Genomic DNA, 121896 nt, shown 5'->3' on the forward strand with positions numbered 1-121896 from the left:
CACATCCACCATGAGTAATTTAACCACGAGTGAAGAGAAAGTGTCTTCATATGACAATGGAATTATTTTTTTTTCTTTTTTTTACCATACTTACTTAAAATCTTCCAGAAATCAGAATTGCGAATTGACATCTTAGCATTTTCAATGGTACTACTAGTAGCTTCACAATATGATGTCCAAAAGCAATTTACCACACAGTATCAAAGAAGAAATTATCTTGGTAATAGCTGAGAGAAACTGACATTTTCCACACCCAGAAAATGTCAATACTTCATATAATTCAGACTTTATAAGCTAAAACATTTCCAGAAAATATATTTCAATGCTGGTTTCTAACCAAAGGTGATAATGTCATCAAACAAGGTAAGATTTTTTAGGGTAGATGTCAAAAGGTATAGTTCTGGCCCAAATAATCAAACCTCTGGCTTTGAAAGGTCTCTGATTCAAAGCACACAGCTCCAAATACTTTATTTTTTAATCTTTGTAATATTTAACAGTTAAAATATAAATTAAACAGTGTCCAGGCAAACACATTCTGCTTGATGCAGACACCTGACAAAATTTAAACGTAACAGATAAAGTCTGGCAAAGCTAAAGTGACTGAAAATATTTAATGGGCTCTTACAAGAACAGTTTTATGAAAATGGACAGAGAGTCAGGCAAATTCAATAACTGAGGAACTTATTAGGACCACGATTAATTTGGATACCAAAGAATAAATCAGAATATTTTGGGAGCTTTGGCATCATTGAAGAAGTGCAGTTCCACAGCAATCAGATAGAAGAGGAAAAAATAGGATCATCTTGGAGAGCTGGCATATCTCACAAAGTTCACAATAGAAAACCAAGCTGCAATGGCCCTACACCAATCAAAAGAACCTATAAAGACTGAGACTGTGAGATGGCACTATAAAAATCATAATCAGACTCAGGAACCAGACTGAGTGAATTACATATTGGCCTTTGAGCAGCAAATCAAAACAATCAGGAGAGAAATCCAAGCAGCAATTGAACATTGACCATTGGAAACTAAGAGCAGCAGCAATTCACCAAGATTTTACTTTTTTTTTTTTTTAAAGTGAACTCAAGTAAAGCTAGTAAAACTCAGCAATTGCTAACATACCACCATAACTATAGGTTTAATAATGTCCCATAAACTTTAAGAATTTGAATTTCATTGCCATGGAGCAGCTTATGCATTCGGTTTGCAACACACCCATTTTCACACTCAAAGACATCAGAAAAGCAGATGAAAGTTTATTTTTCTTTTGATAAAGAAGTTAAGCAGATTTTGGCAGCTTGCCATCAATTTGACCCCATCCCCCAACATCCCCCCTGGCCAAACACTATAAATTAATCTTACACAGCTGGGGGGGTAGACCTGAAAAACTTCCAACATTCAAGTCCTTTGGCTGAACCTCTCAGGGGCATATCCCATGGTGACAATCTTTAGTCTTGACTATCTCAGCTGACCCCTTCCCCAAAACTATGCCTATAGCGCAAACTTCTCCTTTAAACTCCAATTACATTTTCTCTTGGTCTTGATATTGCCATCAACCACAATTTCTCATTCAGACTCTCCAGAAATACTATGACACTCTTCTTCTGGACTAGCTGCTGGCTCCACACAAGCACATTTGCAGAGTAACTTCACTCAGCTGAAGTCGCTCCAGGTTTCCACTATGAAACCTAAGAGCAGAGTACAGGCCCTACAAAGCTAGTCCCACAAATTAGCAATTAAATCCAGGAATTGTACAGGGAGGAAAAAGTTTTAGTTGATTTTGACTGCAGGGCAAATTATATGAAAATTTGTATAACTTGTCTGTGTGGTAATGAGTATACAAATAGTAAACCAATATGAGTGGAGTCCCGCTTTACATACACACATAAGCGCAATGCACATAGATTATCCTAGGCCTGATTTTAACTTAAGAATACTGACAACCCAATCTTCCTTCTAAAAGTTTAACCATTTTTTTTCTGATAGCGATTCTGCAATAATTTCCTACAATGCTAAATCCCTAGCTTCCTCACTTATATAAGCAACCACCTCAAACAATTTTTCAGGACAAAATGAAAATGGAGGAAAGTATCAGAGTTTCTAGTAAGTCTGAATTTTGTGAAACAAAAAGCTGGTAGTTACATCACTCTGTGAAAAATATTTATATTGGCTCTGGCTTTAAGGTCACATTTCTCAGTTTATGCAAGTGGCAGGAAACATGCAGAATCTAATCAAGAGATAGTCCACAAGGCTTGTTAAATGAAATGTTAAAGACAGACTTGTTATGAAAACAAAAAGATGCAACTCAGGAAATGATCTTGGTCATCTCACAACTCTCTGTTGTTCCACAGCCAAGCATTGGCTAAACATTAGATTACCATCATAAACAATACACAGGGAAAAAAACTGCATTCAGGATTTAGCCTGAAAGAAAATTTGAAGAGCACCTAAGTGACTTATGAGCCCCAGCTTTATTTTCAAATCTGACTTAAAAGACTAATTCAGATCTTAATGAAAACCAGGGAGTGTAGGCTTCCAAGTCATGCACTTTTAAAGCATTCACCTAAAATCTAAAATATAGTTTTATGCACAAGACAGAAAAACCTCCAAGAAAACACATTTACAAAATGTGAACTCATATACAAGAAAAACCTTTTCACATGGAAGGGGCCGTCTTTGAGGAGGAAACTCTTTATTTTTCAATGCAGAAGGTCAGTGTTACTAGAAAATAAATAACATGAAAGAGGCGGAAGAGGACAGGGGAAATTGCTCTGCAGAAGAAAAACAAAGAACAGCAGTCACAAACTTCTCATGAACTCCTGAACTACCAAGTTAACCAAGGTAATCTATTGCTATGCCCCATATTTCTGGTCCAGCCCTTCTTTCACTTCTTTGGCCTCATTGCTGTAATTTTCATACATTTGTAAGGGTGAACTATGTACTAGCACAGTGAATATGGTCTCTGAGTTTCCAGTGGGGTTCTCAAACTGGTACACATCAGTCTCAGCCCAAGCATTTCTTCAGATTATACAAGTGCAAGAGCAGTGTCTTGTATTAAGACTGTTGCCTGTTTTTATTTGACAGCATGATTGCATTTACATTTGGGGTAAAGCCTGTATGAAGGGATGGCTTTTGAGCTTGGCTCCTGTATGCACTCTTAGCTCCTAACATAGTGAAATTAATAGCTATTTTTATTTCATCTGGCAGGGAGTTTTGCAGTCAATGTAGGATTGCATCTCCTGTGACCACAGGGTTTCTCAGATTTCCCAGCAGTTTAATTGCTCTATGCTACGTGAGGTCGCATTTTCAGAGAGAAGAGCTATCTCATACAGCCAGAGCTCTGCAAACCAGCCAGAATTCTTGAAACACAGTCTTTGTTCAGTGACTAGTAGGAAAAGAAAATTAGTAAAGTTGCATTGGATAAAGAACCATAACCAAATAAAGAGCTTGTGCTTAAAAATTACTATCGGTCTCATAAAATTAAACTAATGAAGCAAAGGAAGTTTAAAGCAAAACCTAAAATTTTCAGCAAAAACTTCACTATGATGGAATGATTTAAGTATCTTCAGTATCTTCATTGCTGACATTAAAATTCCATAACCCCTTGATTTCTAGAAGGGGAAAAGGGGAAAAAGAAAAAGACAACCAAGTGAGTTGGTTGTCTGGACAATCAATGAAAACAAATACTTGGTTTGTTTTTACTTTCCTCTCTTCCTGAATGAATTAATGAAACTGTTGAACTTTGGCCTCTTCTTCAAGCTAGAGCAGCAAGGAGGCTGGCTGACTTAATATCCCCCACAGCAATGCTGATGGAAGACTTTAATGTGAGAACACTGTGTGCTCGTTTGGCATTGCATTCCCTAGAGGGAATATGGTAGACAGTGTATAGATTAAATTTAGCTAGAATTGGACATTAAGAAACACATACTTGGTGCCTTGATAATAAAGATCAAGAGAGGTCACTCTACACTTAGTTTTCTTTGTAGGTTTATAATGCCTTTGCCTTTCTCATTCCTTTTCTTCTTTCTATGTCATAGTTGTTGCATAGCAGACAACCATTTTGTCTTTCTTAGTGTCAGACAATATAGAAGCTTGTGTCAGGAGAATAATCAGGATTCTCTGAAGCACTCGAAGTCCTTTCAGCATGCCTCATAACTGATTTCAAGTGTCTGATGAAAAGTCAGGCCCTGCAACACGATTTTATTTTGGCTTCAAAATCAGATGAAGGAAAATTCCTGCCATAGGAAAATCAAAACTTCAGGTCTGAAATGAGAGTTTTCTTGGATTTTCTTTTTGTACATGAATTGCCACTATTCAGAAATATCCTCAGCATTGCGCCAGCTAATAACAACACAAGGATAGTGATTTGCAGCCGCTGCTTTGCAGACAATAAAAAGGCTCGCTTTTAAAGTGTGGTGCCAACAACAGTTTCAGGTCATTTCCCAACTGGCTTTTCCTGTCTGGTATGCCTTTCAGAGTTTTGGCTCTGTTGACACTGCAGGTTAAATGAAACAAAAAATCCAAACAGAAGCCACAAAACTCAGCAACTCAGCCTTTTTGATCTACTCAAGTGTTTTTAAGCCTGCTCATCACCATGGGATCCAAGTGCCCTTTTTCGCATTTCAGTGTTTCCAAAAGGATCGGGCCATGGTAAAACCATAATGCTTGAGTAGCTGCTGAAGGAAAAGATTTCTTTAGAGAAAAAACAAGTCCTCTTCTCCAGAAATAAACCTGAACAGGACAAATGCAAGGTGGACTAGAACAGAAAGGAAAGGGCTGTTTTTCCTTGGCATGAAGATTAGTAGAGTCAGCAGCATGTGGAAGCAGAGTTGTAAAGAATTGGAAGAAAACACTTTCCTATAACCTTCAAGAGCAAAGAGGTCACAGTTCTTTCAAAGGGGTCTCCTAGGGATAATGTGAATACGGACCATCCCATACTTCACGAATTGTACAACCATCTGAAAGTACAATAATTTGAGATAAACTGAGACTAGTTTCTTGCATTGTTATCTGCTTGGAAAATAACAAGAAAATCTAGCGCAAGTGTCATTTGGTTTGTTATGTTAATAATAATACTGCCAATATCCAGTACAACACAATGAGTAATTTGTAAAGATTTGGCATATTACATCCTGCTTTACAAATTCAAAAGTTTGAACATGACAGCATATTGTAATGTAGTAACATAATACTGTAAATTTACAAAGCCAGATTCAACCCATAAGCAGTTTTGAATGTTTTGAAATCAAAACATTGATTTCAAAGCACACGCTTACTGCAAGCTGAAGGAACAATCTGAATACATACTTGGCTGAATGCGTCCTAGCCCCATTATATATGCAATAAAAAAAAATTGTGCTGCTTCTTTCTAGTTATTTTATGTAGTCATGTAATAAATATATTTTTTCATACATATTTGCATCTATATTTTGGTGATGAGAAAAGTATACATTTAAATGCAAGACAAGATAAACGGTCTTTGAAGACCTGGCAGGCATGCTTTAGTTAGCATAAGTTAACAGAAGCACAGTCAAGGCATTCATTAAAAAAAGGCACAGTAACTTTGGGATGAAAGGAAAGTAGTCAAATGAAATGTAAGACCTGCTTGAGTAACCCAATACAGCCAAATAATAATGGAAAGTACAAACTGGTCAAGGGGACAATGAAGAGAGGGACAGGATAACCAAGCATCAGCTACAGCACAGAGGAAAGGCAAGTTAGTACCGATTTCTTGATTCCCTCCAGAAAATTGCTAGACTGACTACTCACTAGAGTGCCTAAAAAACATCCCTCTGTTCATCTTACATTGTTACTTGAAAATCCTGATTCTGGGAGTCCCATTGGCAAGATCTTATCATATATCTTCCCAGAAAGAGAGAAGTTTTCCATCATCAAAGATCAGCCATGGCACTTCCACTGGGACAGGCTAACCACCACAGTCATGTCCCTCCTACAGAGCAACTGAGGAGACTGTGGTCAGAGCAGGAACTCATCTGGCAGGAACGCAGACTGGGTATAACGCTGGAAAATCCCTACGCTTCCACAAGATACAAACGGAGAGGCACAGAAGAAATGGACGTAGACTAGCAATTCCTGTTCTTGCTCAAAAAGTGGGTTAATTTGCTATGTGAAAAGTGAAAGTTTCCTCTAATAACAGAGTTCCTCTGTCAGTAGCAAATGTGGGAGAAATGACCCATTGCTATTTTGCTATCCAAGACCCAAGCATGCCTCTCTGGCCACATAGAGAGAGCTGGTGGAGGCAGAGGGGGAAGCTGGGCAGTGTGGAGAGATGGCTCACTAATCCTGTCAGGAGAAAAAGTGTTTCATGTCACTCAACAGCATCTCCACAGGGCAGTTACAGGAGAAGCGCTGACAGCCTCTGTAAGGAATCACATCCAGTCGTCCTCCAGCAGGAAGAGGTTGGCTTTGACACAAAGCTTATAGGGTGAGTGAGATGAAAGTAGGGGGAAGGAACCTCTGGGCTCCATGTAGGATTTTGCCTTCCTCTGGCCCATGAGGAGATGGAAGAGGAATCCATTAGCAGTCCCGACTGCTTTCACCTAGCCTGTCCTTTCTGACCCCTTCACCAAGCAGTTCTGTATCTCTCGTTCCCCACCTTTCAAAATTTGAAGTTGTTAACCCTGCTGCCAAAAATAAAGACAGAAATAACAACAGGGTTGAAAGCAATTTCAACATAAGGAAAAGCTACAAGGACAGAAAGAATTCTTGCCACATGACACGGGGTACATACCATACCACAGCACGCGCTGGTAAGTACATTTTGCGACCAATTTTACAGACTTGTCCAGCTTTTCTTTAGAAAATGTTTAGTAAGGATCTTTCAACCACTGTTGCACTTGAATGATTTTCAGCAGTACAAGCAGTAAATAAGTGTAGACAAAGAGGTGAAACACCTACAGAAGGAATGAAGTCACCCAAGACATCAACAGAGTTAAATAAGAATGCACTTAAATCATATAATAAATGTCTGCATTGGCACAGAGTTACCACCTCCAGCATACAAATCAGAAAGCATACCAAATGAATGTAATTTATGTTCTACTTAAGAGCGGCAACTTCTTACTGAGTGCACGGGATTCACCATCCCCACACCACACTAGAGCACTCCGAGGGGCAGGGTATTCAGCTGTGACCAAGGACCTAAATCCTCCTCCCCGAAGAGACACTTCTAGAGTCATGTTTTTAAAACATTTAAGTGTCTAGGGTTACAGATGGACGTCTGGATTTTCACACAAGGTACTCCTAACTGTCAAGGAGGTTTACACAGCATTTTTACTGCCACATACTGCCTATTTTCTGCCATTCCCTCTGTGGCAGCAGCCACGCATCCCTTTCAGAGACCCTTGTCCTTCTCTTTCAGGCCTTCAGCACCCTTTTAAAGAGGAAATAATTCTTGCCTCAAAAAGCAAGTGAAAAGTGCTTTATTCTGATATTGAATGAGAACACAGAGAACAGCCCCTTGTCCATTGGTGGGGAATAAAATTCAGAGGTCTGGCTGCTCCTTTTCTTCAACTGTACTTCAGCATCACATTTTGCCCCCTTTGGTGGATTAAAGCTGAAAGGCTTTACAGGAGAGGTGTCTGTTACAGTTATGTAAATAATAAATAATAATAAGAAAGAGAAAGAAAGACTGATTTATTGAAGTCTAATCACTTCTATAAAGTAAATAACTGAACTTTCAATTTAAGTGGACATTTTTACTGCCAAATAAATCTCCTTGCACAGATATGAGAGGGGCAGAGACTTCACGTAGTACACAAAAAAGGAAAAGTTAGAGAAATTCAGATAAAGCAAGTGAGCACACGGGGCCAGACTCTTGATGGATGCTGCTGTTTTACACCAACCTAGGATCGTTGTTATATTCATCTGCCATTGAATGATAATATAAACAAAGATATAGCAGAAATAAACAAATTGCTTTGAGGAAATTAAAAAATAGCCACATGCCTATTCAGCAGCTTTCATATCATGAAAACTCCAAAGAAGTTGATATTTGCTTTGCCCAAATAAGGACTAACAAGACTTTTGAAGCAAGCCCCTGAAGTTAGGCACTGTTTCTATTTTTATGCTTCTAAATGACCTGCTCTGAAAAACATTTGCGTACCCAGAAGTTCCCATGGACCACAAAGAGAAGTGGCATTTTTCAGCACTGGACCACTCATCATCTTCTGCAGATTCTGATGGAGATGGGTCTTGGACTGACATGCACATCCAGAACCAGGATTCAGGTACATTCAGTATTGTCCACTACTTGCCTTGTTGTTGAAGTTGTCCCAAAGCACCAGGGGCCAAATTACTGTTACTGTACAGAAAGCCCCACTGTCAATGAGAATGGACTGATAGATCTGGCAGACCAGCACAAGAACAATATTTGCACCTGGCTTATTACCTGAATCAGGCACTACATTTGGACCCACCCAGTTTCCAGGGAAGGAGACAGAGACCTGAGTCTGACAAATGTTCAGGCCAAAACCTGGTGTCTTCTCCTTAATATTTTTTGCTGATTTCTGCTCTGCAGTGTTTATACAACGCAGTGCTGGTAATAATACCATTTCCTCAGTCTGTGTGGATTCTTTCAACAACCTAGAGAAAGGGAATTTAAAATATACCCTCCTGAATTTTCACCAGCTCCACTCCCTCTAACTTTTCTAATGACCCAAATCTTATTTCTTTTTTATCTTATTTCCCACAAAGTCAAAGTACAGTTGACACTCCCTGAAGTAACAGATATGGTACACCTAAAACATGGGAACTCGGGAGTGATTTGTCTAGTTTTATATACGTGAAATAATTGAATTCACACACCAGTGACTTTTATCTCAAAGGATGGCCACCCAAAATGCTGGGCGTGATTCCTCAGTGGTGAGATACTACACTTATTAGCGTTCCATCTGATCTGATGGACAGTCTTAACAATTTTATGGAATGTGATATATCCCTCAGGCTTAGAGTGAACTTTGACTGGTTGCAATTTTAGAACTCCAAAACTTGAATTTGCAGAACAGATTTGCAAATCTAAAAACTTTTTTTGATGAACAGATCAAGAGAATAAGACAACTATGAGGGAGAGAGTTAGGGACGGGAAAGGAATACATCCTGCAGGATTTTATATTTGTTTTACTGATTTACTTCGTTTTATTTTCAATTGGTTTAAACACCTACCTCTGAGGCTCCATCTGTTTGTTTCCTTAAAAATTAGTAGTCCATATTTAACAGGGAAGAGCTTGTTAATATTATTCATTATCCAGATACAAATGCAATGGATCTTAAAAACATATAGTAGCCTTTTTTATTCTCAGATGATCTATTTCAAGAGCTCTCCCTGTTTCGTGACTGCATAAAACAAACCCACATCTCCGTAGCCAAATCAAGCAGATTGTGAACTTTTCTCTAGACTTGGAGCAGGCTTTGAAGTCAGAGAGTCAGAGTGACGAAATTAAAATGCAGTAGGACATTAGTTCACTGAGTTCATGCACCAGCAAAAATCTGTTTTAAGATTTGAAACTGAAGTTAAAAGCACAATAAAGATACAAATTCCTGCTAATCTGAAACTTTCTCTTTCTCACCTTGTCATAAAAGCCCTTTGTGCCTGTAACCACAGTCCCTTATCTATCCTCCAGGCTCTGCCAAAAGGAAGCTGACACCTCATCAGAAGATATCTGGGGAGAATGGTACTGCTTGAATCCTGCCTCTATCTTCAGAATGATATTTTAGCCTTCAAGGGATGGCAAAGGATTTCCACAGGCAGATGGATCAGCAGAAAATATAACCAAACAGCTCATAAACAACATGTCCTCCTTATAACCAGCTAGCTGGTTTTCTGTTTCATGTTTTTACATTTAAGAATTCAGCTGTGACTGTATCTTTGCCTAATACCTGTGAGTTTTATTTCCCTAACTGCTATTCTGGAATTAGAACCGATGTAATAATTATTGTAACTGAAAATAGGTTTTCCCTTCACTGCCAATATTACTCTGGTTTTGCCGTGATAGTTGCAGAACTTTAAAGCCTTAAATGTTAGATATCCCACTTACCAGAGGCTAAGCACTCTAGTTTTTCTAAGAGACGGAGTAGGCAAAGTCGGTCACTGCTGAGTGCAAGAGAGTTAAGCCTAATTGAGCTACCATGTGGTGAAAATCTGTAATGCCTGCAGGACCTTGCAGGGTAAGACTTAGCAGGCACCAGTTACGCTGCAGGAAAAAAAATAGCAACTTTTGCAATAAAAACATACACATAGCCACTTCTTTCCGGCTTTCTTATTCTTCAGCTATATTTCCTCATGTTTACATAACATTTCTGCAAAAGAGTTCTTAGGCTTTAAAGATTTTTGCCCAGTCATTGGGTTTGACTACTTGTTATAGCAAAGTGCAACTTTTCATTGATGCCCCTTTACTACAGTTTTTGATCCAAGATAAACAGTTCAGCAGGAGCATAGATAATGACAAACACAGAATAATGGAAAATGAATGACAGATAATAATGATCTTTATTCAGGAGCATCTTTTACTGTGCATGGCACAGTCATTAAAAATAATGTTCTCCTAAATACTCAGGAAAAATGAGACTCGGAGTTAGCAAACCATTTAAGCATGTGCTTACCTTTAAGCCTGTAGAAAGTCTTACAAACGTTAACTGGAGTTGTCATGTGCCTGGAGTTAAGCACGTTTAGAAATACTTCACTGGACTCAGAGCCAAAACCTGTTTGCATTATGGTTTGGGAGTAGCAAAGGACAGAGAACAAAAGGAACAGTTATTCAGAATTTGGACAAATAGCTGTAAATACATTTTTTGGTGTTATTAAGACAATACTGGCTCTGCTCACAATGCACTGACTGAACACACAGAGCTAATAATCACAGCTGAAAAACACAGCCCATGGACGTTTATTGATTTAGACAAGATCACTCCTCACAGGAGAGCGAGCCTCTAGTTTTACAGACCTTTTAATTCCCTGTACACCATTCCTTTCCCTTTTACAAATCTCCTGCTGTGAAACTCTAATGCACTCTTGAGACACTAGAAATCATGGAACTAACTCTGTAAATTGTCCATCAGCCAAAAGAGGAAGCAACTCCCAAGACCAGGGAGTTTAGTTGTTGATATCCATGCTATGTTTTTGTCCAAGGCATAAAGCAGCAGAGTCACCACATACCCCCAGAAAATTAAATGCTATTGCAATAGAGATAATAGCTGCATACCATTGTTGTTTCTGTTGGCATTATTCTTTAGCCATCTCCCACCCCCCCAGAAAGGTACCTAGTATCTGGTATGTCTAGTGGCCAAAAACGTCATTTCTTATTTTAAGCAAATCCAACATTCCACGCAAATTGAAGTAATTTCTGGAGTACAAAAAATCCTTCCAGAAAACACTGAACTGATTAGTATTCTGGAAAAGTGAAACTAATTACTATAGTGATATAACAAAAAAAAAAAAAAACCACCACACACAAAAAAACCCACCACTAAAAATTAAAGCCATCCAATTCTCGCAAAAAATGACAGACATACACAGTCTTCATGTGCACTCATTAAAAGGTATAAGCAAGATAACCACACATCCCCCGTCTAACCCACAAATACATGCCTCTTTGCAAGTCCTTAAAGACCAGGAGCGTATCAAAAGCCTGTACAAAATGTTCACGCCTAGGCTTGACTGCTCATCAGGAACTCACCAGAAGGGCTAGTTTACTCCCAAAAAATGAGGTTCACTAGTACAAGCCTTATCTATCAGTCAAACCCCATGCGAGCCTGAGGCAGAGACCTTTCACTGGCCCTTCACTCCATGGTAAATTTCACCTTTGTAAAAGAGAGGCCATGGGCTCGTCTGAACAACACGTGCCCCTTTTTTTGAAGGAAGACTGTCAAGGCTGCAGGGCCAACTCATTAACCTACCCCCCAGCAGTCCCATCTGGATGGTCTTATCTGTAGGAATTCAGTCGCTCATTTATTTTTCCAACCACCGTTCGTGACAGAGTTTCTTAAAAAGCAGACTCATGACTTATTATTAGCACATGGGCAGGTCAGCGCGCAGGTTTATTTGCTGTTAAGCAACATCCTAACATGCTGTGTTTTAAAATTTCCAAAGGGACTATGAATAGGTTGTAAAAGTAGGAGGTTGAATTCCTGAAGGTAAGAGCTTATGATGGGACCACTGTCAAAGCAAGTCATATTTTGCTCTCATAACCCACAAAAATTGCTATGCAAAGACATATAGTTCATACACACATGAATTCCTGACAATTCCCTTTTTAAAGGTGCTTTGATGCCTGGTCTGTAATAATTCAGCCGTGCCACTATGGGAACACCGGGAAAATAAGAAAGCATCAAACTTTGAAAATGTACAATACATCCAAAAAAGGTAAAAGAAGGGAAGAAACTAGGGTCATGAGAGAGGGGGAAAGGGAAGGAGGTAAGAGAAGAGGACAATATTCCCGCTAAAGCGTACGCAGCACAATTTTTGCAAGCTACTAGGAAGAATAAATGCTCCCATCGCTCTTGTGAGGGGCAAGCCCCAAGCACAGGCATGTGACCTGTAGGACACTGGCAGGAATGCTTGGAAGGGAAGATCCCATTTTCTACCTGGGATGTCCATTGGATCCTAGGTCATTCAGAGCTTTCCACCCGAGTGGAAACACTCACTAAAGTATCTGTGTCCCTTATTGTTGACATACACTGTATGCACACAGCTGGACACCACATCCCAGGAAATTATTCCTAGTGAAAGAAAAAAAATACAGAATCACCTCCAGAAAAGATTATCCACTTGTTTGCTTTCATCTTGTGCAGAGCACTGAAAAATCTGGAAAGAGATAAATGTCTGTTTTAGAGGGATTTACACATTTCATCCAGACAATTGACTTAAATTTCAAGCATGGGGCCAGAATTGATCATTTATCAAGTTAATCTTCATGATATATTTAGTGACTAACCATAATACCTTCAACTGCTTTCACAATCTGCAAAGCACTGGGCAGGGGGAGAGCACCTGTTAAGAATCAAGAACTGAAAAAAAAGCTATGCAGTAGATTGAAGTTATAAATATTGGCCCCAGTCCTGCAACACTTGGTATCCCTCTATTGTGGATGAAGCTCCAACTGGCTGCCTTAGTTGTCTGATGATTGTCTATCTGTTTTAAGCAAGGACCACCTTCTTAGTTCACTGAAAGACATGCAAAAGGATTAAATGCTCAGCATGGTCCACTATTTCTATCTTAACGAAACAAAGCAGCAAATGTCGTAATCAAGTTACCTTAATTAACTTGTTAGGATATCCAGCAGCTTCCTTTCACCACTAGTGCCTTGATGTTTAATCATCACTGCGAAACTTTTTGATTGTCATTTTTTGTAATACTTTTGCCAAAAGCCAGTATTAGAAAAAAAATATTTAAATAACATAGATCAGACTTCTCTTTACCCTCACATACAAGATAGCTTTTTAAATCATGAGATCTTCCAGCCACTTAAGAGTCAGAATCTTATTTACCTTTTTGAATTAACAAAAGAAAGCATAATTTCTCAGATAATACTCTGACCTCAGCAGCACTAGGTAAAACTGTGAAAACTCTTACCAAAACGAAAGACTTAGTAAGTAAAAATCTTTAAAGCTAAATTAGCCATTTCCCAGAGTTCTGCATCTTGAACTTTTTAAATATTTTAAATATTTTTTCTTTTTGTTAAACTAAAGTACAAATAATAGAACACGCAAAACTCTATGTGGAGTTTATAATACAAATCCTGCCAACTTTTGATAAAAATCCATGTTCCTAAATCTCTTGAGCACATTCTCAAAGTTTTGTCTGCTTTGTAAACAACCACTGTCTACTTCTAACATTCACTTTGCCTTTCCAGCTAACTTTTCTATGTATTTCGTCTAATTTCATTTTCACTGAATCTCCTTTCTAGGTCAGTTTAACTGTCAACAAAGTGGGGAAACTGCTAATTCTTAAAAGCAAAGGGTTCTGTCTCTGCCATTGTAAGTCTAGAAGAGTGGACCTACAGGCCAGTTTCTTGGCTGCCTGTAATCTTCACACATCAACAGCTGTCACTGGAAAGGCACTGAATTACAATACTACATGCTGGGGGGGGGGTGGGGAAAGATGACCATCTTCCCTCCCTCTAGCTCTACCCTCTAATTTGATGTTCACTTCCAAAATCAGTGAGAGGAGGGGTATGAGAGAGGCTTGTTGGGTTATTTTCTAGCCCACATGTCAAAAGAGGAGATTTTTCATTCTGATTTTGTACATCACCTTGACACCAAAGATGACGGAAGGTTTTCAGCACTCCTGTGAGTAATTCAATTAACAGACTTGGAGGCCATCGGAGTTATTCTTTGGTATCACTGTGTGAAGATGTGGGGTGCCATAGCTGTACATTCACAGATCCAGAATAATACAATTATTTCCATTCCAGACTTCAAAGATTGTCATGTTTATGCTGAACAATTGTAATGAAGTGTTTTAGTTACCCAAATGAATGAGATGCTCACATTCAAAATCATTGCTGCACGGATTGTCTAAACTGTACTTAGACATGACATTTTGCTTTCAGCCTAGTAAGCACAAGTACAGATCACTAACGTGTGAAAGTCAGAAACTGTAGAGGGACCAAACCTGTAAATTTGCATTTGTACATTTCTTAACTCTCTGGGGTTGGTTCTGGATTACCTTTGATTAAAAAAAAAAAAAAAAAGGAAAAATCATTATGTCAGTGAAAATCACACATCTGGGTAGCAGGGAAACAATGCTACTTTGTAATTTATACTCAAGAATGGGTTTTACTTCAAAATGAGAAAAGTATATAGGATCTGTATTAATTATTAGTAATTTGACAAATAGCAAGAAGTGCAAGCTAGGCTATGCAAGGCAGATGAAAGCTACTTTGCCCTGACTTTTGCTTTCTTTTCTGAACTGCCGCTTCACTAAGTGGCAAGCAGTCGAGGTCAGAGGCCAAATGAAAAGGATAAGCGTCAATGGGAGGCCCTGTGGTGTGACACAAGTGCATAGTGGTATATTGTCCACAGCCCATGAAGAACTTGTCAACAGCTCAGTGAGAATCCCTCAAAGGAGCGTCTACGGTTTCATTGCATCGTCCTCCCTGGAGGCGGTGGCAGATACTCAGGGAAGGAACAGCTATATAAGCAAGATGGCTCTCTAGGAGCTCTGCTGTCTTCTAGTATTTGTTTTTATTTATCAGCATAAAGATTATCAGTAGAAAAAGCTTTCAAATAACTGAAAAGTTCTACACAAGCAAGAACTCCTGGAACCAGGTTAGTCTAAAAATTAATTCCGCCTTAGAAAGCTAGCTGCGAAAAATGCATACAAATAATATTTCCTAAATTGGCTCATGCTACATTAAGCCCCTGCAAAATCTTCTCATGACAACCCAATGTCTGGTCTTTTGTTCCCCTGTGAAAACTGACGTTAGCTAAGCAGCAGACCAGGCCTTGAGGAACCAGAATTTCCTGCAAGTAAGAAATAGCATCCTTTTCAGGAAAAAAATTATCAAGTTATCCTCTGAAATGCAATCTCTTGCAACAGGCAAGCTCTCATTTAACTCGTTCCTAGCACTGAAGGTATCAAGGACAGCATAAAGAGCATCTACTGTTAAATGAAATTGGTCAGATTTTTTCAATCCTGGTATATATGCAGTTGAACAGAAGATAATTTGTCTCACAGTTAAGCAGAATTCTTGCATTTCCAGAATAACCAGTTAAAAAGTATACCATATGAACATTGCCTTCTGTGAAGGCAATGAACAGCTCCTAGAACAACTCAGTAAGACCCCAGGGAAGGGCTTTTAGGCCTAACATCATAGAAGTAATAAATCATCATCCCTACTCTATTTTGAAAAGAAACCAGGACATAAGCTGAAGATTCTTGAATTGCATCTGTAGCAATACAGACAATGAAGAGGTTTATCAGGAAAAGAGATCAGAAGAAATTAAACAGCATTTGTTTGCCCAATGAGGCACATCACAAAAGTGTTTGTGGATGGACATGTAGCCAGGTCTATTCATATAAAATCAACAGGTCTAATCAGAGAGTTGAAGGGGTGGGGGGTAGGGGGGAGTGAAAGCAAGCAGCATTTTGTTCTGTTGGCAGTGGATTTTAAAGAAGTCACAGCTAGCGTTTCTGCAGAACGGGTAAGGAACAGAGTTGCAAAGCACATTTTAACAAATCTCCTCTGGCTCTTAATGAACTGAAGCCTTCTGTATTTTCTACCTTACTTTCAGACCCTCCCTTAACCATCATTTTAAACACAATAAATTATGCAAGTAATGAAGACGGATCCCTGTATACTGGCCACCTAACTTTAATGCAGCAGGGGAATTTTTGCCATCTGAGAGGCTGAGTCAGGTGGCAGTATTATTTTTAACAGTTTGTAGTAGCCTACAGGCATTTTGTCAACTTCTCTATCACCTGTATTACTCCAGATCAGCTATATTGAAATAAATGAGGCTATGGCAGCATGAAGGGAAACACTGAGATGAACCAGACACTTGTACTGTAACTACAATGCTATTTGTGGGTACATGGGTAATGTTACATGTTTACATCCACTGCTCCAAAGGCCAGAAGAGCTCAGACTGTCTCACTGAGCAAAGAGGTCTGCAGCTCCTGGACTAACAGGCTGCAATTTCTCAGTGTTTGGAGCCTGCTATAACTAAGTTTGCAAGTTACTGTTACAAGCACTCAAAAAAAAACAACAAAAACAAAACAAAACAAAAAACCCTTGGCACTTTCTTCCCAATAGTTATAATGTAATCCCAGTCCTTATATTAAGCTTACCTAAAAACAACTGACTAGAGAGCAGCTGCCTGCTGAGAGCTGCTGCCTTCAGAGAAAAGGAGTGACATGGCAAGCAGGCTTACTGGGAAGCACAGGCTAGCACTCAGCCATGCTCCTGTTGCTACAGGAAAGCAACTTAATTTGGGTGCATGTGAAGCATGTTGTGCTCTCTGCACAAAGCTACGCTTTGATCAGCTGCCTTTAGAAACCTGGAGGAAGCGCCTTTTACACACAGTATTTGAACCTTTGTTAATGAGAAGCTTTTTGCCTTTTTGTCTGAAAGTTTCCCAGTATAATTGAAAGGCCAGGAAAATCACAGCTATACTCATCCTCAGAGGCCATATGTACTGCTTTTTGCCTTGTGAGCCCATTCCCCCTTAACATCAACAGGAGATGGACACGGAAGCTGACGACCTGAAGGGATCACTCCACTTCTTCTCCCTTAATGCTCAAATCCCTAATAAGAAATGTGTCTAAATTAACTAGACACAGCTTTCAAATCCAATTTCAAAACTGACTTTGGCCCAGCTTCTTCCCTCTTCAAAGCCAAAAGTGGCTTCAGCTTGTGCGAGCAGAATCAGGCTCTTTGTCCCCACAAAGGCAGAGGTGTTGCCTCTCCTGTAATGAAACATTTTAAAGGCATTAACTTCTCCTTACACGGGACATGAGACAGTTGGATTTTGGCTTTCTCTCAGTTTCAAGTGAAAAGTCAAGCTTATTTTTCTACTTTCCTATAGGGGATTAATCTTTCAGAGGAGAGCATTTATTTTTAAAAAGCCAAACTTTTCTCCCTCCACCATGGTGGCACCCCATTGTCAAGCTGCACTTCTGTATTGCTCTGATGTTTGAGAAGCTCTTCATCTTATAGCACACCGGCAGTGGCTCCAGCTGTGAGCAGTCTGCTTCATACATGGCACATGTGGGGTGATTCCCCATGGACACAGTGTGCCTGGCTGCGTGACACACCAGCACGCTATCATTTGTTATGGGTTGTGATTCTGAACACAGCTGAAATCACTCCCTAGGATATTGAGTGTTAATGGAAGGAAGGAGGAGGAAATCAGAAACTTTTTTCTGCAAATCCCACAAAGCATTCCGCAGCATTTTCATAAATGATAGAAATAGTCGTTTGCAAACCTCAGCAACTGTTAAGAGATCACAACACAGAAACAATAAACGCTTCAGATTTCTTTGTGGAAAATGGATGAGAACAGTCTTTTGAACAAAAGGATGATTATCTGGCCTCTGAACATTGAGAGTTGGCTGACTTGAGAGAAAACCCAAATGACTTACAAGATCTTGCTAAACTTCTGCTCCTCTGTCCAACCAAGGCTATCCAGCCAAGAGCCAGCCTTGCATTCCTAAAGGCAACTTGACTTCATTGGATAATGGGCACTGCAAGGAGATGCAGGAGGGAGAGTGACTAAGCAGAAAGAACAAAATTTATGTGAGTCTGATTCACAGATTGCCAATCTCTGGACAATCATAGTGTGGGAAACCAGAATAAAGCACTGAGTTCTAAAGATGAAAACCATGTTGAAAGGACCAGATGTCACTGTAAAATTAAAAGATAAACAACATCCTTCCCTTCAATGGCACCAGTACCATGTGACTTTTAATAAATTATGTGAAAACAGATTTACAGGCTCATGCCCTAAACTTATTCCTCCTTTGATAAGAAAACATGCAAACATAATGATCTGGAGAAGAAAATTAAATCCCCAGGACTGGATCATATTCAGAATAAAAACAAAGAGGTTCTTCAAAAGCTAATCTCTCAGAAGTCTCAGTACAACATGATACTCTCTCAAGGTGCAGATTTCTCTACCTTGCTGCTTAAGTATGCTTTACTCTGCAGAGCGTAACAATAAAGAACTTTTTAATTCAGTTAAAAGGTACCAAATTATCTTCAATGACAAAAGAAGAGAAAAAACACCCTAGAGCATGAAATTAGAGGTGGTAGGAATCAGATTCTCAGACAAATACAGAGATGTCACTCTGGTTATTGGCCATTAGATCTGTTTATTTTATGAAAATCTAGCATAGTGTTTTCTTTATCAGCTATTATGTCAGGCATTTCTGAATAAACATATTCAGATATCCAAAGCAACCCCTCCAACAAAAGGAAGTTAACTTTATCATTACACTGACCTGTAGAAGAAGCCAACTGCTAAGGGTGTTTCAGGGAGCATCACCCTAATGAAACCAGAGCTGGCAGTCACCCTCCTGCTGCCTTCTCAAAATCCAGAATAATATGAACTGTCCCCCAGGGTCTACAGAGCCTCCTACCCAAAGCCTCCCCACTCACACCCTTCCACTCTGTTTTCAGCTGGACAAACGATTTCTGCTTCCCATAAAATCTGCCTGCAGAAAAGACCCGTTAGTTTATACCACCACCATAAAGTGGGAAGCACACCTCATTGCAAAAGGCCACCTGCGGAGCCTGAGATCCGGTCCAGTTAAAGTTGCCACTCTGGAAATACAGAAACTCGGGCTCCTGTGGATAAATGGCTATACAGGAGCTCCAGTGGCAACTCACTGACTTGTGTTTAGCCACATTGCTACTTCAGGGCTGGTAGTGAAGACAGACGTGGGAAAGAGCTGTAGATGTCCTATGTTCAAACAAACCAAAGGAATTTCAAGTTCATACCCCTCTGTGGAAGATTAACCTCCATGGTGCAGGGAGAGAGCATGAAGGTTAGTATCGCACATTAAGAGATCTCTAGGCATTACATGGTGACGGGCTCGCTCTCTGTGCATTGTCAGAAGTCCAGACCCAACACTTTGGAGCAGCAAGGAACCCCCATTTCTTCTGTAACCTTGGTTCATAATTTGCAGCTCCTGTACTGCCAGGGTCAAGACAGAACCAAGAGCTCTGACTCCAAATCCCCAGCTACATCAAGATGCCATTTCCTTCTCCTTCTATCTTCCTGAAAACTAATCTGAGAAAACACCACCACAATTGCTGTTCCCTAATCACAGTTAGGGAAAAGATGCAGCCCAACATCTTTCAAATGCTCTCTTCCATGGGGTGTAACCTGACAAATGATGAAATCAGTCAGTCCCACCTTTGCATGACCCACAGTCACACCTTGCACCCCGACGTTGACCAGAGCTTCTGCACACAGGGGAGTCAGATTCCTCAGGTCAGAGCCTGACACAGACCATGGCAGAAGAGGACACTATCACAATGAGGAGCTCCTTCCCTGCTGTGGGCCCTACCCCTTCAAAATCCCTGCATAACCACAACTCTAGACAACTCAGAGAAGAGGAAGGACTAATGCACTGCAAGTTTACTATACATTTTCTGTGACCTTTGGTGATGAAATTTTGCCCGACAGTTTTCGTGGTCACTATTAAGGACCAGTCCTACGAAGTGCTGAGATTATTAAATGTCTTTCGACTTGGTTCTTCGGTCATTTGTTGAGTAAAGGGGATGTCCTAGAAGCCTCCTGAATCAAGATCTACACATTAAACCCAAAGTTTATTGCCTTTCCCACAGTGTTTCTTTCAATCATCCATGATTGAAATCAATCTAATCAAATGAAATCCATTTCTTTCAACCATCACACCAAACCAACTGGATATTGCCAGTCCCACAGTGTTTCATTCAATCATTCCAATGATCCACAGGAATCACCCAATCTCCAAAAGGCCATAGCAGCAGCTTAAAAAAATATATATATTTTAAATACCTGATTCTCAGACTAGCTTGTTCCTACAAACTTCTCTGTGGAGCAACCCCAATTTCTGAATCAGTGAGGAAGACTTGCGTAGGCATATCTTGCATTCTAGATGCATCAGGTCAAGCACGCGATTGATCTTACTCCAGCTGGTCACTTCAGGCAGGTTACGAAAGTGCAAACAAATATACTTCAGCAAGTAAGAAATGATGGTGTTTATAGATAAGAAACATACATCTTTAACATTTTCTTCCATTGGACCTGTGGAAAACTTAAGGATATGTGAAATACCTGCAGACTGATATCCCATTAGCCCACGCAGCTTCTGTTTTTTCCACATACAGATTGTTCTTCAGGAGGCAGCCACTGAGTATTGAGTGTTCATAGTACTAAAAGCTGGGTAATTGGGTAAATGCATGAATCTAGAAATTGTTACATTCTTTATTGTGTTCCGCTATTTGTGTACCTATGGGGCTGGCAAGGGAGGAAACGTAGATTTTTATTTTTATTTTTTAATAGAAAGATCATTCTCTCACATCGAGTCTCTTATATGTACACATACCAAAAACTTCTCTGTTCTGGGACACACTGATGACTGCTCTTCAATGCACCTTCAAAAGTTAAAGCCGTTTTTTGACATTTCCTTATTTAACTAGTACAGTTATTGGTAATAACCGTGCATTGTTCTAAGGAATTTCTCAAATAATCAAACATGACTGAAAAAAGACTAATACCACTTTTATTGTTTCAAAAATAAAAGGGCACGCACATGATGCAAAAAATATATTAAGTAATCCAGTGTAATCTGGATAATTATTTTAAATGCATACTCCAAAACCCTGAGTGTGTCAGCCTGCAAGTCCACTTCCTATGTTTTTTCTATCTGCAAGATCTGCAAGTAATTTAGTCTTGTTTTCACAGAGCGCAAAGACATTCCATTTGTTTACACTGGAGACAAATTTTACTCAATTGACGCAATTCCATTGATTAAATAATGGCTTTCTTCCTCATTTTTGGCAATTTTGGCCTTATATCATGACATAAAAGAGGTAAGTGATTGTCATCTGTGTTCATGTTATGTGACAGGCAGATTATCAGGTATGGGCCTTACTGCCTAATGACAGGACCTTTTCAAGGACTGATATAAGTCTGAATGCTCATAACCTGTTCTGAAAACTAGGCAGATGATTAAGTAAGTCAACAAAGGGTCAACTGTAGGCCAACTACAGGTGATTTAACTGGAGGGACCTCTAGTAGGTCAAGTGAAATAAAGCAGATATAATTTGTCCAACTTATGCATTAAAAACACTGAAGAAGATACGCTTCTGTTCATCTGCCACCTTTGTGATAACCCTTCTTTGCAAGATTATTGGACATTCAGGTCCCCTTTACAGTTTGGGGTTTTTTTTAGTAAAAAAGCACTTATATAAAAGTCTGCATATTCTTTATCAGCATAGAGTTTTGCCTCAGAATAAAATGCAGAAATAGCTGCTGCATTTGGAAGATAAGAAAACAAAATCCTTAGCAACCTTAGTAAATAGAGCACTGTTGAACTACTTTCACAACAAGAGAGGCGTTTGCCCTAATGTGCTTGCAATGCGCTAATCCCAAAAGCATTACTATACCCATCCACAGGCTTTTCAAAACCTTAACATGTAAGATAGTCTCATTTTCTGGTCTTAAACTTGCACGAGGTATTAGCCAATGCACACTAGCCCACAGACTTCTCTATTCCTCAGGTCAACGTGGGATGTCCGTGGAGAGGCAGTACAAGCCCTCGCACAGGAGCAGTGCCGAGAGGGGTGCAAGCACAGTGATGATGCTCACCTGTACATCATCTCTCTAACCACCTACCAGAAAAAGGCTTCTTAAATCTTATTTTCAGTGAAGTACCAGTGACATCTAGTGGACAGCTCTCCTACAGTAATGTGGCTAATAGGGCGAACCCGGGTAACTTTCCAGTTTCTTTGAGGGAGGCCACAGAGAAAGGCTCAGAGAATGGCAGATTTAAAAGGAAACTTTGAAGGTTTTCTAGTCCACCTCCCTGCTCTAATACAGAACCAACTATACCTGCATCGTTCCTAAAAACAGTCACAGAAACAAATCTTAAAAACCTTCTGTGATGGAGCCACAGCCGCACCAGCCACGCTTCCTTCTGAGCACTCCAGCAACAAGTCAGGCAGTGAATTACTTGCTGCACTGTAACACCCTTTCTTTCCCCCTCTTGCCCTACTCACAATAGGCATGGAGAACAGTGAGCACTTATAACTTACCTAGTTACCTGGATCAACAATTGTAGCATGATATATAAAAGGTCCAGACAGGTTAGTTACCTGCCTAGCAAGTCACTCTGTGACACATGCAACCTCAGCTTCTCACAAATGCATGGTTCGTCCAAAATTGGGTGAAATTTCAAAGGTACAGCAAAAAAAGCACAACCCTAGCAACAGGACAGTGTCCCAGCCAAAATGCAATACCTTATTCCAAAGGCAAAAGCACAAACCCTCATTTCTCAATCTCATTTTCAACAATAGTTTCAAAAATAGCCTACCCAAAGTGCTCTGCTCACACTGAAGCTTTTAGCCCCAAAAGCTAAGGTTTAGCAGACGCGTGCAACGGTAGCAGGGATTTTATAAGGGACAACAGTAGGCAGCTGTAGCTCTAAGTACGACTTACCTGCATTTGCCTGTACATAATGTACCAGCAGCTAATCCTTTCCTAAATAACACTGCTCAAATTATATTTCATTTCTTAAACCATGGTACAGACTTGTTAGGTTTCAACAGTAATTCCAAACACTAAAACCATCTAAAAGCTATAAAAACAACAGTAATTTATTTTCTGAATAAAATCCTATGTAAGTACTTTATAGACACTCCTTAAACTTGCTTGAATAACACAAAGACTTTTTTTTTTCTAAGCCTGTATCCAGACCTTGGCGGTTTAGGCTGCCGGTTGTGCTTCACACCACACAGCAACATCTGCTAGCAGTTAATTTGGAAAATGGGAGACTGTCACCACAAAATGTAGACCTTTTAAAATAAACACAAGAAAAATATTACCAAGCAAAAATAAAACTGTATAATAAATATAAGTGGGTGGTAGCTACACACTGGTATAGAGGATTTTATAATAGATCAAACAAATCACCATACTGAAACTGCCTACCACCGTGCTGCTTTCAAGAAGACTACTGTTGTGAGGCTGAGATCTCGAACTCTCTCATCCCCCCCCCACCTTGCCATTTCTTCCTCAGTCAAAAAAAAGTCCTGATTATCTGTTTACTTTCATGGGATGGTAATATTAAAAGTATAAACCTCAAAACCTAAATTTCCGAAGTACTCTGTCAGCAAGAAATCTCAGTCTTTCTTCTTTATAAGCTGTAGCTATAGAGGAGCAAAGAAGTGTCCTCCTTCCCAACATTAGGTGAAATATGGCTTAAAAGCAAAGTCAGAAGTCAGCTACTGGGCCTCAGTGGAAGTGTTGTTCTCAGATGGACAAAACTTTTTGCATTAAATAGCAAATTTATCTATTTGCTAGATAAATTATTCTATTTGGTCTGGAGAAAAAGCAAGTTAAGTTTTCCCTTATGTCTTTATATCCCTCAGTATGAACAAAAGAATAATTATGTAATTTTCAAAAAGAAAAAAGAACATATAGTGAATAGAAGATTTTAAAACATAGGGCAAAAACTCCACTGGTCCAGTAGATATCAACTGGCAAAGGTGGTTTTGCAAGCTTTGCCAAATGGGGCTTAGTAGATGTTATTGTCAGGATCATATTAAAAGAAATATCCCACTCTCCTATGCCATCAGAACTCAGTCAGGAATCACAAACCCTCCTCTGTTTGCATTTAACTGGGAAGTCCATTGGCGAAATGGACTTTCCAGCTACCACTATCATTGCAAGGATGGGATCTTTTGTACTGATTTTTCTCACAATTTGGTGCTCTTTGGGAGGCCTCTCCCAGGTTTCAGAAAGACTGTGGTGTCATTCATCTGAGAGCATATTGCCTCACATGAGTCAGGCTTGTGCTTGGCTCTAACAGCTCAGACCTGTTGACTGATCACATGGCAGTCTGTGTCATGAATGTTTAGGGAAAAGAGCTTTGTGCAAAGCTCCCCAGGAGTCACACTAAAAAGACTGCATGTTTAAAAAAAAAAAAAAGTCAGAGCATCAGGGCGCTCAACTTGAGCACTCAGGTGCACAAAGTTACTTGGATTTGGCCAGTAGGTTTGATAAAGTTCCAGCTGAACATATTAGGGGAAAAAACTTTTATCATCATCAGCGGGGCAGAATAAAATCCCTATTGAACATTGAGGCTGCTGGGGAGTTTTTAAAAAAACCCACACAGATGAACTGTCTATTTAACATTCACAGGTTTTTACATCTCTGTTGCCTTCTTCCTCATTCTGCCTTTCTGCTGGGAAGATTGGAAGGTTGCAAAGTGAATGCAGGGACGGCCATTTTCATAGCTTCAGCACATGAATGCTGCTCTCAGCAACTGAAGTTTACTCTCACTGATGGTCAATGCTTTCAGGTGGCTCTAGGCAGCTCGTGCACTCCCAGTTCCCCACAGATGGGCACCATTTCTGGGAGTCTCATCTTGGGGTGAGAGTCTGAACCAGATTTGTCTGGAGTGCTAATCTCTTGCAAAATCAGCTGAAACTATTGGAGGCTCTCAACATCCCCATTGCAGTTCTTAATTCCCTCTACCACTGGTTTGGGCCATTTCCTCACCTCACGGGGGCAAAGTAAAAATGGATGCATCGATATGAAAGTTTCAGATAAATTCACAATCAGCACCATACAAAGGTCTACAAAGAGAAAGAGCTTTATATATAAAGGATACTTTGGAAATGTATATGACCAAGAAGAGTTAGCAAAACCGATGGAATAATAAAGTGAGACACTCAGTAAGCATTCATTCATTCAGTGAGTGCTACCCACCCTGTCCCCTGTGCAAGGATGAGCTGCCCTCAAAGGTGTAAGCTATACATGAGCAAAGAGGGCCTCTTTGAGAGTGGAAACAGGCATTTCAGATAGTCTCTAGGGGCAAGCCCTGCCCAGTGAGTTCTCTCAGAAAATGGTATTCTCTACCACAAAAAGCTGGCTTTTGTAGGCAACTGAATGTACTGCAACTGATAGTACTCAGGTCAGATGTCAAAGGAGGACTGGTGCCAGAATGGTGATATACGGCTAGCATGAAACAGCTTGGGGCGTCACCATCACCTTCCATCTGAAGATATCAAAGGCACAGTTGGACATGAACAGATAACATCCACTCACACTTGGAGAAACAGGAATTCCAGTGCTCCCAAATATTTCTATCCCTAAGGTAGTCCCAATGAATTAACCCCTGTAGAACTTGTAAGTATGCAACTATATTTGGTTATCAGGCTAGAAACAGGAAAACAGAAAAATAAGATTCTGACAAGCATTTTCAGGTGTGCTAAGTGACAATTTTGCTGTTTGATCTGATGAGGTATAGTAGTCTAAGGTTCCTCTTCCTTCAGTATGAGTAGGTCTAGCAGACACACCTCCCTTTGCTATGGGGAGTGAAAACTGCTACTGCCACTCTCCCTGCCTCAAGGCTGTCTCTTTATACCCCAGACAGCCCTTGATTAACCAAGCCTCGGTTAACCATGCTAGACCTATCCTGTTTCTCTGCTCCCACTCTTCTGTTCCCATGAAGGTAGCTTGAAGACTTGCCCGTCTTCATCCGTTTGCTCTCAGCTGAAGTGAGGTCAGAGCACAATGTCCCCTCGGGCCCTGCAGCACTGGAAATGTTTATGTGTAGGAATCACTCTCTGCTGTCAACCCAAACTGGACCAGAGCGCACTTGCCTGAAACTCTTGTGTTTATTTCATTGGGGTGATTTTGAAACCAGGTCTGTTCACGTAGGAACTGTGCTGTGCGTTGGCTGCGACTATGGCCATAATCTGTAGGAGTCACAAGTTGGGAATAGCACATCATCTGACCCTTTTACTGGAGGTTTTCACTACCCTTTTATTATTACAATATAAAGTTAATGATACAACCAGGCATGTAACTTCAATGATCTAATTGTAATTGTCTAAGGGGCTCAGCTCTTTCTGATTGGGTGTAGACATCTCACATCCATACTGAGGACTGGGAGTCTTCTCACTATGGTAAAAGCGAATCCCTGGTGGTGTATCTGACTTACAGGCTTTTACAGCTCACATCTCCATATCCCTACCCTGCAGAGTTTCTCCAGAAACTCCACTATTATATATTTAATAGGTTTATCTTGCACATTTCTCTTCAGTTATTCAAAGCAGGCAATTCTCCCAAGAAGCATTTAAAGTGCTATACTTACATAGCCTGTTTTGAAACTGGCAGGCGATGATGAAGACACACACAAGTCAGTGTAGCTTTTGCTCACATGCTTGATTTGCTGTTCAGATTCCAGAGCTGGTTTTTACGTCTGTCGCAGGGTGTCTGTCATCACTTCTCTTCAGAAGCCCAGCAGGGTATCCCAAACAATACCAGCCTTGCAATGGGGAAGAAGGTTGCTTTCTTTCCCAAGGTTTTAGTGGCAAAATCTCAAACAACAGAGTGAAACATTGTGTCAGAGCCCAAACAGGAGAAATAAAAAAAAAAAGCCCATACAAAAAAGAGCTTTTCCACCCACCCATCTTTGCTGTGATCCCAAACTCTCTCTGACTTATGGCAAGCACCCTGGAAAATATAAGATTTTTCCAAATTAAAAAGCCATATGTTCTGACCACAGTTCCTTTCCACAGAAAATCATAGAAAGTCCTCCTGCATTTGTAGTCTGCTTCTGTGGGAACAAGAAATTCTTGCTTACCCTTTCTCCTAGGATCCTATGGGAAGAAGGAACAGGGAGTGCTTTCAAGGAGGACTACATGGTACTAAGCCCCAGACGTCACTAGCACCACTAATTTACAAGCAGATATCTTGGGGTCCATTACATTCTGCCAGAACCTGTCTTTTGTCTGCAAAGAGAAAACAAAACCCAAGTTTTTCTTGGTTTCAGACACTCCCCTCTCAGCTCAGGGCATGTGCCACCGCACTTCTGGTGGCCTGCCCATCAGATTGCTGCTGGCCCAGCTGCTGGCCCCTCTTGCAGTCATCCCAGGATCCCAAGAACCAGAGGGACACAGGCGCCCATCTCCTCCACACACAGCTGTGGGCACAGGACCAGATGAACGTCAGCTGAGCCTTCGCATCAACCACTTCCCCCATTCCCTTTTTATCTGTCAGCTCCTGCTGATGGTCCCACACGAAAAGATGAAAACACTGCAGTCATGAAGAAGCCTCCACTGCAGAGCTGACACCACTCAGGCCAGAGGACGGGGGAGCCACAAGCAGGTGGCTCATCAGGCCAGGGTGCAAGCACCCCAGATGAGGTCTGCTGCACGGCTGTGATCCCTTCTCAGAGAGCCACCTCACACCTCCACAGCCTTTGCTGCAGCTCTGGGAGGAAGATAAAGCCAACTCCCAAAAGCTGCTCTCCTTTTCCCAGAAACCTAGCCCAGATACATGTCCCTTCCCAGAAGCTTTTTCATTCAACTGCCCATACAGGGTCCATTGAAAGTCTCCTTGCACCATTTCTTAATCATACCCAATATTTGTTGCATTGTGTCTGGGAATTGATAAAACAGGTCCCAGGTTCCTGAATTATAATGATTTCTTGGCAGCAATTTGAGGCTGTCTCAGAAAAGCTTTTTTTATTCCGGAAGATTGAGGAACATCATATTCATCTCTGGGCTCCTAATCACTTCAGACTAAAGACTACTTTCAAGAGTTTTTTCAAGTTACTTTCAACTTCTTTGATTAGATCTTGCAAGAAAGAATCCACAGAAGATCTTATCTGAACCCTGGCATGCAATGACCGTGTTGCTCCATTTCATCACTGGTTCTAGGGTCACATCAGGGATAATACTGAGAATTATAGGATTATCTTAGGCTTCCGGATACATTTTACATCGACTAATTTATTCAGTCTTCCCTTTCATGAATGCCTGATGTAATATATGAGACAGAGGGTTTATAAGAGTCTAAAGGTATTAAGCTTTCACCTAATCACTGTTGTTTGAGGTCTTATGGAAACTCAGCCCAATCTGCAGCTGGATATTACTAGTATCTGACCCCAGACATGTGATGGTACATTAAAAGTGCTAGTAACGTATCTGGTTAGCAGATTCATGAAGGGAAAGTTAATGAACTAGTACTATACGTACGCCAACATGCATGTAAGTTATATCTGGCTGCCATGTGTGCCCAGAAGCAGTTCTTTCACAGAGTATGCTGAAAATCTCTGTCACCACAAGTCAGGCGCACCCTTGATACTTTTCATAAGGCTCCAGAGGAAATTAATGTTGGTTCTTCCAGGTTATAGCTTTTATATGATAAAAAACCCTACACCAGCTGTATCATATGGAAAACAGAAACAGATCAGAACAGAGACAGGTAACATAATCCACGTGCAACTGATAATTCAAGTACAGGTCTGATGTTCAGTATTTGACAGAATGATATATGAGGCCAGGGTTTACCTCCTTAAACCATCCAATATCAGTGGGAGAAATGACAGCAACACAAAAACGTGCAGCCTGATCGTCACTGAAGGTGAGCTGTAAAAAGGGAATAATTGTTATTGAAGGTGACCCTTCAGTGTGTAGTAAAGTCCCGAGGTAGTTCAGTGTGCTTTATGCTAGGACATATGTGATCAGTCTGCACATATTAAGAAACCTTCCATATACCACCAGGCTCCAAATGATTTGATCCTTAAGATGTAGTGGATATACAATAGCAAGGCACGCTCTACCCTTGTCAGAGTTGCCAGCTTTATGCACAGGACTGAAAGGTACTGAAAGATGGCTGGATGCTTAATAAGTGTCTCAATGAGACACAGAGATAAAAAGCTTGGAGGTCACTCCATCAATATAAAACTGGAATAATACAGCGGTGAGTCAAACCGAGAACACACTAATCAACTAACACGAGGGCTCATTTCTTGACACGCTGCACGAGACTGGTGAGAGCATCAAAGTGAACCCTGCAAACAGCATTTTGGGTGAATCGTCCTTTCTACCTTTTAGTTACTCATTTGCAGGCCCTTTTTGTGGAATAAGGCAAGACAGACTATACATACAGAGACAGGCTGTGTTTTATGGGAATGGAGGAGGTGTGCTTAGAGTGAAATCCATCTCGTGCCCAAAATTCAGCACCAAGTTTTTCAGTATTTATCTGTACCAGTAGCTTATAAATGCACCCTTCGGATCTTAACTCCAATGTTAAAAATATTGTACAGAATATTGTACAGAATTTGTCATTGTCCACACACACAAAAAATATAATCTTTAGGATCCATCATTTCCCTGGTATCCTAATTTGTTATTTTCACTATCTCTGGGTTTGTCTCATCAGAAGAATTCTTGTTTTAACCTGGTTTCATATCAAAGCAAGTTTTACCTTCATTAACGCACAATTTATCACAGAGAGAATGAAGATATATGACATCTTGTCTGCCCGAAACAGGAAATATTCTACCAACACAGCTCACTGTGTCTGCGACTGCAAAGTCACTGAAGCTTGTTGTCCCATGACATGAAGATGACCTCAGTTACAGAGGTCTCATACTTTGCCAGTTTTATAAATTTTAGAAGTCTAATTTTTGCATGGTTGAATTACTTTGCCAATACTAAATAAAGGCCTTGAATGGGGGGCTCTGCTATTTCAAACAAGAAATGAAGTTTAGTTCTCAGGTACTAACAGCAACAAACATGGTGGATGCACCTCGCCTGGTATGTAGAAGTCAGATAACAAAATTGAAATCCCCGTTCTTTTGATTTTTGACTGTTTGCTGTCACCCAGTGCATGACAGCTTGAACCTTCTCCCACAGGCATGATGCAAGAAACCCAGCTTGGCATAAGGAGACCGGGACAAACAGCATTGCCTTTCACAAGCTACTGAACCGCCATGCAGGCAGGCCTTTGGTCCACAGCAGAAACCCATCCCTTTTTCTTTTCCATTCCCTTCTCTGCTGAGCAAAGAAAAGGGACAGGTAGAAACACTCACAAGGAAGATGAACATGTCATTCACTCCATCTTCCCTTTCGTTTCCTGACTGGCTGTGTTCTCCCGTCACAGCCCGTCAGGGGGACAAGAGACCGTGTCTGGGGCAGGAGCTCCAGCATTGTACGGTGGGAAGTCCAGGGAACCTGCTTGCCACCTGTTTCACCAAAAATAGCATTGTCTGTGGAAATGAGTCCACTGAGTTAAAGGTGAAAAAAAGTAATTTGAAGTGATCAAGGCTCTCTCTATCCACATTTTTTGAATGGGATATTTAGACTTTTCATTCCTAATTTTTTTTTTTTTTAAATCTCGTACAAAGTGAAAAGGTAAAAAAGATCTTCCTCCTCTCAAATCCTAAAGGAGGACCTTTTGAACCTGCTGACAGCCTCAGAAACAGACTCTTGACTCAGAGTAGTGACAAAGCAATTCAGACTCCAGAATTCAAACTAAAAACAACTCATCAGATTTATGCCTGGCTTATGCATGCTTTCCTATCTTGTAAATGCATTACATGTGGCATCTACGCATAAAGCATTCAGCCTCAAAAAGGAAGAGGAAATATATACAAATGAAACCTTGTGTGGGAATAGTCAGTGCTGTTCTTCCCTGATTAGCAGTCTGAAAATGCTGCTTCAGCTTTGGCTATGTTTTCTCAACTTCAGCTGCACTATGACCTCAGATGACCCGGACTGCTATGAATCTGGCCACTGTACATTTGATCCAGAATACTAAACAACCGGTGTCATTTTCAGTCAGTGCTAAATCCAACCTGACCTAGATAGAAAAGCCCTTACATCCCGTTGCTAATCCCTTCGGTTCCATCCAAGCAGTGAAGCCTGTAAGCGAACACAGCACATGGAATACACACTTTGAGAGAGAAAAAGAAAAAAAGGCAAACAAATCAAGTTTCACAGAAATCTAAAAACTCAGACTTCAAGAGATCGACCCAAGCAATACCAGCCTCCATATTCTCTAGAAGCATATTTCTCTGTATTGCCCAAATGCCTTCAGACCATTCTGTGACAGCAAATAGATTTTATCTTTGTTCAGTGTCTGTCTCTCTAGGACCAGACTGGAGCAACAATATATTCATTATCTCCTTCTGGTCTTCTAAAAAGGTACATCTCACATGAATCTTGCATGACAAAGAAAAAAGTTACAATTTTAAAATATTTTACTTCAACATGCCAGACATTCCATTTCGCATTTTTTTGCTTAAAATCACGATTCTCAGCCACAGCCACTTCATCAGTATAGAAATAGCTGATTTTCCCACAGTCTCTCCAACAGTCAGACAACAAACCTGCACCAAGATGGTTCAATTTCATTGGAGTCAGCACCTACTGAGCAATGTGGTTTAGGTTTCTTTTAAGCATTCAAGAACGTTTTTCATAATAATGCCAGATGGCCTCGCAATCAAAACCTTTGCATTCAGCCCTTTAGCTCCAAATTCGCTGCTGATAGTGTATGGATTTGAATTTGAATCCACAATGCAGAAGCTGTTTCAGATTTTCTCAAAAAAAATACACAAATTACCTCTGTAGCAACAAATTTTCCAACTGCATTAACTGTTCTCTGGCTTCCACATACCTTTCCAAATATTATGTGAAAAAAAGAGAAAGAGAGAAAAGAAAGAAAAATTTCTTGACTACCATTGCAAAAGAAATTGTTCCTTAATTACAAACAGGACACCCTTAAGCCGAGAACTGAAGAGAAGGGCAATCTATATGACCTCTCCCCATCATTTTGCTTTGAAATATGGGGTAGGCAGAACCAATTGATGTGAACAGATTTAGCAAGATAAACACCGGTGGCAACTTTTTATATTTAACAACACTAGGCCTTCTCCAGGACAAAGAGCAGGAATCAGAATACTTGTTATGAACTCTTGCAAAATGTACTATGCATTTAAAAAGAAAATATTTGCTTATCAGTTGTGGCTGTATAATGTCAAACATACGGTAGCTACATGATATTTTAACCTTAAACCCCCAAGCTACAAGGAAATTGAGTAGATAGTTGGTTTCCTAGTGTCTTTAAAGTAACTAAACATGAAAGGTCAGACTTAGGGAGAACAGTAGATAAACTGCCCAACAAGGCCAGAAGAGCTGAGGAAACATGCTCATGTGCAGAGAATATCCCAATGTTTACTTAGAAACGTGTCATAAATGTAACATTTAGTGATGGTTTAAAGTAACCCACGTGAATAAGTAGTGGAATTTACACAGGAAAGAAAAGGATACGAGAGACTGATACAGAGAGTAGAGATGGGTGCATTAACACTCTTAGACCAATTTTAATTAACTTTATGATATTCTACTGTAGGTGCTGGTCTTATCATCATGCATCACAGTTAATGTAACCATATTTCTCATAGATGCCTGCACTGAGACACCCAGCCTCAGAACAATATGCTGTACATATTTTAGCCACAGCGTATTAGACCTTTATGATGACAAAGTGATGAAATGGGGAAAACATGCCTGGACCTGCCTGGGCTGGACCCAGTGTCCTCTGAAGTCAACTGAAATAAGTTTTCCACAAACTTTGACATGAAACTCAAGAAGAAACATAAGCATAATTTGAGGTGCTCGATATTAGAATTTGTTAAAACTTGTAATAACCTTTGGAGGGAAATTGTAAATGTCGCAAGTTTGTTTCATACCAAGAGAGAATAGTCCAATGTTTTGGAGAAAGAGACATAGGGCCCGTTCCTATACACAGGATTTAAAACTCCACTGTTCAGCGATGGTGCCCAACACGCCTGGAAGGCAAGGTGCCTCAAGAGAGAGTAATGAGGCCTACCACAGTCGCCTACCACCAATGTATAGGTAGGATGTTGCTGTCAAAGGGCACTGCTTTTCAGGCAGGTGGGTATTTCACAACAGCAAAAATCTCAAAGATGGTGTTGTCTAGAGCTCTAGAAATTTTTTTGTCAGTTCCAGTGGTGGTTTGGTGGGGTAGAATTCAAAGATAATGTCTTTCCCTCTTTAGGTTGTTTTTAGAGTGCTAGATCCCACACTGGTACTCACACCACAGAGGCTGAAATATTTCCACTGAAAAAGGTAAATATCTTAAAAATATTTTTTCTTTGCAAATATATAGATATGTGGGTATAGGCCTGTCACAAAATTTCCTTGCAGTTAATTATGCAACTTCTTTTTAATCCCATAGTGTCACTGGTAGCTATACATTTGACTGCTTAGTTCCAAGACCAGCTGAAGCAGTAGTCACTAAGTGTTGCAGAATTTAGAAATTTGCAGTGGACAAGACAACTAATATTGAAATTCAGAAATTGCAGTTTTCATTCAAACAAATCACAGATATCGCTATTTTCTTTCTGTGGCTCATGGAATCAAAAAACACACCCCTCACCCAGCTACCGAAAACACTCCCAAAACAACCCTGTTTGACAAATAAGCTCGGTAGGACTGCATCCGCTATTTCCAGGTCCCTCTGTAGCTGCTTTTCAGCAGTAACGAACGCAGCCTCACAGGAGCTCGGCAGGACTGCAGAGCTAGCACTCGGCAGTGAAGCAGTCCCTGTCCCCAGCCACGCTCCAAAGCTGTTCTGAGACTTTTCCCGTGTGCCATCTCAGTGGAGCAACATCCACAGAGACACAGGAATGGGATTCATGGGACAGAAGTTTCATGTGCCTCCCTCTGCCATCATCCTGAGCCAAAGCTATACTTCCAACAAACAATGGCGAATGGATGTTGGAAAAAATCACTAATTTAATGGAGGTGCAAGTGCCAATTTGAATAAACTCTGTTTAATCTGATATTCCCCCATTGTAGACTGTGATACTGCACATCGCCTTAACTTTATGAAATTTTATTTAACTGAAGTTTTGATTATTCCCCTTGACTTCCATAAGTTTGGGGTTTATTGTACACCAGTCAGTTCTCTCACATGCAGCATACGTGCCCGTAAACTTCAGGTTAATTAACCCACATCTGGTTTTCCACAAGCAGAAATACTAAGTTCTGCAGTCAACTACTATTACTAGCTGTAGTGCTTTGTGCTGTCACTTGTCTGGGGATGAAACTAGTGCATCTTTGATTTTTAAATCTATATTCTTAAAGTCTGATGCCTTGTTAGAAGGCCAAGGGTTATTAATTTCAAAAAACAGAAGGTAGAGTTTAATGAATAATGAATAGCAGCTGTTGGAAACAAATCTTTGTAGCCCTGGGACCGTCTTTCCCTATGTTACAATTACACTTTGATTGACCTCAACAATAACTAACAAGCATGCCCAGCTGGATCATAAACCAAGTATATACTATGTCCAGATACAGTGTAAAATTTCACATCAGTGAAACACTCACTGTCAGTCTAACTTTGTCCCATCATATGTCAATCAGACTTACAAATAAACTTATTAGAGCTGGGACATGCGTTTTCCTAGGGGGGGGAAAAAGTTCTTTACTGGCAATCAATGCACAGTTTAGAAAAATCATGAGTACATAGGGATGGCTCTACCTCTGAAGAAAAGCCTTCTGTCATGACAGATGTGTGGGGTTTGTTCACTGTGTTTATACATAAGGGCTTTAAGAAGGAGAGGCAGTTTTCCAGGTTGCCTAAAACAGCTATATCCCCATAACAGGGAGGCTGAAAGCAGAAAAAGATTAAGTTTGGGCTGATTGAGCATCTGACATATTTTCTCTATGAAGGAATGTGCTGCACTGGGACCTGGTGCTTTTGGGGGTCTGTGGGTGGGAGGCCCATGGAATTCATTGGGGCTTCAGTGCCTCTCTCCTGTGGACAACCATATAGTGTAACACCTAAATTTGGGATTGGTCTAAACAAACAGAAATAAAAATGCAGGGACAAGCTGTGTATATACACAAAACCAGAAAAATCTGGCTTGTGCTGTTTGGCAGATGGATTACTCAGTTTTACATCCTCTCTTACCAGATAGGAACTTTGGTCTATAGCCAAACAATATCAGGGATGAACCACTGATGAATAAAATACTCCAGCCCTGGGATTTATATATACTTTCAGCTAACACCTTATCCTCCCTCTCCTGGCAGTTCCAGGTGAAACAGAGAAGCAACAGATCTTTCTCTCATCCAATCATTGGACTTCTCCTAGGATTCCCGTTTAAAACAGCTATGTGGGTTTTTTTGTATTATTTCTATTGCTAAACATGACAAATTCATTCGTCACCATTTCTTCCTGTTCATGGACTACAGTATTACAAACCTGAAAATATTTTTACAGGTACTTTCTTAAAGGGCACTGCACAGCCGTGCAAAATTACTTAGATGCCCAAATATCCCAGGTTTAGTTTTCCAGCTTTAATTTCCTTGATGCACCCTGTGAGACCGCGTCACGGCACCTCATCCAATCTGCATAGAACAAGAGTCAGCTCAGCTTGCAAGCTGTGTGTTCTGTACTGCAGAATGTAACTGCACATCCTACGTCTTTCCATCAGAAGTCAAGGTCAAGCGCATCCAATCCTCCTGCAGCTTCCCCTCTTCTGCACCTCTAATGAGCTAAGAATAAAACAGATTGCATAGCAAACATCAACATGGATTTTGCCTCCCCTTATACCACTGCTTGTCTTTGCTTTGTTTTCTTCAACTGGCATTTCTTCTCTATAATGGCGCATCACTGATAGTCTTAAATAGAAGTCCTGTTATCAGGGTTTCCTGTTCTCATCCATCTTTATGTAGAACTTCTTTCTAGATCCTTATCTGATCTCAAAAGTTTTGCTCAAGGGAGTAAATCCTAGTACCGGAATGAGTTGTATACACCCACTGATTTCAGTGGAATCAGAAATGTGATTAATTAAAATGCAGTTGGCAATTACTCAGTTCCAGCCACATGATGGCTGGTATAAACTGTAGCTATGGTATCATTTCAGAAACAATATACTGTTCTTTATAGCATAAAGAAGAAGAAGAAAAAAAAAAAAACCACCACTCACCAGTAGGTAAAATTACACACCACCATCAGCATAAAGCAAACCCCCAGTACCTCACACCATCTCCTACCAGGTCATCAGGCAGACAAGCTGAGCTTACAGCACACACTAACTTTTGACAGACCCCAGCCCAGGTGGATGGATTTGGGAAATGAATTCCAAAGCCGAGGTCAAGTGTGTCTGGCTGATCCCAGTTAAAAGTGCTGTGCTGCAGGAAGGGAAGCAGCCTCCTGGGTAACCATTTGGGGCTTTATAGGTTCAAACTAACACCTTGAATTCTGCCCAGGAACTTATTAACAACCAGCAGAGCTGATCTAAAGTGTTCTTGGCATGAAGCTCCACATTGTGCACCGGCTCCGGTTTCCAAGGGTCTCAAGCACGCAGCCATGTAAGGAGTGCATGGCGACAACATAATACAGTGTCAAGGTGTCAAAGGCATGGATAATGGTGACAATGTTTCTCTGCTGGACAGGAAAGGCCCGTTTTTCTTAATAGCAACATAGCAGGGTAAAGATGTGGATATTTTGTCAAATACTTTTCTCAATGTTTTTATGCCCTGGACACCACTAATCTTGGAGCTCTTACAAAAGTTCAGTTATGGACCTGCTCTGTGCTTTGAGAATTTCCTGGCCTCACCCTGATGAAATTAATAAAGTTACCTAGGTGTGAAAGCAGCGTGGGGGGTCACATCAGCCTCAAAACTCCTCAGGTGTTTAGCTAGGATATACTGGAGAAGTTTTAGTAGATAAAATGTCTGCCTTTGGTCTCCACAGAGTTAATTTCTGCCATGCCCCATTGCAGGTTTCTGGAGGCCAGTTAATTTCTCAATGCAGGACTGAGCTGTACCAAGTAGAATTTTTGAAAAACCTATTTAAAATCATAGTTGAGCTGATTTTTTTCCACATTTCTTCTTTGATGCTTACTTTCTGACTGTAATTACATAAACAATTCAAATTACTTTAGGACCAGAGAAGACTAAGTAATACTTCACTTTGCTCTAATGGACTTACTGGACCAAAAGCAGAAATAAACAAATACTGTAGAGTAGATTTCTACATACAAAAAGGCAATTCAAGTCTCATATAGTCCAGGTACAAATGTCCAGCACAAAGCTGGGGGCACAAGCTCTGTCACACACAGACTATGTGTTACCGATTTATGAGCAATAATATGCAGTAAGGATATAAATTATTCTAGACAAAACTAATCAATGAACTGAAGTTACTAGATGAGCAAAGTATCATTTTAGTTTGTTTTCCAGTCTGGAAAATTATAAGAATTTCCTCTATGGTTGAAGTGTTCTATGTAAATAGGAGGCTATGTGTTGAATTACCAAGAATGTATGAGGGTGTTTTCAGTTAAGTATCTTCTTCATCAGTGATGAGTCAACAACATAAGGGTCCCGTCCAAAGAAACAAAGCTGGCTAAAAAAACTAGACATCAAAAGACCACTTCAGTTAAAAAGCTTTCTAAGAGAAAGGGGTCACAGAAGCTATCTAGGGAGACAGACTGACAGAAAAAGTGAGTGAAATATTGCAGAGTGGGAAAGCTTCCTCCTCCATGATATTATGAACAGCAAGCATTAAGGAAAATTCAAGCAGTGTGGTACCTTGAAAATAAAGACTTGTTTCTGAAGCGAAAGAATTTTAAAGTAAACATATCTTCCAAAAAAAAAAATAATCTTTAAAATCCACTTACTCTATACTACTTAGCTAGAAGATAACTTCAGGTCACTGTCCTCCTCTAGGAAGAAAAATGAAGGACCACAGTTCGCAATCGTTCCCACAGAAACAGTTGTACTTAGAGCTGGATACACAACAGGGACATGATCCGAAAGTCAGAAAACTATAATTAGGGGGTTCTCCCAAGTCGTCTCCCTTACTTGGGAAGTTATACAAGTTGGAGACCATCTTCAAGCCCTCGTTTTCTCTGAATTTTCAATTCTAAGAGAAATTCTAGGCTAGAACTGTGAAACAAGCGTGTGCAATGCTAATCCTGAAAGATACCAGTTATTGCTATGCACAGGCTCAAGAGAAAGCCCACGTGTTCATTCAAAGCTGGTGATTTCAAAGAGTGTCCATCACATTCACAAGTTCCCAGAGTCTCAACTCAAGAGTCGTTGGTGGAACAAGAATGGGAACAGACAGCCTCCCACAAACCAGCACAATTCCAAGGTGTTTTAGCAAGGCAAAGTCTTTCTCATGTTGCTGTTCATCACCTGAGCAGGGTAGCCACAGATATTAGGAAAGAAGAGGTGCCTACATACATCACAATCAAACCTTACAAAACACCCATGGAATTTACATGAAATACATATACAAATCTGAACCTCCCTGCCTTAAGATTTATCCCACTCCTATCATGGCGGGCAAGCACTTGTTCCTGAGTCTATTATTACTTTTGTTTTTTTAAATAAGTAAGATCTCCCACCTTAATCAACAAGTGTTAAGACAATCCAAACATAAAACTTCTATCCCATACAACCTAATGTCTCTTGTATGCTGTACCAATTCTACCAGTGCATACTGTACCTCCATTGTAGGAAGAAAATATACAACTCTCTGGATTGGACTTAGCTTGACTGAAAACAAACTGTAAAAATGTTAAGATTAACCAGTCACATAGCACTGGAATCCAGAAACACTGATCCAGACAAACAGAAAAGCTTCCATTTGGCAAAGAAGAATTACCTGCATCAAACCCTGTTGAGATGCACCTTATCCATACAGCCACAGTAAAATGCATGATAGTCTTTTTGTAATTATAGCTCCACTTCAGAAGGACCCTGAGTTTAACTGTGACTGACAGAAGCCCAAAACAGTGAGGTGTAAGAAATACTTGCCATAAACTTGAAATCTTTCCCCCACTGACAGCAGCAAACATTTTTACATCTGGTCACCAGTTCAGACTTAGCTGACTGTTTGGGCACCAAACCAAAATAGGTTCCTCTTTTGCTAAGACAATAAATAACCTATCTTAAAAGTATCAAAAGACAACATACAGAATTTGAGGAGGGTTTTTTCAGTATCCATGGACTTATCTAAAATCAGGTCCATTTACTCCCGTCACTAGAAAAAAATAAATTAATGCAGGAAATGGTACATCAATTTATAGAAGTATCTTGAAAGTGTTCTTTAAAGAAAAAAAAATCCAAAACTCCTATGAACTACCTCCATGTTAAATGAAAACAGAGGTCAGATGTGAATTTAAAGAATAGCAAGTTAATAAAGAATCCTCCTGCAAGCTTCCAGAAGAAAAAAAACAGAAGGGGGTGTTAAATCTCCAGTAAAGACAGCCAGAAATGATGCTGCCTTTAGCCACATGAAAGAGAATAGAAGGATTTCTCTCTTTAAATTAGTCTTTATTGTCTGCTTTGTAAATCGTGATCGCATGTGGTACTTATTACAGTGAAATTTTATTGTTGCTATAAGCCCTTTTGCTTGCATTTGGTGCTTTCTGCTTATTTTAAAAAGAAAAATATCCAGAACGCCTTCAGTCCTGTGACTGAAATTTTATGGCTGTGCGCATGGCAGAGGGTCACAGTGACAACCAAGGAGCCTGGGTAAATATATTATACACTTTTTCAAGTTCAGATCCAATGCAGTAGGAAAGAGTCTAGATCGTGTTATCCCGACTCCCCAGTTCATCCTCGCACAAATATCTTTTTATAGGTAAGATAGAAATTGAAGTCTACCAAGTAACTTCAGGACTCCTTGTTCTCAAATCCCACCAGAACCACCCCGTTAGGCACAATTATTTAAACCCCTCTTACAACTGACCAAACTCTTTATAAACTTGCCAAACAGGCAAAGCCAATTCACGGATTGACACAAATTCACCTCCCCACGGAGACCATGAATCACCATGTATATAAAACTAAAGAGAGACACTGATATGACTGTGGATAAACACATTCCTCACATTTTTTTTCCAATGGGAAATTGACCCACGTTTGGTTTGAATTAAAGATTCATCACACTGAAACAAATAACTAAATGGGAAGATATGAGTCCCTTTGAAGAGCGTGCAAATCAAATTTGGGTGATAATTAGCAGCAGACAATTGAAACCTACTGTTTATTTGCATAGAACCTGATGTTTCTGAAACGCGGCTTGAATTCAGGCACACTGAGAACCGAGTGACTGAAGTTTTAGGCATTAATTTAACAGTTTAATATCTGAGGTAGAAACAACCATGCTTTTAGCAAAATGAGGCAGATATACATGTGCTCAGGCCCTTCCTTCCAGCTACTGTCCCCTACTGTACAGTTACTGCGCTTTCAAGACTTCATATGCCAGAATTTTTTTTCCCCCAGAATACTCCTCTCTTGGGAAAGTGATGCATAGGGATGCCATAATTGGAAAGGAGAATAAGCTGCTCACAGTCGAGTTATAATGAAGTATTACCTCCTATAACGTCTGCCCAACTTAGTCCCTGTTTGTTTAACTTAGTTTGCCAGGGAGCATAAATACATGTGTCATCGGCTGCATGTTTGGCAAACCAAGCAGTTTTTTCTTGGGATGTGTTTGGCCTCAACATAAGAGGAAGCACAATTCTGCAGCACAAGTGAGGACGAGAAAAATGGCTCTCTAGCACAGAGCAGGCTAGGGTAGCAACTCCCACAAGATAGATTTGGCCAGAGCATTGAAGTGAAATTTTGGTGTATTTTTCACTTAACCACATGTTTTATAGACAATTTTTTTTCATAACTGGAAAAAAAAAATTCTATAAAATTTCAGGTCTGAGCCACCAGCAAACAAAAGAAGGCCTGATAAAGATTTTTAAAAAGATTAGCAATGATAGCATCTTTGTGATGATGGGAACTAGCGATCAGGATAATGAATTACACAGAAAAAAAATGTTGTTGCAAGCTTTAAGACACAGACCTTCCAGTTTCAGGAGACTGGTCCCAGTTTGAGCTACTAAAGCCATCACTCCAAAAGAAGAAGAGAGCATTCATTTCACATTTGCTTTTATCTGCTGGAGTTCTGAACTATACCAGTAAAATTTTGTTCTTACAGCTTGTTAATGCATCATTTTATATCGATCATCCATTACAACAGGGATGGAGGGACCATCATTAGTGTGGCAGAGAAGGTGACACCTCTCCCATGCATGTCACCGGCAGGGGAACGAGAGCAGCATCCCAGGTTGTGCATACCAGAGGCTACTGGACATTTTTAAGAAGCACAAGAAGCACTGAGGGCACCTACAGAGAGGTATTGCTAGTGTTCTCAGCCCTGGGCAAGGATCATTGAGGAGCCATACCCTGCTGAAGAGAGCAAGGGCCAGACCAACAGGTGGGTCCTTGCTCCAGCCCGACCCTGTAGGGAAGCCTTCAGAGCTTTCTCAGCAGCTCCCCATTGGTTTTTACTCTGAACCTGCTGTTGCTGGAGAATTTGAGGCAGTCCCTCCCCTTCTCACCCAGACAGAAAACAGAGTGAAGCTTTAAGGAAACTGCTGTCCCATCTTGCTAAATGTGACCTACCTCCTATGTAGGTATTGGCCAACTTGAGTCTTGTATCAATGATTAAATATCAAGGCCAACATATTCTTTCAGGTTTCTGGAGATAAGGTTTGCCTCTTCTGGGACAGATAACTCACATAACTTAGCACAGCTCTGGAGATCAGGTATCTCTGGCCAAAGTTACATTCTTCAGGATAAATGCATTTTTCTTCAAGTAGTTTGGAGGGTGTTTCCATATGTTTACCCCTCCACCCAGAGAAAACATATTACTATTAAATTTCCATATTACTGAAGCAGAATTATTTTTGTCAAAGTTAAGATTCTATTAGTCGTCATTACACTCACCTGAATTTTAAGCTCTAGAGAGGAATTGGATCTTGGTCATCTGACTGATTTACCACATTAACAGATTACCACTAATCAACTGAGTCTTCAGCAACAAAACATATTCTTTCAGCTGTCACAGAAGCTAGCGAAGCCTGACTCCTGTATACCTCTTAGAGTAAAGTTTATGTTAATATTATTTAGTTTGTCACAAGCTAACATATATAAAGGAACAGAGATCAAACCTCACCTGAACTACAGATCACATATCCAAGCTGTTAGAAATTTCAAAGTCCTGGCTATGAGCTAGATGAGTTGCTATCATAGGTGTATCTATCAGAAGCAAGAAGAAATTATGGCCCTAACTGGCAAAGCTGTGCTGGAAGCAGCTTTTGTGTATTTTGGCATTAAAAAAAAAAGTAAACCAACCAACTGCCTGCCCTTGGCCCCCAAAAATAAAAGCTTTGGGATATCTTAGAATGTGTATTCTTTGTACATTCACAAACAGGTTCATGGACATTTTCCCTCATAGCAACACTGTTCATCAAGTCTGCACCTTCCTCACCTCCCACTTCTTTCTAACCTCACGCTGCAGCTCACAGATGCTTTGTTTATGGCAACACGATGCTTGTGGGAACACAGAAACAAGCAGCTCACAAAAACATGTTTAGGCTAAAGGGAAGCAAAATGACCTTTTGTGTAAGCTCATAACTGCAACCTTAAACAAACTTTTGCCAAGAACACTACGAGTACAGAGGATCATGTATCGAGGATGAAATGGCTCCTCAAGACCCTTTTCCAGCCTTCTTTCCAAGCAATTTACATTTCAGCCTTCAGTTCTACTCCTGTGTTCACTTATTGTACATCACCTTAATAACATCCCATTCCAATGGCTTCTTATCTTGATACAATCGAGTTAGCTCTGTGCAACTTGGAAACAACCTTAGCACCACTGCAAACATACTTTAACACCTTGAAAAATAACTCACGTGATCTGCCGTAAGATGACCAGCTAAAACAGAAGCAGTGTTGTGTCGTGCGTACGTGAGTTTTCACAGGAAACTTTTTTTTCAATAGAAATTGAATTTTCAAACTAACCAGTATTTTCTGTTTTGGGCTGACCAGTTTCATCACAGGCAAAAATAAAAATCAATAGATGATAGGGTTTAAGACAAGGAAAGGAAATTGCAAATTACATGGGGTTTGATTTTTAGGAGCTGCAAAGACTGAAAGCACAGGACTGAGACAGACAAGCTTGGGGCTAATTGTGCAAGGTAAGTCCTTTCAAATCCCACCACAGTCAACGGAAAACCTGAAACACTATTCATAAAATCAGAGCCCTTAGCTAAAACCTAGTATAAGTTACAATATTTTAATTAACAGACACCAGCTGTTATTTTTCCTACTTGTATTTTATCCATAAAGAACACCAATTTTACAGTCAAATTGACCTCTAGGAGTGAATGCACTGCCGCACACCAAATCTCAGAGACCCAGGTTTATCTGCCAGCCTGGCCGTTACCTTGCTGTACGACCGCAGGACAGGCATTGCACAGTTGTGGGACTAAGCTCCTCCGATGGAAATGCAGACGTGATCATGTCAGCATCCTTCATGAAGCCTTTAAAGACCGCCTGATGAATCACAGTATTGAAACCCCTGTTATCATTTTTAAAAGGAGAAAACCAGCAAGAAGCCTTCAGAGCCCATTCTTGTAGCCTGCCCCCATGCAGTCTGGCAGGCCGGGGGCTGTGGGGGCTGGCGGGTGGGAGAGGAGGAGAGCAGGAGCCCTGCATGGATGCACAGCCACTTCCCCACGCCCGAGCCCGCTCCCCCGCACACGCCGAAGCATAAGCTGCTTCCTCCACCTCGTGGAGAGTCATGAAACTGATGTGCAAACTGCAGTCACCAAGAATTGATAAAATGCAGAAATCTTAGATCCAGAGAAATATCCCTTCCCCAGCCCAGAAAGCTCCAGAATTTTTGGAAATAGTTTCCTGTTTCACCTGATATATCGTAAGTGGTTAAAAACCTGGTTTTTGTTTTGTTTGTGCAGAACATCATTAAATTTACAAGAGATTTAGAGAAGCGACTTACAGACCACTGCTGAGAAGCAGTCAGATCTTTAACTACCTTGAAAGCTGCAAACCTCGCAGATAGTGTTTCCTCACTAAGAAGTGCAGAGAGCGTCCCTAGTCAGAGTGGGTTTTTTCACCTCACTGTGCTTTAGGTTTCAAAACCTTGAACCACTAAATTCCACTGCTGTTACACAGGCAGTAATTACTATTCTGCTAGTATTCTGGAACAGTAATATTCTTCACAGAAGTTTTTGACTGCTTATCTTTGTCTCATTAGCTCTCCTGTTCTCCTCTGTTTCAAGTTTACATGGAGGTATCCAACTCACCTTCTCTGTGTCAGCCACTATTTTGTCAGATTCCCTTTTACTTGATTCATTTTTTAATTTCCTATCTCTCAACTCCCTCTCTTTTTGCCATAATTTGGTTTTGGGGCACAACAGAAATTATCATTTTATTCAAATTAATTTTAATAGAACTTCAATATTACCAGCTTTTCCTGGCTTATTCCTGCTTCCATACTTCCGCTCTTTGACCACTCAATTACTTTAAGCAGATATTGTCATTAAAGTGTCCATATTGACATCCCCCTAACACAAAGTATGGTACCACACAGCTGAACTAACCAAATGTATTAACTGGGTGTTAATTGCATAGCAAGCAGCAGTGAAATTAGGTTTTAAAATCAACACCCCATTAAGACAGCTGAGAGAAATTCACACTTTGCAGTACTATTGTGTCTGTCTGCTTACAGAATATACATACATGCTATTTCTTTCAAAAAAATAGGTGAATTGGAGAAAAACAAATGGGTCTGCAGGGCAAGTTTTAGCTCTTACCCAGATTCTACTGTTTACTTGCCCCCAATTCCTTCTTCCACCTCTTGGGAAAATAAAAACTAATAAAAAACACTCCCAAATACTCGTTATCCAGAGGTACAAGTGATGAAAGCCTAAACCCACTCACCTGGCTGAGGGTAAAAGGAGGCCAGAGCCCTGCATCAGGCTCAGTGCAGTCGGGCATCCCAACAGCTAAGGCAGGCTCTATCATCTGCACCGAACCGGCACCACACACCCCTGGTCTGTGAGGACCCTGATCCTGGAAGGTCTGTACATTCCTACATGCACAGGAGGAAACAGGAGGGTGCAGTCTTGAACATGATTTTTTTGCAAGAATCTCTAACAAAACTACAGGCAACTGTAAATAGCTGTTACCAATTACCAAGGCTGGCAAACAATTTCAGTACCACCTTTATAGGCCGCAGTCCACTGATTGCATTTCCCCTTTTCCCTGCTGGGGCTGTGAAGTGCCTAGCCAGCTGGATGGCAGATTGCTCTTTGGCTGGATCCATTACAGCACAAAGGCACTAAATAAATAATAAATTTTTATCACAAAGACCGATTTCAAGGTGCAGAAAAAGCAGAGGCTCAAATGTCTGAACAAGGACCTTCTAAGTTTGCCATCTGTGCTCAGAGAGCAGTTGCCAGTGCCGCTTTCACCATGAGGTGAAGGAAGAGATCAAGACTGTCTCAAGGGGGGAGCTGGCAGCTACTGCAGTAGCAGATGATAGATGATAACTGACAGAGACGGCGGACGAGGACGGACACTGAATATTTTTAATGGTGAAAACAGGCCAAGGCCTGTTAAAATGAAGGGCATTCACTCTATCCAGCAAACACTTTATGACTGCCTGGAGTTACAAGCTATAGCATATAGCAGACTGCCCAGCAGAGGATCTGTGGCTGTGGCATTTGGGAAATACTCACGAGCCAACTTTGCTAACGGTGACCCCTACTTTACTGCCAGTTGCTATTTTGGCTTCACAGAGACTAGTACTGGGAGTACCCAGGGATCTGGGAGATCAGCGGTCTCTTCCCAGTCGAGTCAATCCAGGAGGAAGTTTGACTCTTAGAGGAGGCTGAGGAAGCGGGAATTGATTTGAAGCATTTCACTAGGGGACAGACACTTACCTTAGAAATGGAGGTGCTGTTCAGATGGGGCTTTGGCCTCATTAGCCTTGGTGCAACTGTTACAAAGCACGCAGACAAGCCTTTAGATGGACCTGACTGCAGTGCAAACTACCTGTGCAGTCCTGTGCGCTGAGACAGGCATCTCTGGAAGAAGAGCAGGCAGTCATGTAATTAAAAAGCTGTCTGACAGCCAAGGGTAATTGCAGGTCCAAAAGGTTGGAATGTGGTGACTGTGCATAAGCACGTGAATGCACTGTATGACACATGCACAGGGCAGTGCTAACATGTTCTCAGCACTTAATCTATGACAGTACAAAAATTAAAAACATGCTGCCTTAAGCAGGGTAAATAGTCATACAGGCACCTGCAATTCTGGTTTTTCTAAAATACTAATACTTTTAACGTATTTTTGACAATATATTATCTTTCCAGATCATGAAGAACTAAAAGCAATGTATTTTTCAATTGACCCCAAGAAGTTCAACTCAAAACTACAGTTGGTGAAACCAAAGTTACATTTAGTACTCCTTTCTTCACATTTTTTGCTAACTTTTTAGCAAAAACAGGCTGCCCAGAGAGCTGGTAGAGTCACCATCCCTGGAGGTGTTCAAAAAACATGTAGACATGGCACTTCAGGGCATTGTTTAGGAGGCCTGGTGGTGTTGGGTTGACAGTTGGACTTGATGATCCTAGAGGTCTTTCCATCCCTAATAATTCTATTAATCTATATTATTGGCACAGAACCACAGAATGGTTGAGGTTGGAAGGGACCACTGTAGGTCGTTTTATCCAACACCCCTGCTCAGGCAGGGTCACCTAGAGCCTGTCGCCCAGGACCAATGTCCAGATGACACAGCACTGCAAGGTTTCTGAGGTAGTGCTCAACACCTACTTCGTCAATCTGACTACATCAGACGTTTCTTAAATCACCTTATTTTCTCATTATAGGCCTATATTTTGTAGTTGATGCTTTTGGTGGAGGAAAGGCATGCAACCATTGTTTCGATGCCCTTAGAGACTTTAGGCTGCATCACGAAAGACAGAGAGGAACAAACACCCTGCCTATAAAGATTGAAAAGAAAATCACTGGAGGAGAAAAAAACGCATACAAAGGACCAACTGACCTGATGTTGCATAAGGGAAATAATATCTGGGGGACAAAAGAAGTACTCAGAATGAGATGTTTTACATCTGTATAACTTTAAAAACTTCCTCTCATTACTCAAAGCCCACCAGAACCACCCCGTTAGGCACAATTATTTAAACCCTTCTTACAACTGACCAAACTCTTTACAAACTTGCCAAACAGGCAAAGCCAATTCACGGATTGACACAAGTTCACCTCCCCACGGAGACCATGAATCACCACGTATATAAAACTAAAGAGAGACACTGATATGACTGTGGATAAACACATTCCTCGCATATTTTTTTTTCCAGTGGAAAACTGACCCACGTTTGGTTTGAATTAAAGATTCATCACACTGAAACAAGTAACTAAATGGGAAGAGATGAGTCCCTCCGAAGAGCATGCAAATCAAATTTAGGTGATAATTAGCAGCAGACAATTGAAACCTACTGTTTATTTGCATAGAACCTGACGTTACTGAACTACCCCTGGAATGGACACACACACAGAGCTGAGTATTTTTTTTTCCACCCTCCCTTTTCTTTTTTAAATCCTTTCACAGAAGACTAAGCCTACTCATCAACACCAAAGCTCCTGCAGCCTTGCTAAGTAAAGGAGGGAAAGAAAGACGCAACCAAAAAATCCTCATTTTTTTGGCTGTTCTAAAAAACAACAGACCTTTAACAATTTATTTTTGGTGTATTATTTTGGCTCCTTCTCCTCCTCCTCTCCAAACACACAACAAAACTGGCTTTCAAGTCAAATATTGCCTTTGGATTGCAGTACAGACAAACATAACCATATTTGCCTATAACGTTTTGAGGTTCCTTTAACCTGGTCTCACCATTCGTGGCATAGTCAACTCCAGTGTTCAGTCTCGTATTCTTTCCATGCCTGGACCCTGGTATCAGAGTTGTAACCATAAAACTATTAGCACCTTCATGTCTGAAAGAGCACGGCAGACTGGGGGGGGGGGGGGGGGGAGGGGGGGACCAGGAAATATCAAATTTCCAGTTTTCACTGTCACCAATAATCTTGCCCTGGTATCTCAATTAGTGTTTATTTCTACTATGCTGGCCGGGTAAGAAAGGAAATACCTTCACCCTTCTTGGGGTAGGTGCTAAACACAACTGCATGCAAATAGCAAAGGGGGTCTCTTAGCTAGAGAGTTTGCAAATTAAAGACGCAAAACTCAACTCCCCCAGAAGCTATTTATATCTCGCTTAAGGAAAATGGGAGTACATATAAACAGTTACGATTTTTGCAGGATCCTGCTGGATCACAATGACTCTGAAATAAACCGGGCAGTCTCTGGCAGACCACTGCTGCAGAAACAGGTCAAAGTGCCTTAAGGCTAGAAGTATCTGAGAATACTTATTTACTTAGGGGCTTCAAATTTGATTGCCAAAGGACAAAACAACTACAACAAAACAGAGCGGGATGGTGCCTCTCTTTTGGCTTTCACAAATCAAACGTGGTGTAATTCAACTTTAAAAAAAGCAGGTCTTCAACTGCTTGGGAAATAAATTTTAACTCTCAGACTGGTTGTCACAGAATTAAAATTGCCCTCCGTATTAGGCAAGAGTAACACAATGCATTCTCATAACTTGAGTACTAATTACCACAGGTGTCATTAAGTTTGTATGTTTTCACCAAAAACTCAAAGTCTCCTCATTTCTATCAATGGGGAAAATTTACCCTCAGGAAAAAAAACAGCATAGTAGCAAATATTCCACAGCTTCCTTACCTCTTGGGTAAGGAATACCTTGCCAGTGATGCTCATTCAGTATCGTGAAAACACTTCCCGAATTCCACAATATTTTGGAGTTTTTTTAGTAATGTTCTTGCTCAATTTAAAACCAGACCTTGCACATTAGCCATGTTCTTTCACATCCAGCTTTCAAACTGTGTGTTGAGCCCATCCTTGCAACAGCAAGAGATACAAAGCTACATCCAAGTAGAATATTGTTAAATTCATTCTTGACCCTGTATTATCCAGATATTTTCTGAGGTGTGAGAAATAAAAAAGACACTATGTTTAATAACTTTTTAAAATGTTAATTACGTGATCTAACACAGAAATGGATACAATCCCATACCACTTCCTGTGTCTACAATATATCCTGTGTTTTTAAAATCCAGTTTAGTCACTCAAATCTCAAAGATCCCCACAAAATCCATCCCCACGCACACCTACCTTCCTTCCTGCTCATCTCTTCCAAACCCTGCAGCTCCTTCAGCTTCATCTGAATTTCCTCCTCCATACACAAAGGTTTTCGAGTCCGTGCTCCTGAGCACTCGGGTATCCAACCCTTCACAGGCGTAGCAGACTGGTCTGTTACTTGCCCCTGTTAATAGGGGCCTTCCAAATCCCCTATTCCCTGACTAATTTTACCTTGAAAGCATGGTGAAATTGAATTGTTCAACCTTAGTAATATTAACCACATGCATTTTTATTGTTTGCCATTTATCAGCCTCAGGTGTACCTAGCAGTATCAGGCTGTGAAATTAACTATGGGAGGTTTCCAACAGTGCCGCTCTCCACTGGGGCTCACTTGAAGAATATGCACCACACCCACACCAACCACAGGGTGGCTAAAAGAACAGAGCCTAAAACACCTATTGAATAATTGAAATACAGTTTCAGTGTATTACTGTACTTTGGAATGAGACTGCAGAAGTAGTTCTAATGTGAGACGAAATCAGCTTCAAATTGAATTTTAAGCGTTATCCAAATTCAGTAACAGTGCAGAAATATTCTTGTTTACATCACTTAAAGTACTCTAGAGAGAACAAACTGGATATTTATATACATATTTTGTGTTGGCCCAGTGGCTGAATGCTGCAGTATTTTAAAAAGCATCTGAGTATTTATAATACTAGCCCCATGACCTCCAACAATAATCACTGAAGCCAAATCAGGCCAAATTTAGAGTTTTTTCTGTATGCAAACAAGTACATGCTGCACGCAGCTCTATCAAAGCCTATTAGCAGCCTGACTCGTCAGCAAATGCAATTCACTCACAAAAATAACAGCATCATTTGTGATTACAGCTTTAAAAGTTATATGAAAAGTTTAAAAAACAAGCACCTTTTTCCAGTCTGTTATGTGACATCTGATAATTTCAAAAAGCTGTCAGTTCTGAGTGCCTCTGAGGTGATTTCCAAAGCTTGAAGTCGATGAGAATCCAACTGCTGAGACACAGCTCAGCAGTGACACAGGTTATTGTAATGATTTCAGCCTTGTACTTCTACAATTAAAGTTCACAATTTGCAATTTCTGAATTTCAGCTGCTGAACGTCCATCACAGTAATCCAGACAGGATTTTAGCAACTATTTCAGTTCACTTTCCTAATTCCAGCCACTGTGCCACTTACCTGACGTTAACTACTTACAATAATTTCTCACCATGACTTGCGCATGGTTTCACATCTCGGTATGAGCATCTGGAGTCAAAGTTCACCTGAGAGAGTAAAGCTCTGTATTTTCAGAACTGAGCAGAAATTATTAAAAGTCTACAATGTTTAGAGAAAAAAAATCAGCAGCCTACTTCTATGAAAACATTTTATTCAATCACCACCCCAAAGAACACCACGAATTATACAAAGCTACCTACCTAAGTGTGGAGATGGTCATCGCTGTAGAACCTGAGAGTCCTTGCATCGCCTTCCACCCAAGGATGCTGTATCAATTACACTTCATGCTTTCTTATTTTTTAAAGGGAGTATTACCACCATAATCCTTAACTGAAAATCATCTTTCCACTGATTCAACAGACTGTGGATCAGGCCTTACATGCCAGGTGTCTAGAAAGGAACGTCAGCATTAGGTCCACATTACTTCCACCTTGGTGGTGTGCAGAGGCACTGCCGTTCTACCAGGACAAGCCTGGTTTGGTAAATTAATTAGAATGAAACATCACTATCTTCGTAAGTTGTAATAACCAGGTGACAGTAAGGAACCTGTATAGCCAGGAGTTCAGGATAATTCCGAAAATTTGGCCTCTGGTATGACTACACTATGTAATGAAAAGCTACGTAGTCACAAAAGCTAACTTAAACATTAAAAGCTGTCTAGGTATGTCAGCATGGACTAACTAATCTGGCTTCCCCTTCAAAGCACTGAATTCTAAAATTGCTGTTGTTTCATTAATATAGTTGCAACAATTTACCTCAAATAAGAACACCTCATTTGACTTGGCAGTGTTAGGTTAACAGTTGGACTCAATGATCTTAAGGGTCTTATCCAACACAAATGATGCTATGATTTCAAGGAAAGAAGGGGGTGTGTGGTGTGGTGTGTGGAATATCAAAAAAGGGGAATAAATTCCTCCAAAAAATCCTGCAGTGTAAAGTAGCAATGAAGACTGAGCACTACATTCCAGAAGGCTAATAATCTGCAGCAACAACAGCAGCCACCTAAACAAAAGCTAGTGTATGAGGCGCATACTACAGAAAAGCCTTAAATTCTGATTTAGCTTCTTCCTCTGTTGATAAAACATTTTTCCCCACAAAACTGTCTATCAAGTCTACAAAAAAAAAAATAAAGCAGGGTTTTATGCTCAGCACACAACAAGGCAAATCAGAGGGTTTTGCTTTTACACCAAAACCACTGGTTCAGCTGGACACTTTGTGTCCTTTCATCATCATCTTCCCTAGTACAGCAAGCTTGCACAATTTTGCTTGGTGGTTACCTAATTGAAACTAATTATTTTGGATAGATTTATCTCAATTTCCAGTACAGTAACTAGTTGCAAGACTAGTAAGCACAGAAAGATAAATGCTGATCCATAAATTATGAGTAATTCAGTACACCCACCGCTACTGCAATCTGAAATCTGCGTACAGTGCATTGTATCTGCGCACCACAGCTGCTGCTGTTCAGATCGTCACCAGAACTTATTTTCTGCAACCACTTTCTTTAACCGAAGTGACAGGTCACCCCCAAGTCATGAAGACAATTTCTTGCATTTCTTGAAGCTGACAAACACATTGCTGTGAAAACTCCAGGAAAGAGTGTGTACAATTGGAAAGGAAAAATTTAAAGGCTTATAAAGAAAACACTTCCTGAAGAAGAGAGGAATTTCTCTAAGCTTTAGCATTACCTACCTTTCCTTGTGCCAAGCTTATTCTGGCACCTTTTTTTGTTTCTTTGTACGAATCCTCAAAATGAAAGTTGTTCTGACTTTCTTAAATAAGCTATGCATTAACATGCATGCTCAAACCTTCAGAAATTCTGCCCTGAATGTTGGAATAAATATAACAAACCCCACCATAAAAACGCTATTGAAAGGAAATTTTAAAAATACACCATGTTCTTGTAACAAAAAGATATTCTGAAGTCAAGACGGCTGCATGGTAAACTGTACATCAAATGGTTCCCAACCCAGAAAGTTTGCCTCGCAATTCTACAGGGATATGATAAAGAGAAAAAAAATTCCAAGATGCTTAGCTATCCTAACCCAGAGATTAAAATAATATATAACTGATTTTATTAATGTTGTTACTGCCTGAATCCACGTGAGAAGCATTCGAAATGCATGTTTATTTTGTCTCATTGACAAAATAATGAATGCTAACCATAAAGGTTTCTACCTTGCAGCACTGCAGGCCCTACTCCAAGTTGAGAGGCAATGCCCTTCATCAATCCTTTGTTTCCATAGCCTCCACAAATAAGAGCGTTGAAGTTCCAAGCATAAGGGCTTTACTAGATCAGAATCTCAGCATACTTTCTGAAAAACTTAATCACAGTAAGAAAAGATTCATCACCCCTCTAGAAGTAGGAAGAAGCAGTACATCGCCAGCACTTGTAGAATCTTCTCACAGCCAGAAGGAAGGAATGGGAAATACTGCAAACACTCTGTGTGTGTGTATATATATATATATATATACACATACACAGGAAAGACAACTGGCACAGCTCAGAAACCTGCGGCATGAAGGAGGTGGGCAGCTGAGTAACAAAACCCCTCTCTTTTCTTCTATCTCCCCCATGTATCAGGAAGATGATGCCTCCTTCTTGTGAAAACACGCTGGAGAAGGAGCGTGTCTCAGCAACCTCACCACGGCAAGATTTCTAATGACAACACAGCAGGACCACTGGCAATCTTGTTACTTGGAGAGCAACGTTACTATATGTAGTTATAATGCCATGTGAGCCAAGCCCTAAGAGCATATGTTCAGAAAGGTTCATGAAGAGTAGAGGAAGATGGCCTACTAAGTATTTTAGAACAGGGCTGCATTATAAAAAGCACAGGAGTAAGAGTATTTCGCAACCATATCACTTAAAACAATCCTCTTTTGGAAATGTAAATGGTCAACTTGGTTAAATCAAGACAATCACAGATAGACATTTTTTCCCAAATCTTTGGCTGTATTGCAATGGTTGTTTCAATTTGTAATCTCCAACTAAACATTTCCTATCCATGGATTAACAATATATTTACTGACTTGTGTCTTTAACAGTATTTATCCAACATAACAAAATAAACTGCAATTTGTTATACTTTTTTTTTACAAAACATTTTATAAATATTTTTACAAAATGTATACAAAGCAATTTCAAGTGAGACATACTTTACAAATGAAGGTATTTAAGCAAATAAAGTCCATACCACACTGACAATAAGTGACACATCCTCTTTAAGTGAAGTCAGTCTGTAAGGCCTCCCTAATCTAACAGATAAATTATACTAAAATCTTCAAAACAAACATAGTTTTCTTAATTGCCAGTTTAAAATTTGTTTTAATATTAGGCAGTATTAAATAACATTGAAATCACAATGCTGATCCAGCAAAATAATGAAAACATGTATAGAGTCATGCACATTCACAATACTTTGCTGGACATGAGCCCACATGATTAATAAATTCATACTTTTTTTTTTTAAGCACAACAAAAAATACAATTCTTTCATTTACTGCTTCACCACGTACCAGAATTCCCTCAGAATTAAATTCAAAGGAGTGACAACAGAACATCAACAATCTAAGGTTAATCTTGCTTGGATTGTTCAATGGGTTCCTCTCATAAGTAGTTCAGAGAAATGTGTCTGACCGAATCAGCCATGATCACTTTTTGTAATTTGTCATTTTTTTGTATGCCATCATCCCCCATCTCCAAACGAGACCCAACAGAAGACACATAGCCTGACACTTCACTGTGTATTTGCTGTAGAGAGGCTGGAAACCCCAAACCCATTTTGAGGTGGTACAAAAAGCAAGTGGATCAATGAATGTGCAACTTTACTTTCTTTTCCCTTAGAAGAAAAATGTAACTAGTTAACATAGAGCTGTGTAACTTACCGTTTTCCTTCCTAGATAGTTTAGACTGATTAGATTTCCAGAATGATAAAATAAAATACGCATCAGGATGCACACCCATGAGCATATTATTAAATCTAAAAAGGCAATAGGTGAAGACTATATTGTCAGTTTTGCCAATAAGAAAACAACTAACCACCTGAGAGTCTATTCTATGGACACCTAACTAAAAATTTAAAACTGGCAATACTTATTATTACTTTCAATATTTTATACAACACTTGGGAATGTTGGGTTTTTACAAACATGTACTTTAAAATTGGCACAATTTTTTTAAATGGCAATTAGCAACATAGAAAACCAGTATTTCCATTCACTTTGAAGGGGAAATTAATTTTAAGTGAGTTCACCTTTCTCACATTGCTTTCTAGGTTTGGTTTCCTTTAGTGGTCAGACAGCAGACTGTAGCTCAACACCGAGTTGCACTGTAATCTTCTACTGTCACCAGGATCTGTTTCCTTTTGCACTATTCAGATGGACTGAATTACGTGACAGCAAAATCACCTGTTTTCTTTCCTGGCAATCTGACTGACAACCACAGCTTGTCACAACAAGCCTCTCTATGATGAATATTGTCAGCAGCAAGTCTGGAAAATGGCTGGTAATTTTTCTAAGAAATTGTGGAGAAGGTCTGGGGGAGAAACATGAGCATACCTTAGAAATCACAAAAGCTATATCCTCCTGAGCAGACATATGTACTATATGCACGTGACAGATGTCAGCGTACTTATGTGCACAAAAGCACTCATGACCAAAGTAAACTAGGAAAAAGCAGCATGGGCAGCAAAAAAAAAAATAAATCATAGATTAAAATAAATAAATAAAATAATAAGATTCTATCTTAACAACATGACAGCAAGCCAAATACAAACCATGCAATGGTTTCATTTGGCTCTACAATATGAATTAATAATTACACACTTTTTGATATGTTTAAACAATGGGATTGCTGATCGACTTTGGTCTGTACATATCTTGATAATTATGACTGCTACGGTGGATGAATGAACATTCTCTGACAGCAAAAAGCAAAAAAAAAAATAAACACTGGCCTTTAAATTTAATTAGAGTAAGGCTAATGTCCTTTTAAAATATAAGCTACAAATATCATAACAGTTTTCAAATAAAAGTGCTTTTGACACTTGGTCTAAAAAAAAAACAAACAACAAATAATAAAAAAACCAAAACATTTATACCACTTCAGAAAGACTCAAGGCTGACTACATCCAATTATAAAATGCAAAATCTCTTCCTCAAGAGTTAACATATATATGTATTATATATATAAATTCATGGCTCTATCATGGCCTCATCCTGTACACTTTGCCATTTACTGGCTTCCATTCTACCTTCCTTAGTCAAGCATTTATTACTTCATATCATGCCACTGTGACTAAGATCATATAATATCATCCCACAGACTAAAGTTACCCACTACAAATATATCATCAAGTACTAGTTTCTGCTCAGAAAGCAATAGAAAAGCACTTTAAGTTTAAATTATGAAGCCTTGTAAACACACTGATGATATCCTTCCAACTTAAGTATCCTAGAACACAGAATCATTAACAAAGCAAATAATCACTTCTGAATAGAGGTACAGTGGGTTTTCCAGGAAAAAGAAAAAAAAAAACAACAAAACACAACAAAAAAAATTGATGATTTGTGGAAGAGAAGGGTAGGGGAGAATTGTTGCTTCCATCACTTTTTAAAAACATCTTCTTAATAAATATATCCTTTCAAATGACTGTGATTGTCAGTATATTACCGTATTACATAGGGCCTAACGACCTGCAACCTTGTTCCGCTGCAGTACCACACAATTATCAAAAGCACTATCATAATAATACTTGAAATAGTAAGGCCCTAACAGACTGCATTCTAACAAGGATTAACTTTACTTGGATATCTCACTGTAACCACAATGAGTATTGCTCTCAAACACAGAACAGAATCTAGTTTAGAAAGGTTAACCTTAAATGCATGTCAGGCTGTACTTGTGGTGTCATTCACATTTGCTTCTGCTAAGAGAAACATAACTTGTCCATGGTACTCTAACTATTAACACTCTAAGATACTATTTACAGCTGCTTCTAAAATAGAGTCAGTTTCTACAATGCCTTCACTGTGGTCTGGAATAAATTTTTCCAGGCAGTTTTCCTGTGAAGCAATAGGTGAAAAATTAGGAAATTCTAATTCAACTGAGCCGCTACTTGTTGCCTCATTTTGTGGCTGTCTCCCAGCTTTTTTAAGTTCCAAGATGTTTTTAAATGTAGTTTCTAAACTCTTACTGAGCAGTACGTCTTGCTGGGATTCACCAGAGCCTTTCCTGTTATCAGCATGTAAAACCTCATTCTTTGGAGAGCTCCTCAGAGTTTTGTCTTGGAGGGAATTATTACATGTTACCTTTGAGAAAGACTGAACTGTGTTCCTTGATGTTTTATTGTGTGTTCCATGACTGCCTCTTGACACAGTTTTTGACAATTCTTCAGAACTCGAAGAATTCTCGGTGGACTTGGCAAGATCTTTCCCAGCCATCTTTTCTTCAGAAAGGGCCACGTATTGGCTCTCAGAAGAACAATTAGCTTTTTCAAACTTTAAAGCTTTAGTGAGGCTCTCCGATTTTTTAGTAGAAGCTGTTCCTTCTTGTGGTGTCAGAATGTTGTTAGGCACTAGAGGAAGTTTACTGTGATTCGTGGACTCTGCTGAGCTGGATTTTGGTCGGTCTCTAGCTTGGGTTTTGGTAGTCTGACTTCGAGAAGGTAATGTTTTGCTAGGCTGATGGTCACTTTTGCTGGACTGTGCTTCTTCAGCTATTTTATCAAATTGTTTGGCAGAACAACAAAAATCGGCCTGATAACCATCTGAAAATTAAGTAACAACATTTTACTTAAATTACCTATACATCAAAATAACACACTCCAATGTAGTTTCTGAGGATAAAAATTCAAATAACATCCACAGCCTATAGATTCATGTCTGAGACATACACATGCTTAAGTGTTCTGCTGCATCTGCTGTAGGCGATGATCACCTGATCAGCATACTATGCACGTGCATGTACTGCAAAACCAGGCTCAGGGCACTTCCTAGCATTGTAAATATGCAACTATGGTATCTAGGAGACTAATACCTTTTCAATACATCCTCTGAGTATCTTTTAAAATATGCAGAATATGCAGAACATTTAAGCAAACAGTAACTATTACCTCACACAAATAACCTGTTTCTTGTTGCTATGTTCAACAACAGCCTGGTTAAAAATGCTGCCATTTTAAGTGGCCATGATGTTCCAAAAGCAACACTTTGTTACGATGAACAAGAGTATTCATGCTTCATACAGCAGTGTTCTTTCTGACTGCCAGCAAATTTACAGATTCTTCCCTACCTGAATTGAGACCGTGCAGAAGTCATGACTGTTGTCAAAAGAAATTCAGAAATATTTCTCTGCCGAACAGGCCAAATATATTCCCCCGCGCCCCCCCCTCCCCCCCCCCCCGATAACTGCCTTCAACCTTACAGTGTCTCTAGATTGCTGAATTTAGGAGTTACTAAATTTTAACTTGCAACTGCTTATTCAGTATTTCGATTACTGGAATCCCTAGCAATCAGTGCCTCACTGTGGCCACAACTATTTTTAAACACTCTGTATTTATGCTGCTTTGGTAAGATTCAGAAGTTAAGCATTACTTACCAGGATCCACTAGTGCAAGACGCTTATCCCGGGTCAGAGATGCCCTTTCTTCCTGGTTAAACATCCTATCAATCATAACCATTTCTGCAGAGGGATTTATCCGCTGCAGGAAAAGGAAAAAAAACAACCATCTCTGTGGTCATTCATATCTTGGTACCAAATAAAAACATTTATAGCTTAGGTACTTTTCAGAGAAAAAGAATGTCTTTCATTAGATATTTGTGGAGAATGTTCACAGTTCTGCAACAGTTTCAATGATCTTAATTGACTGCGACCCCAACCACTACTGAAATTCAACCATAAAGTATTATTAACATTTTATGGTACATTTTATTTGTTAAAGATTTTAAAACAAGGAATTACTATTCCAATTGCAAGAACTTTTCAGGGCTATTCCTACCACTGTACACTATTTTTTTCACATCATACAGTACATTTCTCTTTTAGAAAGAAAACCAGCATGATGGGACCCCCAATCATGTTGCTTCTTCCCTGTACTTCTCATCCATCCCTCTAACTAATTGGTGCTGAGTTGCATTTTGCTCACAGTGCCTTGAAGCCAGGTAGATCCATCCATCACAGAAGAAAGTTCACTGGCTACTAAGTCACAACACAGGCAACTAGTTCCAAACCTGAACACTATGTGAAATAATGTCTTCAAAATGGCTGAATGGGATTTACCATACAACATACCAGATATTGAAAGAACAGATTTTAACCTCTGTCCTCCCTTTCCACCTGCAATTACTTGCAAATATTTGACGGTTAGTATCTTTTTTAATGGGACTGCTAGATTCCAAAACCATATTAATCCAAACACTTATATTACGTATTCCTGTCTCTAAAGCAGAGTAATTTAAATGTCTACTATGCTCAAATTCAGAACTTCTCCAGGCTTGAAAACTAGCATGTCTGAAGCCACAATGACATTTCTAGATCCTTGTAAAATACATTCTTAAAGTAACTTTGTCAGATTTCTTTTTACCTCATGCCTTGGACTGTGAAAGCACTTAAATCAGAAGCATTTCTGATGAAAATGTGAGGCTCTACCTAGCTTCTAAGGAGAAGCAATGATTTCCTGAATAGTAATATGATTCAGCTCCTATTATAACATGGCTGGATGCCTCTGAACGGCGCTTTTCAACATTCTTTCAGGCTCTATCATCCACAGAAATACACCGCAATCACCTGCCTGACTACCACAGCCTGTTCAGTGCAAGAGCGAAGTATAAGCAGACCGCAGGAGTTCATGTCTCTTAAACATCCACAGAACTTATATGTAACAGCACCCTTACTTCAGTGGTATGTGAAATACAAACTCAACCCATTTCACTGAATTTAAGATGTGTGCATCTGTACAAGTTGGCCACTGAGACTGCTGGTGAAATAACAAGTACACTGGCTACATATATATGTATCTCTAAACCCTTCGTGTATGTATTTATCACCTTCATAAGGCAATAAATAATATCGACAAAATGAACTGTAATGTTAGCTCTCACCTTCCTTTAGACATACTTTTTTAACAAACGGAATCACATCCTATAAACATAACATGTACCCAGGTTATACACCTTACCATTGCATCTTCTATAAGCAAACATCTGTATTTGTTCAGCATAGCCTGTGTCCTCTTCAGAAGCTGTGTAGCTACAGATTCAAATTCACTGTCCACTAGAAAGACAAGAGTATACTTTCAAATACTGTTCTTCAGTAACCAGAAGGTTCAGTAACCTGCACAAATTTAAAAATGTTCCCTTTCTTATTGCTCTTACATAAAGAAGTCTTTCAATACGTTGATTACAAACATACTGCCAATTTTTAAAAAGAAAACTACCTTTTCTTAAGTCTTCCTCTGTTGGCAGCGATCCCTGGCACACATGGTATGAAAGGAGTCTCTGAACTGCATCATTTAATGATCTGAACCGACTCTTATCTGGCGTCACAGCATGCACCTGATCCTTCTGTAATTGCTGTAGAATACTGCAACGAGAATTAATGATATGTAATTAACAGATACTCTGACAGAAGTTTATACATTAACAAAAACTAAAAAGAAATTAAGGTTAGAGGAAATATCTGCAACCAAAAAATAAGAATGACTTACAAAGCTCCTTTAGTTAACTGTTTAGCAGCAGGCCTTTTCTGTCCAACTAAATGACCATCCACCTAAGTTCAAAATAGACAACAAATTACAATATATCCCCTTCTTTGCAAAGCCTAAGTTTCAGCATTTATTTCTGCCAATGAAGTGTATCACCAATACTAAGTGTAACCACAGTGTAAGCATAAACGCTTTCAATTATCTGCTATTTTCACAGGGCACTATCGATGAAATAGAGGAGTCGCTTCTCTTACATAAACTAAAGGTCTGAAATGTTGTTTATAGGCAGATTCCACTGTAATGCATATACATACTTCACTACGAAAAAAGTTGGTTATCAAATTTAGCAGGTGAAAAGAAAAGGTACAACTAAAAACTCTTCCAGAGAAATCTGCTCTCAAAAGCTGTTTCTGCATTTTTCAGCTGATGTCATTTGCCTGATTTTGACAGATTAGAGTATCTGTTGGGAAATCTGGCTAAGGTTGTTTTCTTAAATTCTCAAAAGCCATGGTGGCTGGATGGGGGGTAAAAGTGGTTCTAATAATTCTGTTTCAGTGTTGATGCTATTGATACAGCCATCAGGTAGATCCACATCACCTTCTCCTTTCCTTAGACATTTATGAAGCCAAGGTTTTTAAGGGAACACTGTCCTAAGTTGTGAGGCTCTCTGAGGTGGTAAAGGCTCATGTTCCTACTGTATGAGGCATCACTGCAATCCAAGTATTCTCCGAAGAAGTAATTCTGGATCAAAGAGTCTTTGTTTAATACAAAGGTTTTGGATATTTTTAGTCAACTAGTCCTACTAATGAAATTTGTCACAGAGCAATAGTTACTTGTGATTTTAAAAAAAGATCTTTTCAACTACAACATGGTTAGAAGGAACAAAAAAGCATGTGGTACAGAGCATCCTTCTTAGCCAAGTAGGAGCAGCATGAAGCAGGCGTGCTGTAACGGTACTTCCTAGCCAAAAAATCTCTAGCTTCAGATCATAAAAAGTATTCAGTGCCACAGGAGAATGAACATCTGACCAACAATTACAAAACCAGGCTAAACTCAGAACTGAGCATTACTTTGGGTATCTTCTGCTCTGCCTGTACATCAGTAAGACCAGGAAAACATTCATGTTGTACTACATTGACAAATACATTTACAGCAAGGAACAAAAATTCTAAATCAGATCCTCCCCCGTTTTCTTCTGTGATTGTGTAGTTTGGTTCCATCCACAACAAAGCCCACACTTTCAAGCCTACTTCAAACCCTCGCTTCTCGCCCTCAGATACTCAAGTCCATGAATGTAATAATTGTCTTCCCCCTCCAGAAGTTCTTGTATTCCCCCTCCAAAAAAGCTGGCCTCCCCTTCCAGTCTCAAACCCTGGACTTAGCGTTAAATTTTTGTACACAGTTGCCATACATAGGAGAACTTTTGGTGGGTTTAAGAAAAGAAAAAAAAAAAAAAAAACAAAAAACAAACAAAAAAAAAAACCAAAAAAAAACCACACAACAAACCCACACACACTGGGGAAAGACGACAATGCAGTAAAGAATAAAACAAAGACCAGATGGAATTCTTCCGGTACTTCTCACGAACTATCCCCTCCCAATCAGGCAGAGAATAGCTGAGTTTGTAGGAAGTAATGATAAGAGTAGGTCTAACTTATGTCCAGCTCAATGAAGAGCTGCTACATCATATGAAATTATCTTCAGGGAACAGTACAGTCAAACTCCACTTACTGAATGAAATCTCAAAACAGCATTCAGAATTCCAATTTGCAAACTATTCAATGTTTATTATGTCAAGGTAGAATCTGCCAAGGTCAAGTGAATTCATATACTCTAAAACGCACCTGCAAGGACTCCTAGATTATTAACACAGAGTTGAACCTTCCATAACTTCACTAGAATTTTAAGGGAAAAGGAGACCTATAAATAAAAGTATTCTTTACCTGTATATTCTGTTGAACTGATGATGATCCTATTACTTTTTCTTGTGGCTGTGCAGTTCCTAGAGATTGCTGTACCATTTTTCCTCCAGAGTCCTGTCCTATAAAAAATACATTAAAAAGACTGTCATCCTAAGCAAGAACAAAATAATGTCATGTACCTATCCTGATCATTTTAGTTGAGTTTTTAGCTTTTAGGAGAAACATACATATCTCATATACTTACAAGCATTAGTGCAACTACCCTGTGGAGAAACTGGCTCATAAAACTGAAACCGGACTGATATTTTGTACTGCAAACTACAAAAATCCTCAGATATAAATAATCTCCTACCATAGTACTGCAATATAAGCAGAAACTCAAGTACCGTAAGTATAGTGTCCCAACAATTTACTGAAAGTCACACAGTACATTTTATCAAGCTTTTCAATACTGACCCTCCCTCAAGCATATAAACCCAAGTTTTCTAGAGCTCCTGAAATACTTAAGACAGCAGGCATCATAGGTTTCTTCCCCTACATTTTATATACAGGCAGACTTCCTTCAATTACCTTGCTCAGGAATTCACACAGCACCTTATCAGCCATGCTACACTACAACCCCTACAAATAAGAACTCCCCCCGCCCCCCTGAAAAAAACATAGAAAAACCAGAATTTTTAGCCGATGTCATATTTTGAAAATTACTTATTTCTGTTTTCCTAAGCTGAAAAAAAGGTAAGAAAAATGACAGAAGGTACAATTTTGGATTTTATAGAGGGAAAAAATAATGGCTTATTGTGGAGATTCAACTTTTCACTCTACAAAATGAAATGCTGTGGTTGGGAAAAATAAAAGCGCACATTCAATACTGAAAAATTTAGTTTGCAATCTTCTAAAAACAAAATTCTGATAAACTTAGGACCCTATCAGTATGAGCCATCAATGCAAGTCTGACACATCGAAGAACCACCAATTTCTGTTGCTGGAGAAAATCAAGAAAATGATTTTAAGAAGACCTTAGTTGACCTGATAGTGTGTTGCTCAGAAGACTTGTTAGCTGAGGCTGTCTCAAATTATCCTGTGTCTTCGATGCAGAAACTGGTGACGTCTGGTTCATAGCTTTTTTCTGTGCCACATACATTAAAAAAACAAAAACAAAAACCACCACAGAGTCAAATATTTACTGAACTTAGTGAAAGCTGTAACAAAGAGAAAAAAAAAAAAAGGCAACTAAAACTCATGCTACATTAAAATTCAGCTCTACACATCCTCCTTCAACCTCCAACTCAGAAGTGGTGAAATTTCAGACATCTCAATTCCTCTTAAGTTCAAGAATTTTATAAAAGTAAATCAGAGAGGAACAGAAATTACACTACCCGCTCAAACATACACCAGTTACATTCTAGAAGAACCATGATCTACCACTACAAGTGGCTCTTACAAAACTCAGCTTTTGAGAGTCTCAAAACTGCAACATGACTAAAGAAGCTGTCCCCACAACAGTGGAACAAACTGTCCAGTGTTTAGTGACTAAATGGTACATGGTTTACCATACAATACTTAAAATGCAAGTATAAACAAACAAAAGATTCTAGTAAACAGCAGAATTTGTCCTCTGTAGTTCCCATTTTCAGCTTTGAAATTTCAGCACAAAACCAAAATGATCTTTTACAGCAATGAGAAATATTATGCTTTTATAACTGCTGAAACTCACTGACCCAGCACATATCCTACAAATAGGAAAATGTAGACACGTGAAGAGACGGTCAGGCACGCTTCAAATTACTCATCTGCAAACAAAATGTTACAACCTGTGCCAGTAGTTTTGGCAAAGACTAAAAATGTGGTTCTACATGTTTGCCCTTATTTTCTGAATACATGTTATTTTCTAAGATGCATTATTTCATTGCCCATTTTGGTCTCGTTTGAAAAAAATCCATTAGACCTCTGGGAAAGGAGAAAGATCTAAGCTAATTAGCGCAAACACATTCTGAGACAGTTGCTATCAGTATTTTGTAATGACCAAGGGAAAAAAAAACAAAAGCAAAAAACGACGGAAGTGGAATAATAGCTTGTTGCTAATTGTGTGACAAGTCACTGAGCTGTGGCAGAGTTTGGAAGTTCACTTCTGCAAGCAAACTTGAGTTGAATATATCCTGCTGCTACATCAACTGGACAAAAAGAAGACCAGTTCTCACCTTAAAAGTAAATTCAGAAATTATTTTTTAATTATTACTAAGTAGACCTCTTCTTAGAGAAAATATTTTTTAGATGTTATGCTTTTACAAACAGCTTTAAAAGGTATTTTCTTATAAGGATTCTAAGAAACACCTCTTGCCTTGTCTTTGCTTCAAATCTGAAAGCTTCTAACTGCTTCAGACACACAAAACGACAGTGGAAAATGCTAAACAGGTTAAGTTTTAACAGACTGATTTTGTATGGCAAATAATAAAGAGAAACCCAAGAAACCTTTTCATCTCTAATTTGAGTAAGTCAAACCTTGAAAATGCATGCATAGGTTTTAGTGAGGTCAAAAGACTTGTAAATGTTAAGAATGTACCTGAGCCTTTACATCTAGCTCTACGGTAAGATTTTCAGGAGAGCCCACGGTTGTATGGGCTTACAACAACCATTACTTTAAATGGGAGCAGAAATACATCAGTGCTAAGCAATTCTGAAAATATTACTATAAGTCACCAAAAAATCTTCTGAATTAATGAAAGTGACGGACTCATTCACTCGGCAAAAGACCTTGGAAAATACCGAGTGAAATGATGTCCCTGAGTTACAGTAATTTTCAGCAGTTCCACAGTATTTGTAACAAAACAAGCCAGCAAAATTAACGTCCTCTGTATTAACACCAACTTCTGTACTTTGCTAACCAGATTTCAGCATAGCTTAGAAGCACTACTTTGGCTACATTCTCAAGCAGCTTTCATACCTGACCAAAGGTGAACTGTTGTTGTGTTACTCCAACTGACGTGTGACTAAAGGTGCTGATAGATTTGGAAGAGGATGCTGGAAGACGATGTGATGCACTGACAGGAACTTGAGTTCTGTTCTGCGTGAGCTGATCTCCAGTAAAGTTTCCTCCTGATGCAGCAGACTGAACTGATGGTCCCAAGCTAGGATGTACTGAACCAGAAGAACTTGCGACAGCAAATCGATTAGAAGCTGATGTATTTGAGACTGTAGACTGCCCAGGTGACATTGCAGTAAAACTTGATCTACCTTGAGGAACATTAGCTTGACTGGGTGACAAATGCAACACCGTGGGTGATGCCTGCTGCAGTGGCACCTGTCCACCAACAATTTGTGAAGTTCCATGATTTACTATAACTTGGTTTCCAGGAGCCGTGAATGTCTGGCCCGAAACAAGCTGAACAGCTGTGTTCTGATTATTTAGCATCTGTCCTGAATACGACTGGTTGGATCTCAGCATGTTTGTAGAGTTCCTGTTGAGCATCACATGCTCAGCAGACACCTGGCTAGGAACCAGCTGGGAAGGCTGAGTCTGAAGAAGTTGTCCATTTATGGCCTGGACATGATGAACTGAATTAGAATTAACAGACAAACTTGTAGGTATGAGAAACTGGTTTTGAGGTGCATGAGGCTGTCCCATAGGAGAATGGATAACAATACTACCTCCAGCATTGCTAACTGTCTGAGGTGCAACTGATTTTCTCGTATTTTGTTGATTAACAATATTAACAGACATATGAGGACCAACCACTGAACTCTGAGGTGAGTTTGCAGAAGCAAACGGAATCCCTTGCTGTACATGATGTTGCTGTATTCCCAAGCTGTTCACATTGTAAGCAGGCTGCTGACCCATCTGGATAGGCTTTGGTTGGATATTAATAGGAACTTTGTTAGAGTTTGGTGCCAAACCCCTTTGAATGATGATATTATGGACAGGCAATGACGTCTGAAAATTTGTGCTGTTAAACGGAACGGTTACAGGTTGTGCTACTGGACTTGAATTTGAGTTACCAAACAGTGAGTTACCATTTGGAGTTTGTCTATGAACCAAGAGGCCACTACTCATGTTTGCAGGTGTTTGTTGACCATTGCCTTTCAGTATTATCTGAGATCCATCAAGGTTATTAATGGTCATCATGGAAGGCTGATTACTAAATGAACCAATTAGCTGTATCTGCCCAGAACCACTAATCTGGCTGCTATTAGACAAATGCTGGCTGGGAACACTAATTCCGACGTGTTGCATAAAGCCATGTTGCACACCGACTGTATTGCTTGCAAAAGATGCTCCAACAGGTTGCTGTACCACTTGAGTAACTCCTATAGGTTGCAACGTCTGACCTGAGTAATTAGAAACATTAGAAGCCTGAGTAAAGGATGCTGATGAAGAAGGATGAAGCTGAGCTTGTGCAAACTGTTGGCTAGAACCTACACTGGCATCCAAATATGCCTCTTCCGCCAAAGTCTGTTCAGTAATATTGGCCTCCTGCAAGGACTTCTGAAGAATATCAAAAGGCTGATCCTCCGTAAGATCAGGTAAAGGAGAAGATACAAGTTCATCTTCAAGAAACTGAAGGCTACTGGACAGCTGCAGTCCATCACTAGGCCCCTCTCCAAGCTGACCGCTTACGCCTTTCACAGACGACTTGGGATCAGTGTTCTGAAATGCAAAACAAGACATCAATCATTTTCAGACATTCCAAACTCTACCTTGTTTCCCCATTAGGCTTTTTTCCACGCAAGCAAATTTTCTTTACGAAGTTGTATTCTTTACATAGTATCTATAAAAGATGACATACATCCTATACAGTGGGCGAGCATAAACGTGTGCGTCACATCCCACTCGTGCCCTCATAACAGACTGCTGGAGACACTACTCTCCTTTCACTTCTCAAATCTCCCAATTCTACAGCACTCAGCTCTGCAGCTGCACTGTTTCAAGAGGATGTGACATGCTCTTGAAGTACCACTTTCCCTTCCTCAAGCTGAGCACCGTATGGACAAAAGGATAGAAGAAAGGAGGAGTGAAAAGACCTCCACTGTAACTTGTTTTGGGGCAAAGTTTCAGTAGGAACAGTAGTGGCAGGCAAAAGGCAGGAGAAAGCTGATCTTTCATTGACCTCCTCTATCAAATGAGACTCATCTCCAAAATCCTACCAATATTTCTACAGTCACACAGTGCAAACTAGTGACCATTTCATAACGTTAAGGAATTACACTAATTCATTGATTAGAAAAATTTCAGAAACAAAGCAGTAAGAAAAACAATGCTACAGACATTGTATTTTGTGCTAGTAAAAAGATTACAGAGAACATAAACGCTGGAACTACAGCAAACATTAAGTGGCACCTTGAATGAAAAAATCCTTCAAATCTAGATCCATAAATACTGTCATAAGGAAAATCAGAACCACCTACTTCGCTCTGCCCTACTGTCAACAAATTTTCCTAAAACAAAACTATGCCCTAGACAAGACAAGTATCAGGTTTCTACAGGTGGAATTATGAATTTTAAATGCACACCTGCAATAGTTTTAAGCTAGCCAGAGTACACCTTTCTAAACTGCAAAATCGTATCTCAACTATTCAAAGACAATATCCAGTTTCTTTTTAGGTCAGGAAAAATGCAAAATGTGGGTGTGAAATTATCAGTCACCTTCACACTCTGAGCCTTCACTCCTTGAAGGTCATAGACACTCATTTTCACCTCATATAAACAGTGTGAAGATGCTGCAAGGCATTAATTATCACTTGCAATAGCGCCCCCACCCTAACTTCAGCTCCCCAAGCTATTTGTTCAGAATTTTACCCCAATCTGTTTCTGAATCAGCCTGTGTAGTTTATGAAACCTCAGTCATGTTTTAAAATATTAAGAGATTGTTCTTAAAAGTCAGTAAAATATTTTCAAAATACAATTATAATTTTACAATAAACTATTTTACATTTCATGTTACAGAAGGAACTGAAGTAGTATTTAAATGTCTTTATGTCTGCATCTCATGAACACCTAGAATTACAAATCAGGTTCCCAACTGTACCTAGCTACCGTCAGGCAGAGCAAAAAGGAGTCACTAACTAGCGCGTTATTAGGACTCGTAACCATCAGGTTCTCGTGGAGAATTCTCCACTGCATCTCTAACTTGTCTCCAGTGACAATGACAATCTGAAATCTTTCACAACTGTGTAACTTAGAGGGCACCAGTTAATGCTGTTCCAGTTAGTACTAACAATACAACTATTACTACTAATAGCCATAGTAATAGCAATCAAGATTAATAGCTTGAAACTCTCCCACTGGAATGAAGAATCCCAGGTTTCATTCCCTGCTCCCAGGACCATTTACCATCCAAAAACAATTTTATGTGCATAAACTGGAGGCAGGGACCTTACAAGTTAACATCTGAAAAACTGCTGCCCAGATTCAGAACAGCCACACAGAACACCATATTAATTTCAACATGAAGTTAGTGCCTCTGCAACTTCATGGATCTGCTTAACAAGAGTCTTATTCTCGCTGGCTCCATGAATATTCTGCTGTCTTAAGCTGTTCTACTATAGTATAACAGGAAGGTGGAAGCAGTCACTGAGTACAACCCAGGTAAAAGGGCAATGGCTAAGGAACCCTCTCACGAGGGTTATAACAGAGACTTAAAACTGCCCAAGGAAAGCAACCTGGAATCAGCAGAGGTGGTATGCAATCATTCAGCTGGGGGGAAGAAGGGGAGGGTAGAGCAGACACTGCTTTCTCGTCCTTCAGTCAGCAGGAACTTAATATTGTTTGTGTTAGGTGCTGGCTAAGCATGCTTACCTGCTGACGCTCTGAACCCTTGACACTGAGTTTGTAAACTCTGCCACTGAAAGGCATGAGATGGGCATCAATGCACTCAATCCTGCTTCATGGTAGCAATTATGAATACATACGAAGACAGAACTTTCAGCATCTACAAATATTTTAATGGCAAAAAACTCAGAAGCCTTTAACTTTTCAGGTATCTTTCATTATAAGCAGGGACTGCGAAACCATCTATTTATATTTTTATTTTAGATACCCCTTGCTCCTTCACAATGCACTCTAGGAATCTGTCTTTGCCATCAAGTCATTCTTCACTTAGCTCAGCACAGGGCTTTCACACGAGGGAGGGAAGAGAAGATGGCATTGGTATTCATTATGAAGATACAAAAGGATGAGAACAGAGCATGAGACAAACAAGTGCTGGAGAACGAAAATACAGTAGGCCATCCCAGGAACACACACTAGGAATCCCTGCTCCTCTATCACTTCCCTTCTAGATTACCTACCCCTCCCCCCAATCTCATACACCAGAAAGCTCTTCTGGCTTTCACAAAAATATTTTTGTTTCCCCCAACTGCTACCCGCTATGCAGCAATCCCACCTTGCCCAGAATCTCCCATTCCCTCTCAAAATTACTCCAAAAACTCACTTTTTGAAAATACAACAGAAATACACCCCTGGCTCCTGCCCACCTACTCATGCTTATCAGAAGAATCTCCACAAAGAACAACTAGGAAGTCCAGGCTAAGACAAATGCATGTCATATATCACACTTTTCCCCCCATAACCTCATTTTTCTTAGGATGAGTCCTCAAAACCCACCTCTGCCATACTGCATGCAGGAAGCTGCTGTCTGGTAACAGCTAGCCTGGTACCAAGTCGAAACGACTGCTCCTGATTAGCTGAAAATTGGGCACACCCTATTCTTGTTGGTTCCCCATTCCCCCACCATTATCTCAACCAGCTGATCTGGAGAAAGAACTCTCTCTCAACATATGTTTCTTCTACAATAATAATATTGAAAGGGGGAGGACAGGGCAAGCACTTTACACCACACTACTGTGGCTAAAGAAAAGTCACTAGTTCTCTACACATAAAGTTTTCAGGATTTATTTATGCCAATTATTTAGGTTCCCTACACACCTACCAGCATATCCATCTATCTGTTAGGAACGTGGGACAAATGAGTCAAGACAACAGTACAACAAGAATTCTCAAGGAAATAACTAAGCAAATTTACTAAGCAAATAACTGAATTGTGGGATGAAGAATTCAGTTTCTTTAAAAAATACACCAATGAAATCAAAGAAATGTGGGTCAGAAGGAAGGGATCTCTGGAAGTCGTCTAGTCCAACCTTCTACTCAAAGCAGGACTATTGCCAGCACTAGAGCAGATCAGCCTTGGCTTTATCTCCAAGGATTGGGATTCCACAACCTCGCTGGGTACAACTTGGTCCAGTGCTGCAATACACTCCTGGCGAAGAAAGAGTACTCACGACTGCTTGCAACACCTAATGAATTTAGAGTGCCTTCCCTAACACTGAAGTCACAGGAAGGAAACATCCCAAGCTAGCTATTCAGCCTGAAGAACAGAAAACCTTTATTCATTCTTTTAAAAAAGCCTGTTAGCTCAGCTTCTACTTAGCATTAAGGGAAAAAAACTTCTTAATACACAAGAAATGCAGACCTTGAAAGTTAGTCATTCATACATTCGAGCACTACTACATCAACAATCACATCTAAAGTTACAAGTCCTGGAGTTACACAGGAGAGTATTTTCACTCCTCAGAATGTTGGTTTACATGTTTACAAAACACAGCTCAACAGTGCAGTATCTTTTGCTGAATTCCCCACTGAAAACCCAATGAAATACTTAAAATACTAACAGCATAAAGTGGCTCTATGTTAACATTCAAAATTTTCATACGAAAAACATCAAAACCCACATCTACTTCATTCAGTTTTATAAAAACCAAGTAAAGCCACAACAGAAGCATGCAACCTCAATACAAATATAATTTATCTCCTGACCACTTACATTGGAGTTGGCGAAAATTGAATTTGAGTTGGCTACAGAATATTCTGCATTAGTCAAGTCTTCATTGCTCTGGTAAAAGACAAAAATCACGTTTAGAAATAAGACACTTAATGAAGCTTATGTATGTCAATACATAGGAATGCTACTTACAGATTTACTACTAGGTCCATGTAGAAAATAATTCAGCGCCTGTGGGTCCCTTAAGGGGGGGGGAAAAAGAGAAGTTACCACTTTTAGGAAGCTCTTTCTGCTAATGTAGCTAATTTAACTAAGCCAGATAACTGTATTCATATAAATCAGGTTTATAGTAAAAACACACTTTCCCTGACTGTAATACAAAACTGAAAGCTTATACCATCTGAGGATCTGTGTTTCTGTATCAGCACAATTTTCAGATGTTGATCGTATTTGCTGTCATTGTAACCAAGGCAATTCAAGCGATAAACTATGTTAATCACAAAATTTAATTGCATTCTACTTTACTTCCCTCTATGAGGGTTTACTCATTATCTTAACACACACAGTATAGCAGCACATAGTACAAAACCTAAGGAAAATACTACCTCCGAATAACATGAGAACTACAACAGGTACCATCTTTTCCACATAAGTGAACTATAATGCCTGTTAGCTGGTGTTGAAGTCAATAGGGTATTTACAAACCTGAATCTTTAACATGTTTTCTGCCACCCTTAATGTAAGTTAACAAAAACTTATGCTTGCCAGAGTAGTAGTCCTTCACTTGGGAAAAAAAAGCAGCACCTTTTCCAAGTGAAATAACCATAAAATAACTAAATATTATTAAATACAATTTCACTGTATTCTATTAACTTAGTAGTATCCCTGAATAAAACCCCAAATAAAAATGTGGTCTAACAGAACAAGTGATAGAAAGTCAAACAAATCAAAAATACATTAATGTAACTGCACATACAAACCACATAAAAAACATTTAAAAGGTTGTGTTACATGAGATTGTTTTAATACAACAATTACACAGCATTTCCCAACATGCCCATTAGCATGAAGAGTAAAATGACATGGAGTTTTTTGATTTATGACATCTTTATTGATTAACAGATAATAATAAAACATGTTGGAGAAGCAGGAGATTCTCATGTAAAAAACGATTAATTCAAAACATCTCTCCTTCTGTCTCGATCATCCTACAAAATAAAGAGGGAACAAGTTAAAGATCTATCAGGTTTACTACTAGTCTTTTAAAAGCACAAATATACCGCTATTCCTCTTTTTTTTATTTAAAAAACAAACTGCATTTATGGTTTTACAAAAGACGTGTTAGGAGTTAAGGAGAAGAGAACTCATGATCTCATACAGGGCTCTATCATGCTTATGCGTGTTATTGATAAGTAACCAGGCTGTTTAATACTAATTACGCTCACTGGCATGAATGAAAACTGCAGTTTTCATTAAAACTGCAATTAAAAATGAAGACCACCTCATCACCTTAAATATTGTCTTTAGTAAGGAAGGAATTTTAGAAGGTACTTACCAAAATCAAAGAGCAGATGAAAAAAAAATGCCGTTTTTCATTCTTCTAGACGCTTAAGACAGTAATTGCTGCCAGCAGCGAGAACAACTCTGTAATTTTTCACACAAATACTCATCTGTATAGAGAGCACTTCATTTTCTGGACCACCTGTGAACTTGTGCCAGGATCCTCAGGATTCATGCTCATGACAGAGCACTCAATTCTCCCATGCAGTCAATTATCATCTTTACGTTTCAAACAGGATGTGTTTTCATACGGCTACAACCAGTAATCTTGCACAGTACACTTCACGGAACAAACTGAGCCATTACTGGCAATGCTTTTGCTACAGCATCCACAGAGTAACCCTGAAATTACAGCAGCCACTGCGCTGATATTTTGGTTTTTCTGAAGTTAAAGCTCTCACTGGTTTTGCTGGAAGCTTTGGGTGCATAAGAAAGGTAAAAGGCCTATTTATTTACTGCATTTAAGACAGTAAAAAATTCTTCTATGAAGCAGAGACTAACCTTTAGTAGCTGCTATGCTAATTTCTGGTAGAGTTTGAACAAAGTATCATTTATGAAATGTTTGATTTTGTTCTTGTGTTTTAAATGCATTATAGTATATTATCTATTCTTGAATACTTACGTGAATATTAGCCAAAGGAAGGTAACTTGTCACATACATAATCCACAAAAACCTTGCTCATGCTTCAGCTACCCTAATTATTTTTTGAGATTCCCATATGGCATTATAATCCTAAAAAAAATTCTGTTATGGAAATAGTGGGGGGAAAAAAAAAAACAAAACACAAAAAACCCCACTATTTTAAATCCCCGATTTTATTAAAATCAAGTGTCTGAGCAAAACGCTGATAAATTCTTGTTTGTCGTGAATACTTAACAGTTCTGCACAGCAATTAAATTTTTCTAATATTTTTTTGCCAATGTATGTTATTAGTATAAATTATTTGTAATTAAGAAAATAATTTTACTTTTCCCTTTAGAATACAAGCATAGTCTTAACAAAGTGTCTAGCTCCACTACTCAAAAAATTGAATTTTTTTTAAATCCAATAAAAGAGTGATTTGCAATGGAGTCTGTAATGACATCCCTAGTAGTGTGCTTCAACACTGACCTGCTATTACCACTAGCTGAGAAGAGAATCCAAACCCCATGCACTCACTCCTTTGCCTCTCTTGAGGAGAATGCCAGCAAGTGGACTGTCAGCTACCATACACTGCTACTGAAAGCTGTGAAACACACATCTCCACATGGAGGAAGCAAAGCATAGCTACCCATTTCAATTGCAAGTCATCTAGTCTTGAGACAATGCTGAGATAGAAACACCTGCTAGAAGATGATTGCAAAATTCTTTTCCCTGACTTTTCTGAAAGAATTGCTTAAGGAAAACTTACCCAATAAGATCAAGGAGACAGGATTCATCATCGTCATCATCCATGACAACTAGAAAAAAAAGGGAGAGGATGGGTATTTGATACATACCCAACAAAAGACTTCTTTCAACATATAACCAATTTAGAATATACCAATATGTTTATTAAACAATTTATTAAGTTATCAGATGCCTACTATTGGCAAAGTTCTTAAATAAACCTCCACCTTCTACAGAGGTCCATTGATTTATCTCAAAATCAAACTCAGTTACATGCAATGATATACATTATAACCGAATATAATTTATAACCGAATTGATTAAATGGAGCTTCTGAGACTTAAAAAAAAAAAAAAAGCAGTAAAAAAAAAATCAAAAAAATCAACACTGAATGCAATGTCAAGACTCCAATTAAAATGCTTCTATAGGAATTTATTCCCAACTAATGCCAGTGAGGGAATTGAACGCTACTGAACACTACAGAACCTACAAAGACTGTTACAAATTAGTGGCTGTAACACTGCCCAGCCAAAAAGGTGAACAAATATAGGTCAGTATCATGATGGTGGTGTTATAAGCTAGAACCAGAACTATAACCAAGACATTACAAAGTATTAAAAAGAATACTATTTTCTAGTAGACCTTTCTTAGCTATTGCTAGTGATAATATGGCCAATTCCAGTTTCTCTTCAACAATATTCAGAAGTGTACTTAAACGACCTTGTGAATTATAGCACAGAGTTCTGATAGTCCTTTTAACAACGGGTGGGGAAATCATTTGCATTAGCCAAACTGAATGTAAGCATCCATTCGTTGGGTAGAGGGCATTTTTAGCCTCACAATATCATGACCACCAACTCTTATGCACTGCCTACACAGTCAGGTGCTGCCTGTACCATGATGTTTCATCACTCCTACCTCCAACTGCTGTTCCTTTGAGCTTCTGTTTGCATACCTTGGTTTGCCTGTTCACCCTAACTCTCAGAATATCATCCGAGACTACCTTCTCCCTTTTCCCTGTCGGTAACTCTTATGACCACTTTATCCTCCCTTGTTCTCTCTGTAAAGATCTCATCTTATCCACCAGTTCAATTATCAACCGAGTATTAGCATATCCTAAACTACCTGGTAACCCTGGCTTCCATTTAGTTAGCCAATCTCATCTCCACAGTACCTTCTAATCCACATCAAACTGATCACTGTGCATTCCATGCCTGTTTTTTTTCCTCAACTTCACTTAAAAAGTCTACCATCATACTTATCAAATTTTTAAATATAGTTTTGGCTTTAATTCATTTTGCTCTCTCTCTTACTTCTTGCGAAATAGAAACTCTCCCCTGACCAGATCCAAATTAATCATTCTTCAGGCTCTCCCTCGTACACACCTCCATGAATAAGACAATGAAGGGACTGGAGCATCTGTTATACAAGAGGCTGAGAGCACAAGGACTGTTTCACCTGGGGAACAGAGGGCTATGGGGGAATCTTACAATCTTATAAGGCTATAAAGACCTGGTGGGAGAGTGTGAAGAAGACAGAGCCAAACTCTTCTCAGTGGTATCCAGTGAACGAACAAGAGGCAACGGGCACAAACTCAAACAAACAAAAAAATCCACCCAAACACCAAAAACTATTTCAACATTTTTTAAAAAAAACCTTTTTTTTAAACCCTGAGGGTAGTCAAATACCAGCACACGTTTTCCAGCAAGGTTATGGAGTCTCCATCCTTGGAGATATTCAGAACGCACCTGGACAACAGGCCTGAGCAGCCTGCTCTGGCTGAGCCGGCTATGAGCAGAACAGTGGATGAGGTGATCTCTAGCCACCCCCTCCCACCTCAGCTGTCCTGTGATTCTGTAACCTCTTTCCTGAAATTCTTCTATATTCCACTGTTTCTGAAACTGGTTTATACTTTAGACTAGCAGAGGGTATCCTGTCCTCTATAATGCATAGCCTCATTCAAATTTTTTCTTCAATCTCCTGTGCTTTTGCTTACAGCAAGGGTGAAGCAGAAGTAGAGCATACATCACTATAAGGATCCCCCAGTATCACCTCTCTGGGGGAACAGGAAAACAAAGCACAGCTACAGAGAACTACTTTGAATGCTGACAAAATCAGCACTCATGAGGTGATTATGCATCCTAGGAAAAATAGTTTCTCCCATGATTCAGTATTGCATCTGCTCATCACTGTTGCATACAGCCACCTGCACAAGCACTGATCTTGCAATTTAATGCTAAACAAGTAACATGCCATTTTATGATGTCACAAGATGTAAATGTAAACGTGCGTAAGTAAGAACAAATTCATAAGCAATTAGCATTAAGTGATTAGCATTCTGTTGTAACTGCACGACTAGTACTGCTTACAGAAAGCTGTTGCTTCCTTGAACAGCTGAACAGAATATCTGTCTCTCATGAGGAAGGTTTCAAGACTGCTGGCTAACCCAAAGTAAAAATCAGCTCTGTCAGAAGTCGACGGAATCTTTGTTTTCACACTGCATGTCTGCTTTTGAAAATCTTATCCCATCCCATACGGCAATACTGACATTGTTTAAATAAAAAGTCTTTGCTTTACCAAATAAACTATTCGCTGTGACTATACTACAAAAAGGGTTCAACATTATGGAAAGCGACCACATAGAACTTTGTTCAGTCAGTACTCCTGTGGGTATTAAACCTACTAATTAGACAAAATGAATAAGTTCACTGAACTCTTGAAAACCTGCATGTAACTATCAGAAGGAAAATAAATTGCACTAAAACAGTAATGAGAGAAAATGTTAATGGTAATACATATTCTTCACTATTCAGCCCTTTAGCCAAACATGCAGTTGGAATTATTAGAAAAAAATAATTTGTTTTGTTGTTTGCCCTCATTTCACAAATATGATACAAGAAAAATCTACCCAACATACTGTAAACTCCTACCAGTTTACAACAGACAATAAAACCCACAGAAAACAGCTACATTTTTTATAAACACCAAGAATCACGGCCAGCCCCTCCAGAAGTACATCTTCCTAACAAGCCTGAACAGCATTCTTGTCATCACTAGCATTCTTTACACACATGAAAAAGAAATATTATCTCACTTTTTTTTTTTAATTCTGGTTTACCAAAGAGCTAATTTGTATAAAACTATTACCCAGTTTTTATACAGCTGATGAATATAGCACCACAGAGCCACCAACACACCGATCATACACAGCTCTTGCTACATTCATAAATTTTTCTGACCAGCACTAGCAGCCTAAGGGACTACATGCTCCTGCACCTTGGAAAGTGCAAAAAAAGCACAGTCAGATGGCTACTATCTCAATACCCCCACACATGACAGCTACGTAACACAACACTAACATGATGCTGCATGGCAGTGCCTGTGTGACATACCACAGGACCAACACGCCATTTAAACAGCACACATAGGGGTACGTGGTCTGTGAAAGAACAATCAAGATCACAAACAAGCAACAATCCTACCTATTTAGACTAAATTCTGTTCCTACTGCACCACACATACCCAAGATCTACAGAACCACATGACTGCAGATTTAAATCTTTTTAACTGATGCAGATTTTCAATGAGGATTAGCATCCTGCTAACTTCAGGACAGCAACAGAGGAGGTGCACAATCAGACCGAGTCCTCGCCCACCCAAAAGCAACTACACGTTCGGTCCATTTAGAAAAGAGGGTAACTTTAGCAACACATGACCTTGACACAGATGATCATTTTAGAGTGTGTTAATAAATGCAAGCCTATCCTGTAAAATTTTAGTAACACATTTTCTCCAGCACAAATGGTAGAAAAGCTTTCTGCTTTTCCTATCTTTCTATACACAAGTTATACAAATTCTGTCCTCCTCAGCGTCTGTTAACAGTGGGCCAAATCAATGACTGATGTATGAAATTGGTATAAACCACACTAAGCCAAGACAGTTTGAAAATAAAACTTCACACAACAGTGGAATTAGAGGATTCGAGTTATGTAGCCTAGACCAGCGGTCTCCCACGTGGCGCATGTGCATCCCAGTGGGTGCGCAAGACAATCCACTGGGGTGCAGGAAGAAAATATTAGAACTCCAGTAGTACCTGCATATAATTTGTAAATAATTATACATATAAAGGGGGTGCATGCTCAAAAAACTTTTACCAATAGGGGTGTGCAATGAAGAACATCTGGAGACTGCAGGCCTAGACTCTTGAAGATTGACTCGCTTCTATATTTGGATCAGTTGACAAGGGCTTCAGCCCTGGGCTAAGTGGGTGGATCAGGCTCCAGGGGAGGCTTGCCTGGGCCATCAGGGCCCATCAGTGCACCCAGGGCCTGACAAGAGCCCATGCTAGAGACAGCTGGGGGAAAATACACATTGGAAAGATTCACACAACCTCTTGGAGAGTTGTTACAATGTAGCCTAACAAATATCTAATTATCATCAATACTGTTCTACAGTGTCTTTTTTCTTTTAAATAAAAACACCCCCCAAAAAATATCAGTTTATCTTCAGCAGGCCAAACTCAGCCCTGCTGGTGCATCCAACTAATTTACGAAGGTCAATCCTTACTGATTAGTCACAATCCAGCACAGATACTTCCTGTAACTTATTATCCCAGCTATGCAGACCAACCCTCTGGGGGCCTGCTGTAACTCAGCCTTAAAGCCCCTGCCTTCCTTTCAGCACTCTCACTACAGAGCACAGACCAACAAAAGAGGAAGAAAGCAGTCCTGCACCCACTCATTCACTTTCACCGAGTCAGCTCAAGGCTTTGAACAGTCACCTGAACAGAAAATTGATCTGACAAAATACACGGATCCATTTCAACTTGGATTGACTTCTTGATTTGGTTGTGGCTTGTCATGGGGCTATAAGGGTGCTAGTCCCAGCGCACAAGAGGGAACAGGAATGACGGAGCTGGGTAGTTAAGTACAGGGGAAGGCAGCAGTGCTTCAGCCAACTTAAAAGCAACTGTCAGACTGTAGCCACTCACATACAGTTAATACAGCCACAACTCCCACGTTAGCTGCAGGGCAGGCAGCAGGTCAATAGAAGCAATTAGTCCCCTCTACTCATCGCTTCTAAGCTCTCATCTGAAATACTGTGTCCAGTTTTGCCACACACACACCCCTAAAACAAATTTTAAAAACCTTCAAAGAGTCCAGCAAAGTGCCAATAAAATCCTGCAGGCACATAACACTAAGAAAGGCTGAGGGAACTACATTTCTGCATCCTGGACAACAGAAGGCTAACTGAGGCACTACCTCCAGTCTGCCACTAGCTAAAAAGTGGTACTAAAATGAGCAGAGCCAGCCTCTTCTCATCAATGCACCGCAAGACACGAGGCAACAGCCAAAAAATGCAACACAGAAAACCCCAACCAGATATAAGGGAAAAAGAATTTCACAAACAAGAATGCTCAATAGGTTGGAATCACCCCCTTTGGAAATTTTCAGAACTCAGATGGCCATGACCAAACTGTCCTAACTTTGACACTAGTTCTACTTACAGCAGGGGGCAGGGCGAGATAACCTCCAGTGGTCCCTACCAGCCTAAATTTTTCATCACCGTGCTACACAATCCACAACATGCAACACATGCAGGGCCTACAACCTGCAGAATCATTAAAACTTATTTTTTCCAGAAACAGTCCAACTTTTCATACATGCTTCATATACTGTACATAATTTTTAAAATTGAAAAATTCAAACCCACTGTAAATGCTGGATTTTAAATTCTAATTATATTCGAGCTTGTCACAAAAATTATTTTCTTTTCTCAGAGTCCTTTATGATTTCATATGAGCTTAATACATAAGTTCAGATACAAAGCAGTAAAATATTATTTTCACGTTTTGTAAAAAGCCTAAAATAGCAGCTAGTTTGGAAAAGCAACATTTAGAGCAGTAATTCCCAAAAGTGTGACACAATCAACATCAAAACTTGGTAAGGCACAAGTAAACAAATTTATTCGCAAACCTATTATAAAAAATCAACAGGCTCCTAACTTAACATTCAAGTACATGGGGTTGATCCCTGACCAGCAGCATGCTGGCCCATGACTTCTAAGAGTGAACACTGACCTTTGGAAATCAATGCTTTAAAGCAAGGAAATTAGTGCTGTAGTTACAGCTTTCTAGTGGGAGATAATCAAACTTGCACACAGTAACATACTTAGCACCTGAAGCAACCACTGTTTGAGTTACGAGACAGGCCCACTAATCCTCTCAAGTTCCGTAAGACTTTGTACACATCCAGCCAGCAGTAACTCTGATGAAACCTCCACCACGCTTTATAATGGATCCCAGCCATCAAATCTTCTGTACTGTTCTGTTGCTCTACACCATTCTCCAGAATTTTAATCTACAATCCCAATATTCATAGTAACTTCACTATGGAATACCTGAAGAAATAAATTGCCGCTGTAACAGTAATCATCAGAACAACAAAATTAGAAGAAATGGAAGTTACTGTAATAGTCAGTGTAGAGAATGGTACTGTAGTGAACTGAGTGTGCTAGACCACATTTACGACATTTTTATCCCTCATGTCCTTTTTGAATACAGATGTAAGATAACCCTGTTAACCCAATACAAGCATCCATCCCCCATTAAATTACATCAAAAGATCACAGCAGCGTTAAGTGATTCCACAGACTGCAGAGGCAAAATGCCCAGAGTTGAAGTCCTTAGCCTTTCCCTCACACAAATTTCCATCCCGATTCAGTGTGCTTCTGAACTATGGAGAAAAAAAAAGGATGCCATTTCACCCCATATTAGGTAACTCATACCGTTTAAGCAGTATGCACTTCAGGTTGCTAAAGTGCTCTAACTACTGCCTTACACACACAGTCAGTTCTCTCTCAGGTTCCTAAAAGCCAGCCTTGGATTCACTGAAGGAAACCTACCTACACAGGAACAAAACCTCATCTGCATTCTCTGCAACACAGGAGCGTAAGAAAGAAGTAAAACTCAAACCCTCATTACCATGTATTTTATTCTTACATTTCAAGTCCAGGCTAGTTTTGAACAATCTAATATCTTGCAAACTGGGCAATTTCAGATTCTTCTAACTAACCAAGCATGTGTTTCATGATCAACTTAAGAGCTGCTCGCCATATCAAGCCCTTTATTTTCAAGAAACCGTTATTTGCACAGACGGAATAAAAAAAAATTATCTTTAAGAGGTATTTCCACTTCCCCCCCCATTACTGTAAAAAATTACGTACAGCAGTATAGTGACACATTATTCAATGGAAAATAGGTAAATACAGAAAAACTTGATTGCAGATTAAAATCTCACTCAATTTTACTCAGGCATGATTATCAAAAAGTTGTCATTTCAGGACAACAGGAGTAAGGAAGCAAAATTAACTTCAAAAACGTACTTTGTAAAACACAAGGATTTAACTACTCACTTGTAAACCATCCTGTGCTTATGTTCTACAATATGTAATTACTTCTTACCAATATTTTCTCTTCAAAGTAATCAACAAAAAGCAACTACTTTACTGTTGCAAAATCTACCAGGAATTGTCCTTTAAAAAAGAACACAGTAAGAAATTTGGCATTCTAACCTAGTACTTAAAACTACTAGGTAACCAAGTAACACAGTGCATTATGCAAGTGGGAACTTTCTATATGTATGAAAACGTGTTTTCATTCCAAGATTCTAAATCTGAGTAGTACTTTTAAGATGAACTTACAATCTTTGAAATTAGTGGTGGAACTGAATTTAATCATCAGTATTTCAAAGACATCTGTATGCAACAGAGTACAAGAAGAAATTTGTAATTTTAATTATTCAGAAGAATGATGCAAAACCTCTCTACAAAAAACTACTCAAAAAAATGGAAACTATTCATGAGTCAGCTAAATAACAGCAAGAAAAGAAACAGAGTGCTACCTCTCATGCATTATTAGGTGCAACATTATGCATCTTCATGGTTTCTAAGATCTGGCAGAAGATGAACATCTGAGAGTGCAGGCAACATCTTTACACAGTTGCGAAGTACCAGCTCCACATACAGAAGGGCAAATAAAAACCACACACTGAAGCACAGACAACCTACAACAGGTTGTTTACCAACTCCTAAAATTTATTTCCCTTTAGTATACCATTAAAAAAAAAATTTTCTTCATTTGAGTTTGGCAAATGTGGTAACTCATCAAGCTTCTGAAAACTACAGTGATATTTTAATATATTAAGAAAAAGATGGAAATGTGCAGTCCAACTGTTAACAGTAGGTATGATAGTAAATGTTAATTCAGCTGCAGTCAAGCACACCAAGTACATGTGCGAACCCCCAGTGCAGCTGTCTAAAATCTGGTTTCCCTCAGACACACATGTTCAGCGTTGAATTTCTAATTTATTCAACAGAATTTTTTCCAACTGCATCCAGAGCTGCTCTTGGCAACACCAAAACCTTGCCAAGGCTTTCATCTGGAAACAGATTTTTTTAAACCACATAGAAAAAATCCACAGTAACTCACAGCCTGGAGGTCAGGATGCTTACCTACTCCATGCGACTCACCAGGTTGAACGCTCGGCTCAGCCCACTTCCCCAGCAGTGACTATTCCCATCACTGTGCTACAGCCTGTTTTGGGCTCTTGTCTTCTAAGCTGCTTACACACACACACAATACTTCAGGAACCTCAGTATTCATAAAACACCTTGAAAGGTCATGGTTTCATCCCAAAAGAGCAAAAGAAGGAAGCATAATCTCAACAGTTCCTTAGGAAAGAAATGTTCGCCTGCCCAAAGGAAGCCAGATGCTTTTAAGTATTTCCTGAAACTACTGTATGTAATAACACAGGCTATTAGCATACGTTATTTGTGCTACACAATACTTTAACAAATATCAAGTCAGTTCTTCAGATGTTTTTACCGTTTCTACTAGAGAATACCTGTGTATCATATCTCTCATTCTGTGCATGTAGTTTTCAGAGATTCTGAAAAAACACTTATGCAGTCCCAGAATGTAACTTCCTTGTGAACCAATCATTTCTCAATTAATTTATAAACTAATGCCCGATTAATACCTCTTCATTGCCACTCTAGTCCACACTGGGTTGTTTGGTTTTTTTAAAAAAAAAAAAAAGTTACCTTGCCATAGGCATGGTTCACAGAAGCTAATATCAGCTATCAACTGTAATAATTAAAACTGAATGGAGATTTATACTCCTTTCAGTTACGATGTTTGGGAAATCAACTGAAATTTGAACACAAAGGATCAACAGAGGCGTAACTAATTCAGCAGTGCAGTCCTTATCAACACCCCCAAAACCAGAGACTGAAAATCCTCCACACTGCCAATCCTGTCCTTGCTGAAGCTTGTGGAGATTTTGCCACCTACTTCAGCGGCGCCAAGGTATTTTCTGCAGTTGACACATCTCAAAAAATTCAAGCTTCAACACCAGATCCTGAAAATCCATGCTCAGATCAAGTTCACAGTAAAACTACTGCAAGTTCCGCCTGAGACAAGGGGTAAGATCAGCCCTTAAAAAAAACGATCAGCCTCTTGCACTGGAGTTAAAACTTCCTCCCTGGACTCCCCTCTCTTCACTTCACCACCCTTTCTTAACACCTTCAATGAAAGAAAGGCTGTTGTATTAAGTTTTGACAGCAATTTGCCCACTTCCTTTTCCTTTTGGTAAGCACTCCCTTACTCGAAGTTAACACTGGAATTAGCTCTAGAACACTTTAAAACTAATGCAAGAAAATAAATTAAAGCAACAAAAAAAGCTGATAGTATATTTGTGCTAGTTAATCACGTTAGGTTTTATTTTGTCTAAATCCTCAGCAATTCTCAAATAAAGCAAAAGTAATAGAGACACAGTAGGTTTTTTTTAACCATGAAAGCAGAGGCAAGTGAACATTTACAAATAAAAATACACTTATTCATTTAACTTTCTGATGATCCTGGAAAAACATAAGTTCAGGTCAGTGTTTATGCATTCATGTTGGTGCAACAAGGGCTGCTTATTCCAACTTTCACACTAGAACAGGAAACTCAAACTAGTTGCAGGTCACTATAAATGTTACAACAGTTTATTAATTGTGCTGTTTTTTCCTCTACTGTAAGAAAGCAAAACAGGTTTGGTTTTGTAGATAATCCCCGTGTCTATGCTGGACCAGGTGTGTCACCATAAAAAAAAAAAAAAACAAACCTTCAAGCATAGATGCAGCATAATCCAGCAGAACTACTAGAAAAAAAATATGCCAACTCTCTGAACAGAATGAAGTACATTATCAAACAGGCTCTTATGCCTGAACTATATCTATTATATAAACAAGGATGACACACTTTCACGCTCTCACTGCTACATCTATGCTAAAAAGCACCAGCCATTAGACATACCACAAGCCAAACTCAGTATGAAAAGGCACGATCACTGACTATTAGAGCCACATTATAAAATGTGGCTGCAGTTACGCAGATAAAACTTTTCTGGAATCAATGTCAAAGTATACCAGCAAAATTCTGAAAATACAGCTGGAGTACAGTGAATGCCCAAGTAGCTAAGCAGCATACCAACATCTGTGCCTGCAAAGCTCTTCAACTCTAGACTACAGACTTAGCTTTGTTGCAAAACTTTATGGATACAGACAGGGTCCTTGGAGGAAACTGGAAATGCAGCTTACAGTAGCAGGACTTTGGGTTTTTTTCTCTCAGTATAATTAAATTAAATATATAAACTCTACTGGAAAAGGACACATGGTGGGGCAGGAAAACTTCACATCTCTAAGGTGACGTAAATATTTAGCTACAGTAGAACCAGCTCCGCGAAGGGCACAACTACATAGCATTGACCACGCCAAAGGCTACACATATACTGCAAGTATTACCAACTCAAGAATACAGGTATAAATGTACAAAGCAAGTGCTCAAAGTATGAACAAAATAAGAATACTTAGAATACACGAGTATCATACCAGCGAATAAGCCAAGGAGCACCAATGAAAGCACACTGGGCTAGTGTATCAACATGGTGAGCTTCTGCACACCTCCATCAATGTAAACGAGCTATCCAAAATGCAAGTACTAATTGCAACAACAAAAAGAAGACGTTTTTAAGCTCAGACATGGCCAAAAAAATACATCTAAAAAGAATAGATCTAGCATTTTTAAATACTACCCATCAAAGATCTCAGCTCAAGATGAAATACATTTTGCTTTAATGCAAGCAGGTCAGAATAGAGAATATGCGTAGTCATTTGGCAAGTATTACGCACTGAGAGACTATAAACAGGTCATTTTTATCCCATTTTTGTAATTTCTTCATTATTTTCACAAATTAATGAAAAAATCCACATGCAACCTGCCAGACATTAGTGCATAATAATTTTGTTGTATAAAAATACACCACAAAAAAAAATTCACTGTCTTGATACTAAGTCTACTGTTAACAAAAATGTAAAATAATCACTTCAAGAGTGAATTGTTTTGAAATATGTGAACAAATATTGTACTCCACACTCAACAGATTTTTAAACAAAGGTTTAGCAAGTGTAATGTTTAAAAAGCCAAAATGTTAAGAAGGTTGTTCCCATGAAAGTCTTTTTTAGTATATGCCAAGCAATAAAAATGTGTATTTCACAAGAAATTTTGTTTTAAACCCTGCAACACCAACAGGAAAATAATTAAAACAGCCTTAAAATTAATCCCGAATCTGAAAAAATCTCCCACTTCCTTCAGGAACAAAGAAGAGGCGTGGGGAAGCCCTCCTCTGATCTGTCAAAAAGTATAAAATGAAGAGCTAAACAAGCACTCCACACTCCTTAGTGGGCACAGCATGAGTTGGTCTGGCAGCATACTTGCTATTGCAGAATACAGATGTTGTTGGTATTAAACTCAAGCCTCATAAGCACCGATCAGATTACACAGAAATGTAAAAAAAATTTTGATCAAAAAATAGACGACCGTTTGCAACACTCTACCTAAAAAACAGCATCAAAACAAAACCTAAAAAGTATATTAGAAGTGGAGCTGCCAAATTTGGAAAAAGCCCTGCTTCCTGTGAGACATGAAGGAGTGATAAACACTTGAAAAGATGCTAGTCCCCCCTTCAAAAAAAAGAATTACCAAGAAAGTAGCAGCAACGGAACTAGTTATCTGCCCACCCACCAAAAAGTTACTTGCCCTTTTATTTTTGCAAGCACTTTTAAAGATATTGAAGGCTCTTCGATGGTTGTTTTGCCCTACGTGCTGCACAACAGCATTTTTTAAACACGGATTTCTTTTTTAATTACATGCTGTATTTTTGATATCACTCAACAGAAGAGGATCCTCTTTCAGATCTTTTTTCTTTCTACGTTTTTTCTTTCTTTTCGTTCTGTATCTCATGTCGAGAAACACGTCTTTTAGAGATAGGAAAACAAGCTTTGAAGTGATATTCACCGGCTTGAAGCTGGGAGCACCAGCCCACCCGAACCAAGCCAGTTAAAAACCTCCCAAGAGACGGGGGAAACCTGAGAAGGCAGCGATTCACAGCGACGACTCTGCCGAAAAGGCCTATGCCCGAAACAACCCACCCTTTTTGCTCTCCTGCACACAGTGAAAAAGCCTTCACCTTTCTCCCCAAAGCACACACCGAAAAAAAAAAAAAAACCAAAACCGAAGAAACAGCGGGGAGGGGGGAAGCAAGCAGCTCTGGGATTTCGGGGAGACGCTCTCTGGGCCCAACACAGTAACGCTTCCGAGACAGGGAAACGGTCCGAGCGGGCCGCGACGGCAACGCCCCGCAAGGCGCGGCGACAGCAGAAAGGACCTTAAAATGGCGCCCGTGGGGGAGGAGAGTCAGCGTGAAACTGCGCAACAAACGCTGGCAGGAAGCCAGGCAGCGCCATCTTCCCCGCTCTCTCCCACTCCCACTCGCACCCGGAGCTGCAGCCCGCAAAGGATCGCCGCGCAGCCCGGGCACGGTCGAGCCGCCTCCGGAGGACCTCTCCCCTGGCCTCCCAAATCCTCCGTCGTTCTGTACCGCCTGACCCCGGGGAGGGGGGAGCGGGGAGCAGAGACTCGGGGAAAAGCAAAGGCCTCCCCCCCACCCCTTTCTTCCCCCAGTGATTATTTAGTAACATTTCGAAGTAAATATAGACGTGCCTTCTATGCGTCTAATTTTGCCTGGGTTTTAACACAACTACAACTGCTTTCTACCATAATCTGTAAGTGAATTTTACAGTTAAGAGCAAAAGCATATTATAACTTAAGCACTGAAGTTCCCCTCATAACCCGATAAATGTAAACTGTGAGGACTTCAGAAAATCCCCTCCACAACCAACCACTGTTCTAAGCCACAAGTAAAAACTATTTGTAAAAGATTGGTTTCTTTTACGGAAAAAAATCCCAGCAGCACAAAGGACCAGCTTCACATCCACTCCACAGCAAAGCCAAACGTTTTACTCCAGAAAGAGACGGTTTATTGTTATGTTTTAAAACAAGGCGTTACAGTTAAATATTCTCTCTCCAAAAGGGAAAAAAAAAAAAACCAAAAAAACCACCCCAACACATGAAAACTTGGTCCCGAAAAGGAGAAAAAAGCGCATTAGCCCAAACCTACCGCCCGAGCATTTCGCGCACCCACAAAAAGCAGCACCGTTTCCATTCCTTGGTTAAAAGCAGGAGGCAAAGAGCAATTCAGAGGAAATTGCAAATAAAGAACCAAACAAATCAAATAAAATCTAGTGGCGACACCGAAAACGAGGAAATGAGTGAAAAATAAATCCCCAGAAGGCACAAATCTGAGACACAAGCTCAAAGAAATGACAAGATTAGGGTGGTGGCGAGTGAACGGGGGAAAGGAAAAAATCAAGCCAGGAGTGAAAAAGGAAAAAAGAAAAGAAAAATCCTTCCCAGCTCCACAGTCAGGAGAGAGACGAAGTGTCTCCATTTTCCCAACGAGGAGGAAGAAAGAGTGTTCACAGACCACAGAGCTTTAGAGAAAAGCAAAGAAACGAGGGGGGAAAAAAAAGAGGGAGGAGATTTGAAAAGATTATTTTTCTTTCTCCCTCACACACTCTCTCTATCCCCCTCTCTCCCTCTCACTCTCTCTCTCACACTCACACACACACACTCTCTCCCTCCTCTCCTCTTTCCATCCCTCTCTTGATGGCCATCAAGGGGGCGGAAAATAAAAAAAAAAAAAGAGACAACAACAACAACTAATTTTAAACCGGCTCAATCAATGAGTCATTAAAAGAGATTTTTCTTCCCTCCTCTCCTGAATTTGCATGGCATCAGCAAGAAAAAAAAAAAACCCACCCCAAACCTCTCCCCTCTCTGCAGCTATCAGCCTGGACCTGAAACCTTATCTCTCCCTTCTACCCCCCCCCCTCCGCCTTTATTTTAAGAAACAACTTTTTTTTTTTTTTTCAGTGCCCTCAGCAGCCACCACCACCAGCCTCGCGGAAAAAAAAAAAATACATAGTTCATTTCCATGTGAATCCACATCTGCCCAAACAACAGCCACCCACAAAATATCCCTCTTCTTCCTCCTCGTCTCCCCTCTCGCTCGCTCTCTCTCTAGATATATATTTATATACATAGCCCCAGAGCCAATAGCTCTCTGGGCTGAAACCTAATATCCTGGTTTTGGCAACTCCTGGTTGTTAATTTGCTCCTCTTTCTTTTCTGTCTGTCTGGAGATAGATTTCCCCCCTCTCTTTTCCCTCCCCGAAGGAAGGGAGGAAGGAGGTTGTGTGTTTTTTTTTTTCCTTGAAATTTTTATCACAAAATTATAATACACTCAAAGGGAAACTCACCGTCATGAAAAAGCAGTGCCTTGTCAACGGGGTTTCTTCGCCATCACATCAGGGGCTGGCAGTGTAAGAGAGAGAGAGGGAGAGCGAGAGAGCGAGGGAGGGAGGGGGGAGAGAGCGAGGGAGCGAGCGAGGGGAAAGAGAAAGAGAGCGAGCACAGCGCGGCGCGGCGCGGCACAGCGCGGCACGGCACCGCACGGCGCGGCGCGGCGCGGCACGGCACGGCGCGGCACCGCTCCGCTCCGCACCGGCGGGGCACGGCCGCGCCGCTCCGCCGGCAAGCAACGCCGCAGACCGGCGCCCGGGCACACGCACCGCCGCCCTGGCATCATGAGTCCCCGGCTCCGAGGCGCTCCCCGCTTCGCGTTTTGTACAGTCAGGCCCTTTAAAAAGTTCAGCTGCCTTTCTTTTTTGGGGGTTGTTTGGTTTAGGTTTTGTGTGGTTTGTTTGTTGTTGGGGTTGGTTTTTTTTTTCCCGAAAGCCGTAGATCTGGCAATTTCTACGTGCCTCGGCTCTCCGCTTTCAGTTAAAAGTTGGGGGGTGTTTTGGGTTACAGAAAAGTAAAAAAACCACAGGTTCTGCCACTAGAAAGAACGTTCATGTTCACAACTTGGTCGGCTTCCTCCATATTAAAGTTGTAAGGCACTGCACGCTCGGGGTGGGCGGGGGCGTCCCCAGAAAAATAAATGCAAGGTCACCTTGAAAAAGATAAGATTTGATCCTCTCACAAGTTGCAGTATTTTGCACATTTTTATATACGTTCTTAATCAGCCTTGGTGGAAACAAATTACATGAATTTCAGCTGCTTAAAAAAAGTTTTGGGTAACCTAAAAATGCTAATTTGGAGCCACAGCACTGACCATTTATTGTTACAATTCTACAATTTATTTCAGCTAAAAACATAACTTTGTTCAAAGCTTGTTGGTTATACAAAACTGATTCAACTTACAATATTCACTTGAAAAATATAATCAAAATTTATTTATTCAGATGATTCAGAGAAGCCTAGTTATTTTAAAAACATTTCGCTTGAAAACAGAGTTAGCTTCTTAGCATGTAGAGATACGTATGGTAATGCTTTTAAAACATGAAATTTCTTTAAAGACCCTTTTTCTGCTGGTAATCACAATTCCCAAGGCCTCGCACACAGCAACCTTTTCTATTTTCTTCCTAAGAAAAAGTAACTGTTAGAACACCTTAGAGACAAGGATTTGAAGACTTTATTTAGCGGTATATTCTTTTTTATTAGCTTAACAGCTCAAAAAACACTTAAGTTTTTAGTTTCTAAATACAATGACATAAAAACAGTTATGGGCAGTGTAGTAAGTGGACCTTCGCCAAGAAATTGGACAGACTTTTTACATTAAAAAAAAAAAAAGTCAACACCTCAGCATTGTTTTCAGTTAGAATCTGGTTATATTAGTTTTTAAGCATTCAACCGATTCATATTATAATGTGGGAAACAAAGGTTAAGCCGGATTCCAAACCTTTCCCAAAGCCAAGGCTCACCTGCAATTCTTGTTTACATGCATGTCCACCGTAGAAAATTTACAGAAGTTTCCAATCTCTCCCTAAATGGAAAGTTTGGGCCCTGGCAAACAGGCCTTAGCATGAGCCCAACAGATCCCTTACGCAGTCCAGACACATTGAACACAAGCACGGCCCTGCCTGATCCATCAGGCAATGTATTAACTTCACTTTTCATAAATACAGTATGGGCCTGGAGAGCCAACAATATGGATGTAAATACCATGTGTCAGAGAGTTCCGCATCCTAATTGCTCTTACGGCCCATACTCCTGACACTAGCATTAGAAAATTGGAAAGGCCAAACTTCAGGGTCCCTAACTTCAGCAAATGCTTCAAGGGGCCAAACCCTGCCCTGAACTAAAGCCTACTCAGCATCACTGGCTTTAGAAAATGTTGCTCAAGTAAGAACTTGTGAGCTGGAGGGATACCACAAGCATTCTTCTGATTTGGATAACAGGAAGGAAGTTTGCTTCAGAGGTTACAAGGCAGAATATCTGATCAGGATATTATTATTTTCCCAGTCCTACAGAAACCACAAACAGGAAGTAGGCAATACAAAGAAGGAATAGGAGGAAGGAGGACAAATTACTTTGCATAGATTCCCTTATCGTAAGAAACACAAGGAAACCTACATAAATTGTCCATGGTTGTACTATATAATTCACGCTTACTTTCCCTGACGGATGTTTGAAGGCAGTGTTGGCAATAACATCGCTAAGCAGGGTCAGTACAAAAAGGGCAGGAGAGCTAACATCTATAGAGGGAAACACCCTGAAGCAACTAGATTTCTCCAGACCTACAAAAGTCAGTGAGTTCAAGAATGAAAACCCTGTACATCGCCACTGAGTGGACAAAACCAAGCCACAACACACTGTACCCTCCCTCTGCAGAAGTAAATTTGCATATATTTCTATATTTGCTATATCTGTTCGGAAACAAAATTGGCTCACTTCGAAATGGTTATTGAACAAAATCAAGAGTTGGATGTGACTTTATAGGTCAGGTTGAAGTATGCACTTAAAGCAAAATTAATGTTACCTTTAATACTAAGAAGTTTGAACACAGTCTTCAGCTGAAGTGTTGTCACTTTCTGGTGCACTACAGAATTTTCTAGACCACGTTTCTAAAGAAATACTGCTTTTTGCCACGAGGTACTCATGCTTTAAGAGGATCACATGGTGTTTCTGTACTTAGTATCATTGCCCCAGGAGGTTTCCCTTCTTCTCACTGCCTTACTACATTAACACAAAAGACCCTAATATGTCAAAGTTCTTCTACCCCAAGGTCACCTCCCCAGAGCTGCCATCCTCAGTCAGAGTCCTAGTCCCCAAATTATGTACCATGCACATTCAGTTGTGTCTCTCCTTAGCTTCCCCTCAACCACATCCATTAATTTTCTCATTCATTTTCCTGCAGCAGCTTCAGAAGGAGTAAGGGGAAATAAGCATGAGAAGAAAGGGAAGACCAGTGTCAAAAAGGAATAGGAGAAATCTTCAGAAGAGAGGCATTGACATAATAATTCCTAAATACAGCTACCACAAACATCATGTACACCCATCACATAGCATACTACTTGGCTTTATTTTGATGTTGGCTGTCAAACTGTGACCATGCTATTTTAACAACTACCAGTCTCATGGGTGTGCAAAGACACCCAATGACGTTTGGAGTGAGTTCAGTTACATAGCCCTGAAATGCCAGATTGTGCAGAAGTGAAAACTATGCTTAGATATTGAGAAGGAGAAAATAAGGAGGTACAAAACACCCTCCCCACCCATTCTGTCTCCAGGTTTCTCCTAGATCAGGTCACTACGTTATTATTCAGCCCATATTTCCAGGTGTGCATCACAAGCATTCCAGTTCTTGTGCAATCATAAATTAGTACCCCAAAAGAAGATCAAGCAGCAGCAGATTCATAAGAAGGAACTTAAGGGCTAAGCTATTTGCATTAAAGGAATGAATGCCACAGTCATCCCAAGATTCTTACGTGAACAGTTTTTTTGTAACCTCGACTCACTGCATCCTTTCTGAGGTGTATTGGGGGGAAAAGAATGCCATTCACCCCACTGCAGCCCTGCTTCCTTAGACAGAGTGCTGCAACTCTATTGATGGCACTTCTTCCTCCCATGCTCCTTTCTTGCTCCATCCCTTAACGTGTTTCTTATGTCAGCTCACCACCAGACACACCATTTATCCAACTATATACTGCTCCATTGATTACTAATTTAGATATGAATAAATAACTATAAGCTTCAAGGGACAGAAACAAATAGGTCATCATTAAAAGCCATAAGCAACAGAAAAGTAGAGGTCACAACACTTGGAAAGTAGGGCAGGCACTCAAATACAGTGGCACAAAGGGAGAGGACTTCAACTTGCAATATAAATGCAACATACCACATGAAAAATGCAGTTTGATATCCATATCAGCCATGAAATTTTGAATAGCTGCCACCAATACCTTGATGACCCATCAGTAAAAATTTCCTAAACATTAGAAATTTCAGCTTGATATCATGACTTACACAAAATAGTACTTAAAAAAAACAGGGTCAGAACTGCATGATGTAGCTTATAAAGCTGTGTGACTCCAGTATCAATCATCATACCAAACACAGGACTGTCTAACCAATACGTATTGTAAGGGGCAATCAGTTAGGACATACGTACTAAGAGGAGGTAACAAAGAGTGAACCTCAGAACAAGAGTTTTACACCAATACCAGAAGACAGACACAGGACTGGAGATGGTGTAAAGGCCAACAGGACTGTCCTGTGATGAGTCTAAAGAACAGATTTTGGAGAACTGTGCTTCTCTGAGATGTGGATCTGACCTACGTAAGACAATCAAGTAAAACCAGAGAAAATGTGGTGACTGGACCTCCCATTGAAACAAACAACAATGCAAAATTATTACTGGAACAGATCAAGAGTAACTATATCATGCTCTAGGTTATTTAACTAGAGTCTCATATTATTCAGCTTAGAGGACCTTAAAAAGGAGAATTAAGTTTGAAAGATTAATAGCTCCCACTTCCACTTTAGAACAATCTTAAGATATTCAGCCACTGAAATGTATCGGGAAAAATCACCTCTGGAGACAGAACTTTACTACGGTATCTGGAGAAATAATCTTCAACAACTAACACCTCCAAAATTTATAGAAAAAACTTAAACTAAAAAAAATTGGGAGAAGCTTCCACAATATTCATAGTTCATTTGGTTAGCGTAGATGAATGGAAAAAAAAATCAGGTAAGTAAGGATACAGAAATAGATGAGTGTGTTAATGAGTAAATTGACATGAGGGTTAAAAAAAAACAGTAGTAGTAATTAAAAACAGCAGCCAGGCAATGAAGCTAACAAAAGGACCATTCATAATACAACTGAGGTGCTGTGGATTATTATTTTAAAAAAAAATCAAATAAATATTAATAGAAGGAATCTAAGCAAAAAAACAGAGGCTTAAAACGTGAAACAAGGCATTACAGGGATAACAGAAGCACAGCAGAATAATAAGTAATACCAAAAGCATTCATGTTCAGGAAAAACACGAACATGCTAAGCTATACTTGTATAAAGACAAGACAAAATAGAGGAACAGTAGGGACATTATGAATAAAGCATCACCTAAGTCATAATGTTTGAGAAAGAATTGTTTTACTTGGGTATTTCTGGGACCCTACTAGAAACCAGCTGGATAAGATCTGTATATGAACAAAGACTAATGTAACATAAGTCTTAATATTACCACTAGAAAGTGTATCGATATGAATGGAATTTATTTTCTCAGATATAGACTGAAAAATAAATTCTAATAACAGGAGGCAGCCCTCCTTCAAAATGACAGCTGACGGATTTTTTCATAAGATTAATAAAAGGCTAAAAGAATACACGTTTAGTTTTCTTAACTAATGAATATACTACAGGAGAGCTAACAGAAAACCAGTAAACTTGGCTATAATGACTTCAAGTCAGTTCTATTTAAATTATTTAGAAAAATAAATTGAATATGTTTGCAATTAAGATGCACAATTCCAAAATGGAAAACTTTTATATACTAGGTGGTCCATTGAACTGGCTAGTCCAATAATCAAACATAGTTTTCTGAAATGCCTTAAGATTAAAAAAAAAAACCTGTAAAAGCGTCTGAAGTCTAAACTGAAGCACTGCAAAGTATCTATTAGGAACTCTAGAACTACTAGAATAGAATAACTACCTCAAAGGGAGAGTCCATAAAACAGCATATGTAGTTTACATTTTTGGTCTTCAGAATTTAACTAATGTTAATTAGCAAGTTAGGATTCTAACTAAGTTAGAAGGTATGTCTGGACCACACCTAAGTGCTCTTCTGTTCTTAAGCTTTTGTGTTTGGCATATTTGGGCCTTGCTTTGTTAATCTTGAAGTGCCTCTTGTCATAAAACGTTATGCTTTGAAGTCCGTCCCTGTTTTTGGAAGATAATTAATTTTCATAGAAATGAATTTGTTTCTCCCCCTTTGGCATTGGGAATACCAGGTTCTCGGAAGGGACCAGCTTAGACTTGTTTCAAAACAAGTGCACCTTGACTGGTCAGAATATAATTAGTATCTTAAGCATTCCCAAGGATTACATTTCAAAGCTTTCGCATTACTCACAGCAATTAAGATGCAGCAAGTAAATTTTATAGTTTTAGCTCTAACTCTCTAATTAGTGATTTAAAAGCACGCATATTTTATATTGCCTTGCCTTTCCATATGGCCAAATATATAAAGCTCAACATTTAGCTTTTTTTAAAAGCAATCAGTATGCCAAAAGTAATGTTAAAGAAATTTGTTATTTTTTCCCAAGAGAACAACACAGAGGATACAGTGACTCCACAGCCACCTTTACTGAAGCCCCATTCCACCCTGAAAACTGTACAGACTACAGTATCTTAAATGAATCATAATATAGCTTACATCTTTAATGCCTGATCACAGTGCCAGAGCAGTTCAAAGAGCCCTTACTAAAACTGGCAGAAGAATACAATTGTTGCACAAGCTACTGAAGTACCTACTTTGTAGCCAGCAGTAATTACGTTCATCTGCTAATCTCTTCTGGAGAAACTCAGTCTAACAGGCAGAGATCACATCTATCAGATAAGTGCTCCATGCAAGACGCAGGGGCTGCTGCTAAAAGACAAAATAGCATTTTGTGTGGGTGATGATGCAACATACATGTATTACACCCTTTAGAATAAAAAATGTCAGTGTTGGGAATGCATACTGATGATAAGGAATAACTGTATTCACTTCCTTCCTCTGCTTCAGAGAGTACAAATCTAACCTTGAGATCACGCCACAACTATGAAGTTCTTGACTTTCATAAGCTCAGGAACTTCAGGTTTAAGAATCCATTATTATGAGACCAGACACCCAGTTGCTTCTGTGGATCTTGCTTTTACTCCCCGCTCCTCTTAAAATAATGATGGAATGCGACAATATCTTGAACCTTAACCTGAACTGAGCAACACATCTCACTTCAAAAGGCTATGAGTTCATGCTATTCAGCTAGTTTAAATCAGTACAAAATATTTTGGAAGATAGCATTCAAGACCTGTAACCACGTGATACAAATTTAAACCCGGAAGTTTGCATAACGGAGCTTATGTTTTGGAGTTTCACAGCACTAGATCCAAGCAAGCATGTGCAACCTGCAACTTCACATAAAACAAATAACACTGCACAGTCCAAGCAACTACAGAAGCTCTTACTGAAATTATTACTGTCTGCTTTCAAACCAGAGAGGAACTAAAGTATATCCGGGGGTGGCTGGGCAGGGAAAGAAGTAGGAAAAAATTGTAACACAGACAGAACTATGTACCTTACTCTTATCTAATATCCTCAGACAGAGAAACTGCTGGTTGCAGTTTACCCAAATGAGTCCAAGCCTGAGCTAGAAGGCTTATATTTTACTCAGGTGGTTACTGTTTGGAAAACTGTAAATCTTCTGTTCTCTATTGCTTATAATGGAGCACACTGAGCAGCCTTAAAACATAAAAGTTGCTGCCAGCAAAGTCAGGAAGAAAATTGCCGGTCTTTGTATTACCACAAAAAAATATACACACCAATATCAATTATACCAAGACCTCAAATTGTAAGTGTGGAAAGCAAATTTGGAACATCAAGATGAGATGGTCGGAAGAATTTTACTGCTCCCTTTTTAATTTTTCATTATGATCATACACTTCACTTTCTTGCATCTGGGATTACTTTGCTTCTAACCCCAAAATCACTTGTGTGCATCAACAAGGTGAAAAGTTTCCAGTCTCTCCCAAAAGCTCCTAGTCACAAGTGTCTTTGGTCCTCATTAATTTAAACCTCCAATCACCTCTAGAAAAAAACAATTTAGAATACCTAGCTTTCTAAGTGCCCATATGTAATAAGTAATCATTATACAGCAGCATAAAATACTTGGTATTTATTTTGAGCTATGTACGCTAGTGTTTTTCTTGTAACCTGCTCATATATAAAGTTGTTTTACCCACTACAGTTCATCTACCAGGTCACATCTATGTAACAGTACCAGAGCCATATTCCAGTAACATTAGTGCATACTGAAAAACAGCAAAAGCCTTTTGCTGTCAATATTCTCATGTATGGAATAAGCACTTACATCACTATTACCATCTGTATAACCTGCACCCGTGGGAGCATAAGGCAAAGCAGCCTGCTATATAACATGAAACTTACACATCTTTCTTACAAAACAAGATGGAAATAAGGATTTTTTTAATTATTATCATTTGCAGTGAATTAATTGCACCGTATTCCTGCCTAACATAACATTACTGCAATTACTGTAGGAGTGGATTTGACTATTTATTAGCAAAAATGCCAAGACTTATGAAATGCATCATTTAAACACGCACGTAGGAAAATAAAAATCAAGTGAGAATATTTCAAGATATCCTTCCTTTCTCATGATTGAGCATTCTCCCTTTCTACAAAGTAAGAGGTTTTAATTTTTAAGATTCAAAATCCGATTTTTCAGAAACAAAATTCTGGACGCATTAACATTACAGCGTTGTGATGGTTAATGCATTACAGCTTTTAACTATGATGCTACCCATCCTGCTGCCCCCCATCCAACCTGCTCCAAAGTACTACTGTTATATAACCATCTCTAAAAATCTCCTGATTTTATATTGCAACCATGATAAGGAAAGAATATCCTCTCTTTTAGTGCAAGTCCTTTATGCACTACCAGGATTAAAAGGCTTTCGCTACCCTTCTTCTGTCATCCTAACTGGGCTGACATTATTACGTAGAAGGTTTAAGTACTCCCTATCCTCCAATGATGTTAGTTCATGTCTAACAGAAATTAAACCATATTTCTCAGGAAATAGAAAACAACAGCTAGTTTCAAATACCAACCTTAAGTAGCATAACAATCTATGCTTCCAAACAGGAACGTTAAATGAAAAACTCATGCTATCACCAAATAGAGGACAGTAAATTCAGAATACATACTTTGGGTTTACCACCTTTTTGTTTCAATGGATAGTTTTAGTTTAATTTAATACAGGTAACTTTGAAATGCCAAGGGAAGAGAGACGGTATTTGTAGAACTGGACAGGAGGGAAATTTGTTTTCGTACATTTCTAAGAGTGCTTTGTGTTAACTTCATTTGCAAAAATTAGCATTCCATGAAATAGAAGAGCAGTTCTTAAAAGAATACCTCAGAGAGATGATCACTTTTCTACTTTGTAGCCAGGTGTACTAGTCCCTGCTGCACGGTTACTTAAAAGACACCTCCCAGTTATAAAACTTAAACACATAAAGAAAGTCTTCCTTGGCACGTTCCCATATAGGCCTCTGTGGATGTCCCATACAGACCCTCCCACTAGGGCACAGTAATCCTCAGGTTTTCCCTCAAGAACTGAACTCTCTCCTGGAACAAAACCCTCAGGAAACCAAGCAAGCAGCTCAGAGGAAAACCAGACCGTTTGGCAGTACCTTTGCAGTTACCTGCAAGCATAACCAGCCTTTTCCGTAACTGCTTCACTGCGGAAAAGGAAGCAGCAGGGAAGGGGTATTGAACCACCGCCCTCACAGAGCCTGCGGCGGCCGTCTGCCCCGCGGGGCCGCCAGCCCACCCGGCCCGGGCCCAGCGCCCACCCGTGCCCGGGGACCGCCAACGCCCCGGCTGCGCCTCAGGGTGCCGTGCGCGGCCCGAGGCCTCCCGGGCGCGCCCCACCGGCTCGGGCACCACCACAGCGGCCGGCCCAGCGGCCGACTTTGCTATTAACGAAAGGCAGGCGGAGGGCTGCTGCCGCCGTCCTCCCCGGGCCGCGCTCCGGACCCGCCGCCGGGCCAAGGGCGGCCCCGCTCCCGGCCTGAGGGGGAGGGGAGATGAGGGGGAAGGGCGGCAAAAAGGAGGCCCTTACGCGCGCGCGCGCCCAGATAAGAAGGCGAAGGAAGGCAGGGAGATATTTATAGCCCGACTGCTAATTTGGGAAGCGGGATAACGCGGACCGCGGCACCTGCCGCCAGGACTCACCCCATCCCGCAGAGAGGCGCCGGCCCCTTTAAAACCACAGGAGACCCCTCCCTCTGGCCCTCCTCCCTTCCCGCCGGGAGAGTGTGTGTGTGTGTCCACCCCACCCAGCCCGCCAATCGGCGGCGGCGACGTAACCGGGTATGCCGGTAGCCAATCGGTGAGCTGCTTAGTGACCGGAGGATTAGGTGAGGAGGCAAGATGGAGGCAGCGGGCGAGGCGGAGGCGCGCGCCACCTTGGCGGCTCCCCTCGGGCCTGAGATGGCGGCCGCCGCCGTGGTGCTGCCGGAGCGGCTGCAGCGGCGGGAAGCGGAGAGGCAGCAGGGTGTGGAGCGGCAGCGGCAGAAGAAGGAGGCGCAGGTGGTGAAAGAGGAGCAGAGCGAGTTCGTCGTTGCCGCCCTCGCCCGGGAGCGGGAGGCTGTGGAGGCGCTGCTGGCGGCGGGGCCGCCGGAGGAGGCGGCCGCCCGCCTGCAGGGGCTGCAGCGGCTGCTGACCGAGAGCGTGCGGTTCCTGCCGCCGTACGAGGTGCGGCAGGGCCAGGAGGCCGTGGCGCGGCTCCAGGGCGAGCTGGCGGCCCGGCGCCGGGAGCTGCAGCCCAAGAAGAAATTCGCCTTCCGGGCCCTGAAGAAAGAAGCGGCTGCGGGCAGCGCCCCGCGCCCCGCGGAGCCCGCCCGGCCCGCCGCCCCTGGCCCCGGCCCCGGCCCCGCCGAAGGGGAGGCAGTCGGGCCGCCACTGTGCGGCTTCAGCGGCGCCGAGGAGGAGGATCTGGAGCTCGGTCCCGCGGAGCTGCTGCAGCGCGACGTGGTGCTCTCCCAGCTGCGCGGCTGCCGGGTGCGGCTCCGCGGCAACGCCAACACGCTGCGGGTGCGGGACTGCCGGGGCTGCACCGTGCTCTGCGGGCCCGTCTCCACCTCCGTGCTGGTGGATGGATGCAGCGACTGTCTCCTGGTGCTGGCCTGCCAGCAGCTCCGCACCCACCGCACCCGCGACTGCCGGTTCTACGTGCAGGTCACCAGCCGGGCCGTCATCGAGGGCTGCATTGATGTCTCCTTCGCCCCCTACACCTGGAGCTACCCCGGTATCGAGAGGGATTTCGAGTCTTCTGGGCTAGACAGAAACAGAAACAACTGGAACCTCGTGGATGACTTTGACTGGCTGGCCACAGACAGACCTTCACCCAACTGGAGGCTGATCTCTGAGCAGGAAAGAATCAGCTGCTGGGACTGACTGCAGAGGCAGCTCGGTGCTGAGCAAGAAATCCTGGTGTAAACGCATTGATTCATAAACTCTGGGACTTCATCCCGGATATGCCATTAAATTATTCCATTTGGTACTTAAATTGTGAATTTCAATGTGTGACTGGATTTTTTTAAATTGAAGAATACCAGTCAAATATAGTTTACTATTCTTACACAGGTCGCTGCTATAATCTTTATGTATTACTGTGCAATTTGTCAACTACTGCAGTACCTCATTGCTGAGTTTTTTCTGATGAAGGTGGGGCAAGGGGTGCCAATACGCAAACACTGGTGAGCCTCTATTAGAGCTGTTGTACTACCTTTGCTCACACAGGCAGAATCTGAATTAGCAGCAAGTAGTGCAAGCTGTCCTGGAATGGAAAAAGCAAATAGCAAGTTTCTCATTTTTGTGGTTCTCAAGTTGCAGATTAACAGTACACAAGGTCTTATGTGCCGTATGGGAAAGGACTTTTGTGAGGTATTGGGGAACAATGAAATCTGTAAGTCATCTTAATTTAGGCTTTATTTCAAGTGAGATGAGTCTAAAGGAAATTAATGAACATTTAATGCTCTTGTAGTATATTAATGATTGAAATTAACAAACCTATAGAGGCTATATGAATACTAAACGTTCATAGTCTGAAAATATTACATGAAAGAATGCTCCTTCTGTAAACACTTTTAACTTGAGTTAATAAAATGAGCACTTTGTACTTTTGGGGGCATACAGTATGTGCTGATTAACCTTAAAGACGCTAGGTAAAATGCTCAATTGCAGTCTGAAACTTCAGGGAAGAGATGTTTAGGTATGTCTTGCTAGTTGTTTCATCTGTTTACCAGACTTTGCAGTACTGCGATCTGAATTTACAGCACTGCTGTCAGTGCGGTACTGACAGAGGAAGTCAGATGGGAGGATGAAGTGCTGTGTTCCAGAATTGCATGTTATCATGCATAAAGTGCACAGTAACTTAGGTCCCATTTCTTCACTCCTGCTAAATAAATAAAGTAGCAACATTATGAAATAGTGGTTTTAGAGTGCCTTGTTAGTGGTGCTGAAGTGACCGCTATCCATATGTAGTAGTTCTAGGTTTCCAAAAGTGCTCGATCTGTGGCACTTTACCAGAAATCATTGTTTATCTTGCCTAAGATTCATCTTAGAGTTGTATTTTAAAAACAAAATACTTATGCTGCCCAACCATCACATATGTGCCTCTAACAGAAAATTAATACTTGCTGAACCAGCAAAAACTATGTAATTACTCTGAGAAGTACTTGAAACTTCACTTGAGTACTTGACTGGTTTTGAGCAGAGAAACTATCTAATTTGTTTTCAGAATATTTAATTCAAAAGGGGAGGCAAAAAAGATACCTTTTATATATTCTTCATAACCTTCAGTTTTGTTCACTTATGTTAATATATACTTTTTCACTGAATTGGATTTTGCATTTCAAATATATTTGTTTTGAATTGTTTCAGTTGTCCATTTACTCATGAGTCTTCTTTGCACTGACAGCATCATATAATGATTTAAAGAGAACACCCTTAGTCTTGCTTTAATACACCTATTTTTTGATATCTGTTCTTAAATGGATGTGATCAGGTGAGGCTCTTGGATAACAGATCCATCTCAGTAAGGAGTCTGATTTTGTAGTTAACCTTCTTTCCCTGCGTATGCTGGTAGTGATAAATCAGTCCCCTTAGCATCCTCTAGTCCTGGGACTGCAAACTGTTCAGCATGTAGAAAACTAGAGAAATGCCTTTGTTCTGCTAGCCAAAAGCTATAAACATTTAAGTTTACTTACTGTGTTGATGGACACTGGCAAATCTAGAAATGGAGGTACTACTGCTAGGCTTTAGCGGTTGTCAGAGATGCGTGCTTCTCAACATACTTCAAACCAGCATGGAAGCCCATTCCTGTGTTATCTGTTTGTCCATAGCATGCAGTATTGCCTGAATAAACAGAGCATGAGTCAAAACAAGGCTATTTAGACTTCATTTTCAGTCTGGAAATGCTTCCTTAGTGGTATTTTTCAGGGGTTGGTTATTGGCATCCCAGTTACCAGTGTTTTCTCCCTGCCCCCACCCCCAAATATTTAATTTTTATCAAACCAGAATTATTAGGTAATACTCTTCAGGAACACAGCTTTAGAGGAGACCAATAAAGGTGTTCTAGACAATTACTTTTCCTTAAGATTTATCATTACCTTTGTAATACAAAATAGGTAACAGGATCTTGGTCTAAGCATAATGAGACAAACAAATTCAATCTGAGAACAAGTCTGAAAGTTTGGTCAGGCAAACTTGTAGATGTGATTTATAGTTCTAAATATGTGCCTTCATATATACACACACACAGTTGCACACGTTTCCATGCACATTTTAAAATGTTACTTTCCTAGGAGAACCTTAAAACTATTTTGAAGGAGAAGTATATTACGTTAATAGTAACGTAGAGTGTGAACACAAGTTACACGCTAGAGAAGGTTTGCTAGTGTATTCATAGGCTCGATCAGTATCGAAATTGCAACTTTTTCCGGTCTGGAAGAAAGAGAAATACCGAAGCATTTCTATCTAATTAGTTATTTTAACAACACCATAATTTTTTAAAAAAATTAAAAATACATATGGAAAAAGAAGTCACCATGAATATAGGCATGAGCAGGCCATCATCCGTGTCTCCCAAAAGAAACAATTCCTCCTGGCACCACCAGTGCAGACAGCCTGTGTTGCCCATGTGTGCGATAACCCCCAGCATTCCACAAGCCCTTTTAGGTAGGAAAAGAGTAAAATGTCATGTGAGATGGAGAGGACAAGGGGGAATGGACACAAGTTGCTCTTGGGGAGATTCCGATTGGACATGAGAGGAAAATTTTTCACAGTGAGGACAGTCAACCACTGGAATAATCTCCCCAGGGAAGTGGTTGACTCAGCCACGTTGGACACCTTCAAGAGTCGTCTGGACAGGGTGCTGGGCCATCTTGTTTAGACTCTGCTCTTCCTAGAAAGGTTGGACTAGATGATCCCTGAGGTCCCTTCCAACCTGGTATTCTGTGAGTGAGAGAACATTAGCTGATATCCCAAAAGTAGAGTTACTCATTTGAGAATCCATTTTCCAGTCAAATCTAGTGGAAAATGATAACTTGGATCTATTGAGAACTCTATACTAATTAAATTTTTATGAAAGTATTTAAAAGCATGTTGGGAATAAGTATATGTGTGTGTGTATATATATAAATGTTTTACAAGATAGTTATATAATCTATTTTAAATTTCTCAGCTATTCCTTAAACTAATTTCTTAGCATTTAGCATCTATTTTCTTAGATGGAAAAAAATTCTTGTTGACACATACTCAGTGTTTTGAAATAAGGTGCTGGGGACACTTTTGCAGGTCTAGACTATAGAGTTGTCTAGAATATTTCACTGGAACTACTCACAGAGTAAATACTAAACACAGAAAGACTAAAAGTCTCATCCACAGTATTTTAGCTTCATCATATTTCTTCACCTTTTGCCTCAACTGTCAAGGCATCAGAAAAAATTGCCTCCTGTCTGCAGGTAAGACTTAAGCTGTTTGTTCAAGAGGTCAAAAACATAAGTACAGAAGGGATGAAATAGGTTCGCTGAGAGGGTCTGGTTTCAGCAAGTGAGGAATTCTGCACTATCTTGTCTCTAGATGACTTGCCAATGGAGGATCTTGTACATCATACTGAAAGAGAGTAAGGGGTGTGTCGTGACATACCCTGAGGTGCCAGCGGCAAGTGGCCGGGCTCCTTGTTGTGGTTCAGCCTCAGCTGGCAACAAAACACCACGCACCCCTGCAGAATGGGGAAGAGAATCGGAAGAGCAAAAGAACTTGTGGGTTGAGATAAGCACAGTTTAATGATTACAATAAAATAATAATTATAATAATAATTACAATAATGTTAATATAATAAAATGGAAAAGGAAGGGAAAGAAAAAAAAAAAGGAAAAAACCCACAGAAACACAATCGATACAACCGCTCACCACCCGCTGACCGACGCTGCCTGTCCCTGAGCCATGATTGCTGCCTCCCTCCCCTGGCCAGCCCCTCCCAGGTAACATACTGGGCATGCTGTTTCATGATGTGGAATAGCCCTTCGGTCAGTTTGAATCCGCTCTCTTAGCTGTGCCCCCTCCCCTCCCAGCTTCTTGTGCACCCAGCAGAGCATGGGAAGCTAGACAAGTCCTTGACTAGTATAAGCGCTACCCAGCAACAGCCCAAACATCTGTGTGTTATCTCAACATTTTTTTCATCCTAAGTCCAAAGCACAGCACTATGCCAGCTAGAGTGAAGAAAATTAACTCTATCCCAGCTAAAACCATGACACTCCTGAATTCCCCTCCTGAAGCCTGCGACTGAGAAATTCTCAGAGGGAAGGTTGGGCAGAGTTCGTGCAGCTGCTGGTTTGAGGAGATGTGTCAGGCTCGCTCTGTTCTGGGTCAAGGAGACTTGCAATGCCAGCCTGGTCAGAGCTGCTTTGTCTCTCTGCTAATCGCAGCTTGGAGAAAGGAGGGCGGCACATGCTCAGTTCCTTCCCTCGGAGCGATAAGCAAGCTGACACGAAGAAAATACCCAGCAACCTCTTCTAGGCCAGGAGCCAGGATTGCTTTGTGTCTAACCTGCCAGGGAGAACCTGCAAAAATCCCCTTCCCTGGAGACACACAGGGGAAAAGGTACTTTGTTCAGGAGGCTCTGTGCAAGCTGAGCAAGGTTTCATGGCTGAGTGCGTAACATCAGGCTCACAGTCATGCTACAGGGAGGGCAGAAGCAATCAGAACTACTGTGAAAACAAGCTTGTTTCAAGCTACCTTGACTAGTAGCAAGATGGAGGACTAAAAACATGATGCAAGGGAGAAAACTATTCAAAGCAGCCCATTGAACAAGCATGTTCAGGGACAGTAATTCCCCAACCAGTTAAGAGCACCACCAGCACCATTTTGCCTCCATTTGTAGCAGTTTGTCGATGTGACCCACATGGTGACTAGATTCACGTAACCTGCATAATGAAAGACTGAAGCAAACAAAGTCTCCTGAAGAACTTTAGCTATTTTGCATCTCATGGCCACCAGAAGAACCAAGGAACTTCTTTAAAAAACACATACACTGAAGAAATTAATTGTGCTAGGCATCGGACGGGGCTGAAAAACAAATGCTTGTCAGAGACATGGCTGTGAAGATATTATGAGGACAACAGAAACATCAGCACCATAAATGAGGTGCATATTGGCCCTGAATAGAGGGCTAACTGGCAGAAAGTTTAGAAAAACAGTGCAGGGTATTGAGGTGTGGAACCATTTTCCACAGGAAGTCATGACAGCAAACTCCTGGTTTAAACATTTTTTTGAAAGACAGCCTGGTTGGACAGCCCTCCTCCAGCTGACAGCCTTACTGAAACGTTTAAAGCCAGTGAAACATCCTTACTTCACCACAGTGCTGTTACTCAACTTTTTAAGGCTCATGTGTGTCTGTGAATGTACTAAATCAGTTCTATGCAAAAATACACAACAAACCCATAGAAGAAAATTGAGACTGTTCTTCAGCACCGCACAGAGCTTTGCGTGTTAGCAATTGCTGAGGCTGTGAGAGGTAGGACAGACCAAAGCTTGCCTCCAGAGGAGCAGCTGAGAGCTTTGCTGCTACTTCCAGTGAGGCCACCTTCTCACCTGGAGGTCTGTCCCTAGGTGGGCCGACCCCTTCAGTTCCCACTGGAGTCCAAACATTTCCCTTTGTCTGCACCTGCTTCTCTAAAGACCAGGAATTAAAATGACATTATTTGCACGCTTTCTTTATCCAGCCCAGTTTCATTTTTATAGATTCTGGTGTGGGCTCTAGCAAAATTGTTGTGTGAAAAAAAAGGTAAGGAATGTGTGCATAAGACAATTTCTTACACACTTTTATACATTATATTTTTGAGGGCTTGGGATTTTTTTGGTTGGGTTTTTTAAATTTCTATTTAAGCAATAGCTGTATGTAGGCAAGGATCAAATCTCAGTAGCTTATCTTGGAATTGCTTCAGATGTTACAGAATGCTTAGAAATTCTTTAGTGGAAGGAGGTTTTGTGAATACGTACAATCCTTTCTCCCCTACTCACCCTTCATATAGATCCTACTTCTGTCTTTCCAAACAGATTTCTCCCAGCATATGTAAGTGGGATCTGAGGGTAGACTTGGATTTGAGAACTATGCGGACAAGTACATTTCATTATCTCCTTTATGCATCGTTCTTTTGCTGCTCAGCTCTGCCCTCTAACCTCCTACTTTCGGTCAGGCTCTCCTCACTGACTGTAGCCCATTTTTTCTATGCAGCTTTCCTGTTACGACCATCAGACCTCCACAAAAGAGCTTATAGCCAGTATTGTTCTAAAAAGCCAATTTCTTCACATACAAGGAAAGATATGAATAGCAAGAAAAAAGAAAGTATGTGCAACTTGCAGAATTTCAGCCTTTCCATTCACATTGTGATCTGATTTATCTGACTTACTTGAGGATCCATCTGTTGTACTGAGATGTTTATCAGCAGTAATGACTATTGTGAGCCTTTTGTAAGCCTCTTTCAATTCCCAACATATTTCTTTCCTGTTTCTGCAAGTACAAACATTGATTTATAACTCTCATTCTTTCAGTGGTGAACACTACACCCGAGGCAAAGTAATACAAATAAATACTCATAATAAGCATCTTGGGGGTCAAAGAAAAAAAAACCTTGTTTTCTGAACATATTACCCACACTATGGATAAGGATGGCTGAAACACTGGCAACTGCCATTGTGGCAAAACCACACTGAAACCTCCACAGTACACCCTGTTGTAATTTAGGATCCATGGGGTCCAGTGGATCTGATCACCCTTCTGAGGGCAGACAACAGCCCCAGCAGTGAATTTAGCAACTTGCATCTGTATCCAGCCTCAGGACCTGCAGGCACCTCACATGCCGTGGCAATAGCAGCCTACCAAGTTACTTGTACGCATAGGAGGGTAAAAAAAATGTAATAAACCAGACTTTTCTCCACCTGTTAATCATACGATGCTGTGCAGCCATTTTATCCCATTGTTCCTCAGGAGTGTCCCTGTACACCACACAGTTACAAATGCAAGCCAAACCATAAACTACAGTGCATAAACAAAGCTCTTATCTCTACACAATAACTTCCTATCATAGGTAAAACCAGGCATCTTCATCCTTGCAATGAAACGTAACCACTTCTAAGGGAAGAAAAGACTAAAAGAACCCAAGAAAGCCATAGGTTTCATGTTGCAGAGCAGCATGAAGCAAAGATTGGGCCAGGAAATTATTTTTATTACCAACTAAGAGCACTTCCATAGTTTAGGCACATAGGATATACCTATATAAAGGGAATTTGCCTTTTGTATCTCATATTCCTGAAGACAGAAGGATCATAGTTGGTCCATGACTGGGCAGCAGACTGTATAGCAAATACCATGTTTTTAATGTTTGCTTTAAGAACAACTTTTCTCTCCCTCCTAGCATTAACTGCTAAGTTTGTGGGTTATGCTTAGGTTAGCAGGCATAGCTTTTTGGAAAGGTATCAATATTGTGTTGTTATCCATAGAAATTATAATTTTTAACTCCTTAAAATTTGAACTCTTTCATGGTGAGTTCTAGCAGATCACTAATAATTTGAATATTTTATTCTACTGTATTTTTTCTCCAAAATGGCGTATGGATTATACACTTGAGTTAATACGCAACCTCTGAGGAGACCGTTAACTCAAACATCCTTGCCGCAATTAGCTTTTGTCTACTATGGATCAGTTTCAGTACTTTCTCTTTGAAGCTGAAAATGGTCGTAAGTCTGCCCAATTAAAGGCAAATCCCAACCAAGAAGATGATTTGTAAGAAAAACAGATGCCAGGCAAAAACAGTTTTCTTTTTTGAACTGTCTACACCCCAAAACACTTCTCGATGACCCCCCATAAACTTCCTCTTCCTCAGGCTGCTCTGCCTGAGACAGCTCTTAGCTGATGAGTTTGTGCTGAAGCTTGCACAAGGCTTGTCAGCTCTGTGTCTGGGATAAGCGGGAAACATTAACTCTCCACTTCTAAAAATGTTAACTTTATTTTTTGAAGGATCAGAGTATAGCATATGATTTACTGTTACCAATCCCCTTTAAAGCTTCCAAGCATGGCAAGTTAACTTGATCGGTGGGTATTTTTTGCCACTGTAGGTCCTCAGTCGGTACTGAACTAGTGAAACTACATAAATAAAGGGCAGATTTCCAAATCTGGATCATTTTGGTTGTGTTGATTGCTGTCTGTGATGACTCTAAAGGTACCACCTGAAGTCTTAAAGATCTAATTAGTACCCGAGTCTCTCCTCCTGAGCACTGGTGAATCACAGATTACCTACCAGAGAACACTAACTATTTAGGAGTGATTTATCAGGACCCTTCCTATTACCTTTGTTTAAGAAGAGTAAAGTTGGAGGGATCAATGAGCACTGAGGCAGTAGTATGTTCCATTTCACTATTCTTGTTCCCGAATTAACAGGAAACACCCTAGTGTATACAATGACACGGTTTTGTTACATCAGATTTATCACAGACTTCTGAATGTTAAACTGTTAAGGTAGTGGGTATTCTGACTGTTATATCTGTGCTCCTGAGTACAAACTTCCCTATATCCAGAGCAGCACCAGGCTGACACCTGCTGAAACCTGGGCAGGTTTACTGTTTCTTGTCCTATTAATTGCACTGCAGAACATATTTCACTGTATATCCTCATGATCCACAGACCCAGTAGAAAATTCTTTTTCACTTTGAGTTTCACTCTGTCATCACTGACAAGAAGGGATATAGTTTCAAGTTCATTTATCTAGAATTAATTTCAGGCTGTCAGATAAATACACCCTCCAAACTATCTCGTGTTTCCTAGCCGAGCCCTGGAGGAGTCAGTGAAATGTAGTAACATGTGCTACACGGTTATGGGATATTTTGCCAAGAAAACCAGAACTGTTATTTCTGTGCTACGGCTTGTTGCACAAAAATATTTAACAGGCTCTCCCGAGAAACAGCATTTTTCATCCACTTCACGGCAAGCAGAGAGGACAGCCCCAACGGATAATTGTCTTCCTCCTTTCCTCTCAGCACACTCACCCTTCACCTGCAAAGGCAGCAGTAGTGCTAACAAACAGGCCTGCTTTAAGAAAATCCCCATTACCAGCTGCTCTCCAGGTCACTGCGACAGTAGCCAGATGGGCCAGGAAGGGTCCGTTGCAAAAACCTTCTATTTACTTAGTGCAGGAAAAAGTAGTAGCTTGATAGCCTTTGTCATTACTGAAGAGGCCTCCAGCATTCCAGGATCTCCAATGGTAACTGAGCAGCATCTGCAGTACCACACAGCAGCAGACTATCAAAATGCTATTTTTCAATGCATTTTTAACATTATTATTATTTTTCACACTTGCCTTCCTCCTGGGCCGGTCCCTTCACCTTTCCCCCAGGGCTGGTGAACCATGCTGCTGGCAGCCACTAGGGGATGCCCCAGAACACTTGGGCAGTAGCAGGTCAGGTTGGCTTGGGTCCAAGCAGGGCTTCCTGGTCTTTCTCCTGGGGCTGCTCCTTTCTCACCTATGGCATTAACACCCACGCCCTCACACACCTGCAGGTTAATTTTGCATTGCTTGAGGTTGCCTGAGGCTAATTTTGTGTTGCATTGTGGCAGCAAGTTCACGAGCCAGCACAGGACTCTCCCCAATTGCTCTGAACCTCTGTGGGGTGAGGAGGGAGCAGGAGGTGATATTTTAAAACAAGTAAAACTCCTGAAGCACTGGAAAGAGCAAAAGTCTAGCACCTGTGCTTGCCTGAAGTGGCTGCATGGTATAAGGAGAAAGGCCACTGCAGAAGGAGGGGTTTCATCCCTCCTTTTCCGCTACAGCATGAAAGTGGAGCTGGGCTGCAGATCCCTTGGCAGATGCTGAGGACCCCAGGAGTGCCTCCTTTGTACTGGCTGGTGACAATGGCCCAAGGGTCCCTACCCAGCTGCTGGGACAAATTCCTCCCTGGTGTAAGCTCCTGGGTCTCCTTGGGCAGCCCTGCTCCCTTCCCCGGCCCCATGATTATCCAGTAAGCTGCTCATGTCAGCTTGCTTTTTAAAAAAGAAACTCTAGTTTCAGGCTGGGGTTTATTTATTGAGTTTCCCTGAACTTTTCCTTTCTTCTTCCCACCCGCTGAGGCCCCGAGATGGTACAAGCCCTGGAAGTAAATAGAAAATGCCAAGCTTAGGTTTTTTAGATCACTGTAAACTACACGCTTATCTGCTTCCAGAACACATAAGCCACAGGATGTCATCTTGGGTCAATGCTGAAGGATAAGGACTAGAAAGGTGGGTTTGGCTGTAGATATGAATAAATCAGGATCACATAGGGGAAGTAAATTTTGTTTTCCAGCAGTGTTTTTTAATCTCAGAGCCCTCTTCTTTTTGCCTCAAAGGATCCATATTATTCTGGCAATGACATCTTTTTATATCTCTGGGTTTTCACATTCTGCCCGGCAGCCTAAAGCACAAATCTACTAAATAGTAAAATGAGGGATTATTTCCACTCATCTGTTGACAGGCATTTCTCCAAATTGGATCAACTGATTAAAGGTATTAGAATGACGTGTTGCAGATCCAGATCAAATCATTTGAAACCTTGAGACTGTTTCTCCTTTGCTTGGAAGGAACCACCAGAAATAGTTGTAGGTGCTAATTGCCCATTATTCTCACTAATGTGAAATTGTTAATTTGGATCTTTGAATATTTTACTTGCCTGAATCCTAACCAGGGGAGCTCAAGATGGAAGGACTGTGCAGTGGCTTGCTTCCCACCATGCTGTTCAGGGTCTCTTCTAACGCCTGAATGGTTCTTCCTCAAATTACATACGCCAAGAAGAGGGGTCCAGGCTGCAAAATCTTCCAATATCTCACGTTACAAAGATGGCACTGCTGAAAGTCAAATTCAACCAGAAGAAACGGGTAAAACTAGCACAGGGACTATGGCTCATGAACTGGTTTTCAGTGTTTGCTGGAATCCTTGTTTTTAGCATGGGGTTGTTCCTCAAAATTGAACTCCGGAAGCGAAGCGAAGTGATGGACAATTCTGAAAGCCACTTTGTGCCCAATTCTTTGATATTGATGGGTATATTATCCTGCGCCTTCAATGGTTTTGCTGGCAAAATTTGTTACGATTCTCTGGATCCTGCTAAATTTGCCAAGTGGAAGCCTTTGCTGAAACCTTACCTGGCACTATGTTTCTTCTTTAACATACTCATTTTTTTCGTTGCTCTGATTTGCTTTCTCATGCGGGGCTCTCTGGATAGCACACTGGCCCAGGGGCTCAAGAACGGCATGAAGTTCTACCGGGACACAGACACCCCCGGAAGATGTTTCATGAAGAAGACCATTGACATGCTCCAAATCGAGTTCAAATGTTGTGGGAACAATGGCTTCAAAGATTGGTTCGAAATTCAGTGGATCAGCAACAGATATTTGGACTTCAGCTCCAAAGAAGTGAAAGAGTAAGTGGCTTTGTGGGGTTTGTATTGCACAGTGTTGTTCTTTGATCAGTATTGTATTAAAGAAATACATATCGCAACAGGCACTCTCTGGAGGGGGTTTTGTATAAAAAGGGTATTTTCTCTGCTCTTGCTTAATAAGCGTTCCAAACGTCCAGCTAGATTGCTTCCTCCCCTGAGAAATTCCTCTAACGTTATCCGGAATGTAAAATATAAAGCACCAAAATACAATTCTCACTCTTATGCAGTGTGACGTAAACAGACTTAAAATAATATTTTTTACTGTCTTTTACCTCTTTATAAACCCGTTATTACCCCACACATACCTACTTCCAAAATCAACAGGAAAGCACCAGAACCCCCCTATTCCTAAAGCAGATTTCAATGCAACTTACTAGATTCCTAAAAAACGACTTCCTTGGATATATACTGCTGACACCACTTTTAAAAGTCCACTTTAGATACTGGCAATCAATCAATCTCATGGACACAAATAGAAATATTAATGCTTTACTGATAACTCATGTGTTTTAAATCCTTAAGGTTTAGAATTTTATTTTTATATTCATTCAATGGATTGCTTCAGCACTGTGACAATATTGAGCCACCAACACCTGCTGACGTTCCTAGCTTTACACAGTGTCCCTTGTAGCCAAATGCATTTTATGTTCTCTCCTGTATAAAAACATGTTCTATATACTTGTGCCTTATTTTTTTAAACTTCACATGAAAATAGCACTAGTTTCCTCTACACAAACCAGAACAGATTGTTGACAGGAAATACCTTAATGGCTCTGATGTCAGTGCCCAAAGAGGCAGTAATCTCAAAATCAGGTTAGGTGCAGTAAGCACAAGGGAAAAATAAACATGAGAAAAAATGAACTTTTGAAATTAAAAAATGAGCATTGAGCATAAATACCCACAATCTTTTAAAAAAATTAAGCATCGGGGAAGAGATTGTTATTCAGAGTTCTTCATTAATGCTTATACTCTGCGGTTGCACAAAGGGTCTTGTAAGCTGGAAGCAATTTGCCTTTTAAATATACTGTCTATGTTAAAAATGTCTGAAGTAATTTTGAAAAAAGCTTTGTGTATCTCTTGGGATCCCTGCCTGACTGTGTAAATGATACTTCACTTGTGTGTCTCTGCATATTGTTTTGACGTGTTGGGTGGTCTGATTGTTTTTGCAATTCTGAACTAGGACTTTATAGTGAAAACTGTTACAGGCTTAACCTATTGCACTGCGGGGTTATAACAAATACATTCGCTATTTAATAAGGGAGTATTTGCATTGCAAAGGTATGCCCATGGGTATAAATAACTGCTTGAGAACGTAGTAAGTTCACCTTGCCAGCATTATATGGAGATTTGAGATCTGTAACTTAATCCAGCAGCAGTGGAAGGGCAAAGCACAGAGGGAGAACAAGGTTATATTGTCCTTAATAAATGATGTCTTGTTTGGGACTGAGACTCAGGGCAATTTCTTTGTACTACTGAGGCAGGAAATACGGCATTAAAAATCCACAAATGGATGTTAATGAGTGAATTCAAGGTTTGAACTACACGGTGGTACACAATCTCTGCTCACATTCCTGGTGGGATATTCTGACCCCTTTGAAGTCAATAGCAAAGTTCTCCTTAATTCCAGGGGAGGTGGGAGTCCATTCCCTGGACATGATTTTTATATTATTTATAGAGCTAAGGCCTGATCCAATCTCTCTGAAACTGGTGGAGCATTTACATATCAATGGGAATTAGACCCAACTCAGAGCACGCTTTATACTAGAAGTAAAATCTCAACTGCATTTAATATTTAGATATATTTAGGTCATGACTATAAAGTGGAATTTTGCTTCACCAGGCTGCTGCAATCACTTCTCTCTCTATGACACAACTTTAAAATATCCATATTGAAAGCTACGAGTGACTCTCAGAATTTTTTCCTCTCTAGGTCACTGGGGCTCTCCATTCTGTCATTTTCTCAGCAAAATGGCATGTTAGAATTGCTGTCCCCTTATTATAGTATTTTTGCAGTGCCAGTGGAACTATTGGCCTTCTAAGTATCTCTCATCTAAACATCTCATAAGGCACCAGACTAAATGGCTGTTTATGGAGAGCATCCATAGTCTCAAATGAACAATAATTGGGGAGCTCCTGCAAGGACTTCAGAAATTTTTCAACATCCTGTTACAGAAGCGTATTTCATGTTTTAAATAATGGCTACCTTTCCAAGCCAAGAAAAAATGCATAATCCCTTCCTGGAGCTCTTATCATCAAAGCGAAGCTATTAGGTTTGCTGGATCAGTGGTCTAGCTGGATATGGTAGGTCCTAAGGCTGTTGTGGGTCCTTTTCCAAGCTCAGGTCATCTCCAGCATCTCCCTTCCACCCTAACTGTGCTGTGATCACTCTTTTCTAACTGTCTCTCCTGACACTTCTCGCTGCCATTTACTTTTCTTAAAATTTAATTTCTTCAAGTAAGTGACCCAAGAGGGCACGTTTCCATCATGAAGAGTTAATTACAGACTCAGTGTAGCCTTGACATAGAAAAGGATTTCAGAGAGGAAAAACACCCAGGACAAACACCGCTATATAAACAGGGGATGCAGAGAAATGGCACGGCCAGGAGGCATGGTGGAAAATCCACATTGCCTTTGCTTTCCTTTCTCATGAAAGTTTGCTCCAGTAGATCTTTATATGTGTGTGTGTGTTTGCTCATGCTTCCTTCTGCCCTTGCCCATAGTCGGATCAAAAGCAATGTGGACGGAAGGTACTTGGTGGACGGCGTCCCTTTCAGCTGCTGCAACCCCAGCTCCCCGAGACCCTGCATCCAGTACCAGGTCACCAACAACTCAGCTCACTACAGCTACGACTACCAAACGGAGGAGCTCAACCTCTGGCGCCGTGGCTGCCGGGAAGCCCTCCTGCACTACTACAGCAGCATGATGAGCTCCATGGGTGCTGTTGTCCTCCTTGTCTGGCTTTTTGAGGTAAACCTCTCCCTTCAGCCCCGCTTTGCTGAAATGCCAACTCCTGACGGGCAGAGCATTTTTCAGCGTGGAATTTTGAGTTAAAGATCAGATCTTATTTATTTAAAATAAATTGTCTGCCTCTGTTATTTGGCTGAGAAAACATCTAATAGTGAACATCTGTGTAAGGCCTGAAAGGTCCCAGGCTGGAGACACAGCTGGGAAGCATTGTTAGATTACAGGCTCCCCCTTCAGAGCAAGGGGCCAGAGCCTCGAGCATCCCACAGCAAGAGGGAAAAGGGACTGATTTTCTGCCAAATGTAGGGTGCTGAGCAGGGAAGCGCATGCGAGGTCTCAGCTGTCCAGACGCATTAATTTGACATGTCACCACTAGTGAGGAATGAGAAGTACACAAAGCAGCGCATCAGAAAGATGGCAGTAATTTGTGGGACAGAAAGTGTAATTAAGGGCTTTATGTGCTGATGAAAATAAGACCTAGAGCCATGTGCAGTGTCCAGCTTCAGGGCAGCATTTGGCTTAAGGTCCTTCATCAGTGGTGATCATTCATCATCTTGGTCACAAGAAGTGGTTTAGGTGAAGATGATGGACTAATTTTATTTGCTGCTTCTTCCTAAAAACACTGTGTATATGCAAACAGGTGCTGATACTGCCCAGTGCAGGAGTTTGTGAGCATCATAACCTGAAGTGCAGCTTTCCTGCTGAAATACTGTTTATTCAATGTGAGGAAAACACATCTTTCTGCCCCTGGGAGATAGCAAAATTTCTAGCTGGGGTATTTAATCAATACTAATACACAGGGAACATGGGCTGGCAGTGGCACGAGGGCTGGCGCGTGAGGCGGGGATGCGGAGGTAGGGCAGGACGGGATGGTAGACGGGGAGGTGCAGCTCACTGTGTGACACGCAGTGCAGCAGACCCTTTCTGACCCTTGAAATGCTGCTGCAAATGGCATTGCCTATTTTAAATTATTCAGCCAGCTTTTTAAAAATTTAGATAAATGCAGATTTTAAAAAAAGATGCATTATATTTTGATACAAGCACTGGGCAACACCCTTCCAGGAATGAAGACACTTTTTAGAAAATAAACACCTATCCAAGTAATCTGTGAACTGGGAAAAAAAATCATAAAGTTACTTCATGTTGTGTTATTTTAAAAATAACTACACTGCACTGCTGAGTAAGGTACTACCTCCTTGTAGCATTGTTATTCTGATAAGAAAAGAAAGAGGAGCTTGTGTCTCAGCCCAAATTCAAATTAATAGATCTTGAAGAGAGGGGAATTTCAGCTGTATATGAAAATCAGGGGAAAATTAAAAACTCGGGGAAAATGCACAGAAATACTAATGCCAACTGTAAAGAATCATGGCTAGGATCTTGTAACATACCTCTGCTGACTTTAGGAGATAAATAAAAGCAATACACTAACATTAATAGCAGTGATAAAAATACAGTATTTTGTTTCTAACTCTTCAAAGCATACCTTGGTAGTATTTTCAATCTGTGGTGTAATAAGAAATACGATTTTATCTCTCTTTGTCTTTTTCAAAATAAAAGGTGAGATTTTTCTCAGATAATCAGAAAACTCTCAGGGCAAAGCTTTAAAGAATTACCACAATCCTGGGTTATATTAATTGGCGCTCTTAAATATTTATGACTTGCCTGACATTCTACCATAAAGGGTCCAGATTTGGGTCTCAAACTTTGTCTGCTTTTAAGGCAAACTTTGAAGGGAGGAAGCAAAGCAGGAAGCAGACATTAATTTAGTCTCCCTTGAAATATAACCACTTCCTTTAAATTGCAGCCAGGGTAGGAAACAATTTTATACTGAGTAGGAGCACAGCAGAGGTCCCGACTCCTGACCAAGGTAAGATTTCGGACCGACCAAGGTGTGACCCAGTAGGGAGTTAGCGTGCTGGCTCTGTGCTTCTTATTTTTCCCTTGGACCACTTGCTGAGAAGTTACAGAAAAGCACAAAAGCAAAGGAGCACTCTGGTTTGCTTTGAACCTGGAGCTGCTGTAAACTCAGACCAGCAGCACGGCCACAGCACGTCCCTGGAAAAGCCTTTTTGGGGGCCGGTGGAGGGGTCTTCCAGCTGGGTTGGTGGTATTGACCTGTGGGAAGTAGGACAGAGCACAGAGGGAAACACTAATTGCAGCTGTTACTTTGAGCTGTAGAAAAACATAACATGCCAAATGGGTGTAGGGACCTGAGGGAAGACCATTTAGGTTTAATGTTTCTGTATTAGGTGCAAGGAAGAATGAACCTGTTTTGAAGTATTAAAACTTCCATTTGAAAAAAATGCAGCATGTCATATTTTCTGGAAATAGATTATTATCCACATGCTCCTTTTACTAGCAAAAGCTGTAGGCTTCCCAGGGGTGACAACCAGTCACGAGGGTAACAAAAAAAGATCACACCCTGCTCTAGATAAGCCGCCTCAGGCTAAACCGTGGCAAACAGATGGGCTTCGCTGCAGAAGGTCAAGCAGAGCAATCCTGGCTGTCTTCTTGACCTGCCTCAGCCAGTGAAAAGGAAATGGGGGTTCAAGGGTGCCCTGAATAGGGCATTTCAAAAGGAAGGGAGGGCAGCAGTTGTTTCCTGAGATGCTCCAGGTCCTTCACCTGTATAAACACATGGCTCTCAACAGGTCACAGCTACTGTGATGGCTGAGACCCTGAAATTCATCTCACATATGGTGCCGCACAGGGAGTCCAGCACTGAGGTCCATGAGGTGGGAACTCAGGAGAGCGATGAGACGTGAGCTGGAGGTGCGTTGCACATTGTGCGCTGGAGAGTAAGATTGCCGATGCATTTAACACTAGTAGCGAACTCCCACTAACCTTCAAAACCAGTCCACAGGCAGCAGGGGAACAGGGACCCTCCAGAAGGACAGATTTTGCTCTGCTAGCACATATCGAGGGCTAAGCATGCTGTGGTGCAGAGGGATGCACCAGCCCAGCCTGGCCATACCCAGTCCTGGAGAAACACTGCAGCCTTGTTCTTCCTGTCACTTCAAAGTTGCTGTAAAACAACAAGAATTTTCATGACAGTTTGTCCATTGGGTAGGGGAAATCATCACTGAGTGAGACTGGGCTAGATTTGGGACCCTGATGCCCAGGCCTTCTTTGCTGGACTATCATTAAGCACAGGTCTTCATCTCAGAGTCACAGACTGGTGGAGGTTGGAAAGGACTATGGAAGTCATCTAGCCCAACCCCTCCTGTTCAAGCAGGGTCACATGGAGCCGGTTGCAAAGGACCATGTCCAGACAGCTTTTGAATATCTCCAAGAAGGGAGATTCCACCACTTCTCTGGGCAACCTGTGACAGTGCTCGGTCACTCTCACAGTGTGTTTCCTGGTGTTCAAACAGAAGCCCCTATGTTTGTGCCCACGGACTCTTGTTCTGTCACTGGGCACCACTGAAAAGAGCCTGGCTTCATCTTCTTTGCACTCTCCCTTCAGGTATTTGTACACACTGATGAGGCTGCCCCTGAGCCTTCTCTCCTCCAGACTGAGCAATCCCACTTCTCTCAGCCTTTCATCATAGGAGAGGTACTCCAGTCCCTTCATCATCAAAGTGGCCCTTTGACGGACTGTCTCCAGTATTTCCATTTTCTCTTATACTGGGGAGTCCAGAACTGGACACAGCACTCCAACTATGGCCTTACCAGTGCTGAGTAGAGGGGAAGGATCACCTCCCTTGACCTGCTGGTAATACGTTGTCTAATGCAGCCCACGATACCATTAGCCTTCTTTGCAGCAAGGGCACATTGCTGGCTCATGTTCAACTTGGTGTCCACCAGGACCCCCAGGCCCTTTACTGCTGAGCTGCTTTCAGCTGGCCACCCTACACCCCCCCCCAGCATATACTGGTGCGTTGGGTTGCTCCTTCCCTGGTGCAGGACTTTGCACTTCTCCTTGTCTAACTTCATGAGGCTCCTCTCAGTCCATATCTCCCACATGTCTAGGTCCCTCAAAGTATCTCTACAAAGCTGAAGCGTGCTGAGGCATTAACATGCATTTTTTGAGGCAACAGAGACATCCAGCTGCCTTCCATAATTTTGTTGATAATATGACCTATGCATTGCATGCAGCTCTAAGTGTCCTGGCCAGGACTTGCAAATGGTGAGATGGGGCTATTGAAAAACTGTCTGCATGAAAGGTTCTGGATAAATAATTTACAACACAAATTACTTCAGTAAAACTGATAGTCCAAGGCTCTATACTATCATATCAGAGAGAGACTAATTTGCCAGATAGCTGTCTTCAGCTTCTTCGGCTCTCTTCTCATCTGGCAGAGAAGGCAGGCTCAGGTCAGAGGAAGTGAGGAGAACTTGAACATTTTGCACTGCTTTGAGCAAATCTCAACCCCAGGGACCCAGAATCTTTCTGAACAAGATTTTTAAGAAAATGAAGTCTTAAACTGAGAGATGTCACAGAATCTCATCTGAGGGCAGGTCAGCTGCTACCTTCTGCACAAGCACCTTCTTTTTTTAAAGCACGACCCCATTTAGGGACTTAGAGCTATCCAGGAAGCCTATAAGTACAGCTAATTTTGCTGTCAAATAGTAGGACTTAGTAAGACAGTCACAAAAAAAAAAAAAGCGCTCCTGCTGACATACAGTGAGGTAGCACAAGTAGAGAGCAATGCAGAGGCCATCTTGACATCCAGCTCTATTAATCTTTACTTGCAACAGCCTTTAACAGGAAAGATATTAGTCCCACAACCGAAAGCAGCAAAACTGGGGCTCAGATTGAAAGGAAGATGTCAAAGGCTTTAAACCTCAAGACTAGTGTGATGTGATTTGTCACTTCTTGCGACCTTTATAGAATAGTGTTTCAATTGATTTAAACCATTGTAATATCGGATAGATCCACAACAAAATTAGACTATTTCTAGAATCAGGGCTATTAGAAACATCTCTTTTCCCTCCTGCGTTGAATAGGATGAAAATTTGTCTTTGGCTATAGAAGCATTTGATGAAGCTTGTTTGTTTGATCAGTGTTTTTCCCTTTCCGGTCTTGAGTGAAGGCAGAGAAACATCAACATCTGAAAATTTCAAGGGTAACCAATGGTTACCCTTTAGTCTTCCAAGAGTTCGGAGTCACTGATCATACACAAGCAGGATGACCAGGGTAGATAGGCTAATGAACAGTCCACATGCTTGAGCAGTCCCATGAGTCCAAAAGCCAGATGTTAGTTTTGCAATTGGCGAAGCTTTGTGGCTGAATCCCAGCTTCAAATCTGCCCAGCTACCCAATGTTGTAATCCTGCATGACAGTTTGCAAGCTTTTCTCCATGTCTAGCTCAAAATCCCCAATAGCAAGCAGCACCTTGCTGGTCTGGGGCAGCTCCCTGTGGGCCTTGACTATGCCACCAGGTAAGCAACACACAGGGCTGCCAACCTCCTTAACCACTAGGGTTTAGGAAGAGCAGAGGTAATCACTTCCTTGGGAATTTGGATAGGATAACAAAGACATATTTCCCTTGCAGAATAAATCCTATGAGGCCATTAACAACAATAAGTGGTCTCGAGCTTAGCTCTAGCTAGGACATGAAAGACTAGTCGTCTTCTTCCCTATCCTGACCACCTGTTCTACCACCTCATCAAGCTGGCTCTTCTGGGCCCACTTGCTTGCTTGCTTTTTCTTTCTTCCTTTCTTCCTTCCTTCTCTTTTCTTCTCTTTTTTTCTCCTCTACTTCACAGATCAATCACTTTTCTTCATCAGCACCGCAACGGTGGAAGTCAGATTTTTCTGAATGGTATCAGAATGCAGGAGACTGCCTAAAAACATTCTCTCTGGAGGCAGGTTTGGGGTGTTGCCGGTGTCAGGGGTGTTACACCAGCATAGTACAGTAGAAGGAGTGTCAGTCAGGGCTGCTGAGACTGGTAAATATTTTATCAGAAATAGAAATTTGTTTTAGATGGAACCAGTGAGAGATACAGATCACCTCCTGCCTTGGTTTCCTTATTTGCACATACCTATGTAAAAACAAAAGCAGAATTTGAAGTAGATGACCTGATGGCTCAAATCCTAATGCTGCTCTGTTCTGCCCAGATGCTGATTGATTAATATCTCCTTGATCAGGTTAATATTCTTGCCAAACATATTAAGGTCAATGTGAATTAAAAATATTTAGAGTTAAAATTAAGTGGATGGGGCATAGCACATTGTTGCACATATAAACAGCTTTATGTATATCTAGTGCACAGGAGCAGAGGTTTCATTACAATTTCTCAGGAGGTGCCTACCCTGTGACAGGGTAAGTGGAAAAGCCCCGTGTGCACATGGCCACACGAAGCTGCCGCTTGGCAGCAACTGGCACGTCCTTCCTTCCTAAGCTGATGCATTCACTCATTGCTTATCAACTGTCGCACTTCCTGTGACACTCACTGATTTCAGACCTCCACCCTCTCCTTTCCTACTTGCAAAGGGGCATTTTCCTCCTGCCAGCTCCCCCTCACCCCCACTGGCCATCCAAGGGGGAGGGCTGCTCAGGATCTCCTCTTGTTTGGAGGATTCCCACAGACCTTAAGTTGTATCTGTTTGGTGCTTTTGGCGTTTTGCTCATGCCACCAGCCCAGGTTGCTGATAACAGAGGATGCCGAAGACATGGACAAGGGTATGTTTGCCTGATGCTCTGTTTTTTCCATTGCACGGTGCAGATGTCCGTGATGGTTGGCTTGCGTCTTCTGCATACCTCTCTGGAAAGCATCACAAATCCTGAAGATCCTGAATGCGAAAGTGAAGGCTGGATCCTGGAGAACAGCCTGAAGGACACTTTGAAGTCCATGCTAGAGAGTTTGAAAAAGATTGGTAAGTTCAATCAGGTGGAAGCAGGGGCCGAAGGGGCTGAAGGAGAGGAAGGTGGGAAGACTCCAGCCATCACGACGGTCAGTTGAGCTTCTATAGTTGGTGCGGACTTTTCATCAGAGAGGAATAAAAAAACCTGAGATTTGTGAATATCTACGTTTTAAAAGCTATGTAACAACCATCAGAATACACATTTCTACGCATGCTTTTTTTGGTACATGGGAGTATACAACACAGTACACCTTGGGATAATACATTTATCCACTATGTGAGTACACCATATTAATAATTCCTGGGGGAAACGACCCCACTAGGACTGC

The 121896-nt window shown here is 40.6% G+C and overlaps 3 protein-coding genes across 6 annotated transcripts; 2 read left to right on the top strand and 1 right to left on the bottom strand.

Moving 5' to 3' along the window:
* Window positions 1-54296: 54296 nt before the first annotated feature.
* BICRAL (BICRA like chromatin remodeling complex associated protein) lies at window positions 54297-99043 on the bottom strand. 4 transcript variants are annotated; one of them, XM_064446141.1, is made up of 12 exons: window positions 98999-99043; window positions 74216-74264; window positions 71457-71505; window positions 71307-71375; window positions 65435-67135; window positions 63520-63619; window positions 62515-62612; window positions 60575-60636; window positions 60305-60450; window positions 60047-60141; window positions 58468-58570; window positions 54297-57637 (listed from the first exon to the last, which is right to left on the bottom strand). In XM_064446141.1, exons 2-12 carry the CDS (start codon window positions 74257-74259, stop codon window positions 56835-56837), a joined length of 3270 nt encoding a protein of 1089 aa, XP_064302211.1. In that variant the 5' UTR covers window positions 74260-74264; window positions 98999-99043; the 3' UTR covers window positions 54297-56834. The 4 variants fall into 4 exon arrangements, with proteins under 4 accessions (XP_064302211.1, XP_064302207.1, XP_064302209.1 ...); XM_064446137.1 differs by lacking the exon at window positions 98999-99043 and adding an exon at window positions 88954-89648; XM_064446139.1 differs by lacking the exon at window positions 98999-99043 and adding an exon at window positions 82705-88418.
* A 68-nt stretch (window positions 99044-99111) lies between these two features.
* On the top strand, window positions 99112-101706 carry TBCC (tubulin folding cofactor C). Its single transcript, XM_064446142.1, has one exon. It carries the CDS (start codon window positions 99197-99199, stop codon window positions 100220-100222), a length of 1026 nt encoding a protein of 341 aa, XP_064302212.1. The 5' UTR covers window positions 99112-99196; the 3' UTR covers window positions 100223-101706.
* Window positions 101707-111193: 9487 nt separating this feature from the next.
* Window positions 111194-121665, top strand: PRPH2 (peripherin 2). Its single transcript, XM_009500315.2, has 3 exons — window positions 111194-111774; window positions 114513-114759; window positions 121429-121665. The coding sequence occupies exons 1-3, from the start codon at window positions 111194-111196 to the stop codon at window positions 121663-121665; spliced, it is 1065 nt and encodes a 354-aa protein (XP_009498610.1).
* Window positions 121666-121896: the final 231 nt, after the last annotated feature.

The sequence above is a fragment of the Phalacrocorax carbo genome, chromosome 3 (genome assembly GCF_963921805.1).
Source record: "Phalacrocorax carbo chromosome 3, bPhaCar2.1, whole genome shotgun sequence".
NCBI lineage: Eukaryota > Metazoa > Chordata > Aves > Suliformes > Phalacrocoracidae > Phalacrocorax > Phalacrocorax carbo.

Excerpts from the sequence above, each read along its gene's own strand:
- PRPH2 (XM_009500315.2), top strand. The coding sequence starts at position 111,194 with ATGGCACTGCTGAAAGTCAAATTCAACCAGAAGAAACGGGTAAAACTA. Across the intron at positions 111,775-114,512 it reads AGCTCCAAAGAAGTGAAAGA|TCGGATCAAAAGCAATGTGG; the intron begins GTAAGTGGCTTT and ends CCTTGCCCATAG. Across the intron at positions 114,760-121,428 it reads TCCTTGTCTGGCTTTTTGAG|ATGTCCGTGATGGTTGGCTT; the intron begins GTAAACCTCTCC and ends TGCACGGTGCAG.
- TBCC (XM_064446142.1), top strand. The coding sequence starts at position 99,197 with ATGGAGGCAGCGGGCGAGGCGGAGGCGCGCGCCACCTTGGCGGCTCCC.
- BICRAL (XM_064446141.1), bottom strand. The coding sequence starts at position 74,259 with ATGGATGATGACGATGATGAATCCTGTCTCCTTGATCTTATTGG. Across the intron at positions 60,637-62,514 it reads CAGTTCAACAGAATATACAG|GTGGATGGTCATTTAGTTGG; the intron begins GTAAAGAATACT and ends TTTTGAACTTAG. Across the intron at positions 58,571-60,046 it reads TGCTTATAGAAGATGCAATG|CGGATAAATCCCTCTGCAGA; the intron begins GTAAGGTGTATA and ends CTTTTCCTGCAG.